This window comes from Dromiciops gliroides, chromosome 1, assembly GCF_019393635.1.
Source record: "Dromiciops gliroides isolate mDroGli1 chromosome 1, mDroGli1.pri, whole genome shotgun sequence".
NCBI lineage: Eukaryota > Metazoa > Chordata > Mammalia > Microbiotheria > Microbiotheriidae > Dromiciops > Dromiciops gliroides.
Genome location: NC_057861.1, coordinates 50,538,007 through 50,682,185, shown reverse-complemented (window position 1 = coordinate 50,682,185; position 144,179 = coordinate 50,538,007). Strand labels below are relative to the sequence as shown.

The 144,179-nt window shown below is 46.4% G+C and overlaps 1 protein-coding gene and 1 non-coding gene across 6 annotated transcripts; one reads left to right on the top strand and one right to left on the bottom strand.

Annotated features, from left to right (window-relative positions):
• Positions 1–539: 539 nt before the first annotated feature.
• LOC122737489 lies at positions 540–646 on the bottom strand. The gene has a single exon (XR_006354324.1). It is a non-coding gene; the product is annotated as a U6 spliceosomal RNA (small nuclear RNA).
• An 81,565-nt stretch (positions 647–82,211) lies between these two features.
• PDE4C (phosphodiesterase 4C) lies at positions 82,212–142,929 on the top strand. Of its 5 annotated transcripts, XM_043978121.1 has the most exons (16): positions 112,952–113,076; positions 113,265–113,399; positions 117,540–117,731; positions 118,604–118,640; positions 118,851–118,921; positions 119,013–119,065; positions 120,580–120,692; positions 122,557–122,650; positions 128,432–128,607; positions 130,287–130,385; positions 130,924–131,088; positions 131,408–131,507; positions 134,553–134,707; positions 135,411–135,533; positions 139,228–139,410; positions 139,598–142,929. In XM_043978121.1, exons 3-16 carry the CDS (start codon positions 117,700–117,702, stop codon positions 140,120–140,122), a joined length of 1,926 nt encoding a protein of 641 aa, XP_043834056.1. In that variant the 5' UTR covers positions 112,952–113,076; positions 113,265–113,399; positions 117,540–117,699; the 3' UTR covers positions 140,123–142,929. The 5 variants fall into 5 exon arrangements, with proteins under 5 accessions (XP_043834053.1, XP_043834054.1, XP_043834055.1 ...); XM_043978118.1 differs by lacking the exons at positions 112,952–113,076; positions 113,265–113,399 and adding an exon at positions 82,212–82,597; XM_043978119.1 differs by lacking the exons at positions 112,952–113,076; positions 113,265–113,399 and adding an exon at positions 101,820–102,136.
• The last annotated feature ends 1,250 nt before the right edge of the window (positions 142,930–144,179 follow it).

The window sequence follows — 144,179 nt, the reverse complement described above, 5'->3', positions numbered from 1 at the left end:
AAGGATGAAGTGTCTGAGGCCGGATTTGAACTCAGGTCCTCCTGAATCCAGGGCTGGTGCTTTATCTACTGTGCCACCTAGCTGTCCAACACGTATTTTTTTAAAGTTCTTTCCATACCCATAGACTCGATCATAGTTGTAAAAGGTGTTTTCTCCCATTCTTTATTTTTAATAAAAATGATCTGACCTTTTTTTTAAGTCAAATGTTCATTTAGAACCTACTGTGGTATATAGTGTAAGATGTTAGTCTAAACCTATTTTCTGACAACTTCCTTTTCATTTTTCCCAGTTCTTTTTTTTTCCTAATGGGGCAATGAGGGTTAAGTAACTTGCCCAGGGTCACACAGATAGTAAGTGTCTGAGGTTGAATTTGAACTCAGGTCCTCCTGAATCCAGGGCCGGTGCTTTATCTACTGTACCACCTAGCTGCCCCTACCAGTTCTTGATAAACAGGAAGACCATTCTGGAATAGTTTATGTTCTTAAGTTGATCAAATACAGGGCTACTGTGTTTAAGTTTTTATTTATTTATTTATTTATTTTTATATGGAATGCTTCACGAATTTGCATGTCATCCTTGTGCAGGGGCCATGCTAATCTTCTCTGTATTGTTCCAATTTTAGTATATGTGCTGCTGAAGCAAGCACTGTGTTTAAGTTTTAAAACTTCTTTCTTGCCTTAGTCTGTTCCATTGATCTATTTTTTCTCCTTTAACTGCCCAAAGTTTTGATGGTTGCTGCTTTATAGTTTGAGATCTGGAGGCACTAGACCTCTTTCATTACCACTTATTTTAATAATTTCCCTTAAGATACTAAACCTTTTTGTTCCTTCAAATGACTCAAAAAATTATTTTCTCTAATTTTATAAAGTTTAATTGATGTGTGTTGTGGGACAGGCCCAACTCAGGCCAGTCTGTTTGTTTCGGTTCATAATTGGAATATAATGTGACCTCTATAGGATATTTGATGGTTAACAAAAGGAGGTTTACTTAGCCACAGTATGGCTAAGTAGCTTCCCTACCTCTATGTAGGCCATACTTCATCTGCCCATTAGGAAATAGTATCAAATCTGGGAGAAGAGTGCCAATACTCTTGGTAAATTTCTACTTAGGCCACAAGAAAGCTACGTCAATGGTCAGAGCTTTATTTTAGTCCATTGGGCCAATCTAAGGACAGTCTTATGAACTCAATAGGGAAAAATTAAACTAGCCTACATGGCAGATTATATGTTATTTCTTCCATAATATTGTAGTAAATCTATAACTTAATTAAAATAGCATTGTCATTTTTAATATATTGGTGCATCCCAGCCTGGAACAATTAACATCTTTAATTCTTCATTGTTCCTTTTTTTTTTCAAAAGTAGCAATATTGTAAGTATTCTCAATGAGGTGCCAGTGAGCATGCCCCAACTCTTCATAAGTAGTAGTAGGCCTCCACCGGTCACGGACGACCATGGATCAGTGCCCTGAAGAGCCACAGGCTACAGTGTGGCTGTGCAGTCCGATGTGGGAGCCACAGCTCCTGAGTGACTTATAACTGGTAACTGCCACATCCCGTGTTGTATCTACCCCATGAGGAGTAGCTGGAGTAGCCTCTCCAGGGCGCTGGCCTGGGCAGATCAATATGGAAAACAAGCTGTTGCCCATGCAACAGCTTTTCCCTCTTTGCGACATTGGTGGATCCAAAGGAGAGGCAGAGCCAATACAGTTTGGCACCAGTGCCACCACAGGAGTTGCCAGAGTGATGTGATGTCCAACACCCAACTACCTAAGGGACTCCGACTCCTGATTTTTCCTCGGGGTTAACTCCCGAAGCCTTTCCCATATTCATAAGTAGAAGCTTGCTATAATCTCATCAAAGGACAGCTATGTGGCACAGTGGATAGAGCACTGACTCTGAAATTTGGAGGATCTGAATTAAAATCTCACCTCAGACACTTACTAGCTGTGTGACCCTGGCCAAGTCACTTAACCCCAATTACCTTAAACATCTGGGGCCATCTTCAGTCATCTTGATATACATCTTGCCACTGGACCCAGATGGCTCTGGAGGAGAGAGAGTGAGGCTGGTGACTTTTCACTGCCCTCCCTCACTTAAATCCAATTCACTGCAAGTCATGACATTGTCTTCTTTAAGAATGAAGGACGGGGCAGCTAGGTGGCGCAGTGGATAGAGAACCAGCCCTGGAGTCAGGAGTACCTGAGTTCAAATCTGACCTCAGACACTTAACACTTACTAGCTGTGTGACCCTGGACAAGTCACTTAACCCCAATTGCCTCACCAAAAAAAAAAAAGAAAAGAAAAAAAAGAATGAAGGACAGATGATCCCTCCAAATACCTTCAAATAATGCCATAAGAGAATTAAGGACAAACAACAATAATCTCATCAAGTTGAACTCATTAAGAGAACTCCTTTGTTCAACCCTCTACAGAATAATTTTTGTAGTGCAAATATTGTTCCTTAAATGTTTTATAGATTTCATTTATAAATCTATAAAGACCAGGGTATTTTTTTCACTTTGATAATCCATTTATACCTTATTCATTTTTTTCCTTTTTGAGTCTGAGTTGCTTACATTTCCATTTCTTGTTTTGTTATTTGGATATTTTTTATATTTGTAAGTAATCATCCATTTCTTTTAAATTTTGTTTGGCTAGAATATAAACTATATAGTAATTTCTGATCATTCTTATTATTTCTTTGTTCATTGGAAACTCACCTTTTGTGTTTTTTTTTAATTGTTATTTTATTTTCCTCCCCTTTTTGGACCAGGTTAGCTTAAAGTTTATTAATGTTTTTAGACTTTAAAAAATATTCTAGTTTTATAATTTTTAGAACATTTTTGTTTTCTATTTTATCTACTTCAGTTTTTATCTTGGGTTTGTTATCTTGTTGATTTTCTAGTTTTTAAAAAATGTATGTATAATTCACTAACTGTTTTTTCTACTTCTTAATTTTTTTCCAGAAATACAGTTTTTTTCTGAGGACTGACTTAACTATATCCCCAATATGTGGGTATGTTGTTGCATTGTTATCATTCTTCTTCACATAGTTTTGATTGTATCTATAATTTGTTCTTTGACTCACTTATTATTAGGATATTGTTTCCTAGTCTCCCTTTAGGTCTGTATTTTTTATTGGATTCTTTTTTAATTGCTATTTTCATTGCATAATAGAATATAAAAGAAGTTTAATATTTCTGCCTTTTACATTTTTGTAAATGTTCTTCTGTATGATGCTAAGAAGTATAACTACATATTCACATGCATATAATGTACATTTCATAATGTTCTCTCTCAGAAGACTCAAGTCTTTCAACTATAATTTTTTCAATAGTCTATTCAGTTCTATATTTTATAGTTTATCTTTCTGTTAGATGTATCCAGACTTGATAAAGAAACATTGATGTCTCCTATAGTTATTGTGTTATTCTTTTCCTTCTTTTCTTTTTTCTTTTCTTTCCTTTCCTTTCCTTTCCTTTCTTTCTTTTTTTTTTTTTACAATTTTGTTAGCTTTTCCCTTATGAATTTGTCATTTGGTGTATATAAATTTAATAATCATATTATTTCATTGCTAGGATGCATTCAAGTATAAAGTAATTTCCTTTATCTGACTTGCCATTGTGAATTTTTATTTATGTTTTGTCTGAGAATGGTTGCAATATGTGCTTTTTTTTTTTTTGGAATCACCTAATGCATACTAAATTTTGTTCTAGATCTTCATTTTCATTCTGTATGTTTCTTTATTTTATTTTATTTTTTTGTGGGGCAATGAGGGCTAAGTGACTTGCCCAGGGTCACATAGCTAGTAAGTGTCAAGTGTCTGAGGCCGGATTTGAACTCAGTTACTCCTGACTCTAGGGCCGGTGCTCTATCCACTGCGCCACCTAGCTGTCCCATCTCTTTATTTTTAATGAATATGTTCTATTGGCTCATTCTTCAAAATCCTGACCAGGTATATTTTCCCCTTGTGGTTCTGGGTTACTCTGAGAGATTGACAAGATAGCTTTTCTCTAACTCCCAAATCAAGTCTCTACCTGCTGTGTTCTCTCCAATGTTAGGAGCCTGTGACTAGGACCCAGTTTCATTTAACCAGTTAACATCAAGTAGTTTCCCCAAAGGAATATTTACTTTGAAGATATAGCAGAAATAAAGAACAGACAAGCCACCCCATCCCTAATACTTCTGAGGAGCCTACAATACCTCCCCTACACCATCTCCATTTCTAGGAGAGGACTCTCAATGCTCAGTTCCCTTCCGACATAGCATTGGTCCTACTAAGTTCATGGCCAGATGTTGCATGACTGCCAGATGAGTCTTTGTCTCAACTTCTGCTGACCTTGGGTTTTTAAGGTCACTCTTTGCTCCTCAAGGTATTGATGGTACAGGACTCCTGGATACCCGAGTGCCCTCCCAACCTTTCAAACTGTCAAGGTCTTCATCCTGTACAACTAGATTAGAAAAGAACAAATACAGAGTCCACTAACTCAGGCCCCTTTAAGGGGCACAGAAGCCTCTCTCCTTACTGAATTGTCTCTTGCCAGATGCTGAAGCTAATGGGACCTTTTGAATTCCTCTGCAGCCAATCAATGAGCTCTCGCTCTCTCTCTCTCTCTCTCTCTCTCTCTCTCTCTCTCTCTCTCTCTCTCTCTCTCTCTCTCTCTTTGTGAGGCAATTGGGGTTAACTTGCCCAGGGTCACACAGCTAGTAAGTGTTAAGTGTCTGAGGCTGGATTTGAACTCAGGTCCTCCTGAATCCAGGGCCGGTGCTCTATCCACTGCACCACCTAGCTGCCCCAGTCTTCTCTTTAACATGTGATTTACCAACCATAACCAGTTACAGAATGTCCACCCAAGCTCCACCATTTCTCTGTACTTCATTCCATCTCATGGGGTTTCTCCCAAAAATAAACCCTCTGGCCTCCTCCATATAGAGAGACACAACCTGACACATGCCAAGCATGCACCAGATACATCCCCATTACACCTGTATATAGTAAATTATTGGGCTTCAAAAAGAAAAAAAACATTCTATCTATCTATCTATCTATCTATCTATCTATCTATCTATCTATCTATCTATCTATCTATCTACCCACCCGCCTACCTACCTACCCCCCTACTTATCTATTTCCAGATAAACATTTAGTGTCTATTATATGTCAGGCACTGTGCTAAGCATTGGGGATGCAAATAAGAAAAAGGAAAGACAGTGTCTATCCTCAAGGAGTTTTAATTTAATAAAGTAATAAAATTTAATAAACAATTTAATAGGGGAAAATAATACAGGCACACCTCATCTTACTCTGCTTCAGTTTATTGTGCTTTGCAGACAATACATTTTTTGGGGGGGCAGGGCAATGAGGGTTAAGTGATTTGCCCAGGGTCACAAAGCTGGTAAGTGTCAAGTGTTTGAGGTCAGATTTGAAGTCAGCTCCTCCTGAATCCAGGGCTGCTGCTTTATCCACTGCACCACCTAGCTGCTCACGATGATGGTTTTTGTTTTTTTTTTTTTTTTGTGAGGCAATTGGGGTTAAGTGACTTGCCTAGGGTCACATAGCTAGTGTTAAGTGGCTGAGTCTGGATTTGAACTCAAGTCCTTCTGACTCCAGGGCCAGTACTCTATCCACTGCGCCACCCAGCTGCCCCAGATGATGCATTTTTAAAAAAACAAATCGAAGGTTTGTGGCAACCCTGCATGGAGCAAGTCTGTTGGCATCATTTTTCCAACAGCATTTGCTCACTTTGTGTCTTTGTGTCAGAGTTTGATAATTCTTGCAAATTTTCAAACTTTTTCATTATTATTATATATTATTATATCTGTTATGGTGATGTGTGATCAGTGATCTTTGGTGTTACTATTGTAACTGTTTTGGGGTGCCATGAACCATGAACCATACCCATATAAGACAGTGAGCTAGGTGATGTCATGACTTGCAGTGAATTGGATTTTAGTGAAGGAGGGCTGCGCAAAGTCTCCTCCAGAGCCATCTGAGTCCAGTGGCAAGGTATATATATCAAGATGACTGAAATTGACCCCAGATGTTTAAGACAATTGAGGTTAAGTGACTTGCCCAGGTTCACATAGCTAGTAATTGTCTGAGGTGAGATTTTAATTCAGGTCCTCCAATTTGCTCTATCATTGAACCACCTAGCTGCCATCAAGACCATGAACTTAACAGATAAATGTTGCGTGTGTTCTGATTACTCCACCGACCTAAACCCACGATATCTCTGAGGTATGCCTGCACATAATAGGAAGCTGAAAGGATGGAGAAGTCCCAGGGGATACCTTTTTTTTTTTTTTAGTGAGGCAATTGGGGTTAAGTGACTTTCCCAGGGTCACACAGCTAGTAAGTGTTAAGTGTCTGAGGCTGGATTTGAACTCAGGTCCTCCTGATTCCAGGGCCGGTGCTCTATCCACTGCACCACCTAGCTGCCCTCAGGGGATACCTGATGCAGGAACATGAAGATGATGGTGGTAAAGAAAACAAGAAGAGCAGTTGGTGCCACATAAAGAAATGGTTGGTTTTTTGAGACCTCTACAAAGGGAAAATACAGGAAGAATTTTTTCTCTACCCTCCAGCCCTTTAAACAGAGGGGCAGAAACAACTGAGGGCACTAATAAAGTTTGGTTAACAAAAATGAAGCAACCTCCATGCTGATGAGTTTCCTAGTAATGAGATTATCTGGTGATAAACTTATCTTGGATGGGCAGGATGAAGTTGATACAAGCAGAGGGGATGGCAACAAATGAATCAATTTAATTGGGAAGGTTAATCCATTGACATTTGAGATTTTATCATTGTCAGTTGTGATGATTGGAATGACGCCACCTGCTGGAGACTTACTGTAGGAAAGCTCCGCCCTGAGGAGAAGGCGCCTGAGGGCAAGACATGTGGCTTTTCTTTGGCGTCAGGAAGTGACGTTTGCTTATGGGAGGAAGAGGGGGCGAAGCTGGCGCTCTCAGGCTCTTTTGTCAGAACTCTGGTGGAGAGTGGAGCGAGAAATGCGCTCTCCCTTTAATAGATAGATGAATCTAGGCCTTTCTCTCTTTACCAAATTCTTATTCTCCTTAATAAATGCTTAAGAGTCTAACTCTTGCTAAAGCTTATAATTTATTGGAGACCACTCATTAAATATTTTAGACAGACTAGCTGGAATTTTAGCCCCTTACACAGTCAACATGCATTTATTATATGCCAAACACAGTATTAAACTATAGGGATGGGGCAGCTAGGTAGAGCAGTGGATAAAGCACTGGCCCTGGATTCAGGATGACCTGAGTTCAAATCTGAATTCAGATACTTGACACTTGCTAGCTCTGTGGCCCTGGGCAAGTCACTTAACCCTCATTGCCCTGCAAAAAAAAAATAATAAATAAACAATAGGGACACAAAGAAAGGCAAATTTTTAAAAAATGAAAAATCAGTACCTGTCCTCAAAGGGTGTACATTTTTTCAAATTACATTTTAATGAAAAAAAAAATTAAAAATAAAAAAAATCAGTTTGTGTCCTCAAGGAGTGTACATTCTAATGGAGATAAGAAGGAAATACCAATGTATATACATTGACAATATAAATGGAAGGTGCTCTCAGAATGAAAGGATGGGGGGGGGCGGGTTGAGGTGTTAGGAGAGGTGTCTTACAGGACCTGGAATTTGAGCTGAGTCTTGCAGGAAGCCAGGGAAGTTAGGAGAGAGAGGGGAGGAGAGAGAGAGAGAGACTCTTGCCTTTCCATCATTTGCCCATTCCTCATATCCAATCAGATGTCGTTTTTCAATTCTACCTGTACCACATCTCTCCACTCACATAAGCTTCTAATGCAGGTTAGGTCCTCATCACCTCTCACCAGGACTATTGTAATTTCTTTCTAATTTGTCTCCCTGCTTCCATTCTCTCCCCTCACTACACTAACCCATCCTCCACACAGTTGCCAAATTAATATTCCTAAAATACAGGTATGATCTTGTCACTCTCTGCTCAAAAGTCTGTAACAACTCTCATTTTCTCTAGAATAAAATACAGAAAGCCCTTTATGATCTCTCTCTCATCTCCCTTTCCGCCAGACTGATTACATACTACTTCCTTTCACATGCTTTCATTGGCTACCCTTAGGCTGCTAGTTCTTCCCAGCTCAGTTCATTCTCTGAATCTACACCTGTGAAAATGTAAAGGGCCCAACATTTATCCCAGAGTTGTCCTGCATGTAGCCTAGATAAACTTTGGAGATCATCATCTCATACTTGTTTTGGGGCCTGGTACAAGGCTGCATCTCCTCCTCATGGTTCTTGGGGTACTCTGAGAAGTTGAGGGCAATTCTCTAGTACCATCAACTCAAGCCCTCATCGGTGTACTTTCCCTCATTATTGTTAGAATAATTTTAGTCAGCCAGATATAAATAGCTTTTAGAAAGGGGTATTTACCAAGGCAGAAGAATAATTGGTACCAAATAGCACCCCCACCCCAGTTCTATAATATTTTTTCAGTCATTTTAGTTATGCCCAATTTTGTATGACCCCATTTGAAGTTTTCTTGGAAAAAAATACTAGAGTGGTTTGCCATTTCCTTCTCCAGTTCATTTTTCAGATGAGGAAACTAAGGCAAACAGGGTTAAGTGACTTGGCCAGTGTCACACAGCTAGTAAGCTTCTGAGGTCAGGTTTGAACTCAGGTCTTCCTGATCCCAAGCCTTGCACTCTATCCAGCTAGCCTTTCCATCATAGCTAAAGCTCTTTCTCTTGGTTTCTTACAATATTTATTATTTGGCATTGAAATTCTAAAATTAATCACCACATGCCCTGGAGTTTTAAGCTTGAGATGTCTGTGTGTGAATAATCTATGGATTCAATTGAACAAATTCAATTAAATTTGTTATCTGTCTTTAAAATTTCTGGACAATTATCTTGTATTATTTCCTTCACAGTTACAGTGAGGTTTCAAGATTAGTCATAATCTGGGAGATTACTATGTCCATTCTATACTCAAGACCAGTTGCTTAAACTTGTATAGAATACATGTATTCTCTCAAAGTTGTGTTTTGCTTCTCTTCTGCCATTTTTTTCTTTACTTCTGTATTTCTGAATTCCAAATCTGTCATTTTTTCGAAGGGAAAGTGTTTTTATGTATTCTAAGTTGTCTATTCTTTGCCTTTTTTCCTGTTTTTAAAAAAATATTTATACTGTTAATTTCCAACCACATGTAAAAAATTTTAACAATCATTTAAAAAAAAGTTTGAGTTTCAAATTCTCTCCCTTCCTCTTTCCCTCCCCCCTTCCTTCAGAAGGCAAGCAATTTGATATTAATTATATATATGAAGTTATGTAAAACATATTTCCATATTCACCACATTAGCCATACAAACAAAATAAAGCAATAAAAATAAGGCAAAAATGTATGCTTTAATCTGCATTCAGAGTTCATCAGTTCTCTCTCTGGAGAGGAATAGCATTTTGCATCATAAGTCTGTCAGAATTGTCTTATATCATTATATTGCTGAGAATAGCTAAGTCATTCATAGTTGATCATCATACAATATTGCTGTTACTGTGTAGAATGTTCTCCTGGTTCTGATCACTTTACTTTGAATCAGTTCATATAAGTTTCCCCAGGTTTTTCTGAAACCATCCTGATCATCATTTCTTATAGCATAATAATATTCTATCACAATTGTATACCACAACTTGTTCAGCCATGCCCCAATTGATTGACATCCCTTTAATTTCTAATTCTTTGCCGCCACAAAAAGAACAGCTTTAAATATTTTTATACAAAGAAATCTTTTTCCTGTTTCTGCTCAGCATCAATTCATGTAAGTCTTTCCAGGTTTTCTGAAATCTTCCTGCTTATCATTTCTTACAGCACAATAATATTCCATTACATTCATACACCCCACTTGTTCAGACATTCCCCAGTTGATGGGCATCCCCTCAATTTCCAATTCTTTGCCACCACAAAAAGAGCAACTATAAATATTTTTGTACATGTGGGTCCTTTTCCCTTTTTTAAGATCTCCTTGGAATATAAATCTAATAGTGGTATTGCTGGGTCAAAGGGTATGCACAGTTTTATAGCCCTTTGGGAAGAGTTCCAAATTGTTCTCCAGAATGGTTGGTTCAGTTCATAGCTCCACCAACAATGTATTAGTGTTCCAGTTTTCCCACATCTCCTTCAATATTTGTAATTTTCCTTTTTGTCACATTAACCAATCAGATAGGTATGAAGTAGTATCTCAGAGTTTGTGTTAATTTTCATTTCTCTAATCAATAGTGATTTAGAGCATTTTTATGTGACTATTGATGGCTTTAATTTCTTCTTCCAAAAACTGCTTTTCGTATCCTTTGATGATTTATCAACTGGGCAATGGCTCTTATTTTTGTAAAATTTGCCTTATTTATCTTTAAGAGCTCTCATTTCTGACACAATGTCTATCCTAATTTTGACTTTTGAGAGCTTTATTTCTCTTTCGAATCATTGCAGAATTTGTTATTGTCGTCTCATTTCTGGGGAATTTACAAAAATTCATTATATTAGTCCCTTTTAAAAAGCTTCCTTTAAATAATAAAGGCCTTTTATTGTATTGTGGCCTTTTATAGGATGCTTGCTCATTTTTCCTTCTTTCTTTATGAGTCACACTGTTGGTTTATCTGTTTGGGAGCTGGGCTCATTCCCAGCCTTTCCCTTTTGGGTATTTTGTTTTTCAGCTTTTTTTCTTCTATTCCTGGCAGTTTGCATCAGGCTTCCCTCCGCAGTGTTTTCTTTTCCACTTTAGTGACATACTCATTTTATCCTGTCATGACCCCTGTGGCTGAGAGGCTCGGCTTCAAATTAGGAGATATTTGGATTTGGCTATATCCATATCATGTGTAAACCTCATAGGGAGATTGCTGTAGCCAGATTTATAGCCCCATTTCCCTCAGCAATGGAACTCCTCATCCCTTCTTGCTGGTTTTGTACTTCCAGGTCTTCCTCATCATTGTGTACCCTTTCCATCATGTAGCTGAGTAGGATTCATGTTTTCTATCTGTTTGAGAATATGGATATTTAGATGGAGTCACTGGTGTGGGTCACATCATCTGGAACTAGAGACATCAGTCTATCCGGTTGTTCATACTGCAGACAAATAAGCATGTAGGTGGTTAGCATTAGTAGAAACTTCAGGGAGTTCAGATATCCCCTGGTATTTCAGAAAGACTTATGTTGTGTATAATTATGCATTTCCATAATTTCTTCTTCCTAGAAAAAGACAGTCATGTACCTTAAGATTAGGATACTTCCCAGTGGATAGAGCACCGGCCCTGGAGTCAGGAGGACCTGAGTTCAAATCTGGCCTCAGACACTTAACAGTTACTAGCTGTGTGACCCTGGGCAAGTCACTTAACCCCAATTGCCTTACTAAAACAAAACAAAACAAAACAAAAACAAAAACAAAAAAAGATTAGGATACTTCCTCTGTGAAGTCTTCCTAGATTCCCCTAAGGTTATGATCTTTCTTATATGTCCTTATCTGGATTTCTTCCACACTAGTTCTGGCTATATGCTTGCTGAGTTCTTTTCAAGGCTGCTCATCCACTTTTGGTGTTCACCTGGCATTCAATTCTTACCTGTGGCTCCAAGAAGCTATAGCATGCACAGCAGCGACATCTCAGTTAACTGTCTTGGCAGGTGGGCTAAGCCAGGTGGAGGGCAACTGACAGGTCTCAAACTGGTTGGCAGGTTAGGGGCAGGGTGTCTACCCCAAGCATGTGAAGACTTCCCCTGCTGGAATGGGTAGATAGGAACAATTCCAAATGGCTATGCAGGTGACTGAAGCTCAGTCAGTCATCAAAGATGCTAAGGTCATGTATTCATCCCAGCCATTGCCAATCATCCTGACTTCTGTCCTGTCACTGAACTTTGATGACTTTGGAAGAGAGAGTGAGGTCAATGACTTTATGCAATTCTGCCTCACTTAAATCCAATTCACGCATGAGTCAAGACATTACCCTGTGACGCTTCTAGTCCTCTTCTAAAATAAAGGACAAAGAATATACTTATAACTTTCCATAGCTTGTATTATAGCTATTTTGTCTACTTATCTCACCTTCTCTTCTAGACTATCTTAGTGTGATGTGCTGGAAACACCACTAGACTGATAGTCAGGGGATCTGAGTTTATATCTCAACTCTGTTACAAGTTAAGTGGCCCTGTTTAGCTGAGAGAAGGTTTAGAAGAATATGATTGCTGCCTTCAAGTATTTGAAAGAATGTCATGTAAAAAATGGATTAGATAGTCTTTGATAAATCCACGTGTGATAACACTAGGGTAAGGATGCCTCGACTGAAAACAATTCAAAGGATATAAAGAAATTTTCAAAAGAAGAAATGTCAACTTTCAGCAACCATAAGAAAGACTGTTCAGAATCACTAATAATAAGAGAACAACAAATTAAAACAGCTCTGAAGTTTCACTTCCCCACATCCACCATGTTAGCAAAGATGACAAAAGATAAACATGGTGGGGCAGCTAGGTGGTGCAGTGGATAAGGCACTGGCCCTGGATTCAGGAGGATCTGAGTTCAAATCCAGCTTCAGGCACTTGACATTTACTAGCTGTGTGACCCTGAGCAGGTCACTTAACCCTTGTTGCCCCACAAAACAAAACAAAACAAAAAAAAGATAAACATGGTAAATTTGGAAGGTCAATGAGAGGACATGAATGCAATGGTGGTGGAACCGTCACATGGTCCAACCATTCTGGAATTAAAAACATATATTAAAATAGAAAAAAAAAGAGGAGTAATGAGTCAATGTTAGAAAGTTAGAAATCTACAAATAAAAATAAGCACAAAGGAGGAGATTTTGAAAATTAGAGGAGAAATGGATGAATTGGAAACCAAAAAAAGATTTTTAAAACCCTAATAATGAAAACTAAAAGTAAAATTGATATGCCTTTAACCAATATGATTGAAGGTGACAAATCAAATGAACAAAAAATTTAAAAGGTAACATAACTATAAACCTAATAGAAATAAAAAGAATGATCATAGCCTTCCAAACACATGCTAATGAAACTGAGACCTCAAAAGAAATAGATTACCTACAAAAGCATAAAATATCAAATTTATAGAGCACCAGATAGAGATAAAAATTACCTACAAGAGCATAAAATATCAAATTAATAGAACACCAGAAAAGGAAATCGAACTAGCTGAAAGAAAAAAAGAATAAACAAATAACTCCTTGCCCAGATGAATTCATAGGGGAAGTCTGCCAAACTTTAAAAGAACAATTAATACTTATCCTGTACAAATTATTCTCAGAAATTGAGAACACACTGTACCATTCTCCTTTTATAAAACAAACGTAGCTCAAATATTTAAACCAGGGAGGGATCAAGCTGAAGAATGAAGCCAATACTATTAATGAATATTGATTCAAAATTAACAAATAAAATCCAACCATTCTGGCAAACAATTTGGGACTATACTCAAAAAAGTACTAATTTATATACACGTTCATGGCCACTTACATGCTGCATTACCTACAGCTCTAGCCTTTACTTCTTTCTGGCCCTGAAGGGCCCTGTCCCTGTGACTCTAAGCTGTGATTGGTTAGATTGTCACAATGTCATCCTCCTCCCTGATTTCCAACACTGCCTTCTCAGAACAGTCCTCAAATCAGCATTCCTGGAGAGGATATCTCAATCAATTACTCTATTATTCCAGCCACCTTTCTAACTGACTTCCGGTAGCCTCTTCACCTTGAGATGTCATTGCCTTGGGGCTTGCTCCTGATGGGTGAATCCAAACAAGGATCCCCATTTCAGCCACTTCCCTCCTAGCTCAACTCACTTTCCGGACCACTCTATCTCCTCACTAGCTGCTTTGCCCCCTCTCCCTATTTTCATAGTGTCAGTCATATAGTAAGGGATTAAAAAATTCTCTGTCTCTGTCACACACTGTCACACACACACACACACACACACACACCAGTCAACCCTGGTCACCATTCCTACAGAGAACTTGATGGCATGTGGGTCTGGAGTCAGGAAATTATTGTTCGGTCAATTTTAGTCATGTCTGACTCTTCATGACCCCATTTGGGGTTTTCTTGGCAATGATACTGGAATAGCTTGCCATTTTCTTCTTCAGCTCTTTTTATAGATGAGAAAACTGAGGCAAACAGGTGTAAGTGACTTGCCCAGGGTCACAGATCCAATAAGTATCTAAGGTCAGATTTGAACCTAGGTCCTCTTGACTCCAGGCTCAGGACTCTATCCACTATGCCACCTAGCTGCCCCCACAGTTGGGGAGGGGCGGCCTGATTTCAAATTTAAGCTTAGACACTTAGTATCTAGCTGAGTGACCTTGGGCAAGTCATCTGGTCAGTCAATAAGAATTTATTAAACACCAACTTTCTGCTAGGGGACGTATAGGGTGTTCAAGTAGACTAGCACTTCTGGTGTGAGGGCTTGTTGAGCCTTTTTCAGTTCTGCTCATCCACCTCTGGTATCCACCTTTTAGCATGCTCATTGGCCACATCCCAGTAAGCCATCTCAGCAGATGGGCTAAATCACATTGAGAGTGACTGACTTAACTCAAAACTGCTGGTGAGTTAGTGGGATGTCTACCCCAAGCATGTGATAGAATGGACAGATGAGAACGATTTGTTCCAATGGCCAGAAAGTTGTCTGAAGCAGGCACAATGGAGCATTTAGAGCTTGGTTAGACAATGAAGATGCCAGGGTCTTCTGCTTCATTCCAGGCCATCGCCAGTCATCCTGACTCTTGTTCTGCCACTGGACTTCAATCATTCTGGAAGAGTGAATGAGGCTGATGACTTTGTGCAACTCTGCCTCACTTAAATCCAATTCATGTACTATTCAAGATATCACCTTTGATGCCATCGGTCCTTTTCAAAATGAAAGATGAACAAAGAAGTCCAAGGCAGGGAAAAGAACCCATATGTACACAAATAATTTTAGCAAATTTCTAATTATAGTAGAGAACTGGAAACTGAAAAAAAAATGTCCATCCATTGTGAATTTTGCCATAAGGATGTAATGGAATATTATTGTACCATAAGAAATGATGAATATGAAGAATTCAGAGAATCTTGAGAAGACCTAAATAAACTGATGTAGAGTGAGATGAGCTGGTCAATCAACAAGCATTTTTTAAAATGCCTGTGTGCCAGGCACTGTGCTAAGCGCTGGGGATCCCCAAAAGAAGGCAAAACAACAGTCTCTGCCTTCAAGGACTTCACATTCAAACAGGTAGCAAATAATTATCTACCTAGAAGAGATACACAGCAAAAATGGTTAGTAATATCAGAGGGAAGGAATTAACTATGAGAGGTGACTAGGAAAGATTTCCTGTAAAAGGTGGGATTTCATCAGAATATTGAAGGAGACTAGGGAAGCCAGAAGGTGGAGGTAAAGAGGAAAAACACATTGTAAGCATGGTAGGGACAGGCAATGCAAAGGTTTGGATGGAGTTTTGTGGGCAAAAGTGGATCAATGTAGCTACATCATAAATTATGTTAGGGATAGTATGGTGTAAGAAGACTAGAAAGATAAGATGGGGCCAGGTTGTGAAGGGCTTTAAATGGCAAATAGAGCATCTCATAATTTGATCCTTGAAGTAAGAGGGAATCACTGGGATTTACTGAGTAAAGAAATCACATGGTCAATCAATGTTGTTAGGAAGATCCCTTTGGCAGCTAAGTGGGGGATGGGCTGGAGTAGAGAGAGACTTGAAGCAGGGTGACCAACCAAAAGGCTATTGCAACAGTCCAAGAGTGAGATGATGAGGACATGGCGGGGGAGGGGGGTTACTGACGGAATGAAGGCAAAGCGGTATATATTAGAGATGGTGTGAAAGAGAAATGATAAGACTTGACTACAAATTGGATGGAGGAGGGTGGATGAATGAGAGAATATCAACTAGGTATTGAGCCTGGGTGACTGGGGAGATGCTGGTACCCTTAATAATAAAGGAAAGTGAGGTGGCTAGGTGGCTAGGTGGCGCAGTGGATAGAGCACTGGCCCTGGAGTCAGAAGTACCTGGATTCAAATCCGGCCTCAGACACTTAACCCTTACTAGCTGTGTGACCCTGGGTAAGGCACTTAACCCCAGTTGCCTCACTTAAAAAAAATAATAATAATAAAGGAAAGTTGGAAAGAGGGGAGGGTTTAGAAGAAAAGTTCCATTTTTGAACATTTTGAGTTTGAGATATCAGAAGAATGGAACAATTTATAGAATGAGCAAATCAGCTTTGAAAGACTTCAGAACTCTGCCAAATGGTGTGATCAAGCATGACTTCAGAAGACTGAGGAGGAAGTATTCTTCCTCTCGGCAGAGAGATGTTGAAATTGAGGTATGGAATGACGCATACACTTTCAGACGTGTCCAGTGTGTTCAATTGTTTTGCTTGACTAGATTTTTCTTTTTATAAGCAGGGATATGCTACTAGTTTAACAACTGGTTCTTCAAGGGAAAAATGTAGGCACAATATACATTTATGTTTAATCTGCAGTTTAACATTTCTTCCTTTGCTTTCTGAAGTTTAGAAATCAATAAAACAAGCCTTGATTTGTAGCAAATAGGTGTAAATGCTCACCTTGACTACTGAATAACCATTCTCCACAGCCACTTTAAGGAACTCCAGCATCTCTCTGGTTATAAAAGAAGGCCTTTATTAATTGTGTGTTGGGATGTAGAAGAGTATTAGTAGGAAGTGATGTTTATGGTTTTTTAAAAAGAAAAGAGAATAAGTAAAACAAACATTTTACAGTACACAAAAGAAGTGCAAAAAGGGACATGAACAAGGCAATTTTATTACTACTTTTGTAAATTTAACATGAACTTAAAAACAAACAATGTAACAAAAATTGATGATCTTGTATAAAAGTCTCTTTTTTTCTTCTTTGTATATTGTAATGTTTATTTGTTGATGGTTATTAGGTTCATACCAAAAAAAAGAATGTGTGTATATATATATGTATATATATATATGTATGTATGTATTATGTATATTTGGTAAGGCAATTGGGCTTAAGTGACTTGCCCAGGGTCACAGCTAGTAAGTGTCAAGTATCTGAGGTTGAATTTGAACTCAGGTCCTCCTGAATTCAGGGCCAGTGCTCTATCCACTGTGCCACGTAGCTGCCCCGTAAAAGGATATTTTAAAACAAAAATGCAGTAGACTTTTTCTTCTGGGTTCCAAAGGGCAGAATTAGGAAAAATGAATGGAAAACATTTGAAGAGGAAGATTGGATCTTAATGTTTAAAAATTACAAATCTTCCTAAAAATGAGAGTTACTAAAACGGAAGTATACTTACTTCTTCGACAGGTAGCAGGTTCTCCCTTACCAGAGAACTAAAGCTAGATGATCATTTCTTGGGGGTGGTGTAGAGGAGATTTCTACTTAGGGTAGTATAGGATTAGGGGCTCTCTGGAGTGCCTTCTAACTATGATTCTTGTAAGCCCCTTCCTTTCACTGGGCTTCAATCAAATGAGGAGGTTGGACTAAATGGTTGCAAAGGTCCCTCCCAGCTCTGACATCCTTTGTTCTAAGGACCCTCCCAGCTCAGACATCCTGTGTTCTAAGGGCCTTCCCAGTTCTGACATTCCCTGCTCTAAGGATCCTCCTAGCCTAGATCATCAAAGATGATGGAAGGTGTTGATGTTGCAACAAGATATTAATCCCCAGTGATCCCTTTACAAAGTATGACCACCTCTCTCTGATTGATTTTAAAAGGCTAACATGATTGACTGGCCTAAAAATTGTCCATGCCACTCAGAGCTTCTAAGCCCTGAAGATATTGGTATGGTTTGAAAGTTTAGGGTAGAAATTACTCCTTCATGGAGGTGGGAGGTCCATAGGCACTACATATTACACATATTTTTGGACTTTTTCAATGTATTGACCCATTTTACTGGTTCCCCCCCCCCTCTTTTAAAAATACTGTTGGGGGGACAGCTAGGTGGCACCAGCCCTGGAGTCAGGAGGACCTGAGATCAAATCCAGCCTCAGACATTTGACACTTACTAGCTGTGTGACCCTGGGCAAGTCACTTAAACCTCATTGCCCCACAGAAAGAAAGAAGGAAAGAAAGAAAGAAAGAAAGAAAGAAAGAAAGAAAGAAAGAAAGAAAGAAAGAAAGAAAGAAAGAAAGAAAGGAAGGAAGGAAGGAAGGAAGGAAGGAAGGAAGGAAGGAAGGAAGGAAGGAAGGAAGGAAGGAAGGAAGGAAGGAAGGAAGAAAGAAAGAAAGAAAGAAAGAAAGAAAGAAAGAAAGAAAGAAAGAAAGAAAGAAAGAAAGAAAGGAAGGAAGGAAGGAAGAAAGAAAGAAAGAAAGAAAAGAAAAATACTGTTACATGGGACGGGAGGGCAAAGGATATTGGGGACAACTATGATGATGTAAGAAAGAGAAGACATTAATAAAAACTTACTTAAGAAAAAAGAAAGTTTGGGGGCAGAGCAAGCAGTCAAATAAGAACCCAAATCTTCATTTTGGGAGGGAGAAGGAAGAGATTTTTTTCTCCTCTCCCCCTGTTGACTTCTAGCAGCAGGACTACTTGCTCAGGAGGAGATCTCCCATCCAACAACTAGAAAGAAATACTATCCAGTCAGACAAGGATACAGAAAAACATTTTCTGGAATCCAGAAACAGCTTCAAAGAGTGGGACTCCTGGCAGCAAAGAAGAGAGTCAACTGTGGAATCAAGAAAGAGCTAAAAGCTAGACCTAGTGATTTATAGTCAAGCAACAGAGAGGAGCAGATTGTAGAAGCCCAGCTAATGAGTAATCCACCCAGCAGAGGTGTTGAACCCTGACAATTCTGAAGTTGTAATTGTTTTGGCTACCTGTGTTTCTTACATGTGTGTCTTAACACCATTGTACTCTAAATTTATGCTCACTCTTTCTATGAATACTACGTGTATTAATGGGAAATTGCACTCCAACTCTATGGCATCTTAGTAAATGCCTTTCCTGTGTCTATTATCTTACTGCTAAAGGGAAGCATGATAATGGGGTCTTGTGAGCTATATAGCTTTAGAAGTAGCCACTGACAGGATACTGTAGACCCCAAGGTAGCAGCCATCCTCTGGAGGAAATAAACTACGAGTGAGAATGTGGGTCAGGGGAAGCAGTTCTATACTACATTGTGGGACTTCATATGGATTTGAACTATGGACTTCTGGAGAAAAATGAACATTTTTTTTTCTGTAAATGGACAGTTTTTTAAATGTGTTTCCTTTACAAGTCAGACAAGTTTCTTTGACATAAATCTTGCAGTGTTGACTGTTTATGTCCAGATATCAGGAGTATTTCTGTACACACTATGAGTATTAGCAATAAGACCTTTGGATTCCCATACAGCTGCCTAGCAATTGGTAAATGGCTGTGGGCAGTGCCATATCAATGCACACCACCAGGTGGTGCTCTAAGCTCAAGCTTTATTGACTCACTTCCACTGCATATGGGCAAGACCAAGTAATTCCTCTATCTCCCCAGCATTTTCCTCTTAGTCCTCCCCACCCCCCATTTCCATGTTTAAAGTCTAGGAATAAGTACAAGGTGTCCCAAAAGTTTTAGTGCACTTTAAAGCTTGAAAGCTTAAAACTAAGACTTTTGGGACATCTTATACACGTTGACAATTTATATAAGGATATACCTCAGCTGGGTGGTGCAGTAGACAGAGTGATGGAACTGGAATCAAAAAGACATGAGTTCAGGGGCAGCTAAGTGGCGCAGTGGATAGAGCACCGGCCCTGGAGTCAGGAGTACCTGGGTTCAAATCCGGCCTCAGACACTTAACACTTACTAGCTGTGTGACCCTGGGCAAGTCACTTAACCCCAATTGCCTCACTAAAAAAAAAAAAAATTAAAAAAAAAAAGACATGAGTTCAAATCTGGCCTCAGACACTTGCTAGCTGTGTGACCCTGGGCAAGTCACTTAACCCCAATTGCCTCACTAAAAAAAAAAAATTAAAAAAAAAAGACATGAGTTCAAATCTGGCCTCAGACACTTGCTAGCTGGGTGACACTGGGCAAGTCACTTAACCCTGTAAGCCTCCATTTCCTCATCTGTTAAATGAACTGGAGGAAGAAATGGCAAACCACTCTAGCATCTTTGCCAAGGAAACTCCAAAAGGTGTCACAAAGAGTTAGACATGTCTGAAAACAACTAAACAGCAAAAGTGCCCCATTTAGACTAGTGAATTTGGAGAGTGAAGCCCTTATACCTGAAGTATGTTCAAATACTCCGCCTGATAACAGTTATGAGGTTTTGAGTAGATCATTTGCACATTGACAGAGACAATTGCTCCCAGGACATAGTTGCTTCTATCCTTTTCCCAGTTACTTATTTGTATAGATCATCAATATAAACTTGGGTGGGGGGAGACTTTAAAAAACTAGGAAATCCTGAACCCCAGAGCTATTTCACGTTTATTGGGCAAACAGCCATTACCTGGTTGTTGCCTCACTTTCAGAGACAAAGATTGAGAGGAAACGTAGAGATCAATCATAAGTGAGGATGAGGTCCCTCAATGAGGGGACCTAGCCCTGAACTGAGTTATTGGGAGGAAAGCTTGAAGCTTTGCTCTCTATTAGTTATCACTCTAATAGTTCTGCTTTTCTTGTCCTTTTTGGTGCCTAAAGGCACAGAGACACAGCAGGAAAACCACAGCCGCAGGCTGAAGTACTCTCAGATGGGAGTTATGCTCGAGTCAATGAGGAGGGGCAGCTAGGTGGCACAGTGGATAAAGCATTGGCCTTGGATTAAGGAGGACCTGAGTTCAAATCCAACCTCAGACACTTGACATTTACTAGCTGTGTGACCCTGGGCAAGTCACTTAACCCCAATCGCCCAGCCCCGCCCCCCAAAAAGAGTCAATGAGGAGCCACTGAAAATCTTTGAGCATAGAGCATAGAAATAACATGCATTTAGAAGATTACTTTGTGAGCTGTGTAAAGGATGGATTGGAAAGGGATCACTGGATCAGAGGATTTAGAGTTGGGAGGGACCTTAGAGGCTGTCCTGGCCTAACCTCATTTTAGAGATGAGGAAACTGAGGCCCAAAGTGACTGGGTCAAGTTCACACAAGTAACAGATGACAGATCGGGGAAAGACTGGAGGCGGAAGGCTATTACCAAACAAGATGGCAGAGCAGACATTTTTTCCAATCCCTGCTCCCTCTCAAACCTCTCTAAAACAGAAACGATGTACCCAAAATAAAGCAGTTTCAGTTGTCTCCTCTGTCTCTAGGATACCCAGAATCCAAAAGAAGGTAAAAAAATAAAAACAACCCCCCCCAAAGCCCCAGACCCAAGAATTGACGTTCACTGACCCTGAGCTTAGTCAGTAGCCCTCCCCCACATCCCATGCAGTGAAGACCCAAGGATGCAACTCAGACTTAAACCAATAATTCCCCCTACACCGTGCTCTCCCCAACAACCCTGGCTCCAGGCTGGAGGTCTCCTTGAGTCTCAGCAGCCAGCTTGGGGGCTGAAATCTCGAAGCACCAACAAGCCTCTGCCAAGAGCAGCTTCTGCTGGTGCCAGGAAAGGTAGGCTCTGAAGTGTTGGTGCTGGTCCAGAGAACTTAGGAACAGAAATAGTGAGACAGGTCACCGAAACAGGACACAGTGCATGTGAGGAGCTGTACAACACTCTACCAAGCCTGAAGGAAGAGCACAGCATCCATCTGGGACCAGTTATGATCACCCAAAAATCACTTGAGGCAGAGACCTGAGCTAATGAACTGTGAATTGCCCAGTATGCCCAGAAGAGGCTGAGACACTTTGAGAGCTAGCCCCCAAAGAAACTATAATCAGAGGAGAGGGATTCAGAAGTGAATAAGGAAAATAAGGAGGGGGTGGTGGAAAGCGCCAAAGATTCTAGGAAGAAAAAAATCTCAAAGACCTCGAACAGATAAATCAACAGGAATTTGAGGAGAACATGGAACCATAAGACATTATTCCTGAGTGGTTTAAAAGAAAAATGAGAATTGTGAGAGCAAAATTTTTGTCCCCCACAGCAAAAATAATAAACAGAATTGAAAAACTTAAATCTGCAATGGCAGGCCTCACCAAAGAAACAAGAGAGAAAAATAAATTGGAAATGCAAAGAGTAAGCCAATCTAAAAGAGAAGCAAAATTTTAAAAAATACAATCACTATGTAAAGAAAATGTGGCTTTCAAACATAGCATACATAGAGCTGACCTAAGCATAATAGGTATCCCAAAAGAACATGACAGGACAAAAAAATCTTAAAACCACAATGAAAGAGAACTTCCCAGAACTCCTGAACATAGAAAATGGAATTCCAATTGAAAGAATTCATAGACTATCTCCAGAGTGGGGAGAAAACCCAAGACTATAAATTCCTAGACAGAGTAGTGATTAAATTTAATAACTCTACATGGAAACAATAACCTCTGTAAGCCATCTGAAGAAAAATCTTTAAATACAAAGGAAAGGACATTTGAATAATGCAAGACTATTCAATACTCACTAGAAAAAGGAGAAGGGAATGGAATAATATGTTCCTTAAAGAGCACTGGAGCTCAGCATGTAGTCCAAGATGACCTACCCTGAAAATCTGAGCTTAACCATACAGACAAAAGGTGGATGTTTGATGGTGAAGAAGAGCTTGAAATATTTTTAGAATGAAAACCCAAACTAAACAGACTATTTGCTTCTCAACCATTAAAAACAACAGAAGTGTAGGAGTGGATAAATGCTGATTTTAACAGCAATGGAATGACAACAGAAAGACCAGTAAGAGACCTCTTTCTTTTTTTTTAAATTAAAAAAAATTTTTTTTTAGTGAGGCAATTGGGGTTAAGTGACTTGCCCAGGGTCACACAGCTAGTAAGTGTTATGTGTCTGAGGTCGGATTTGAACCCAGGTACTCCTGACTCCAGGGCCGGTGCTCTATCCACTGCGCCACCTAGCTGCCCCTAGACCTCTTTCTAAAAGTACAGAAAGAGACAAGGGTAAGTGTGGAAATCGGGTAGAGGTAACAATGAAGAGGCAGACAGACGGCATTATGGACAGAACCTGGTGACATCTTACCTACAGGTGAATGCTTCTTTTGTGAGACTACATTAGAGCATAGGAGAATACATGAAAGGAAGGGAGGAGAAAAGGGGGATTACAGTGGAAGATGTGATGTGCCTGGGTCAAATCGAGGGCTTCCAGTGAAGGGAAGGTGACTTCTGCGATCTCAGAAAGAGAAAACCGCCCTAGAGGAGAGAGTGGGTGAGAGTAATAGGAGAAAGATTGACAAGGGGAGGAAAGAAAAGAGGCTTTACTTTGGAGGTGGGAGGGGGTTCCACTGATGAATGCTCCTATGGATGAAGGGAGATGAGGACCTTACAATGGGTAAGGCTTGGGGGGAGTTGGAACCCCTCAAGGCAATCAGCACCTGGAGGAGTGGGAGAACAAGGACATAAGGAGATTTTCTGACAAATATGTGGGGCGGGGGAGTAAATAAGAGAGGGTATAAATGAGGTTTGTGTGTGTAGTTATTGGTGTGATGGGGGCCGCCCTAGCAGGGGTCAGTCTCTTCTCTGACACTTGCAATAACAGCCATTGTTCTGGGAGTGAGGCACAATGTTTTCCATGGGATTAGCCTTGCTAGGCAGTGGCAGAAAATGCTTAGAGGACAGAGCCTAGACTGGATCCCTCGGAAGCTACTGTTGGAAGAATACAGAGAAAAGAGACATATGAGATGATTATTTCAGTTGTTTTCCAGTTGTGTCCAACTCTTCGTGACCCCATTTGGGGTTTACTTGGCAAAGATACTGGAGTAGTTTGCTGTTTCCTTTTCCAGCTCATTTTACAGATGAGGAAACTGATTAACAACTAACAGGGTTAATTGACTTGTCCAGGGTCGAATTTGAACTCAGGAAGATGAGTGTTCCTAACTCTGGGTCTGTTACTCAATCCATTGTGCCACCTAGCTGCCCATCCAGATTATCATAGGGGTAATAAATCAGGGTCTAGAATAAACAGAAGAAGAAGATGGAAAATGAAGCGAATGAAAAAAAACCTTTTTGGAAAAAGGTGCAAAAAATGAAATTTTAAAAAATCCTAATGAACAGAACTAAGAGAGGAGGGGGTAATCTACCTCAGAGCATAAAACAGGGGGAAGAGATTTATAATGAGATAAAAGCAGGAGAGAGGAACTAAGAAAGAAAATTCTAAAGGGAAAGTAGTAACAGGAGAAGAGGGGACAGGAGAGAGGAAGAGAGCCAATGGAAACAGAGGTAATTTTTTAAAAAGATTAAAGCAACTGAAGGAACATAAGTGTTTACAGAAGAAGAAGAGTGAAAAATCACAACCTGAAAAAAATAACAAACCACAATCTGTTGCTTACAAGAAACATTTTTAAAAAACCAATGACATACACAGCATAAAACTGAGGGTATGGAAAACGTTTATGATGCATTTTACAGAGGAGGAAACTGAGTCCCAGAGAAATTAAATGACTTGCCCAAGGTTTCAGAGGTAATAAGGGACAAAGCCAGGATTCCCCTCCAAGTTCAGCCCTCTTTCCACTGTGCCAAGGTTTTGAGCTAGTTTCCCTATCTTTACCTACTTCTCTGTTAGCTGAGTCCTGGATTTCATGTCACACATGTGTTTCTTTTTAATTTTATATAATCAAAATTATCTATTTTATATTTTGTAATGCTCTCCATATTTTATTTGGTTCTAAATTCTTCCACTGTCCATAAATATGACAAACTATTCAATGTTCTCTTAATTTGCTTATGATATTGCCCTTTATATGTAAATCATGTACCCATTTTTACCTTATTTTAGTATATGGTATGAGATGCTGTTCTATACCTAGTTTTTTCCATATACTGTTTTCTGGTTTTCCCAGAAGTTTTTGTTCTAAAAACTTGGATCTTTAGGTTTATCATATACTAGATTACTATGGTCATTTACTATAGTGTATTTCATGCCTATGCTATTCCACTGATCCATCTCTCAATTTCTTAGCCAGGACAGGACCAGATTGTTTTGATAATTACCATTTTATAATACAGTTTGAGATCTGGTACTGTTAGATCACCTTCTTTAAAATTTTAAAAAATTAATTACCTTGATATCCTTGAGTTTTTGTTCTTCTATTTGAATCTTGTTATCATTTTTATTTATATATTTTAAAAGAAAAGCTAGATGTCCATAATCAAAACCCATGGTTTTCTGTACAATCATTTCTTTCTGTTCCACTCTTGTATATTCAAATGCCCTTTGTCTTTAGTGTTTAAGTTCTGAATAAAAAAACAAAACAATAGGACTGTCGATCTTGAGGGGAGGGGAGAGGATGTTCTAAATTCTGTTTATCCCCAAAACTTTTACAGAATTCTCATTGTTCCTTAAAACAAATTCTAGAGAGTGGTACCCCAAAACTCACTATGATATTTCAAAAGGGGGTAAATTCCTGGAATTACCCAAAGTCCTGGGAGTTCTCCCCTGCAATCTTAAAATGATTCATTTCCAAGCTCCTTAATCTCCAAACCTCCAAAATCCAGTAAGATGATTTTAACACTTTTACAAACTTTGATTATCTGACTTTATTCCTGTAGTTCCAATGTGACCAAAGCTGAAATGACAGGGAAAGAAGTACCTTGCAGAGGTTTTTTTTCCCACTTTAAGGGGGAGGTGGACAGAAACCATCACTTAAAGCTGCCCAGAAAAACAGAAAGTTCATCTGATGAGAATAAGATTTATTTTAATGACTAGTCTTTTTTTTTTTTTAGTGAGGCAATTGGGGTCAAGTGACTTGCCCAGGGTCACACAGCCAGTAAGCATCAAGTGTCTGAGGCCAGACCTGAACTCAGGCCCTCCAGACTCCAGGGCCGGCACTCTATCCACTGCACCACATAGCTGCCCCTTAATGACTAGTCTTAATTTCTTCAATTTGCAATAACGATAAGAGCTAAAACAAATCATCAGCGGAATCTATTACAGTTTTATGTCAGATATCACATAGCTCAATTTCATGTTGTATAGTTATTTCCATAACAACTGAGAGCATTCCCTGGTCCCATGCTATCAAAAATCTATCCAGGGGGGGCAGCTAGATGGCGCAGTGGATAGAGCACCGGCCCTGGATTCAGGAGTACCTGAGTTCAAATCCGGCCTCAGACATTTAACACTTACTAGCTGTGTGACCCTGGGCAAGTCACTTAACCCCAATTGCCTCACTAAAAAAAAAAAAAATCTATCCAATGGGGAACCCATAGTTATCTTACTACTGCTAGAACCCATCTTCTGTCACTACTTCTGAAAGCCCCAAACTTAACTCTAAACCACCCCACTCCTTTGGGACAAACCTAAAATTAGATTCCAACCTTAAAAAGGTCCCAAATCCTTGGGGTGGATCCTAAAATAATCAAATCTAAACTCTTCCCATTCTTGGGGCAACTTCTAAGTCTTAAAGTAAAAAAATAAAAATATCCTAAAACTTACCAGAATTCAAGAGTAGTTGTCCAACTGCCAAAAGCAGTCTTCCTAGAAGGAGTCTCACTGAAAAATTAACCAGAACTCTCTAGGGATTTTTTTTTGGAAGGCTGTCAGTGGAAGTCTGGGTCCTGTTTCAACCTAGCATGGGTGACCAAAAACTGTGGTGGGTGAAAGATGAGATAACTGAGGAAACTCAGTGAAAATTAGAAATATGAGAGGGTAATTTAATAATTTTATTAATAAGGTTGGTGGGTTATCAGTAAAATGAGGTCTATGGCTGTCTCTCTCAGACCAAAGACTCCCAGTGGTAGTAAAGTCACAGACTACATACTCTTTGAAGAGGAGGTATTCTTGAGGGTTGCCTAATAACCCCCTGATTGGTTAACTTCATTTGGAGGTAGGCTATTTTCAAATGAAGGGCTGATTACAGACCATCCTCCCAACCTAGGGTTAACTATTAACCTTCACCCCAGACCAAATTTGTATTTCCCTAACAAGAATTTAGAAGGGTTATTTAATACTTCTGCCTTAGCTTGTAGCCTTGATAATTAAGCTAGAGATCTTTTAGATAAACAGAGTCCTCTCCAGGGGCGGCTAGGTGGTGCAGTGGATAAAGCACCGGTCCTGTATTCAGGAGGACCTGAGTTCAAATCCGGCCTCAGACACTTGACACTTACTAGCTGTGTGACCCTGGGAAAGTCACTTAACCCCCATTGCCCTGCAAAAAAAAATCCAAAACAAAACAGAGTCCTCTCCTACCCAGTAATCAGAATAGGGATAAATCCTTATCTGCTTTATTTTGTTTTGTTTTGTTTCTTTCCTTAGAAGAAGATTCTGTTAGTTTCCAGAACCTTGCCTGTAAAAGGCTTGTCCTCATAGAATAGCCAGCCAGCTAAATATGAATCCAGCTTCATACCCCCAGTTATGAAGTCTAATTTTTTAATTGAGACCCTATCTGATTTAAGATCAGAAAGTCCCTGTGAGGCAATTGGGGTTAAGTGACTTGCCCAGGGTCACACAGCTAGTGAGTGTCAAGTGTCTGAGGTCGGATTTGAATTCAGGTCCTCCTGAATCCAGGGCCGGTGCTCTATCCACTGCACCACCTAGCTGCCCCTGCGATGCCCTTCTTAATGTCCAATTGTCAAAATGTACCCATTCAAGATCACTGGAGGGGTTGCCCTCTCAATAACTTGTTAAGAGCTGGCTCAGCTTATTCAACTTGAAGACTCTTTTTGTTTCTCATACAAGAGAAAGGGAGGGGGAAGGCTCAGGAACAAAAGGCCCTAGGTAGAAGAAGTGTTTTAAGATATGGTCATCCATCTTCTTTGTTTCAAATTCTTGTCTAGTATGTATAAGTGTCTGGCATAAATCTCTCTAGGCATTGAACTGCTGCCTACAATGATTTATTTAAAAAATCTCTGAGGTCCTTTCCAGTTCTGACATCCTGTTTTCTTAAAGAGCCTTTCTAGTCTGACATTTTCTTTTTCTTCTTTTTTTTTTAGTGAGGCAATTGGGGTTAAGTGACTTGCCCAGGGTCACACAGCTAGTAAGTGTTAAGTGTCTGAGGTCGGATTTGAACTCAGGTCCTCCTGACTACAGGGCTGGTGTTCTATCCACTGTGCCACCTAGCTGCCCCTAGTCTGACATTTTCTGTCCTAAGAGCCCTCCCAGTTCTGACATTGTGTCCTAAGGTCCCTCCTAGTTCTGAAATTCTGTGTTCCAAGCTCCCCCCCGAACTGTGACATTTTGGGTTCTAAGGGTCCCCCTCTCCAGCTCTGACATTCTCTGTTCCAAATACCTTTCTTCGTCTTTTGGTGTTCTGAGGTTTAACCTACAGAATATTTTCTGTTCTGTAATTCTTTGATCTTTTGAGAAACAGGAAGCTATTGTACACTTTGGGGTAGTTTAGGTAACATAACAAAAAAAAGCTGCATTAAAATATGTTAATATTGGGGCCTTGAGCAGTAGGCACAGGATATAGAAGGAGTCTGCCTGGGAAAACCAGGTAGGTGGAAGGTCAGCAATAAGGTAATGAGGGCAGGTAGGCAGATAGAAACTAGGAGAAACACAAGAACTGAGGCAAATCATGGCAGAACAGTGTGAGGCGCCAGCACCTAGGAAACCTTTATACTGACTTAGCTAGGAGGCAGTATCTGCAGGGAGTTTGAGATTTTCCATTGGCCAAAATATACCACCAAAGTTGGAGGGTAGGTTTTGGGGTTTAGTTTTTTTCCTCAACATATATATATGTGTGTGTGTGTGTGTGTATATATATATATATATATATAATTATAAGAATTATAAGAATTCCAGGACCTTGCCTTTTTAATTTACTTTTTGTTCTGGGTCAAATTCATTTGCACACTAAACCAGAGGATATCTTTGGGAATTTCTGACTTTAAGTCAGATAGTTGTTTGGGACAAATGCAATGCAATTTGAAGAGCATTTATTAAGTACCTTTGATGCAACGAAGAACTATGAACTTAGTGTCAGACAAAGAGCTTAAAAGAAAAAAATTAATCTTAGCTATGGGAACTCTGTCTTTCTTTTGTTAGCTTGGTATGGTGACTTATATCCTCTAATTATGGCTAAAGAGCTATCAACCTGCTTTTATCAGGAAGACACTTTTGAGATGTCCCTTTTTTCTTTTTTTTTTTCTTTTTGCAGGTCAATGAGGGTTAAGTGACTTGCCCAGGGTCACACAGCTAGTAAATGTCAAGTGTATGAGGCCAGATTTGAACTCAGGTCCTCCTGAATCCAGTGTCGGTGCTTTATCCATTGCACCACCTGGCTGCCCCAGGAAGACACTTTTGAATTACTACACTTAGCACACTGAAGCAGATGACTCAAGGAGATGAGGCCCAAAAGGCAGTAATAGCAAATCATATCAATCAGTGACCTCAAAACCAGCCTAGAAGAGAGTAGAAAAGTCCAGGACAGTATGAAAAATGGAGAGCATCAACATTGTGATACCTAGTGGAGAGCAGCAGAGAGATGATGTTATGCCCAGTTATAGACCCAACAGAAAGCAGCATTCACAAAGCAGGAGACCTAGAGAGAAAGTGACATGACATCACCAAAAAATGACTTGTTCTGACATATATTCCCTGTGTGTATTTGTGTGTGTGTGTGTGTGTGTGTGTCTCCATATGAATGCCTTAGGTATTTATACTCTTTCCACTGAAGATGTATGCATTTCTGGGAGAAGGTATCCCCAGGTTTATGGAAGACATTTTCTATTGCCATTTTTCTTCCTATGTTATTTCACAATTTCACTTTGCTTTCAACTAATTGGGTCCTCTGGCTGACTAGTAAAAGAAAACGCATGGGGGGGCTTACGAGCTATGATTTTGAGTACATGCAGACCTGGGGGGGTTTCCGGGGACCCTTCTTTAAAAGTGCAGTGCCCCAGGTGCCATATGTCATATATAAGGCTGTGGATGTGTATGTATACTGTATGTGTATGTGTATATATACACATATTTGATATCTCTCAAATATATGTTATATATTAGATAAAACTATATATTATGTCACATATAGGGTATATATTATATAAAATTGTATTTATGAGAAATGTTGACATTAGAGGTATAGCTAGATATGATGGGGAGCATATGAGGTATACATACATATCTATATGTACGTATATATGTGATAAATTTATGTGGATATTTATGTACACATATATATTATGTATAAATACATATATACATATATATGTCCAGCACCAGTATCTCTCAAATCGCCTTTAAGATATCTCAAACTAGAAGTCCCTTAGGTATCTCAAACACAATATATCCAGAACTAAATTCATTGTCTTCCTTCCTCCCACCAGCACTTCCCTCTTCCAGAATTTCCCATTACTGTCTAGGGCACACTTATTCCCCCAGTCACCCTGACCCAAACCTCAGTATAATTCTAAAATTCTCACACTCATACTACATGGTTGATCTGTTGCCAATGTTTATCATTTCTTTTTTTTGGGGGGGGGGGCAGGTCAATGAGGGTAAAGTGACTTGCCCAGGGTCACACAGCTAGTAAGTGTCAAGTGTCTGAGGCCAGATTTGAACTCAGGTTCTCCTGAATCCAGGGCTGGTGCTCTATCCACTGCACTATCTAGCCGCCCCTGCTTATCATTTCTTCATAACACTTTTTGTGTCTATCCCCTTCTCTCCTCTGACCCTGCCACCACTCTGATGCAGACCCTCATGCCTCAGATCTCTTCCCACTCAGATCCATCCTCTACTTAGCTGTCAAAGTGATCTTCCCCAAGTGAAAGTCTGACCACGCAGCTCCCCTACTCAGTAAACTCTACTTCTAGGATCAAATGTAAATTCCTCTGACAATTAAAGTCCATCACAACCTGTCCTCTTCCGATCTTCTTAACACTTTACTCTCCTCTACATATGCCACATACAACCCTTGCAACACTGGTCTCCTTGCTGCTTCTTGCACATTACACTACGTCATTCCACAGGCTGTCCCCAGTGCCTAGATTCCCTTCTTCAAGACTCAGCTCAAATCCTACCTTCTGCAAGAAGCCCTTCTTACCATAGGCTCCCCAGCTCCCACTGCTATTAATTTCTTTCTGGAATTACTTTCCATCTATTCCGAATCTATATTATGTGTACATAGCTAGTTGTGGCTTTTTGTCTTCCCCATTAGAATGTGAAGGCAGGAACCATGTTTTTTTGCCTTTCTTTGTATCCCCAACACTTGAAATGGTGCCTAGCATACAGTTAGCACTTAATCAGTGATTATTGGCTGATTCACTGGCTGCTAGTGAGGTTGAACTTATATCCCAATAACTGGGTGATTCCTATTTCCTTTTTAAATTTTTTTTTTTTTTTTGGCCAGGCAATGAGGATTAAGTGACTTGCCCAGGGTCACACAGTAAGTGTCAAGTGTCTAAGGCTGGGTTTGAACTCAGGTCCTCCTGAATTCAGGGCCACTGCTTTATCCACTGCGCCACCTAGCTGCCCCCCTAAAAAATTTTTGATGAGGCAATTGGGGTTAAGTGACTTGCCCAGGATCATGCAGCTAGTAAGTGTTAAGTGTCTGAGGTCGCATTTGAACTCACGCCCTCCTGAATCCAGGGCCAGTGCTCTATCCACTGCACCACCTAGCTGCCCCGATACCTATTTCCTAACAAAAAAAGTGTAGTGGAAAGAGGTGATATAGTTTAGGCAGTCAGTAAACATTTATTAAACACCTAGGCACTGTGCCAAGAAAAGAGACAAAAGATAGCTCCTGCTCTCAAGGAGCTTACAATCTAATGGGAGAGACAACATGCAAACAAATAGGCACAAACAAGCTATATGTAGGATAAATAGGAGATAATTAACAAAGAGAAGACACTAGAATTCAGAAGCAGGATTTTAATTGGGACTTAAAGGAAACCAGCAGATTGAGATGAAGAGGGAGAGCAGTCTAGGCATGAGGGACAACCAGAGAAAATGCCCAGAACCAAGAGATGGAGTTCATAAAACAGCCAGGAGGCTGAATGGATAAGTACATGTTGGGGAGTAAGGTGTAAGAAAACTGGACAGTGGGGGCAGCTAGGTGGCACAGTGGATAAAGCACTGGCCCTGGATTCAGGAGGACCTGAGTTCAAATCCAGCCTCAGACACTTGACACTTAACTAGCTGTGTGACCCTGAGCAAGTCATTTAACCCTCATTGCCCTGGGGGGAAAAAGTGGAGAGGTAGAGGAGAGAAGAGGGGTTGAGTTATGAAGGGCTTTGAATGCCTAAAAGAGAATTTTGTATTTGATCCTTGAGGCAACAGGGAGACTCTAGAGCTTATTGAGTAGGGGGTGATGTGGTCCAACCTGTGCCTTAGGAAAATCACTTTGGTGGCTGAATGGAGGATGGATTAGAATGAGGAAAGACTTGAAGCAGGCAGACCCACAGCAGGCTATTGCAAGAGTCCAAGTGTAGGGTAATAAGGCCCTGCACTAGATTGGGGGCAGTGCCCAAGGAGAGAAGGGGGCATATTGGAGAGATGCTATAAAAGCTAAATCATCAGGTCTTGGCAGCACCTTGGATATGGGCTGGGGAGGGAGGGAATGAGGAGTCAAGGATGACTCCTAGGTTGTAAACCTGAAGGACTGTGAGTATGGTGTTGTTCCACAATAATGGGAAAGGAAGGGGGAGGGTTTGGAGTAAAGATACTTTGGGACATGCTGAGTTTCAGATGTCTACTGGACATCAATTTGAGATGTCTGAAAAGCAGTTGAAGATAAGAAATTGGAATTCAGTAGGGATTGGGGCGGGAGAGGTAGAATTGAGAATCATGGGAGCTGATAAGATTACCAAAGTGAAGCAGTATAGAGAGAGAAGAGGGCCAAGGACAGAACCCTGAGGGATACTGATGGGCAAAGGGCGGGATCTGGAGGAGGGTCCAGCAAAGGAGAAGTCGGATAGGTGGGAGGAGAACTGTGGGAGAGGGATATCCCAAAAACCTTGAGAGAAGAGGATATAGAATAGAAGAGAGTGACCAATAGTGTCAAAGGCTGCAAAAAGGTAGAGGAAAATGAGGCTTGGGAAAATGGTACAGTGGACCAGTCTTGTACCTAGAGTTAGGAGAGATATAGGTTCACATCTCACCTTTGGCATTTAATAGCTATATGAAAGTGGGTCATTAATTCACTTAGTTTCCCTCAGCCTCAGTTTGCTCAGACATAAAATGGATGCAATTCCTATAGAACTAATCTCACAAGGTTGTCAGGATGAAATAAGATGATACACATAGAGTATCCTATAAACCTAAGGAATGATATAAATGTCTGACGTTAATCCGTTGTTATTATTACACATTCTTTTAGGCAAGGCTGAATTCCCAATTTACCAAGAATATAAAGGAGCCAAGACAATCCAAGAGTCAAGGGCTAAGCTGCACTCAAGACTCTTGCCCTCCTAAGCCCCCATTGAACGAAAAGGTTCAAGCTGTCCAGGTTCCTCTGCCGCAGGATAATATTCACCATCAGATCCCCACCTATTATCTCCAGCCCTACATGCTAAGGTATAACTCCAAACCCCAACCTTTTAGTAATGTGCTGGTAGATGAGATGGATATGATGTTGACCAAAGCAGCCACGGTCATCCAGTCAGCTTGGCGAGGCCACCACCTTCGACATAAGATGTCCATAGAATCGAAGGCAAGCAAGGCAAACGAGGCTGCTCAGAACACCTGGGATCAGTTTGGCATCCACCAGAGTCTACAGTCTGCTCAGGACCTGGGGCACATGGCCCAGGAGCAGGTGCAGGTCTTCAGAGGGACTTCGCGTTTACAGAATATAATCACTTCTGAGACAGCAACTGAGACTAGAAGAGACCAGAAGCATCTCTGGAGACCTCGGGTATGTTTCCATCAGGAGAGATTAGAGATGTCTACCACTGAGCTCCATCCCCACAAAAGTACAATGGACAGATGGACACAAGTCTCCCTCCAGGAGCAACAGGACATTCCAACCAGGATACAGTCCCAGTATCAGCTACGGACTAAATCTGAGACATCTAAATTTCATAAACATTTTAATGATCAAGAGATCAAGGTCCCACCCCAAACATATCCTACAGAGAGAGTGGCCAAGACCTCTTCTCAGCTATATCCTATACTTGGAGAGGCCAAGGCCCCGTTCTGGGCACAACCGTCAGCTAGAATGTCCAAGAGCCTTTTGCAGGAACACATAGCTGGAATGACCAAGGTCCCATCTCAGACAAATCTGGTACCTGGAGTAGCCAAGACCCCATCCCAGATACAGCTCCCAACTAGAGTGACCAAGGTCCTGTCCCATGAAAATCTGGCAGCTAGAGAAATGAAGGCCCCACCCCAGATGCACTCCACAGCTGGAGTGACCAAGGCCTCATGCAAGGAACATACGACACCTGGAACAACCAAGGCCTCATCTCAGTCACATCTGGCAGCTGTATTCAACAAGATCCTACACCGGGCACAACCCACAGCTGGACCAACTAAGACCTCATCTCAGTCACCCCTGGAAGTTGTGGCCAACAAGGCTCCACACCAGGCACAACCCACAGCTGGAACAAGCAAGGTCTCATTTCAGTCACATCTGGCAACCATAGTGAACAAGATCCTACACCAGACACAACCCACAGCTGGACCAACTAAGACTTCATCCCAGTCTCATCTGGCAATGGTAGCCAACAAGTCTCCACACCAGACACAACCCACAGCTGGACCAACTAAGACCTCATCCCAGTCACATCTGGCAGCTGTAGCCAACAAGGCTCCACACCAGACACAACCCACAGCTGGACCAACTAAGACCTCATCCCAGTCACATCTGGCAGCTGTAGCCAACAAGGCTCCACACCAGACACAACCCACAGCTGGACCAACTAAGACCTCATCCCAGTCACATCTGGCAACCATAGTGAACAAGTTCTTACACCAGACACAACCCACAGCTGGACCAACTAAGACCTCATCTCAGTCACATCTGGCAGCTGTAGCCAACAAGGCTCCACACCAGACACAACCCACAGCTGGACCAACTAAGACTTCATCCCAGTCACATGTGGCAACCATAGTGAACAAGTTCTTACACCAGACACAACCCACAGCTGGACCAACTAAGACCTCATCTCAGTCACATCTGGCAGCTGTAGACAACAAGGCTCCACACCAGACACAACCCACAGCTGGACCAACTAAGACTTCATCCCAGTCACATGTGGCAACCATAGTGAACAAGTTCTTACACCAGACACAACCCACAGCTGGACCAACTAAGACCTCATCTCAGTCACATCTGGCAGCTGTAGCCAACAAGGCTCCACACCAGACACAACCCACAGCTGGACCAACTAAGACCTCATCCCAGTCACATCTGGCAGCTGTAGCCAACAAGGCTCCACACCAGACACAACCCACAGCTGGACCAACTAAGACCTCATCCCAGTCACATCTGGCAACCATAGTGAACAAGTTCTTACACCAGACGCAACCCACAGCTGGACTAACTAAGACCTCATCCCAGCCACACTTGGCAACCATAGTGAACAAGATCCTACACCAGGAACAACCCACAGCTGGACCAACCAAGACCTCATCCCAGTCACATCTGGCAGCTGTAGACAACAAGGCTCCATACCAGACACAACCCACAGCTGGACCAATTAAGATCTCATCCCAGCCACATCTGACAACCATAGTGAACAAGATCCTACACCAGGAACAACCCACAGCTGGACCAACCAAGGCCTCAATCCAGTCGCATCTGGCAAGAGGAGTAGCCAAGGCCCCACCCCAAGACCACCCAGTAGTTAGAGCAAGCAACGCCTTATCCCAGTTACATCTGGCAGCTGGACGGACCAAGGACCAACCCCAGGCACACTCCACAGCTGGAACAAGCAAGACGGCATCCTCAGCATCACCCATAATTAGAGTGAGCAAATCTTCTTCCCAGACACATTCCACAGCTGTACTGAGCAAGGTACCATTTGGGGCTCATCTGGAGGCCAAGGCAATCCAGGTCCCATCCCATGAATACTTGGAGGCTAAGGCAACCCAAGTCCCATCTCAGAGTGATTTGAAGATGAAGATGTTCCAAGGTCCATCTCAGTCATCTCTGGAGACGCAGGGCCCATCCCAAGTCCAACTAGGGAATGCAGGGACAGAGAAGCCATCGAAGGCACACATGGGACCACTCATATCCAAATTTGTATCCTGGAGAGACACGGATCTGACCAAAGCTCAGGCCCTCCAAGACAAGGGAGAGATGAAGGCAGCTCCAGAGATGTTAAATGAAGAGAATAGGATGGGAGGGTCCCAGGTGGCAAAGACCAAGCCCTCTCAGGAACAGCTGGGCACCATGCTGTCCAAAGCTCTGTCTCAGGGAGAGGTGAGAACAGCTCTAACCAATGCGTTGTCCCAAGAAGTGTTGGGCCCTAGCATGGCCAAGACTTTGCCTCAAGGGATGCTGGGGTCAGTGTTGATTAAAGCCCTGTCTTGGGGGACTCTGGGGACAAGCATTTCAAGGGCCCTGTCCCGGGGGGAACTTTGGGCAGAGGTAGCCAAAGCCATGTCCCAAGGAAAGCTTGGGGAAGCTCTGGACAAGGTTTTGACCAAAGATGAGAGGGCTGCCCTCAACCAGGCCCTGTTACAAGGAGAGCTGAGAACTCTCCTCAGCCAAGTTTTATCCCAGGGTCTGCTGGCAGCCATGGCAAGACCTTTTGATGCAGGAGCAGCTTCAAGTCCACCTGTAAAGGAAGTGGGAGGTGGAGTCACACAAGCCACAAATCAGGTAAATGTGCAAGAGGCAAAGAGTACCATCTTCTCAGTAAACACCAGCCCACCAAAAGTTGTCATGCCAAGGGAGAACACTTGGCAGAAAAGCTCACATGAAGAGATGTTGCTGCCAGTGGAAACCAGTGACAGAGATGTGAGTCCCAATCATTCAGAGGGGCCTGTAGCCAATAGGGTAGCTCCAAGTCTGGTCCCAGGGAACAGAAGCAGTGGTGTAACTTTGGGTCTACCCTGGGAAAACCTGATCAGGGGGGTGGCCCCCAGCCTTCATCAGGATTCTGAGGCCAATGAAGGAGCAGGGCCAAGTCTCCACCAAGTATTCATGCCCAATGGATTGGGATCAGTTCTTCCCTGGGGGTCCATGGCCAGTGGAATGGCCCCAAATCTGCCTCAAGGGACTATGGCCGGTGGGTTTATCCAAAGTCTATTGCAGGGTCCTCTGGCTTATGACATAGTCTCTACTCTGCACAAGCCACCTGTGGCCAGTGGGGAGATATCAAATTTGCCTCAGGAAAATAGGACCAGCGGAGTAAAGCCAGGCCTACACCAGGCATCTGTGGTCAATGAAGTGACCCCAAGATTACAACAAACATCCATGACCAGTGGGATAGCACCAGGTCTACACCAAAGACCCATGACCAGTGGGGCAATTCTAAGTTTGAATCAGACACCTGTGGTCAGTGAGGTGACTCCAAGTTTGCACCAGCCATCTGTAGTCAAAGGAGCAGCTCAAAGCTTATGTCCAATCTCAGGAGCCAGTGGGGTGGTACCAAGTCTATTTCAGGATCTTAGAACTAGCGAGACAGACCCAAGTTTATATCAGACATCTGTGGCTAGTGATCTCTCAGCTCTACATCAAGGGCCTGAGGCCACCGGGTTGGTCCAGAGATCTGTGGAAAATAAGGTAATTCCAAGTCTAAACCAGGCCTTGATAGCTAGTGGAGTCACCCCAAATCTCTCCAAGGTATCTATAATCACTGGGGTACCCTCAAGTCTCTATCACAGATCTATGACCACAGTTTTATCTCCAAATATGTACCAGGCATCTGGGGTAAATGGGGAAAGTCCCAATCTATCCCAGGAGTCCTTGGTCAGTGACATAGTGCCAAGGCTACCCCAGACATCTGTACCTCATGGGATGACCCCAACTATACCACAAGGGTCTGTGGCTAGTGGGCTGATTTCAGGTCTATATCCAGCCTCAGTAATCAGTGGCATATCCCCAGGCCTACACCAGACATCCATGATCAGGGATGTGGCCTCCAACCTATACCAGGCATCTGTGGCCAAAACATTAGGCCAGAGGGCATCCCAGCCACCTGTAGGAATTGGGATTCTGAGTTCACAACAAAATTTAACTCCTAATAGATTAACTAGAAATCAGTCTTGGAGCCCCATGACCAGTGAGGTACATTCAAAACTGCCCAATGGGTCAGTCCTAAGTCTCCCTCAGGCACCTATCCCTAAGACACCAGCCTCAGACTTCCAGCAGGTGTCCCAAGCCACTGGTTCAATATTACAACACCCTTTGAGACCCAAAACTCTGTCCCTAAGTGTTCACTGGGAGCCCCACAATTCGGCCAATGCCAACCCAAGTGAACAGTTGGGGAGCAATATGGATACTGAGAACCTACAGCAGGGGCCCATGTCTCCGAGTCTTAGAGTGATTCCAAATCTACACGAGGTATCTATGTCCAGTGAGGTAATTCAGAGTCTACCTGGGACATCGATACCCAGTGGGGTAGGCTCAGGTCTATATGAGACATCTGTGGCCAGTGAGGTGGCCCCAAGTCTACACCGAAGGTCTATGGTCAGTAGAATAGAGCAAAACCCCGTGTCTATGGGCAGTAAGTTGCCCCCTGGTTTATGCCAGGGACCCATGGCTAGTGGATTAACCTCAAGTATACAACAGGTGTTTAGGGACAACAAGTCAGAGCTTAATATACACCAAGGGTCCACTACTAGGGGCATGGTCCAGAGTCTCCACCAGGAATCTGGAGTCAGTGCAGTAGCCCCAAGTCTGTATGAGGGTTCTTTGGCCAATGGGACAGCCCTGAGTCTACACCAAGGTCCTATGGCCACTCAGGTTGTACCAAGTCTCCACCAGGAGTCTTTGGTCAATGGGGTCTCCCCCAATCTATATCAGGGATCTGCGAATTCCAGGGTGGATTCAGGCATACCCTGGGATTCTGTGGTCATCAAAGTGCCTCCAAATATGTATCAGAGACCTAAGACTACTGAGAGCACCCCAACTAATTTTAGGGGGCCCCTAACCAATCTCCACAAGGAAGCCATGGCTAGAGGTGTGACCCTAAGTTTACCTGCAGGCTCTCCAATCCGTGGGGAGGGGCAAAGTGATGCCCAGGAAGTTCGAGCTGGTTGGGAAGATCCAAGTTCACCCCAGAGCCCCCTGGCCATGAAGGTAGAACCTCATGCAGCCCAAAAGTTCATGAGCTACAGGGTGGGCCCGAATCTGTCCCAGAAAGTAATTCCAAGTTCACACAGGAGACCAGTGGTTAAGGAGGGGCCTGCCAGTCAGGGATCTGGGGTCAGTGTGCTAACTCCAAGTGTGAACTGGCAATCTGAAGTTGATGAGGTGGTATCCAATGTGCACTGGGGATCTGGGATCAGTGAGTTAGTCCCAAATGGGCATAGGGGAACTAGAACTATTGACATAGCCCCAAATATGCACCAGGGTCCCAAATTCAATGAGGTAGCCCTAAATGTTCCCTGGGAATCCATGGTCAGAGAGCTAGCCCCCAGGGTACAACAAAGGTCTGTGGTCAGCAAGGGGATCCCAAGTGTACCTCAGGTCACTGTGATTAGTGAGCTGATCCCAAATGTGCTTCAGGTATCTAGGGTCAGTGGGGTAGCCACAAGTTTGCCTCAGGAATCGGTGGTCAGTGGGGTGATCCCAAATGTTCCTCAGGGATCAGGGGTCAGTGAAGCCATTCCAAATGTGAGTCAAGGACATGTAACTGGTGGAGTGGCCCCAGCCGTGTGTCAAAGACCTATGCCCAAGCCAGTGTCCCCACGAGGGCACTGGAGATTAACGGCCAGACAGTTGCCTCCAAGTCTATTGCAGAAATTTGTTCCCAGTGGGGAGGACCCTGGAATGAATCAGGGATCTGTGACCAGTGGAGTAACTCCAAGTATGAAACAAGGATTTCCATTTGATGAAGTGGCCCTAAATGTGAATCAGGAGACTGTATCCAAACCAGAGTCCCCAGAAGTGTACTGGAGATTAGCAACCAACCAGCTGGTACCAAGTCTATTCTATAAATATATGCCCAGTAGAGAGGACCCCATTGTGGTCCAGGGGACTGAAGCCACAGGGGTAGCTCCCCCTGTAAATCAGGGCATGGCCCCAAATATACATCAATCATCCATGGTCAACGGAGAGGTCCCAAATGTACACTGGACATCCATATCCAATAAGGCAACACAGAAAACAAATAGGAAATCTGTTGCCAACACAGTGGCCCCAAGTATGAACTGTGACAGTAGGAGACAGGAGACAGAGGACAGTAAGATAGCCCCAAATATTCATCAAGGATCCATGGCCAATGAGGTGGTCCCAAATGCATATCAGGAATCCTTGACCACTGGGGTGACCCCAGCTACAAGTTGGAGATCTGTGACCAGGAGCATAGCTCCCCGTATACATGCGGGACCTGCAGGTGGTGGGATATCCCCAATCATACATCAGGGACCCATGGCCAGTAGAGTAATCCCAAGTGTGACTCAGGGACACATAGCCAGTAGGGAAGCCCCAAAAATGCATCAGGGATCCATGGCCAGGGACATGGCCCAAAGTGTGAACTGGAGATCTGTGGCCAGTGAAGTAACAAAAGTAGCCCCAGGTCAAGAATCTCTGGCCAATGGAGTAACACCAAGTATAAATCAAGGCATCCCAGAAAATGGGGTGCCCCAGGGATCCATGGCTAGTGGAAAGCCCCCTAGTGTTCATCAAGAATCTCCTGCCAGTAGAATATCCCAGATGTATAGGAGACCCATCACCAGTGAGGTGACCCCAGGAATGACTTCACAATACACAGCTAGCACAGGGGCGCCAAGCATTCAACAAGCATATCTGGCCAATAGAGTGGTGCCGATTCTAAGTCAGGGATCCGGGAACAGTAGGGTTGTCCCAAATGGGTTTTGGGGGCTCATGAACCAAAAGGTAAATCCACATGCTGTGCAGCAGGGGTCTGTGGGTAGTGAAGCAAAAACGAGTTCAGGGCCAGAGAAAGAAGTCCCTACTCTGCCATGGAAAGGTCGCAGCCCACAACCAGAAAGATCAGAGAGGGAGCAACAGAAGGCAGCCACTGTGATCCAAGCTGCCTTCAGGGGCCACCAAGCCCGTGATGAACTGAAAGCAAAGCATGAAGCGGCCACCCTCATCCAGGCCAGGTGGAGGGGCTTCCAGAATAGGAAGTCTCTGACCCACCACATGAACGCAGCCACCAAGATCCAGGCATTGTGGAGAAGCTTCCGCACACGTCAAAAAATGATGAATGAGGGGTTCAAAGTGGACATGTGGGCAGAGCCGGACAGCCCAGACAAGCAGATCCCACTCCACCACTGCTTCCGATCCTGCCAGCCTGGGTCGTGTGTCCTCTGTAAGACCCTCCAGGAAAAAATTCAAAACAACCCCAGCTGCCTGGCATTGCTCATGCAGCCCAGCTCTCGGACATGCCACATCTGCCAGCGCACATTCCAAACAAGGCTGCTCCTTGGCCTGGGCCAAGGCAACGAGGGCCTGTCTGGGCAAAAAGCAAACTCATCTTCCAGCGGGTCCCAGAAGCCACTTAATCTGGAGAAGGCAGCCATGGTGATCCAGGCTCTCTGGAGGGGCCGCCAGGCCCGGCAAGTCCTGAACAAGGAGCAGGCAGCAGCTATCCGACTGCAAGCTCGCTGGAGGGGCCAGATCACCCGCAAAAATCTTACTGAGAAAGCCTTGCTAGATGGTCCTTCCTTTGTCCTGGGCTAGAGAGCCAATCTACTAGGACTCTGCAGGGTGGGGGTGGGCTAGGGCTGAGGGGAGAGGGGAGGCTCAGGAACATAAGTCTTTCCTGAGATGATCTAATAAAGCCTTCCAAAGTCTCAATCCTAGTCTGTCTGTGCCATTAGGTTTGGGCTGGGTGGGAGGAAAGGAAGGGGTCACTGGAAGGTTTAGGGCATCTGGGAGCAAGCTAGGAATGGGCCCCCCTACATAGCAGCTGCTTAGAGAGGCCTATGGCCTCCTTCATATACATACCCCTGTAATTCCAGCCAGGTGGTGGCAACCAGTTCCTGGAAATACAAGGGGGTGGGTGCTAGAAATGATTCCTCTGAGAATAGGCACTTTAAAACAAGAGACCAGACTGTTTTGAGGAAATGTGGGATAATCCAGGAGACATCCCATCCAGCCCAGAGAGGCACACTATGAAAAGACCAGCTGCATGAAGGGGTTGGGGGTAACAAGGTGCTTGTGCCAGGAATCTAAGTGAAGATTCCAGGGCTGGGTGGCACGCTGCCATGCCTGGGATAAGGCTGAGACAGCTGCCCAGTCTTGACCCCTGTGATGAAGTACTTACCGAGCCACACTGGGAGCGTTTGGTGGTTGACAAAAGAGAGGAGAGGGATTACCCTTCTCTTGAAGAGGACAGCGAGGAGAAGGGTCAGATTGTTCTCTCCAAACATCCTCCTAGAGCATAAGCAGATAAGACAGCTATAGGAACAGGATTCTATTAAGCCAGCTCCAAGGGGCTCCTCTGCATTTACACCATGGTAATCTGCCGATGCTACAAATTGGAGCTTGATCTACTGTTTTGTTGATTGTCCAGACCAGAAAAGGGAAGCTAGGTGGCACAATAGATAGAATGCCGGGTCTGGTGTTCTGGAAGACCTAAGTTCAAGTTCAGTCCTCAGATACTTATTTGATAGCTGTGTGACCCTGGGTAAGTCATTTCACCCTATTTGCCTCAGTTTCCTCATCTAGATAAACTGGAGAAGGAAACAGCAAACCACTTCAGTAATTTTGCCAAGATATCCCCAAATAGGGGTCACCACAAGTTGGTCTCTACTGAACAACAACCAGACCAGAGGAATCAAAAGCACCATTCGTATTTTACAAAATACAATAAAACATGGGTAATATTGTATTTTAAAACTAAGTCAGGGCAGCTCAGTGGTACAGTGGATAAAGCACTGGCCCTGAATTCAGGAGGACCTGAGTTCAAATCTGGCCTTGACACTTACTAGCTGTGTGACTCTGGGCAAGTCACTTAACCCTCATTGCCCTGCAAAAAACAAAAACAACAACAAAAAAACCCATTAAGTCAATAACCTTCAGGAGGAATCCTTAGGTACTATTTAGTGCTTCTCCCCTTTCCCCTTTCCTATTTGAGTCTGATACCACTGGACTAGACCATATACCATTCTTTAAAGATGGCCAGCTGGTGTGGCCCCCCTGGTGGTAGTTTGCTGACCCCGTGGTCTAGACAAAAGAAAGTGATAGAGAAAATGTTAATAATGCAAATTAAGCTTGGTGCTGTGCCTACATTCACCCCACTCCGCCCCAACGGGTTGTTAAACGTTTCCCCGTACACCCTTGCAGAGGAAGCACCTTGACCAGAAGAGGGCAGTTACAGAGAATGGAGCTATAGAGAAAAATAAGGCTAGGAAGACGGGCCGAGCTTTGCTCAACATAAGTGCTGCGTCCACGGGGAAGGAGCATGAGGTCCTGTAGGGTCAGAAGCAGGAATTACCTCAGCCACATGTATTGCCTATGGCCATGACTCTCTACCAGGAAGTAATCTGGGGAGAGTTTTATGAGAGCAATGTTTTGTTTCTACTGTTCTCACTTTGCCAATGCGGGGAAACGATTTTGCTCTGAGCTATTTGTGTTCAGTCTCTGACTGTTGACGGTAGCAAACACATCAGAGCTAGAGTTTTAGGATTGCAGACCCAGAGTTGTTCGCGCCTGGGGTAGTCGTCACCTAAAAGACCCAACCCACAAGTATGAGCTGGGAGTCCAGTATGGTGTAGTCCAGAGAGGACTCGGACTGGCTTTCCTTTTTAAACCCTAGGCCAAGCTGAATAGAACCCAAGCAGGTAATGCGAGGAGGTGGAGAATGCTTCCCCGGATGTGCACATAGGTGCAAACTGAAGTTTATACATTTATACGGGTAGGAATGAGAGGCCTTGGATTGGTAGCCTGAGCTCAGAGCGCCACCTGGTGATCCATTCTGAGATTGCACCATGAAGTCATTGCCTCTTCTTGGGAGGCACATGGGCAACAAATGAGGCTCACCCACTTGTCTTTCCTCCTCCAGTGCCCATGTAAGAGATGGGTGCCTCATGAAATAGGAATTTTGTATTTGCTTTTTTTGTTTGTTTGTTTGTTTTTGTGGAGCAATGGGGGTTAAGTGACTTGCCCAGGGTCACACAGCTAGGAATGTGTCAATTGTCTGAAGCCGGATTTGAACTCAGGTACTCCTGAATCCAGGCCCAGCACTTTAACAACTGCGCCATCTAGCTGCCCCATGAAATAGGAATTTTAAAATAGGCTGAAGCAATAGCATCAGTTCCTTACCTGTGAGAGGTACCTGCCCTCTATACCAGAAAGACAGGTCCAATGATGGAGCCCTATTCTCAAGTCCCGGTTCACCAATCAGGGATGTTCAAGCAGCTGCTTGTCCTCCAAGGTAGGATGATGTGTCACCAAAATCACTGTGAGGGATCACCCAGTGAAAGTCAGAGGAATTTAGCATGAGGACCAGGAATCCTATGTAATTCTGGGACCCCTTAGGGGCCCTAGGGTTAGTGACCAACTATACAATTTTCAGTTCAAGCCCCTCATACACTATGTTATCAGACCTTACAAGGCACATACAAATGGTGGCGCAGTGGATAAAGCACCAGTCCTGGAGTCAGGGGAACCTGAGTTCAAATCTGGTCTCAGACGCTTGACACTTACTAGCTATGTGACCCTAGGCAAGTCACTCAACCCTCATTGCCCTGTGAAAACAAACAACAACAAAAAGAATGTAAACTTCTTGAGGGCAGGGGACTACCTTTCTTTTTGCTTGGATTTATATTCTCAGCACTTAGCAAAGTGACTGATACATAGTAAGCTCTTAATAAATGCCTTTTGACTGACCAGCTAGCCTACTATGTGCCAGGCACTGTGCTATGAGCTTTGTAATTATTATCTCACTTGATCCTCACAACAACCCTGGGAGGTAGGTGCTATTATTGCCCCCATTTTCAGTTGAGGAAACTAAGGCTGACAGAGGTTGGGTGACTTGCCCAGGATTACACATGGAGTGTCTGAGGTCAAATTTGAACTCAGGTCCTCCTGACTCCAGGCACTATGGTGCCACCTAGTTTAGGATGTCATGTCACATGAGGATCAGATGAAAGAACCCAGAAAGTTTAGCCTGGAGAACAGAAAATTTAAAGGAGTCATTTTAGTCATCTTTGGGTATTTGCTAGGCTATTACTATGGGAATTTATAGTGATTTGAGGACCCTGCCTTTGGGCTGAGATTAAAAAGCCTTAGGCCCTCAGGGGTTTTTTCTGTGTAAAAGGGGCTGGGGCCCCTACCCCTCCACTTCAGCCAAGCGGAAAAGACCCGTGGACTTTACAGAATGCCAGGTCAGATGGCTGGAGAAAAAGCCCCAGCTTCCTCCGCCCTGAGGGGATCTACCCCAGAGATCCCGGCTTGTCCAGGCTGGCCTCTGACGCAGCCTGTGCCAGGCCCCAGGCACGGCCCTTCGAGCCCTGGGTGTGGTCAAACCCCTCCCCCCCACACACACAGCTGGCAGATTAGTTTGGCATGTGCTGGGGGTGCAGGAAGCCTGAGGTTTGAAGGGAGAGAAGGAAGATATATACCGGGGAGTTAGGCAGTGAAGAAGGTTGGAGAAAACGGAGATGGAGAAAGTGAGAGAGGGCTGACAGACAGGGGTTCTCAACAGTAAGAGGCTTTTCAGGGGGTTGGGCAAGAGTACGGAGCAGGGGGGCTTTTCAGTGAGGGGAACAACGCTAGAAGAAGGTCTGTTGGTACAGAGAGCAGAGGACACTAAGAAAGTTGCAGGCGCAGCAAACGAGTTCGTTGGCAGAAAGTTTAAAGGCTGACAGGTTGTATTTTACTTTTGTTATTCTTGTTTCTACATTTAACTCTAAATTTATTCACCTAAATAAACTCTGCTTTGATTATTTAATTAAGAGGCTTCTTAATCATTTGCTTATCAATTTGGGAGCGGAGCAGTGTGGAGAAATTTTTAAAAAGCCCTAACAGATTGGTTTAGGAAATCAATAGCAGTCAGATAGCCAGCCAGTCAAAAGTCCCCAGATTAGTCCTCCAGTTAGATTAGGGCCCCCCAGTCAGATTAGGCCCTAAATTAGCTAAAATATTTTGACGTTTGAATGTCGACCCAGATGGGACTTACGGCCCAAATTGTAATTTTTCTAAACTTATAATTTTTCATATAAGTCCAGTTATATAATTTTTCAGATTAGATAGTTAAAAAATTTTTTTTACATTACACAAAAGAGTTCTGCTTGTCCTAGGGGGCAGGACTTGGAGGAATGGTTAGAAGTAGCAAAGAGAGACTGGGGGCAGCTGGGTGGCTCGGTGGAGAAAGCACTGGCCCTGGATTCAGGAGGACCTGAGTTCAAATCTGGCCTCAGACACTTGACACTTACCAGCTGTGTGGCCCTGGGCAAGTCACTTAACCTCCATTGCCCCACAAAACAAACAAACAACAACAAAGAAGAAATAGCAAAGGGAAAAACAGAAGATATTAGGTGTTGGAGGGAATGTGGGAAAGCTGGGAGACACTAATCCACTGTTGGTAGAGTTGTGAAAAGATCCAACAATTCTGTAGAGCAATTTGGAACCATGCCCAAAGGGCTATAGAACTGTGCATACCCTTTGATCCAGCAATACCACTGCTAGGTTTATGTCCCAAAAACATCCCCCAAAAGAGAAAAAGACGTATTTGTACAAAAATATTTATAGCAGCACTTTTTGTGGTGGCAAAGAATTGGAAATCAAAGGAATGCCCATCAATTGGGGAATGGCTAAACAAGCTGTGGTGTATGATCGTGATGGATTATTATTGTGCTATAGGAAATGACAAGAAGGATGACTGCAGAAAGGTCTGGAAAGACTGGTATGAACTGATATATAGTGAAGAGAGCAGAACCAGAAGAACATCGTGCACAGAGACAGCAATATTGTTTGATGAAGAACTGTGAAAGACTTAACTATTCTCAGCAATACAATGATCCAAGACAATCCCAAAGGACTATGATGAAACATACTATCCACCTCCAAAGAAATAAATTACATTGATTGAACACAGACTGAATCATGCTATTTTTCTCTTTCTTCCATTCCCCCCCTTTTATTCAAATTCTCTTGCACAAAATAACTAATATGGTAATGTTTTACATAATTGCACATGTATAACCTATATGTGATTACTTACCACCTCAGGGAGGGGCAAGGGAAGAGGGAAGGAGGGATAAAAATTGGAACTCAAAACTATAAATAAAAATGTTTATTATTTTTTAAAAATAGAAGAAGTAGTAGCAAAGAGGTAGACTGATGCTTGACGGAAGGAAACACTTTCTTACAAAGAGAGCCATCTAAAAAAATAGGCTGCCTGGGGAAGTAGTGAGCTCTCCTTCACTGGATGTATTCAAGGAAATGCTGGATGATTATTTGGACTGGGGGTGGGGGGAGGAGGAGGTTTACAAAATCTCGTTTCCCTAGGTTGGACTGGGTCACCACTGAGGTTCCTTCTAATTTTGGGTTTCTGTGACTCGCCTATGGTAACCCTAGGCAATAACAGTTACAATTCAAACCCATTTCTGTCTTACACATTTTCGATTACATGATTGCCTTTCTTCATTGAGATTCAGTTTTCTCCTCTAGAAAATCCATGGGTGGGGATAAGTTAGAAGTGTTCCCAATAATATCACGGGCGAAACAAGGATGTCCAATATTAACACTATTATTCAACAGTGTACTATAAATGTTAGCTTTAGTGATAAGAGAAGAAAAAGAAATGGAAGGAATTAGAATAGGCAAAAAAAAAAAAAACCAAAACTATCACTCTTTGAAGATAATATGGTGGTATACTTAGAGAATCCTGAGGAACCAACTTAAAAAACTACTTGAAACAATTAGCAACTTTAGTAAAATTGCAGGATATAAAATAAGCCCACATAAATCATCAGCGTTTCTTTATATGACTGACAAAGCCAGCAGCAACAGATAGAAAGAGAAATCCCATTTAAAATAACTATGCAATATAAAATATTTGGGAGTCTACATGCCAAGGCAAACCCAGAAACTATATGAACACAATTAAAAACACTTCTCATACAAACAAAATCAGATCTAAACACATGGAAAAATATCAATTACTCATGGGGAGGCCAAGCTAATATAATAAAAATGACAATTCTACCTAAATTAATCAAACTAAAAAATAATAACAAAATTCATCTGGAAGAACAAAAGGTCAAGAATATCAAGGGAATGAATGAAAAAATGCAAAGGAAGGTTACCTAGCCTTACCAAATCTAAAACTATATTATAAAGTGGCAACCATCAAAACTATTTGGTACTGGCTAAGAAATAGAGTGGTGGATCAGTGATCCTAGGCAAGTCACTTAACCCCAATAGCCTTACCAAAACCAAAACAAAACAAAGCAAAAAACTACTCTTAGGTACCACCTCACACCTACCCTATTGGCTAATATGACAAAAAAGGTAAATGATAAATGTCGGAGAAGATGTGGGACACTAATGCACTGTAGGTGGAGTTGTGAACTGATCCAACCATTCTGGAGAGCAATTTGGAACCATGCCCAAAAGACTACAAAACTATGTATGCATACACCCTTTGACCCAGCAATACCACTACTAGGTCTATATGCCAAAGAGATCATAAAAAGGGAAAAGGGGGGCAGCTAGGTGGCACAGTGGATAAAGCATCAGCCCTGGATTCAGGAGGACCTGAGTTCAAACATGGCCTCAGACACTTGACACTTACTAGCTGTGTGACCCTGGGCAAGTCGCTTAACCCTCATTGCCCCACCAAAAAAAAAAAAATTAAAAGGGAAAAGGACCCACAGGTACAGAAATATTTATAGCTGCTTTTTTGTGGTGGCAAAGAATTGGAAATTGAAGGGATACCCATCAATTGGGGAATAGCTAAGTAAGTTGTGATATATTAATGTAAAGGAATACTGTAAGAAATTATGAACAAGCAGATTTCAGAAAAACCTGGAAAGACTTACAATGAACTGATTCTGACTGAAATGAACAGAACCAAGGGAATTGTACACAGAAACAACAACATTGAGTGATGGTCAGCTGTGATAGACAATAGCTGTGATCCAAGACAATGCCAAAAGACTGATGATGGAAAATGCTCTCCACATCTAGAGAAAGAACTATGGAGTCTGAATGCAGACTATTTTCACTTTTGGTGGGTTGGGGTTTTTTTGGTTGTTTCTTCTTTCTTGTGTATTTTTCCTCTTTTGTTCTGGTTCTTCTCTCATAATGTGACTAATGTGGAAATATGTTTAGCATGATTGCATTGTATAACCTATATCAGATTGCTTGCTGGCTTTGGGAGGGGTGAAAGAAGGGAGGGTGGGAGAAAAATTTGGAACTCAAAATCTTTTTTTTAATTAAAATTTTTTTTAATTATAAAAGTATTTTGTTATTTTCCAGTTACATGTAGAGATAGTTTTCAACATTTGTTTTTATAACATTTCTAATTTCAAATTTTTCTCCCTTCCTCCCCTCCCTCCCCCCCCAAGACATCGAGTAATCTGATATAGGTTATACATGTACAATAACATTAAACATATGTCTGCATTAGTCATGTTATAAGAGAAGAATCAGAGCAAAATGAAAAACCTCAGAAAAGATGATACTGTGTACAATGTTCTCCTGGATCTGCTCATCTCATTCATCATCAGTTCGTGCAAGTCCTTCCAGGTTTCTCTGAAATCCACCTGCTCATCATTTCTTACAGCACAATAGAATTCCATTACATTCATATACCACAACTTTGGAACTCAAAATCTTACAAAAATGAATGTTGATTGTTGTGAGGAGTAAAATCTAATGTGTAGTCGCCTTATTCTTGTCCCAAGCGTAGGGAAACTAGCTAGGGTTTACTTATAAATTAGAAGCTTTAACACCAAGTTTGGCATTAAACATTTATTAGTGAAAAAAGAGAACACCTGGGTCAGAGAGCCAGGAAAAGACCTATCTAACCTAGCGTCCTCAGCTTCACCCACCAACAGCCTGACCTGGTTCTTTTCTCTAATCTCCTGCCACCAAACCTGTTTGGGAGACCTGAACTGAGAGAGGCAACAGCCCTTCCTGCTCCCCTCCCTGCCACCAAGAGGCCATCCTTACACATTGCTTCAAGCTGATTGGTCAGTGTCACCCAAATCCATTGGTTCACTGGACCTGAGGGTGGTCTCTTTGTTGAGCTCAAAGTCTTCAGCTTCTGAGAACAATAACCTCCTGAGGGCTGGCCAGGTGTGGTTTCAATTTAATCAACTCTAAGTGGGTTAATCAGCAGAGTCAATCACTCTCAGTCAGCCTCACTTAATTCAATCAATCTAAATTAATCTCCTCTGGTTGGGGCCTTTGGGCAGTGACAAAAGCCCATTATTTCTTACAATATATAACATATTGAATTGCTTGAGTTCTTAAGGGGGAGGGAGGGAGGAAGAGAATTTGGAACACAAAATTTTAAAAATCAATGTTACAATTTGTTTTTACATGTAAGGTGGGGAAAAGTCTAAATAAATAAATAAATTGCCAATTTTTAAAAAATTACCTCATGCATTGCTATGCACCAGGCATAATGTTTGCCAGACATTGAGGATATAGAGAAAAAAGAAACAGCCCCTGTCCTCAGGAAGCTTACATTCAACCGGGGGAAATAGATATAAATATGTATTTGTAGGAATTTATTTTGATTTGGGGACCCTGCCTTTGGGCTGAGATTAAAAAGCCTTAGGCTCTCAGGGGTTTTTTCTGTGTGAGGGGCCCCTTCCCCTCCACTTCAGCTGAGCCAAAAAAGCCCCGTGGGCTTTTCAGGGCCAGGTAAGAAGGCTGGGAGAGAAAAAAAAGCCCCAGCTCCCTATGCCCTGAGGGGAGCCACCCCGGAGATCCCAGGCTTGTCCTGCCAGGCCCTAGCATAGACTATGCGGAGGTCCCAGGCACGCAGCAGGGGATACGGCCCCTCAAGCCCCAGTGGGCACAGCCCTAGTGCAGCCGGCAGATTAGCTTAGCGTGTGCAGGGACAAAGAGAGCCTGAGGTTTGAGGGGAGAGAAGGAACATATATACAGGGGAGCTATCGAGACAGTGAAGAGGGGACACCAGAGGACTAGGAGGATTAATAAAAAGGAGGCAGACATACGGAGGTGGGGAGAGGCCGGAAGATTTAGAAGACAGTAAGAGAGGAGACAGACAGAGGAAGGAGCAGTACGGAGTAAGGGGCTTTTCAGGGGTTCATCACTACAGCAATGAGAGAGCAGTAAAAGTGAAGCAGGGGAGACAGAGTAAAGGAGAAAAAGAGTGAAAGTTGGAGAAAGCTGGAGCATACCCTAAGGCAAGAGGCAGCAAAGGCCCTTATATTAAAAGCAGACAGGTTGTATAATTTGCATTTCTTAGCCCTTATCATTTACATTGATTTTTATAAATAGATTCTGCTTTGATTATTTGATTGAGAGGCTTCTTAATTGATTGCTTATCAATTTGGGAGTGGAGCAGAGTGGAGAAATTTTTAAACGGCCCACACTAAATTAATAGCAGTCAGATAGCCAGACAGTCAACAGTCCCCAGATTAGTCCTCCAGTCAGATTAGGCCCCCCAAATTAGGCCTAGTAAATTAATAAAATATTTCTACATTTGAATGGTGACTGTGGCAGGACTTGCAGCCCAATTATAATTTTTCTAAAGTTATAATTTTTCATATAATTATAATTTTTATAAGTACAGTTCTGTAATTTTTAGATGAGATTATAGTTAATAATTAATTTTTACATATTTATTTGCACATAAACATACATATATGTGTGTATATGTGTGTATACATACACATACAAAATACATACATAGAGTATAGAATCTTTTTTTTTTTTGGTAGGGCAATGAGGGTTAAGTGACTTGCCCAGGGTCACACAGCTAGTAAGTGTGAAGTGTCTGAGGCTGGATTTGAACTCAGGTCTTCCTGAATCCAGGGATGGTGTTTTATCTACTGCACCACCTAGCTGCCCCTATATAGAGAGTATAAATGCAAAATGGCAAGGTAATTAGAGAGGAAGGGTTCTAGCCTATGCCTTTCCTCTCCATCAGGGCTTCTTAACTTTTTCCACTCAAGACCCCTTTTCACCTGAGAAATTTTTACACAACCCCAGGTATATAAAATGGGTATACATAACCTTTTATAGTTGCCAAATTTTTCAAGCCCCCACATTCAGTTATGTGACCCCATGGGGGTATCGACCCCCAGTTTAAGAAGGCAGGTTGTGGGGACAGTGAGGTGTCCCAATGAATGAAGCACCAGCCCTGGATTCAGGAGGACCTGAGTTCAAATCCAGCCTCAGACACTTGACACTTACTAGCTGTGTGTCCCTGGGCAAGTCACTTAACCCTCATTGCCCCCCCCCAAAAAAAAGAATATTACATAAACTTAGAGGACAAAGCAAGGACAGGGTTTGAGAGGATCGACTTCAGTTTTGACACAAGTTCTACTGTGAATAAAATGCTATCAAACAGCATCACCTGCCACAGAGAAACCTTTTGTGAAAGGAAGAGTCGATCTATGCACAAACTTCATCATTGTCTTATTTTAAGAAATTGCCACAGTCACCCCAACCTTCAGCAACCACCTCCCTGATCAGCCTGCAGCTATCAGCAATGAGGCAAGACCCTCCACAAGCAAAAAGATAATTACTCAGAAACCAAAAAACCAAACAAACAAACTTGGAAATACATATATGGAATGATGCAAAATAGAATGAGCTTGATGATGTTAGAGAAAAAAAACCAACACATGGATACACTTGTACAAAGTAATGAAGAGCAAAATGAACAGAACCAAGAGGATGTTGTATACAAATAACAGCAATATTATTTCATGAACAACTTTGAGCAACTAAGTTATTTCTTTTTTTTTCTTTTTTTTTTTTTAGTGAGGCAATTGGGGTTAAGTGACTTGCCCAGGGTCACACAAACTAAGTTATTTCTAATATTATAAACACCCAAATTAATTACAAAAGATCTGTGAATTAAGAGGATATCTGCATACAGAGAAAGAACTAATAAATAGAAGGATGTATATAATGGACAAAAAAGATAATTGCTCATTGTAGACTCAGATGATGGTTAGTATTTCTTAGCAATAAAGTCCTTTTTAAATTCAGGTATGTACATTTTTAGAGATAATACTATTTCACACTTAATAGAATATGCAGGGGGCAGCTAGGTGGCACAGTGGATAAAGCACTGGCCCTGGATTCAGGAGTATCTGAGTTCAAATCCAGCCTCAGACACTTACTAGCTGTGTGACCCTGGGAAAGTCACTTAACCCCCATAACCCCACAAAGAAAAATAGAATATGTGCAGAATAAACATAACTTTTATGTGGCTGGGAAACCAAAAAATCCGGGTCACTCGCTTAATTGTGATATTGGCTTTATTGTGGTGGTCTGGAACTGAACCTGCAATATCTCTAAGGTATGCCTATACAGAGAAGGTAACAGATCAAAGAAGGGTTTTGTAGGCAAAATGACAAGTCTTGATGATTGATTGGCCATGTTGGCTGAAGGACAGTGATCAAGGATGACATGAGGTTGTGAGAGCCTGAGTGATCAAAGGGATAGTGGTGCTGTTGACTGAAATAAGTCAGAAAAAGGATGGGTTTAGGAGGAAAGGTAATGGAATGACATCTATAATGCAGATCACAACTCAACTGATCCTGTAGAGCTGCCCACAGAGGGGTGCCCACCACAGCCCCATGATGATCTGGGAGGCAAGGGGTGGGCTGGGAGAACTGATTCACAATGGCCAAAAGGGGATGATAGAGTTATATACAGAATAGGCAGTTGTTGTTTTTTCTTAAATGGGGCAATGAAGGTTAAGTGACTTGCCCAGGGTCACACAGCTAGTGTCAAGTGTCTGAGGGCAGACTTGAACCCAGGTCCTCCTGAATCCAGGGCCAGTGCTTTATCCACTGGGCCACCTAGCTGCCCCAATGATAGAGTTATGTTGGAGACAAACCAACTGTTGGCTATTCTGGGGAGAGCAGGATGCTGCAACCCATCTTTCTACCTTGATCATCCATTCTTTGTGGTCATGGCATCATGACATCATGGCTCCTTTGGAGTTCTATTCTGACTTCCATTTTAGAGCCCAGTGAGCTTGATGATTTCTAAAGTCTTTAAAAGTCCTGTCAAGCCATGTTTCCACAGCAGATAAGTATTTTTGGACCAATCCCTTGATTTCCTTCTAGACCTTGTGAAGAGACTCCCTTCACCAGTGCAAAACAGCACCTGCCATGCAACCTGGAAAGTTGCCAAGCATTACTATTCCCATTTTACACATGGGGAAATTGAGGCTGAGAAAGTCAAGTCCCTTGGCTTGACTATGCTCGTACAGCTGTCAATTAATAAAGCTTCTACTTGAACCCGGTTCTCTCCTGACTTTAGGTCTAGCGCTTTCCATCTCACCTTGATGTTTCATGTTCTAAGGCCTCCCCCTGGCTTTTTGCATGCTAGGGATTCGCCCAGTTTTGAGATTCAATACTCAAATGAAGATCATTTCCGACTCGGACAAATGAATCACTGTCTGATGATAAATGAGGTAGGGATGGTGTGGTGCTTTGGATACCCTAGGGGGCCCAGAGCATTCTCGGGGGCTTGGGGTGTCTCTGGGGAGTATAATGGGCCTGACGTAGCTATAGGAGGTAGGAGACACTGAGTATGAGGGGTCTGGACCATCTTTGTAGATGTAAGGGACCCACAGCTCTACCTATAGGACATAGGAAGCCTGAACCTTCAAAACAGGAAAGTGAGAAACCCAGGGCTGATCCTAGACACATGTGAGGGTTCTAGTGTATCCCTAAAGAACACAAGGGGCCAGGATTATCTTTAGGGACTAGGAAGGGACCGGCTGTATTCTTAGAGAGGGTAAGGGACCCAGGCGTTTGAAAGACTGTGGTTGTCCCTAAAGAGTTGGAGAGGGGGCACAGCTAGGTGGCACAGTGGATAAAGTAATCATACATCTCTCCTCCAGCAGAGATGCCCCAGGCCCTGTACAGCATCCCTCGAGATAATCCAGCTCCCATTAAATATCCAAGGACTACCCAAAGTACTTCAATCCCCTCTAGGGAGGTACTAGGCTCCTCATAGTCTTTAAGGCACCTTTTATATCCTAAAGATATCTTGGAGACCTCAGACTCCATAGTGACATCCTAGGCCCCTCACTTCCCCATGGGACATCCTCAGCAGTGTCATGGGTCCCAAGGACTCTTTTTTTTTTTTTTTTTTGGTGGGGCAATTGGGGTTGTGACTTGCCCAGGGTCACACAGCTAGTAATTAAGTGTCTGAGGCCAGATTTGAACTCAGGTCCTCCTGAATCCAGGGCCCATGCTCTATTCCCTGTGCCACCTAGCTGCCCCCAAGGACTCTTAAAACAGGTGACTGCTCTGAAGTGGACAGAGTGTAGGACCTGGAAGCAGGAAGATGAGTTCAAATCTGGCCTTAGATACCCGCTGTGTTGACTCTGAGTGATTAACTTAACCTGTCTGTCTCATTTTCCTCAACTGTAACCCCACTGAGACATCTTTAGGGCTCTCTGTCTCCCTTGTAGGGTCACACATTTAAGGGTTATCCTGGCTCCCCTTTAAACATTCTAAAAAGCCCCGGACCCCTGAAGCCAATTTGCATGGTGAGTAGAGCACTGGGCTCAGAGTCAAGAAGAGCTGAGTTCAAATCCTACTGTAGATACTCACTAACTGTGTGATCTTGGGTAAATCATTTAACTTCTCTACCTCAGTTTCCTCATCTGTAAAATGAACACAATAACACCTACCTTGTAAGGTTGTCGTGAGGATCAAAAGAGGTAACATATGTAAAGTGTTTTGCAAAGCTTTAAGCCACTATAAATGCTAGCTAATAATAATAATTGTTATTATTATTAGAATTCTCTTAGTACCTCACACCCCTCAAGGCCTCTCACAACCCTAGGGGTCGCTGCTGTTCCCTTGGGATGGCCCGCACCATTTCCATTCCTTAGGGCCTGTAGGAAGCTTCTAGGGATGTCCTTTGCCCTCAAACCTCCTTGGGAAAATTCAGGCACCTCTCACTCTCTGCTATGGGCCCAGGCTTAATTCAAACTCCTAGTGAAAGTTCTGTGCCCTCAAGCTGCCCTGAGGACATACTCAAAAGCTCTAGGGGTACATAGGCCCCTTAATACTCCGAGGGTCTAGGCAGCTAGGTGGCACAGTAGATAAAGCAACGGCCCTGGACTCAAAAGGACCTGAATTCAGATCTGACCTCAGACACTTGACACTTACTAGCTGTGTGGCCCTGGGCAAGTCACTTAACCCTCATTGCTCCACCAAAAAAAAAAAAAATACTCCCAGAGTCCCCCCTGCACCTCCCTGAACTCTAGCTCTTTAGAAAGCCCTGACCATCTTAAACCTCTGTCCTGGTTAGCCCTCCCTGAGGGCTAGTCCAGGTCTCTCCTGCTCGCTAAATTCACAACTCTCCAGGTCGGGCTTCTTAGGCCCTTTGGTCTCATAGACATCTTGGCAATCTGGTGAAACCTATGGACCCCTTCTTAGAAGAATGTTTTTAAATGTTTGAAATACAATACATAGGATTAAAAAGGAAACCAAATGGACTGAAATGCAGTTATCAAAATACATAAAGAACCCTAGGACTGGGGCAGCTAGGTGGTGCAGTGGATAGAGCACCAGTCATTGATTCAGAAGGACCTGAGTTAAAATCCGACCTTAGACACTTGACACTAGCTGTGTGACCTTGGGCAAGTCACTTAACCCCAATTGCCTCACTAAAAAAAAAAAAAAAAAAGAACCCTAGGACCCTAGGCAATAATTCATACTCTAGGGATACCCTGGGTCATTTTGGGGGGGGGGGCAATGACAGTTAAATGACTTGCCCAGGGTCACACAGCTAGTGTCAAGTGTCTGAATCTAGATTTGAACTCAGGTCCTCCTGAATATAGGGTCAGTGTTTTATTCACTACACAAGTCTTCCCTAGCGGAAGGTGAGGCTCCCTGAGCCAGCTTCGGGGATGTAAGGGCATCCCTAGGGAAAGATAAGGTGCCCTAGGAACTGGAAAAGGGGAGAAACTGGAGCTGGAGCTAAGAGACCCAATGTGATGGAGGGGGGGGAGACGGGAAATCACTACCATTGGAGCCTAGAGGCACTGAGTTCATATTCAGATTCTGCTATTAAGTCCCTGTGTGACCTTGGGCAAGTCATTTCCCCTCCTGTAAAATGAATGGAACTGCTAGGTGGCACAATGGATAAAGTGACCTAGCTGGAGTCTTCCTGAGTTCTAATCTGGCTTCAGATACTTTCTAGCTGTGTGACCCTGTTTGCCTCAGTTTCCTCATTTGTAAAATGAGCTGAAGAAAATGGCAAACCAGTATCTCTGCCAAGAAAACCCCAAATGGGTCATAAAGGGTCAGATATGACTGAACAACAACAAAATGAGTGGGTCTTTGATGGACTCTAAAGTCTCTTCAATGAAAAGTTTATGATCCCAGGCCACATCTTTTTTTGTTTGTTTGTTTGTTTAGTGAGGCAATTGGGGTTAAGTGACTTGCCCAGGGTCACACAGCTAGTAAGTGTTAAGTGTCTGAGGCCGGATTTGAATTTAGGCACTCCTGACTCCAGGGCCGGTACTCTATCCACTGCGCCACCTAGCTGCTCCCCCAGGCCACCTCTCGAGCTAGAAATCGCCCCTAGTGGCCTGCACCTCCCCACAGAGTGCTTCCAATGGATTTAGTAGGAGCTGGGGGGCCTTGGGAAGGAAGCCCCTTTCGTAAGCCTTAAAGCGCTCTACAAAAGTGCGTGGTCATAATTATCAAGGCCATGCTGGTCCCGCCCTTACTTTTCAGGGGGCCAGCCTGAACTCCCAGGCACCTCCAAGGAAGGATTGGGTAGGTCTGAAATTCTGGCTCCGCCCTTTCCCCCAGGTGAGCCTTTCCCCATCCCCGCCCTACTTCCCTTCCCTCTGGACACCCCCCCCCCCCCCGCCTCTCCCGGCCCCGCCCGCATCCCATTCCAATCCAAGAGGTGTCCCGGTGCGGGAGAGCAGCGCCTGCCCGCAGGTGTGCAGGTGGGGAGGCGTGCAGGTGGGGAGGTGGGGCTGCACAGCTGCCGGCCTGCCCGAGCTCCGGGCTAAGTGGCTCACCTTAGTGGAACTTGCCGCAGGCGGACAGCCCGAAACTGGGAGCGCGGAGCCCTTCCCCGAGCTGGGCCCCCGGCCGGAACCCTCCTGCTAGCCATGACCGGCCGGCTTCTTTTCTTCGTCCTGCTGCTGCTCTCCTGGAAGTTGGATGTGGTTGGAGGTAGGGGCTGGGAAGCGGGGCGCCCTCTCCTAGCCAGACCCTTGGGCAGTTTGGAGGACTTAGTCGAGGGGGCGAGGGTAGGGGGTCTGGCCTGCCCCGCTACGGATCCCCACCCACCCTCACCCCGCGCCTCGTGCCATACATAACACAAAATGTAGGTGATGTAGAAGGTAGCACTTCGAATTCATCTCGTCCTTCCTTTTCCCAGTCAGAATTTCTAAAATGTCTGCAGCCTCCCTGGCTACTCTTGAACCCACTCCAGGAAGAGTGTTGCTCAATGGCAGAGAACTCCTGACTGTTGCAATTGAAGTCGTTCTATTTCTCTTGCTAAATGGTATAAGACAGGTAGCCATCCCCCAAGACGGGGTCAGCCCAGACTCACAGACTGGTAGAGCTAGAAAGAACCTAGCAATTATCGCCTCCCAGACCCTCTACCCCTTTCCTAGTGGGTCGGATTTTCTAGTTTTTATTTCTGTTTACTATTGTCCTGTATCCTGCCTTGGTTCCAGCCTTAACTGTTCCCATTCTCCAGGAAAGGGTTAGGTGAGCACCTACCTGTTTTTTCCTTCCAATTCAGCAAATATTTCTTTCTGTTTTGGTGTTTTTTCATTTTTATTGATATCTTAAAAAAACAACCATCACCCTCCTTTCTGAATATTAGAAGCAACTATGTATCACAATGGATAGAATCTTGGACTTGGAGTTGGGTTGACTGAACCTGAGTTCAAATCCAGCCTCAGACACTTACCACCTCTGTGACCCTGGGGCAAATCACTTATTCTCTGTTTACTTCAGTTAAATGATCTGCAAAATGGAGATTATAATAGCACCTGCCTCCCAAGGTTGTTGTGAGGATCAAATAAAATAATATTTGTATAATGTTTTACAAATTGTAAATCTTAAATGCTGTTATTATTAGCGTTGTTACCAGGAATGGCTAATATTGGTGATATAATTATTGCCATCGTTATTAACATCACCATCATCATTATTTCCCGCTGCCCAACCAGCCATCCCTTGTAACAAATAATTAAAAGGAGTCACACAGCTAGTAATTAAGTGTCTGAGGCCAGATTTGAACTCAGGTCCTCCTGAATCCAGGGCTCACCAACATATTAACCAAGTTTAACTGTACATAGAATATTCCACATCCATGGCCCTTCCTTCCTGTACCTTTACACCCCGTCAAAAAACAACAACGTGGGGGGGCAGCTAGGTGGTACAGTAGATATAAAGCACCAGCCCTGGACCAGGACCTGAGTTCAAATCCAGCCTCACACACTTGACACTTACTAGCTGTGTGACCTTGGGCAAATCACTTAACCCCCATTGCCCCACAAAAAAAACAAAAAACAAACCAAACAAACAAAAAACAACAACGTGGGAGACTCTCCTCTTTTCTCTGGGGCAAAGCTTGACCGACTTACTTACCCATTGGTTAGTTTCTTGTCAAACAACTCAAGTGACTTCCATGTACATGTTCTTAGGCTGAGCTCTGTTTGCAAAGATGTTCATAAATAACCTGATATGTGTGGGAAGGACAAAGGAGGGAGTGTAAAACTGTGCTTTAGGAAGGAGTGAAAAGGAAGAGAACTCCTTTGGCTGGGGGCTGGAGGTTGCAGTGGGGTGTCAGGGAGAGGAGTCAGGGATGACTTTGTAATGGAGACACCACCTGAGCGGATCGGGGTAGACTTCAACAGGTAAAGAGGAGGCTTGTGTTCAAGATAGAGGTTGTCTGTATGAAGGTAGAGTCCCAAGTCACTGGGGTGTAGATTTCATGAAGGGAAGTAGCATGGGAATAAAGCAGGACAGACGAGTTGGTTCCAGGCCATGGAGAGCGTTGAACTCCAGGCTAAGGAGTTTCTGTTTTGGTCTGTAGGCATTAGGGAACTCCAGAAGGTCTCAGGACAGGGCACATTACCTTCACTGACTCCTTGGCGGGGCTTCTAGTATCCCCTCCCTATGTCCATGGATGGTTCCTCCACCAGGAGGCAGCAAGGTCAGACAGAAAGAGCGTTGACTGTGGAGTCAAAGGACCTGAGTATAAGTCTCACCTTTGATGCTTACTGCCTATGTGACTTGGGCGAGTCATTTAATCTCTGTGGGCCTCAGTTTCTTCACCTGTAAAATGGGGATAACAGTACCTACTTCCCAGGGCTATGAGGATCAAGTGATATCTGTGAAAGCGCTTACTTAGCACAGTGCTTGACACATAGTAGGTAATATAGATAGATAGAGATGCTAGCTATTATTAATTATTATTATTATTAAATGTCAGTAGTCATTAAAAACATATTTAAGTATTTATGGATTAAAGACATAGTCCTAATCACTTAAGAGAGTTAGGGGAGGGGGCAGCTAGGTGGCACAGTGGATAGAGCACCAGCCCTGGATTCAGGAGGACCTGAGTTCAAATCCAGCCTGACACTTGACACTTACTAGCTGTGTGACCCTGGGCAAGTCACTTAACCCTCATTGCCCCACAAAAAAAAAGAAAAAGAGAGTTAGGGTAAGCAGGGGGTGAGACCATATGGTCCAATAGAGAGAGCCCTGAATATGGGCCTTAGGAGGCCTGGATTCTTTCTAGTTCCAGTTCATCAAATAGCTCATTGTGTGACTTTGGACAAGTCACTTCCCCTTTTTGGGTCTCAACTTCTTCCCCCTTTCTAAAATGAACTCAGTTGTTCCCAACAGAGCCATATGAATCCAGAGGTCCGTTTCCCCTATGCCCAACAATGGGAGGTAGAGTAGTTGGGGGGCAAAGGGAGAAAGAGAGAAGATTGATGGGGAGGAGAAGCAGAGTACTTGTGCTAATTCAAGAGAACCAAGCAGTTTCAGCCAGATCCTTGAACCTCAGCCAGCTATGAATTGCAGTGGATATAGCACTGGGCTTGGATTCAGGAAAACCCAAGTTTAAATCCTGTCTGAAGACACTTTCTATATGTGTGACCCTGGACAAGTCAATTAACCTCTGCCTACCTCACATTTCACTTAAATTAAAAAAAAAAATAGGTAGCATCTACCTCCCTGGTTGTGGTGGGGATCAGATGAGATAATATTTTTGTAAAAGTGTTTTGCAAACCTTAAAGTGCCAAATAAATACTAGCTTGCTGTTTATTAGCCCCTTAGAAGACATACCTAGCCAGGCTGGGTACCAAAGGTCTGTGAGCAAAGTGGTGTCTCGGGAGCCATGCCTAGAGAGAGGAAATAGCTGAATTTAATTAGATAAAGAATGTTTACTCACCCACACCCTGGGGCAGGTCCACCTGTGGAGTTCCCTAACAGGGTGGTAAGGGATGGAAGGAGACAAGACCAGCCAATCATAAAATAGTAAAGTTGACCCAGACTGCTGTGCCTTTCACTCCTGACTGCTTGAAGCTTCCCCTTTAAGGTAGGGAGGGAAAAGCCCTACCCCTGTGACTTGGGTGAATTTTCAGGCCTTTTCCATCTTTGAAGCTGTTCTAAGGGCCCTTCATCCTGGCTTCTCAGGGTCCTCCCAGCTCTGACATCCTGGCTTCTAAGGGCCCTCCCAACTCTGACATCCTGGATTCTAGGGGCCCTCCTAACTGATTTTCTGGGTTCTAAGGGCCCTCCCAGTCCTCACATCCCTGGGTTCTAAAAGAGCCCTCCAGCTCTGAAACATTCTGGCTTCTAAGAGTCCTCCCACCTCTGATATTCTAGGTTCTAAGGGCCCTCCCAGCTCTGATATTTTGGGTTCTAAGCCCCACTCCCAGCTCTGACAACCTAGCTTCTAAGGGTCCCTCCTACTCTGACATTCTGGGTTCTAAGGGCCTTCCCAGCTCTGACATCCTGGCTTCTAAGGGCTCTCCCACATTTGATATTCTGGGTTCTAAGCACCACCCCCAGCTCTGACATGCTGGCTTCAAAAGAGCCCTCTCGCTCTGAACAATTCTGGCTTCTAAGAGTCCTCCCACCTCTGATATTCTGGATTCTAAGGGTCCTCCTAACTCTGACATTCTGGGTTCTAAGGGCCTTCCCAGCTCTGACATCCTGGCTTCTAAGGGCTCTCCCACCTTTGATATTCTGGGTTCTAAGCCCCACTCCCCAGCTCTGACATCCTAGCTTCTAAGGGTCCTCCTAACTCTGACTTTCTGGGTTCTAAGGGCCTTCCTAGCTCTGATATCCTGGCTTCTAAGGGTGGCTCCCAGCTTTGATGTTCTGGGTTCTAAGGGCCCTCTCAGCTCTGACATTCTCTGGTTTTATGATTCCTGGGACCACAGGACTTGATAGACTACCCTGACAGACAGAGGTCAAGGACCTCTGGGTTTGAAGGAAGCCTTCCTTTGTCCTACCAACTTTGCCGTGTATGGGGTGAATCTTGACCAGGGATCCAAAGGGCTAAGCCATTTCCTAGGACAGGAACTCCTCCCTCTATTTTTAAAGGGTTAATGGATAGGAAGAGGAGCCTGGAACTCCAGTTTCCTTGTGGGGGGCTGGAGGGAGGGAAGGGTATTTTCTACCCATGAGGATTTAATGTTCTTATATGAAAAACCAACTAGATCTTCTTCCTTCTTCCTTTAGGAAATAATAATTCCAACAATAAGAACATCTCCACTACCAGCTTACCTACCACCTTCCCCTCCACTTTCACCTCCCACAGTAGCTTCCACTCACTGCACCCTCCCACAGTGACTACCCCCTCCACTACCACCTCCCACAGTGACTCCCCCCCTCCCACTACCAACCTCCCACAGTGACTCCCCCCTCCACTCTCCACCTCCCACAGTAGCTTCCCCTCCACTGCCACCTCCTACAGTGACTCCCCTTCCACTCTCACCTCCCTCAGTAGTTCCCCCTCCACTCTCACCTCCCACAGTAGCTCCCCTCCACTCTCACCTCCACAGTAGCTTCCCCTCCACTGCCACTTCCCACAGTGGTTCTACCTCCCATACCAAACTGGCCCCCTCTCCCCAACCTCCCCTGAAGGCTCCTTCCCAAACTCCAGCACCTCCTCTGGAGTTCCATCATTGCTACAAGTACAACCACCCCACAAGAGGGGTCCACCAAGCTGGGGATCAGTGCCAGTTCAGGTGAGGGCCCACTCCTTTTGGGTTAGCCGGGGTCAGGCTAAGACCTGAAAGGCTGGTCATCATCTGGATGGGCACCAGGCGGCGCTGCCTGCCTCATGAGAACTCACACAGGTGTCAGGGCAGCCAGGGTAGAAGTAAGCTCAGCTGGGAGGATGGGGAGTAAAGGAAAGAGAGGTGAAGGTTGTGGGTTAGACTCCAGAGTTCCCTGCTCTGCTTGGCATCCTTCCCTTACTCAAGGGGCCCTGCAGGGGCAGCAGCATCGGGGAGGAAGGGGAGGGAGGGTATTGAAAGAGCGAGGGGAAGAGCTTGACTGGGAATTTCCCTCCCCCACCCCCCAAGGGGGGACCCAGGGCAACCCTGCTGTGGTGATAGTGGTCTGCTGTTCGTATCCATTCTGGTCCTGGGCTCTGTGATGATGCCGTGAAATGCTTCAGGAAGAATATGAGAGGCTTTGAGAAGATGGATGAGGTTACCCATGGTCTGTGACTCCAAGAGGATCACCCTGATTCCCATCTGATGATCCCTCTTGCCTCCCTCCCTTTTTCTTTCCCTCCCCTTTCTCTTCTCCTCTTCCCTTTTCCTACAACTTTCTCTACCCCCTTTCTTTTCTCTCCCTTCTTCCCTCCATTCTCTCTCTTCCTCCTCCCATCTTTCTTTACCTTTTCTCCATTTGTTCTTGTCATCCCCTCCTCCTCCACATTTAGCCCTAAACCACTGTTACAAGTTTACGGTGGAGAACTGCTAGAGGAATAGGTTTGAGACTGGCTGGCCCAAAGCACTGGTGGCTCCAAGGAACCCCAAACCTGGTCCTCTCTGCCTTCTCCTCATTTCTAGGGGTCAGCTCCCACCTGAATGCCTCCTGTTGTTTTTCTCCCTCCAGGAAACTGTTCGAGAAGAGGTGCCCTTTGCTGGACTTCCCCCGAAGTGACCGCAGATGGGGGCGGGGCTTCTGAGGGGTTATTGGCTCCTCTTCCCCCTCCCATAAGAGTACTGGTGTCTGTTACTAATAAAATGATCAATGAAATGAGACAGAGACTCACCCTGGATCCTTTAACCGGTATCACCACACACACACACACACACACACTGTTAAACTTGGAAGCACTACCTTTGACTCTTGATTAAATAAGGTAACATTCTGGGGGCTTTATAACCCTTAAAGCATTATATAAATGCTATTATTATTTGACCTGAGCACTCCCATACCAAGGAAGGGGGCTGGTCCTCCCACTGAGTTGGACCACTCTCCCCTTCCCCCCCGCCCCTTGGTAGGCAGGGGCTTTGGGGCCAACGGACCATGCTAGTGTTTGAGCTGGGTCCTTTGTAACCCCTCTTATTCCCCAGGAAATATCACCTTAATCTTGGCCCTAGGGTATTGGAAAAAGAACAGGAGATTTGCAGTCAGGAAGAGCAGGCTTTGAATTTTTGCTCTGCCCTTTCCACTCTTTGCACCAATTATAATAATAATGAGGAGGAGGATAATTATAATTATGGCTAGTTTAACACATTTAGTTGTACAAGCAATTTCATATGTTATCTCATTCGATCTTCCCGACAACCGTCTGAGGTAGATGCTATCGTCTCCACTTTACAGGTTTACTCATCTGTACAATGACTTCCTGGGAAATTCAGCTTCCAGTTTTAAGCCCCCATCTTTGGGCTTCATCTTCTTTTTTTTTCTTTTTCTTTTTTTAATTAATTAATTATTTATTTATTTTTCCATACATGTAAAGATAGTTCTCAACTTTTGTTTATACAAGCTTTCCAATTTCAGATTTTTCTCCCTCCCTCCCCTGCCTCCCCCTCCCCAAGACAGCAGGTAATTTGATATAGGTTATATATATGGGCTTCATTTTCAAGACTGATCTGCTCTCTTCCCTTTCATTTAACTGCTTGGGAAATAGTAGGAAATGACTTACCCAAAGTCACTCAGATAGTCATGAGACAGAGCCAAGATTCACACAGACCCACAAGGAAGGGAGATAAGCTCTGGAGCTCAGAATCAAACCCCTACACTAGTGTTCGGGGTCCTGGCAAGCACCTAAGAAGCTGAAAGAGGTTGTTCTCTTCACGCTCCTGAATCTGACCCCCTGCTTCTGGGTAAGGATTTTTTTTTCCTGGGACACTCAGCCTTAAGCTGGAGGGCATGGACTGCTATGAAACCTTAGTGGAAATCTGGGGCCTGAGTGACTTGGGGAGGGGGGGGTGATCATGTCCCCATAGTTCCTTCCATTCCTTGGGCCTTTGACTGATGCCACAGCGTGCAGAGGCTGAGGTTAGGGCCAGCTGGAGTTACCTTTGGTCATTAGGTGGGCTGGGGGGAGGGGGCAGCCGGCTTGGAAGGAGCCTGGAGGGACTGATCAGGGTAAAATATTAACCAACAGCTTCGGGAAAAGCAGGGGCCAGCAAGACCTGAGAACCTCCCCCTCCAACCTGTCCCCTTTCTCCTTGGCACTGGGTCAGGTGCCTCCCGACCACCTCCTCTGTCAAAGGAGTTGACTGGCCCCCATAGGGGACCCTGGGCACTCAGGTACGATTCTTTGTCTCCCACTCGCCCCCAGCCACACCCAGGGAGAAGCCAGGCTTCCTGAAGATGCTTACTTGCCTTTCCTCTCGGGGATGGAGGCCAGTGCCATTCCCTTTGAGGATAGCCTGTACTCCCCTCCCTTTCCCTCAACTGCCTTAAAGGGACAGGGCCCAGGAAGGTGAGCAGAGCCCTCCTCCTTGTATCAGGGCACTCCATCAGTTCTACCCATAAAGCTCTGGGCACCGAGCTGAATGAGGAATGGCTTTCCAGGATGGGAAGAAAACAAAGGACCAAAGGGCAAGTGAGGCAGGTGTGGTGGATTTGGAAATAGGCCTTAAAGGACTTGACCTTTGACTCCTGCCCTCTGTTTCCTCAACTTTACGTGAAGTTGGAATAGAAATCCTTTCTGGCCTGAAAAATTGGAGGGGGGGGCAGCTAGGTGGCGCAGTGGATGGAGCACTGGCCCCTGGATTCAGGAGGACCTGAGTTCAAATCCAGCTTCAGACACTTGACACTAGCTGTGTGACCTTGGGCAAGTCACTTAACTCCAATTGCCTCACCCCCCCAAAAAAATGGAGGGTGGGGGAAGGAAAGGAATAAATATAAATAGCCTACTAGGTACCAGGCTGTGTGATAATAATCACCCTTATAAATATCGTCGCCTTTGCTCCTCACAACACAAAGTAGGTGCTGTTGTTAGTCCCATTTGGACAGTTGAGGAAACTGAGGCAAACAGCATCAGTGAGTGACTTGCCTCAAGATCACAAAGCTAGTAAATGTCTGAGGTCAAATTTTGAACTTAAGTTCTTCCCGATCCCAGGCCTTACATCCTATCTATTAGTACCAACTAGCTGTCATATATGGGGAGACATGTTGGGAGGAGATAAAAACTGACCCACAGATGTCCAATGCTTGTTGACTTGACTCGAGAGATAGTGTAGGTTAGTGGAAAGAGTACTTCCTTGGAGTCAGAGGTCCTGAATTTAAAAGTACTGCCATGTATTCCTGATATAACCTTGGGCAAGTAATTTAATGTCTCTGGACCTCAGTTTCCTCCTCTGTCAAAGGACCACATGGACTCAGAAAGCCCTTCAGGCTCTAAATCCAGAGTCCTATAAACAATCTGTCATCACTTCCTTCTTGTGTACCCAAAGCCCTAGTCCTCACTCCGGAATGTCACATTTTTTTCTCCCCCACCCCCCTGAGTCCCACTCTCCTTCCCTTGCTGGGGCAGACAGGCTTGCAAGGGAGCACACACACTCGGAGCTCGAACACACACACACACACACACACACACACACACACACACAGAGTCACGCTCTGGGTCTCCGGCCTCTGCCAGCTCACTGGCCCAAATCATCCAGAGTGCCCAGAGGAGGGTGGAGATGGAGGCACAGGGCTAGGCTCTCAGCCACGTCCCAGGGGCCCAGCACATAGAAGGGTTAAGGGGCAGTGTTGGGGGGGTGGGGGGGGGTGGGGGGGGGGGAGTCTGGCTGGCCAGAACTCATTCTTCCTGACTGCTGCCCCCAGAGGATTCCTGCCTGAATCTGGTGCTCACAACACGGCTCCTGGCCTTGACCTACCCAACTAAGCTACCCTATTCCTACCTCACCACACCTGAGTCAGGAGGCAAAAGGTAGGGGACCCCTTGAGGGGTATGCCTCCCACCTGGAGGGCCAAGACAACTCTGGCAGAGCCAGAGCATAGCTGTGTCAGGTTGGGGAGTTGGGAGGAGGGCAGGGGGCGGAGAGAAGGTAATTGCCAAGAACTAAGCTCCCTTGATCCCACCATGAGGATTGGGATTGGGCTCCGGCCCCTTGCTGAGCTCCTCCTGGCCAGTGCCTCACATTCTCTTGGACATGTGTTTAACTCCCAATCTAAACTGGCCTCTGGTTATATACACAAAAAAGATTCCTGGCCTGGATGGAGCAGGGCACAAAAGAACAGGGTCCCCTAACTGCCTGGCTCTGGGGGAGGGAAGAAGAGGTTTGAAGGGCGTCTGTTTAAAAACAGGTAAGGTAGGGAAGGGTTCTAGCCATCTCTCCTGGAGGACCCTCCCCAGCCCTAACAGCGGCATTTCTGGAAATGGGAGTGGGAGGAGAGAACCGATGCCCTACTGGGGACCCCTCCTCCAATCAGGATCCTACTGGGCTGAACCCGGGCCAGAGGGAGATTAGGACTGGGGAGAGGCGGACCCTGGGGCTATTGCCCATGGTGGTCCAGGCCCTCTCACTCAAACTTATTTCTGGTCCTGCTCACTCTCAAGAGCCACTCCCTGTTGGGAAGGGAAGGGGCTCTGGGCCTCTCTAGGGGGGGCTCCCTAGCTTGGCTCTGCTGGTGGATGGAAACCAGCTGTTATGGGGGGTTGGGTAAGGAGAGAGTCGTGCTTCCTGTTTCATGAGGCTGGTTGGGGGCTGTGGTGGAGGGTGTGTGTGTGTGTGTGTGTGTGTGTGTGTGTGTGTGTGTGTGTGTGTGTGTGTTTGGGGCCAGGGGCAGTTCAGAATGCCCACAGTGTTGGCAGGGGAAGGCCACACTGTCTGTGTCTGGAAGGTGTATTTGTCTTTGGCACTCACGATGTGTTTAGGTGTGTATGTGCGGGTGATTCAGGCTATAAAATATACCTAGCTAGATAAAGCAGGTATTAAGGGCTCCCGGGTGCCAGGCACTGTGCTAATGGGTACGCACGTTGTGGGCTCGGGGAAGTGCCCTCTGGGTGTGTCCATATAATCCTACAGTGCATTGTGTGTGTGTGTGTGTGTGTGTGTGTGTGTGTGTGTACACCGGCTCCTCTCGGCCAGCCTGCCCCTGAGGCCGCAGCGGGGATGTGGGGAGGGTCTCACGGGCCCCTTCTCTCCATAGGCCAGGCCCGGAGGCCCCGAGTACCAGCCATGAGACGGAGCCGGACGGCGGCGTCCTTCCTACCTAACGAGGTGAGAGAGCCTGAGCTCTCGGTGGGACAAAGCCCCTGCCTCAGGCCCCGAGGCTCTGCGCCCCGGCCCTGAAAGGTGGGGCCGGGAGGGGGCACTTGGGGGTGGCAACAGGTTTGCAGCCAACACCCCGGATGCCGCGGCGGGGTCAGTGACTGGGTAGCGGAGGGGGCCGGGGGTGAGGGGCAGTGGCCCCAGCCTCTGCCTGGAAGCTAAACAAGGGCTGGGCTGTCCGAGGAGGAAGTGAAGGGGGGCGGGGAAGCCCAAGAACTGGCCCTCCTCCCCCACCCCTCCACTCCCCCCTTCTCTACCTCCTGGCCTCCCCCTCCCTTTGATGCATCTTCCCCCTTCTCTATAGCCCACTCCCCCTTCTTTGTCCTTTCTCCCTTCTCTCTGCCCTCTCCCTTCTCCCCATCCTCTCAATACACCTTCCCTTTCCGATCTTCTCTTCTCACCTTTCTCTTTTTATTTTCTCTCTCCATTCTCTCTCTCCCCTTCCTACCTTCCCTCCCTTCCCTTCTCTCACTCCTACACTCTCTCCTTCTTCCCTTTCTTTTTTCCTATCTCTTCTTCCTCTCTCCTTGTCCCTCTCCCTTCCCTCTCCCTCTCCTTACCTTCTCCCCCCCCTCTTTCCCTCCCCTTCTTCCCTCCTCACTCTCTGCCTCCTTCTCTCCTTCCCTTTCCACCCTCTCCCTCTTTCTTCTGTTCTCCCTCTTCTTTCTGTTCTTCTAACTCCCCTCTTTCTCTCCTCCTGCCAGGGAGAGTTGAGCCAAAACGAGTCACAATAGAGGCCTTTAATAAACAATTTACATAGAACCTACTATGTGCCAGGTACTGTGCTAAGCACATGGCATTATTATCCTTATTTTACAGTTGAGGAAACTGAGCTTAGGTGATTTGCTTTGGGGCATACAGCTAATAGATGTCCTGAACAAGATTTTAAACTCAGATCTTCCTGAATCCAAGATCAGTGCTCTATCCATGACACCACCTAGGTCCAGGCAGGGCAGGGAAAAGAGCCATCCTCAGAGACTAAAGAATCTGTGTGTGGATAGCCTAAGCTGTTGTGGTTATTTGTTGGATGTTGAGGTGATGTCATGACTTTGGTGAGCGAGGGCTGTGCAAGGTCACCAACCTCACTCTTTCCTCCAGAGCCATCTGGATACCAGTGGGCAAGATAAATGCTCTGGTTAGGTGGCATAGTGGTTCAGTGGCTAGATCACTGGGAGGACCTGAGTTCAAATATCACCTCAGACACTTACTAGCTGTGTGACCCTGGTGCAAATCACTTAAAACCTAATTACCTTAAACATCTGGAGCCATCTCCACTGTGTGTGTGTGTGTGTGTGTGTGTGTATCTATATTCTCACTGGACCCAGATGGTTCTGGAGGAGAGAGTGAGGTTGGTGACCTAGCACAGCCCTCCCTCACTTAAATCAATTCACTGCAAGGTCATGATATCACCTCGATGTCATGGTCCTTTTCAGAAGAAGGACAAACAACAATTTCAGCCCTAGACAGACCTTCTGCTTGGAAGATGAAATTCAGAAGCTCTGATCTTTCCCAAGACTGGTGGGTGCCCTGACAAGGGCCCATTAGGGTGGTGAGAATTCTCTTAACATTTATCACTGTAGACTTTACATCTGGAATGGGAGAGAGGCAGCACTTGAGCTTACAGACAGTACCCAGAGAGCCTTCTCGTGGTGAATGGGCATGAGATATTCCATAATATTGGTCCCCGGCCCTTCTTCTTCTCTACCTCCTGCCCACTTTCTTGTTGTCGTCCCCCCACTTCCCCAAAACTGACCTTGGGCTCTGTCTGGGGTTGACATGGGAGAGGTTCTCCCATGAACACTTCTCCTGAGTTTTCTGCCACATTGAAAAATTGCCTCCTTGTGCCTGGGCCTCAGTTTCTTACGTGTAAAATGAAGGAGCTGAAAAATCCCCTTCCAGCTCTGACATTCTCTTTGTAATGGCGTCCTCAGATCTTTCTCTGTTCTAAGGACTCTCCCCACTCTGATGATCTGTATGCTAAGGGTGCTTCCAGCTCTGACATTGTATCCTATCTTCAGAGGACCAGAAAACCACTGGATCTCTGGGGAGGAGGCCCGATTTCATTTGTCTCAAGGAGGTGAGAGTGAGGCAGCAGAGGGTCCAGGCCTGTCTTGGTGGATGGAAGGGCTCTTTCCATGTGATCTCCATTTCTACCTTGGGCTTTTCATCACTTCCTTAGCAGTAGTGAGTGAGCCAAACAGGTTTGGAGAGACCCAGTCAGGCCAAAGAGGTCATGGGGATATATAGAGGATATATAGATGTGCAACATTTGCATACAGATGATAGAGTAAAATTTCATAGGGTGAGCATAAAGTGATTTACCTGAGACTCAAAAATCAGTTTCTAAAGTACAGGATGGGAGAGGCATGAACAATGAAGTTGTCTGGGGAAAAAAAGAGAGAGGATTTGGGTGGACCAAAAGCTTAATGTGAGTCAACAACGTGATGTGGCTGGGAGCCAATGAGATCTTGGGCTACTCTGTCAGAGAAACATAGTGTCCAGAAGAAGGCAAGTACTTGTCCTTCTCTGCCCTACTCTGGTCAACTCACACCCTAAGTATTGTCTCTTATTCTGGGTGCCACATTTGTATACTGCTAAATCGAAGCACATCCAGAAATGACAAGACTGGTGATGAACTTCAAGATTAACTGAAAGAACTGGGTGTATGAGTAGAATCCGGGCTCTGGGGAATGGCCACTCAGGGACTGAGGGAAGGAGACCAAGGCCGTACCTGTTATATCCTCCTTTTGCAATGGAAAAGAACTAAGTCCTTCCCCCCACCTCAGGGTCAGGAACTGAATAAAGCATCCTAGAATGACAGAGATGAAAGTTTAGAACATAGAACATAGAATTTTAGAGTAGGAGCCTCTTGTCACTTGGAATGATGGATGTCAGAATTAGGATGGACCTTAGAGATCATCTAATCCAATTCCCCATATTTACAGTGAAAATCAAGAATAGAGAGGGTAGAGGCATTTGTTCAGAACTGGCAGAGACCATAGAGCCTAGAATCTTATAGCTGAGAGGACTCTTAGAATGTTAGAACACAGGGGCAGCTAAGTGGCTCAGTGGGATAGAGCACTGGCCCTGGATTTAGGAGGACCCTAAGTTTAAATCTGGCCTCAGACACTTGACACTTACTAGCTGTGTGACCCCAGGCAAGTCACTTAACCCCACAAAAAAAATGTTGAACACAGATGGGTATGACCTTAGTGTGTATGTGTGTATGTGTGTATGTGTGTATGTGTGTGTGTATGTATGCATGTATATGTATATATGTGTATGTATGTATGTGTATATATATAATATGTGTAGGCGTGGATGTAGATGTACCTGTATATGTATATATATATATGCACATGTATATATGTGTGTGGACATGTGTGTGCATATGTTCATGTGTATAAATACATGAAGAATAATTAAAATAGCCCTTAATGGGGCAGCTAGATGGCGCAGTGGATAGAGCACCGCCCTGGAGGTCAGAGTACCTGAGTTCAAATTCGACCTCAGACACTTAACACTCACTAGCTGTGTGACCCTGGGCAAGTCACTTAACCCCAATTGCCTCACTAAAAAAAAAAAAAAATAGCCCTTAATAAATGTTCATTATAATGAAGAAAAATTCTATCCCCCTCAAGTATCTCTCCTGGTCCCTCTTCTCCTCTCTTTACACTTTATATTTTGCTGATTTCATCAGTCCCCATGCATTCAGTTATCATCTTTATACAGATGACTGTCAAATCAATATATCCAGTCAGCTCCCAACCTGGATCATCCTCTACCTTCTGTAACACTTGGATATTCTTTAAGTAGTCCATCATCACCTACAGTGACACTTGGATATTCCATAGGCATGCCCAACTCAAGATGTCCTCACTAAATTATGGTGGCTGCATTATACCCCAAGTCCCCAAGTCATTCTCCTCCCTCCTTTTTCTTTTTTTTGGGGGGGGGCCGGGGCAATGAGGGTTAAGTGACTTGCCAGGGTCACACAGCTAGTCAAGTGTCAAGTGACTGAGGCCAGATTGAACTCAGGGCCGGTGCTTTATCTCACTGTGCCACTTAGACTGCCCCTCTCTCCCCTCCTTTTGTCAAGGAGGTTCAGCACTTGGTTCACCATCTTCTTCTACTTCTCCAAACTTGCCCTTATACTGAGGACCTAAATAGCCACTTAGAGGACAAAAGCTAACATTTATATGGTGTTTTAAGGCTTGCAAATCACTTTACCTATGTAATCTCATTTGATCCCCACAATAACTCTATGAGGCAGGTGCAATTATCATATATACATTTTATATATGAGGAAATTGGGGCCAAGAGAGGTTAGAGGACTGGGATAACACAACTAGTAATTGTTTGAGATGGAATTTTCATCTAGTCTTCCTAATTCAAAATGAGGAAATCGACACACCTAGTTCCTCCAAAATGCCCCCCCTCCAAACTTCCTAGTTTCCAATTTCTCATACTTCTCACTTTCCACGATCTACCCCCTCATTCCACCTCAACTATGCATAGGAATGGTCACATACTATCAGGGTGCCACCTAGCCACCCCGATGCTCATCTTTTAAGAGTTAAACCTCAGGCAGCTAGGTGGTACAGTGGATAGAGCACTGGCCCTGGAGGACCTGAGTTCAAATCCAGCCTCAGACACTTGATACTATACTAGTTGTGTGACCCTGGGCAAGTCACTTAACCCCAACTGCCCTGCAAAAAAAAAAAAAAAAAAAGTTAAACCTCAACCCTGGACTTCTGCCACAATCCATCTTCTCCAGTCCTATGCATGAAGCTTTGAATGCAGCTGGATCAAGTCTCACAACCATGCTGACCAGATACATTGCAAAGTCATGTTCTCTGACCTCAACTGGGCCATTACTATGGCAAGGCAGTCTTCCCAATTACTCCCCGATTCCCTTGCTTATTCCCCACAGAAACAATTTCACCCTTTTTTCCCTCCTCAAGCTCTCACACCATTCCTGGCCCCTCTTTCTCAGCAGAGGACGTTGCCTCTTACTTTACTGTGTAGTAAAAAAATATGAAAGTTTTTTTTAACAGTCGGTTAGGATAATTGAAAGACGCCAGTTTTTCTTTAAGGACCACCCTTTCTGGGAGGAGACCAATGGCATGAGCTACGCCACGCCAGTGCGCACTGCTGCGCATGTCAGACTGCCTGCTTATGCACTCGACTTCCGGGATGCGAGCTGAAAAGGCAAGGAGAGAATGGAAGTGGGGCTTTTTTTCTGCTCCGCTGGTCTCCTGGCTGCGCTGCACAGACAGACTCGGACTGGAGTTTGACTTGGCCCGGCTCTCGGTTAACAGCACGGGCTTGACTCGGTCCTCTCTCCCCAAAAGTGGCCTTCGGTTTTGGTGAGTTTTATACAGAATATAGACTAAGCCTAGATTTAAGACGATTTGTATTGTATTTCTATTTTCCTATCCTTCTAACCAACATCACCTTGTGACTACCATACAATAAAGGCTCTATCTAGAAAACCAGAAGCTTCTTCCATTTACTAGTCTGGGAGATAAATTAAGGGAAAAGTTAAGTAGGGGAGATTTATGATCTAATATCCAATTTTAATCTCACAACTGGCAAAAATGGAGCCCATTCAATGTCGGAAACTCCTCATTTCTCCTTTTTATCCCAAAAACCACTTGACATAATCTTCTAGTCACTCTTTCTTTCCTTCAGTTTCTGAAAGCTAAGTTACCAAGGCCAGTCCCTCACATGATCCCATCACCTTTCACCTTCTCCAGAAAATGGTATCCTTAAGCGCTCTCTCTCTCTGTCTCTCCCTCACTCTCCCTCCTCTCTGTCTCTCTCACCTCTCTTATTCACTGGTTCCTTTTTTATTACCTTTAAACATGCTTGAGATTCACCCATCTAAAAAAAACCTTTCACTACATTATAATAACAATAATAATACCTAGAATGTATATGGTGCTTTAAGGTTTGCAGGGCATTTTCCAAGTCATATCTCATTTTTATCTCATAACCATCTTGGAAAGTAGGAATTATTATTATACTAATTTTACACATGAGGAAATTGAAACAAGCAGAAGCTAAGTGGCTTGCTTACCTTCACACAACTAGTTGGTGTCCTGGACTGAATTTGAACTCAGATCTTCCTGACTATAGGTTCAACTCTATCCATTGCACCACCAACTGCCTGCACTCTATCTTCTCATTATGTTATCCTATATATCTCCTCCCTTTCTCAGCCCAATTCCTTGAAAAAGCTGTGTATACTCACTGTCTCCACTTCTCTTCTCATTTAGTCCTCAACCCTTTGCAATCTGGCTTCTGACCTCATCATTTAACTGACACTGCTCTCTCCAAAGTTACCAATGATCACCTAATTCCAAAATGTAAATCTCTTTTTTCGGTCCTTAACCTTCTCAATCTATTTGCTGGATTTGACATTGATGACCACCCTCTCCTCTTGATTTTTGTGACATTAATCTCTCCTGGTTCTCCTCCAATCTTGTCTGACTGCTTAACTGGCTCATTATGCACACCATGTCCCATAATTGTGGGTGTTCTCTCCATGATTAGAAGACAGTAAAGGAATATATCCATCCTGCATCCTCCTATCTTCTCCCTCCATACCCTCTTGGTAACATCCTTAGCTTCCATGCATTTAAATATCACTTCTATGCATATGACTCACAGATACAAATCTTTCAGTCTTTCCCTTGAACTTCAGATCCACACCGCCAGTTGCCTATTGGAAATAGCTGACTGTATTCTCTAGAGAAGTGTCAGACTTGAGGCTCATGGGCCCATGCCTGAAAAACTCCCAAATGCAGCCCAAACTTCTTTAAAATGTAGTTGGGGCGGGCAGCTAGATGGCGCAATGGATAGAACACCGGCCCTGAAGTCAGGAGTACCTGAGTTCAAATCCAGCCTCAGACACTTAACACTTACTAGCTGTGTGACCCTGGGCAAGTCACTTAACCCCAATTGCCTTACTAAAAAAAAAAATGTAGTTGGGGAGGGCAGCTAGGTGGCGCAGTGATAAAGCACCGGCCCTGGATTCAAGAGGACCTGAATTCAAATCAGGCTTCAGACACTTGATACTTACTAGCTGTGTGACCCTTGACAAGTCACTTAACACTCATTGCCCCAGGGGGAAAAAACTAAAATGTAGTTGGGAAATGTTTAACTAAATAAATAAAAATATAATAAAACATAGATGATGTTCACTTGTGGTTTTCTAAGTCAATATGCCACCTGCAAGGATCTGTTTCTATTTGAGCTTGACACCACTGCATTAGAGAGTCAACTCAAGTCAACTAGTCTTTATAAGCACTTAACTGTGTTCCAGGCATTGTGCTAAGTTCTGAGCATATAAAGAAATATGGTCCCTTCCCTCAAGGAGATCAAGCAACTCCAGTAGCTTCCTTTAGGCTCAAGTATAAACTCTTTCCTGTAGCTTTTAAAGCTCATTACCTAGCCCAAAGTTATCTTTCTAAACTCATTGGACATTATTCCACCTCTTGAATTCTTCAATCCAACCAAATTAGCCTTCTCTCTTTTCCTCCTATAACATTCCATCTTCCATCTCCCACCTCCATGCCTTTGCATAGCTTCCCTACCTTCTTGGAATGCACTCCCTTCTTACCTCATAGAGTCTTCCTTTTCTTTAAGATTCAGCAGAGGCACCGCTTTTTATATGAATCCTCTTATGATCCAAATCTTCTAGTGTCCTCTCTCCCAAACTACCAACTACTTAACTACTTTGAATATATTGGTTTCTATATTGTCTTATATTTATGTTCTGTATATGCTTATATTTGTGCTTATTGTCTCAGCCGTTTATATCTTAATTCCCTGCCAGTACTGATCATTTTGATCTTTTTACTTTTATTCTCAGAGACTAGCACAGTGTCTGCTTCATAGTAGATACTTAATAAATTCTTGCTGATTAATGTCCAAAACATAACCCTTATTTTCTTCCAGTTCATTCTTCCTCCAAATTTCCCTGGTTTTGTTACTAGGACCACCATCCTTCCAGGCACTCAATTCAGCTATCTTAGTGTGAGATTTAAAATTGGATATTAGATCATAAATCTACCCTACTTAACCTTTCCCTTAATTTATCTCCCAGACTAGTAAATGGAAGAAGCTTCTGGTTTTCTAGATAGACCATTTATTGTATGGTAGTCACAAGGTGATGTTGATTAGAAGGATAGGAAAGTAGAAACACAATACAAATCGTCTTAAGTCTAAGCTTAGTCTATATTCCGTATAAAACTCACCAAAAGAGAAGGCCACCTTTGGGGAGAGAGAGAGACCGTCTGTGCAGCGCAGTCAGGAGACCAGCAGAGCAGGAAAAAACTCCCACTTTCGTTCTTTCCTTGCCTTTTAAGCTCGCACCCCGGAAGTGGAGTGCTAGCAGGCAGACTGGCATGCGTAGCTCTTGCCGTTGGTCTCCTCCCCGAAAGGGTGGTCTTTAAAAAACTGGCATCTTTCAGTTATCCTAACCGACTGTTAAAAAACTTTCATATTTTTTTTTACCACACTTAGGTTTTGTTTTTGGTTTTTTACGGGGCAATGAGGATTATGTGACTTGCCCAGGGTCACACAGCTAGTAAGTGTCAAGTGTCTGAGGCCAGATTTGAACTCAGGTCCTCCTGAATCCAGGGCCGGTGCTTTATCCGCTGTGCCACCTAACTGCCCCTCAATTCTGTTATCTTGCAGTCTTTTTTAAAACTCTTCCCTCTCCTGATCCCTGTACCAACAATCGGGCTCTTACCTACCTTTTCTGGTTTTATTTTATATTACTCTCTTCTCTGCTTTCTCTTTTCCAGTCAAACTGGTCTATTCACCATTAACCACACAGCTTTGTCTGTACTTTTTCTCAAGTGGGGTTCCATGTCTGGAATGCTTTCCCTCCACCCCTACCTCTTCCTCCTCAAATCTCTAGCTTTCCTTCAAAGCACAGCTCACATGCATCTCCTATAAGAAGCCTTTCTTGATACCCTAAGTTATTGGCACTCTATCTCTTGAAATTACTTTGTTTTTGTTTAGTTGCATACATGTGGTAACCCTAGCAGATTGCAAGCTCCCTGAGGGCAGGGACTGTTTCTTTTTTTTCTTCTTTGTAGTACCTCATATATGATAGATATTTAATAATGAACTGAATTAGGGGGGCAGCTAGGTGGCAGCAGTGGATAAAGCACTGGCCCATGATTCAGGAGTACCTGAGTTCAAAATCCAGCCTCAGACACTTAACACTTACTAGCTGTGTGACCCTGGGCAAGTCACTTAACCCCCATTGCCCGCAAAAAAAAATGAATTGAATTGAATTTCACATAACATTTTAATCTTTGGAAAGGGTTTTATAAACATCTCACTTGTCAGGGCTAAAAGGGAATTTAGACCACAGTATCAATGATGACATATATTATCAGAACTAGAAGGGGCCTTAGTATATAGAAAGAATGTTAAAGCTTAGAAGCACTATAGAGATCATCTATTCCAACTTAATTTTATAGCTTGGGACAGTGATGCATAGAGAATGGAGGGATTTGTTCAATGTCACTTCCCAGAAAGAAGATTTCTGGTGGAGGTTATTATCCCTCAAGTCTGGGAAAAGTGAGTCAGAGAAAGCCTGTGACAAGCTCAGCCCCTCAGACCAACTCTCTTACCTACCTTCATGCTCTTAACAGACTCCGGCCTAAAGATTTCCTTCTTTTCTATCTTCTTTCTCAGTCTGACCCATTCCTAGTTTTTTTTCTGCTTCCCTTGGAAAAACCACTTTGCTCCCCTCCCCAGGTGGGGAATATGGCCTGAGGCAGATAAAAATTGTTGTCTTTGTATAGAAGTAGGGGAAAGGTGTTGGAGGGAGGATCCCAATCTTCCTTCTTGCAGACTCAAGGGTCCCCTTCCTCCCTTCTCTTCCCTGAAACTGCTTCAGTGCCTTCCTTTGCAAGAATTTCCACTCCAGCCTTCACGACCTTGAAATGCAATTTATTTCAAGAGTCGAGTTAATTAGCACCAGTACTGAGTGGCCTCAGGAAATGGAGGTTCCTCCTGCTGGCTGGCAGACAGATGGGCAGAAGTGCTCTAAAGATGAGATTTCCTCTCCAGATGATAGGGCGTGCTTCCCCATAGGTCAAGCAGACTTCAGTCTACATGGCCTGAATTCATGTATGCCTTGAAAGGATCAGACATGTCTTGGCTTGGCCCTAGGAAGCAGACCTAGAAACAAATGGTTATGGGTTGGGGTGGTGGTAGTAAAGGAGTTGAAGAGAAAAAGATTTCAACTTGTAAGTGGACAGCTGCCTCAGAAGATGATAGTAAGCTCTCCCCACTGGAGAGCTGTAAGTGGAGTCTGGGAAAGTGGAATTTGGATGGCCACTTGGGATGCTGTAGAGTGATTTCTGTTCAGGTTACACTTCAAATAGATGCCCAAAGAAGTCTTTTACAACTCAGATTTTGCAACCCTCTGCCCCATATGTCTTCTTCAGCCTGTCTCTGCTTTTGGAAATTACTTCAAGACATTGTATACTTAAAAAGCAAGACATCCATTCCCTCTCCCAATCCTTTCTCATTCATGGCTGAGGGGCAAGTGATTGATATCAGACTCAGATCTGGAAGGGATCTTAGAGATCACTGAATGTGAAATGATCTCATTTTGCTAAGAGAGAAAACTGAGGCACGGAGCTGGGAAGGGACTAGTGGAGATTACTCAGCCAGGGGCAGAGTGTAGGCCTCTAGGCCTTTTGTAGTTGTTGTTTGTATGTTTGTTTGTTTTTCATTTGATACTGTGGAAAGAACCCTAGATTTGAAATCATGTTGGCCTGGGTTCGAATCCTTATTCTACCATTTACTCAGTGTGTAATTTTGGGCAAATCATCTTATTTCTCTGGACCTCAAATTCCACACCTGTAAAAATAAGGTAGACTAGATCATCTGCAAGGTCCCTTCCAGATTTCTCTCTCTCTTTCTCTCTCTTTCCCCCCCCCCCCCCGTCCCTCCTTCCCTCCCTCCCCACACTCCTGGAGGACAAGTTTCCGACTCTAGGTCGGACTCCAGACTAACTTTCTTTGAGAAACCTCAGTGTGTCTTAAGGAAAGGGCCTGAGGCTTCAGCACTACGGACAGCTTCCAGGGAGCTGGACCTAGGGAAGCGAATTCGGCTGCGGGATGGAAGGAGAGTTGAAGGGGGTTGGGAGAGGAAGGTAGAAAGGGACAGCAAAGGGGGAGCAGAGAGTGCTCCTCTCTAAGCCTGCAGCCCCCCCCCCTTACCATTCTGAGTCACATCCTAGGCACCAAGGAGGAGTGGAGGCAAGAAGCACCCTTCCCCACCCCCCCCCCCACCGGGGCCCCACTCTCCTCCTCGTGTCTCTGCAGCGAGCTCGAGAGGCAGCAGAATCGAGCCCTGCAGGCGTCGGCCCCCCCAGGCACCAGCGCAGTCCGCAGGCGCTTCTCCGGGACCCCGCAGCTGCCGCCGCTCACGTGGCGCCACGGCCCAGTGGGAGAGGCCGCCCGGGCCCTAGAGCCCGAAGCCAATGCCCGGGTCGTGTTCAGCATTGAGGAGCGAGTGCCGGAGCGCGGCCACCCCCCGACTGGCGGCAGGTAAGGAAAGAAGAAGGGGACTCCGTGTGGAACCGAAGGGCAGAGAGGAGAAATCAAAGTTGGGGGCTGAGAGGGACGAAGGAGTCTCAGGACAGGGCTGGGGTCGAAGGTGGCGCGGAGGGACAAGAATAATCTCAGCGCAGGCCATGAAAGGCAGCGGGGAAGGATGGAGTCTCAGGGCGCTGTCGAGAATAGAGCCAATTGGAAAAAGGGGAAAATCGTCTGTTGTGCCAAATCCTCTGTGTCCAGTGTTAACCCAATTCAATGGAGAACACGCAAATTCCTCCCGCCGCTTCCTCTCCCCCATTTCGAGCTCGATAAAATGTCACCTGGTCCGGTTTGTAAAGGGAGGCTTTGGGTTCCCTGAACACAAGGATCGGGTCTCAAGAAACTCTCCTGGGAGGGGCTGTGGGGGAATGGAAGTTGTGCGGGGAAAATCTGCTTGCCCTCTCTCCAAGCCCGGATCTCTCCAAAACCTTTCTGCATCACAGCCTCCGGCGGGGGTCACCTTGAGCCTTGACGGACCCCTTGCCCTCTCTTCCTGAATAGGCTGAAGTTATGTGCCCCGACTCTCTAGCCTAGTCACTCAATTTATCAGTTCCTAGTGAGGTTCGAGATGTGTGTCATGTGTCAGATGTTCGAGGCCTGGATCTCTACGCGGGACACCAGCTCTTCATCACGATAGGCAAACTGTCTTAGTTCTTTCCTCCCAGGGAGGGCTGTGGAAGCTGATCATGGGAGTTTTGACGCCTGGTCTTATTTCCTTCACTGCTGTGTGTGGGGGAGCTTATTTGAGGTGCCTAAAACTTGCCACGGGGACTGAGGAGGGATGTGTTCTGGCCCCCAACTGGGAGCTATGGAGTGGTGGTGGTGTAGCCAATGAAATTCGTTCTCCTTAAGAGGCCTTGGGAGTCCGGGAGCTCTATAAAAGTGGCGACTGGCCCTTCAGCAGGGACCGGGCCACCTCCAGGAACTCAGTCCGGCCAGCTTGCCTACCTTCCTGCCCTCTCTGGCCTCTCTACTTCTGAAGGCCCTGCGGACCCCTAGAGAAAAGCCATCCTACTTCCTTTGGAAGAAGAGATCCCCTTTTCTCCTCCCTCCTTAGAGGCCCTGAGGGAGAAAGCCCAAGGGGGTGGGTTTGACTCCCGCACCTGGGGGTGGGCCCCGCTTCCGGGGCATTGGACCGCCCAGCTGGAATTTGGGTGGTGGTGGTCGGACTGTATAGGACAGGCCGCCCCGAAGCCCTGACCCACTTCGTACGTGGCCAGATTCAGCGGCGCCGGGAGCCCGGAACTGAGCCCTTTGCCCACCGCTCCCCAGACTCGAGCACTGAACGAGGTGGGGGAGGGAGGAAAGGAGAGGAGGGGCTGGATTCCGCATCTTCGAAGGGGGACTGCTTGCCGGCTTGGAGTAGGAGCCTTTTCGAAGAGACAACCCCATGGCTTCAGCACCTCAAGAGCAGACAGCTCCCCGGAGCCCAACCTGCTGAGGGGTGTCCGCCCCGGGGTACCAGGAGAGATTTAGCATCTATGAGGACAGCTCTCGGGTTTACAGCTTTCTGTCAACCCCCCACCCCCACCCCGAGGCTCGAGCTGAATATTGAGCCTACCTGTCTAGAAGAGCCCTCCCCACAGTACAGCGAATTCAGCACCCATTCGGGGGACAGCTCCCTGGAGCGTGAGCTGCGGGAGGAACTGGCCTTGAGCGTGAATCGGCTGCGACCGAACATCCAGCGCTGACAGCTGCCAAGCGCGGAATCCGGCGCGGGTATCTAAGCCGCCGGGAGCTGGAGGATTTGGCATGGAGAGCCCAGGAGGCGGCGGCAGCGGCGAGGAGGAGGCGGCTGCGGAGGTGGCAGAGGCGATCAGGCTGTGCCGGACTCTTAGCCGGGAGGGCGCGGGCTCGGCCAAGCCCCCCAAGCACCTGTGGCGGCAACCTCGGACTCGCATCCGCATCCAACAGCGCTTCCACTCGGACACCGACAAGTACCTTTCGAGTCGTTGCTCGCGACCCGGCCTCAGGAAGTCCCGGCGCTCTTGGCCCTCCTCATTCCATAAGCGGTAGGTGAACTGGCAAGGGGAGGCCCGGACCAGCTCAGACAAAGCTCACCACCCCTATCCCTACCCCACCCATAATTAGCCCACGACCAGGACTCTCTCTAGGCTATCTCCTCCGATGGGGGACAGAGGAGGAATCAACTGGGTTGGGAAAGAGAGACCAATGTGAGCTTCCATCCTTGCTTCTCCTGAGTCTGGGGTCTGCTGTCTCCTAGGCCAGAAATAGGACAGTATTCAAGTGAAGGGACTCGGTGAATCATTGGAATTGTGTGTGTCCTTGTGTGACCTTGTGTAATTGGGAGGGGGGGCTGTCTATGGGTGTGTGTGAGAGAGAAAAAGAGAGAGAGATTATGGATATTTAGTATTCTATCCTGGGGTAGGGGAGCTTGTATGCCTGCATCGTCTTCACATGTGTTTTTGCATGTATAGAGAGGTGTATATTAATGTGCAAGATCTGGCTGCTTCAAAGACAAGGAAAGAAAGAGGAAAGGGTAAAATTGATATCTATATTGTTTGTGTGTGAATGGGGGGAGAATACTGAGATACACAAATACACAAAGAGGAGAGAGAAAACAGAAAGGGGGAGGGATATTGAGAGAGAGAAAGCATACTAAGAGAAGGGGCACACAGAGAGAAAGAAATGTGAGATAAGACTAGCTTGATATTTATGTAGAGCTAGAGTTTTGCAGCCCATCTTCCCATACGTTGAGAGAAGCAGTGTGGTGTAATCTGAAGAAAGCTGGGCTCAGAGCCAGGAAGATCCAAGTGCAAGTCCTGCCCCATGCTGGCTATGTGACTCTGAGCAAGTCAACTGACCTCTTTGTTCTCTAGGTACTCATCAAAGTCTAAGGTTGCAGAGAAGGCACTGATCTACATTGCTATAGGAAGTTTATTTTTTCACCTGAGAACTACTATACAAATGAAAATAACACATCCAGTATGAATCCTTATGCTTTACATATGGAGACACAACAGCCATGTGAAATAGATACCGTGGGGATCATTGTTCCCATTATACTAATTAGGGAACTGTGATACCTGAAAGGTTAAGTACCTTGCCTATGGTCACACACCTAGTAAGTGTCAGATATGGAACTTGAACCAAGATCCTGGTCCAGAAACCATAAAGTACACCACACCATCTACAGAGAGAAATAGAGAGAACAAAGTCCCCCTTCCCCTGCCCCCAAGGGAAGGGGCCAGAGCAGATATTGCTTTGTCATCCCTCTCCCACCCCCACACCTCCCTTCAGCCCAGTTTGGGATTAGAGCAGGTAAAGCCCTGGAGGTTGCTAGGCTAATGGAGCATGGTCTGTTTGTTCAGATGCATAGTGTTCCATGTACCTATAAGAGAGAGCATGGAGCATAGAGGCTGTTCTTCATTCAAAGACCCTATGAAGACCCAGAGGAGTCAAGCCTGAGAGAAGAGATGTACACATCCAGAACAGACACCGAGACACACAGAGAGGATGGGGATGTGAAAAGACTGAAACAGGAAGAGAGGAGAGAGACACGGATTGAGCAGCAAGATACTAAGAAACATATACAAAAGAGAGGGCCATGGAGATACACAGAGAGGGGAAACAGAGACACATAGAGAAGAGACAGAGAAGGGGGGGGGGGAAGTGGGTAGGGCTCTCCAGTAAGACAAGGAGCCAGCACAGAGAAAGAAAGGGGAGATGGTGGAGAGAGACCAAAACAGAGAGGAGAGACCGAACACAGATAGATACACAGCAAGAAGAAAAAAAAGACACACAGAGATAAGCAAAGACAAACAAGTACAGAGAGGTGAGGGATATGATTATTTTCATTAGTATCTTGCACTTGCTTCTACATTTATTAACAGCTACCAGCCTGCTGCAGTAGATAGAGCAGAGAGTTTGTAGTCAAGAGACCTGGGTTTTCATCCTAGCCCTACCACTCAGTGGCATGATATCAGTGGCATGATTTTGAGCAAAGCCCTTCCTCTTTCTGTATCTCAGTTTCCTTCATTGTAAAATTAGAGGCTTGGATTCAGTGATTTCTCTGAAATTGAACCAATCCTACCTCCCAATGCCCTATCAAAATTCCAGTTTGGTGAGCTGGATATTGGGGGGGGGGGGGAATGACTCCTCTCATTCAATTCCTCAGTTGCTGAAGTGAAGGAGGGAGCTAGCCTCTATATGCCTCTCACCCACTGCTTAGAATTAGAAGAAATTGGGGCAGCTAGGTGGCACAGTGGATAGAGCACCGGCCCTGGAGTCAGGAGGACCTGAGTTCAAATCCAGCCTCAGACACTTAACACTTACTAGCTGTGTGACCCTAGGCAAGTCACTTAACCCCAATTGCCTCACAAAAAAAAAATCTTAGAAAACAGAGCCTGGAAAAAAAGGGTAAAAAAGAAAACAGTGTCTGGAGTATCAAAGAACAGACACCATCTACTCTATTCTACTACCACCACCACCCACTTCACAAATGAAAAAACTAAGGTTGAGAGAGAGGCAGATACTTGCCTAGCAGTGTTTTGTTAGTTTTCAGTTATTTCAGCTGTGTCTGACTCTTTGTGACCCTATTTGGGGTTTTCTTGGCAAAGATAGTAGAGTGGTTTGCCATTTCCCTCTCCAGTTCATTTTACAGAATGAGGAAACTGAGACAAACAGGGTTAAGTGACTTGCCCAGGGTCACACAGCTAGGAAGTGTCTGAGGTCAGATTTGAAATCAGGTTTTCCCAACTCCAGGCCTGGTACTCTATCTACTTGGACACCTACCTTTCCCCCCTAGTATCATCCAGTTTACTTAAATTCTGTTTAATGAAGTGGAAGAGGATTCTTTCCTTTGCTTAGACATTCTCATTGAAGGGAGGGAAGGCCTAGCAATGGAAGCACTGGATTGTTAGCTGTCATGGCGGAGCAAAGGTTTAGGAAAGTAGCAGGAGAACCCACACAGAAAACCTAGCCTGGTCAGCTCCTACCTCCTTTATCTTCTCTCCATGTTCTAGGGCCTCCATCCCTTGTCCTCACCTCCCTTCCTTATCTCCATTGACTAATGCTTCCCCTACTCATATTCACTTAAGCAACAAGGAAACTAGTCATAATAGCTGGGGACCCAATGTTGTGATTGTGGAGCCTGCCTCAATGTTGTGGTTGTATCTATCTTGTTCTCTAGCATTTTATCTGTGTCATGTGTCCATGTATGGAGATGGGCTATGTGCATCACAACTGGCATTCATTAACGTCTGTAACATGTGGTTGTACACAGGTGGATACTGTGTGGGCTAGGTTTGTGTGAATACACATTCAGGCTTTGGACATGACAGGGCCTATGTGCACTAGCTCAGGACTCAGCTTCTTTGAAACTATTATAGGATCTGGGCAGCTAGGTGGCACAGTGGATAAAGCACCACCCTTGATTCAGGAGGACTGTTCAAATCTGATCTCAGACACTTGATACTAGCTGTGTGACCCTGGGCAAGTCACTTACTTAACCCTCGCTGTCCCCCCCCCAAAAAAAACCTATTATAGGACCTTGGGGATGGGGGGGGCGGAGAAGGAGAATGACACTGGGGTCTCCCCTCACAGCATTCATGATGAAGGAGTCCTCTGTTTCTCCCATTGTCTATGAACTGACTAAAATCGGGCAAAGGCAAGGCTGGAAATGAATACCTGCCCCTGCACCATAATTCCTCCTTCCTTCCAAGTCAGTATGGGCAACCATCATTGCCTCATGTTCCCATCTCAAGAAAACTCAGCCCCAGGCTCCTCCCTCTCAGCTCTGTTGCCGCCCCCCTGCAGCTAACTCATTACCTCCCCTCCTCCATGATGGCTCCCACTGCGCCTCTCCTGAATTTGTTTTAATCAGTGCCCATTAGTGTGTCTGGCAGCAGCCTCAGATGATGTCCCTAATGAAAAAAATGTCTGCTTGCTCTTCAGGCAAGTGCTTAAGGGAAATCAGTATGTGTGCTGGTAATGGGAGGCAGAGAGGGGAGAAGGGTGGAGAGGGCACCAGTGTGTGTCTAAATGTAGAAGACCAGAGCCAGAAAGGATCTCAGAACCCAGATCAGCTCCTACATTCAATAATGTAAAATCTGTAAGGTTCCACAGAATAGAGAACAGAGAAACTGGGAATGCCCTAAAAACATAGACCAAGCCATTAACAGGGACTGATTGAGCACCTGCTATGTGCCAAGCACTGGGCTAGATTCTGAGCTATGTGAAGTATTCTTAGAAGTGTATTTGGGGCAGCTAGATGGCGCAGTGGATAGAGCACCGGCCCTGGATTCAGGAGTACCTGGGTTCAAATCCGGCCTCAGACACTTAACACTTACTAGCTGTGTGACCTTGGGCAAGTCACTTAACCTCAATTGCCTCAAAAAAAAAAAAAAAGAAGTGTATTGAATGGGGCAGCTAGGTGGCGCAGTGGATAAAGCACTGGCCCTGGAGTCAGGAGGACCTGAGTTCAAATCCAGCCTTAGACACTTGACACTTATTAGCTGTGTGACCCTGGGCAAGTCACTTAACCCCAATTGCCTCACCCCCCCCCCAAAAAAAGAAGTGTATTGGAAACATGTATAGCTTATGTTGAATTGCTTGAGTTCTTGGGGGTGAGGTGGGAAGGGAGGGAGGAAGAGAAGTTGGAACACAAAGTTTTAAAAAACTGATGTCAAAATTTGTTTTTACATGTAATTTGGAAAATAAAATTCTAAACAGAGAAAGAAGTATATTGGAAGGGGGCAGCTAGGTGGTGCAGTGGATAAAGCACCAGCCCTGGATTCAGGAGGACTGGAGTTCAAATCCTGCCTCAGACACTTGACACTTACTAGCTGTGTGACCCTGGGCAAATCACTTAACCCTCATTGCCCAGCCCCCCCCAATATATTGAAGGCTTGAGGAGCAGCCTAGGCAAAAATACAGGGGGGAGATGGAAAATAATTTAAGACTGGAAATCATTAATAAGACTGAAAAGGGAAGTTGGGAAACAGACTGTGAAAGACTTTCAACAATAAACAAGAGTCTGTATTTGATCCTAGAAGTAAGAGGGAGCCATTGGAGTTCATTGAGCAAGGGAGTAACATAGTCCAACCTTGTGCCTTGAGAATATCCCTCTGGCAACTGTTCAGGGGATGGATTGCAGAGAGGAGAGATTTGAGGCTAGGAAACCATTTAGGATTCCAGTGCAATAGTCTTGACATGAAAGAGAGAGAGGAGACCTGAACTAGGGTAGAGTCGTGTAAGTATGAAGGAAGGAATCCATGTCAAAGGTCACAGAGTGCCAGAATCTTTAAAGATGATCTAGCCCAATGTCTTCATTTTGTAGATAAGGAAACTGAAGCCCAGAGAAAGAAAGAGACTTGTTGAAGGGCACAGAAGGCCAGTATCGAAACTGGAACTCAAAATTCTAGTCTTCCAAGTGCCCTCCTAGGGTTCTTTCTAGTCTTCTCAGGTCCTGGGTTCTAGGTTCTCCAGGAATTCTCAGGTCTCTGCACAAATGAGAAGAGCCCATAACTGTCTACATGACTGTGTGTTGCTGTGATTGTGTGATCTGCCTGCACATATCTATGTCAATTCAATTCAACCAAGTGAACATTTATTTAAAACTTTCTATGTGTTGGGTACGGTGCTAGGGAGTCGATTTCCATGATCAAGAACTCTGAAATTTAGGGGCAGCTAGGTGGCACAGTGGATAGAGCACCAGCCCTGGATTCAGGAGGACCTGAGTTCAAATCTGGCCTCAGACCCTTGACAATCACTAGCTGTGTGACCCTGGGCAAGTCACTTAACCCCAGTTGCCCCACAAAAAAAAAAAAAGAACTCTGAAATTTCTCTGTATGACAGCTATTTCCTGTCTTTCTCTTCCCAAGCTTCATTTCTCTTCCATCCTTGCTATGACCTCCAGCCCCTTATTCCTTCAGGGCTGCTCAAGCCCTTCCTCCCTAAATTGGCCTTACTTTCTTCCCTTCCCAATATTGACTTTGTAGCTAACCAATTAAAGAATATGCTGCAGTCTACCCTCAATTCCCTTACTCCCTTCTATTGTAGTCCATCCTCTGCCAAACTCTCTTCATCAGCATTATCTACTTTTACACATATACAGCTGAATGGAACTGGAGGAAGTCACAGAACTATGCAGATCAGCACCTAACACAGTGCCTGATCTCAGTGGGCCTTCATTGCCATTAGGTAATCCCTCACTGAAAACTCATCCCAAATTGACTATTTCATACACATAGGCTGCTCCAAAACTCTTTCCTCTTCAGGCCTTCCTTCCACACTATCCCCTCCCAAATCCCTCTCAGCAGAGGTCTTCCTGTCACACTTGACTGAGAAAACAATGAACATTCTCCAGCAGGCCACTGATCCCCTATTTCACATCTCAAAACTCTTTGACATCCCCTCTTCTCTCCCTTCTGCTCCAACTTCTGAGGAAGAGGCATTCCTCCTCATTTCCAAGGTCTACTCCTCTCTTTATGCCATCAATCCCATCCCATCCCTTCCTTTTTCTCCCTTCCAGATCAACCCCCCTCCTCTCTCTCTCTTTCCCTCCCTTCCTCTTCCTCCTCCCTTCTTCTTCTTCTTTTCTCTCTCTCTCTCTCTCTCTCTCTCTCCCTCTCTCTCTCTCTCTCTCTCTCTCTCTCTCTCTCTCTCTCTCCCTCTCTCTCTCTCTCTCCCCCTCTCTCTCTCTCTCTCTCTCTCTCTCTCTCCCTCTCTCTCTCTCTCTCTCTCTCTCTCTCTCTCTCTCTCTCTCTCTCTCTCTCTCTCTCTCTCTCTCTCTCTCTCTCTCTCTCTCTCTCTCTCTCTCTCTCTCTCTCTCTCTCTCCCATTTCTGTCTATTTATCTTTCTCTCTGTCTCTGTCTCTCCCCCCAACCCAGTCTGTCTTTGTCTCTCTCCTGGCTCCTTCTCTGCTGCCTACAAACAAGCTCAGGTCTTCTCCATCCTTAAAAAACTAAAGCCTTCACTTGGCACACCATCCTCTAAAGCTATCATCCCATATCCCTCTTCCCTTTCACAGCCAGATTCCCAGAAAAATCTGTCTACCCTCATCTCCAGTCTTCTTCTCAAGCTTCCCTCAACCTCTTATAACTCTGAACCTCATCTTGCAGCTGAAACTGTTCTCTCCAAGGTTACTAATGATTTCTTGATTGCCAAATCTAATAACCCATTCTCACTCCTTACCCTTCCTGACATCTCTGCAGCATCTGACACTAATTAGCATCCCATTCTCCTGGATACTCTCCCTCCCTTAGGTTTTCCTGCCATCCTTATTTCTACCTGCCTGGCTGCTCTTTCTCTATCTCCTTTGCAATATTTTTTTTTAATTTGTTTTTTGTTTGTTTGGGTTTTTTTAGTGAGGCAATTGGGGTTAAGTGACTTGCCCAGGGTCACACAGCTAGTAAGTGTCTGAGGCTGGATTTGAACTCAGGTACTCCTAACTCCAGGGCCAGTGCTTTATCCACTGCGCCACCTAGCTGCCCCTTCTCCTTTGCAATATTAACAGCCTTAACCCATCCTCTAACTGTAGTTACTCTCCAAGCCTCTGTCCTTAGATCTATTGTCTGCTGCAGCTAGATGGTGCAGGAAGTAGTCAGGAAGACCAGAATTCAAATGTGGCCTCAGACACAGACCAACTATGTGACCCTGGGCAAGTCAGTTGACCATTCTCAGCCTGAGCACCCTCAGCCTCAGTTTCCTCATTTGTAAAATGGGGATAATAAAAGAGCTGTTGTGAGGATCAAATGAAATAATGTTACAGTATGTCACAAACCACAAAGTGCTATATAACTCTAGTTATTATTATTAATAATAATTATCATTAATAATAATTATTATCTTCCTATGCCCCCTCCCTTGATGATCTCATCAGCTTTCTTGGGTTCAATTATTATCTCAATGAAAATGATTCCTAGATCTTGATATTTACCTCTAGTCTCTTTCCTGAGCTCAGGTCCTGTTAGACATTTCTGACTGGGTGTCTCATGAGCATCTTCAACTTGATATGTACAAAAGAGAACTTACTTTATTCCCACCTAACCCCCTCCTCTCGTTGGTGGCACCACCATCATTTCAGACAGCCTTGGAGCCATGCTTGCCACTTCCTTTTCCCTGAAGTCTCATATCCAATCAGTTGCCAAGTCTTGTCAATTCTGTCTCCAGGACATCTCTTGTCCTGTTCCCTCCTCTCTGATCACACAGCTACAACTGTAGTTCCCGTCTTCACCTCTTGCCTAGACTTTTGCAATGACTCCCTGATTTGTCTCCTTGCTTTCATTCTCTCTTCTCTCCAATTCATCCCACACATAGCTGCCGAGCTAATACTGCTAGAGCACAAATCTAACCCTATTCCTCTGCTTGAGGAATTCAGTGGCTTCCTATTGCCTCTGGGGCCCAATACAGACTCCCTATCTTAGCATTTAAAGCCCCAAATAATCTTACTCTGTCCTACCTTTGCTGACTCATTAAACATCACTGCCTTTCATGCATTCTGCCTTCTAGCCAAACTGGCCTACTGCTCCCTGTTCTTGCAAATCTATCTCCTACCTCTGCACCTTTGTACATGATATCCCCCACATCCAAAATGTGCTTCCTGCTCTCTGCCTTTGGGAATTCCTAGCTTCCTTCAAGGCTCAAATGCTACCATCTACAGGAGGCCTTTCATAGTCTTCTTTGCTAGTAAGGTTCTTCCCTCTAGAATTACATTATCTTTACCTCGTATATACTTCTCAGTTAATAAGCATTTATTAAGCATCTACTGTGTACCTGGCACTGTGCTACTCTGTGGACCTCTTGAATCCAGGAGAATGTAAATCCTTTGAGAACTGGTATTATCTTAGGTTTTTGTATAGCAAATAGTAGGAGCTTAATAAATGCTTTATTGAATGGCTACAAAGATAAAAATTAAGCAGTTCTTATTCTTAAGAGCTTACATTCTACTGGCGGAGGGGCATATAGGGAGATAAGGAAATATAAGAAATGAACAAAATAAATACCAAATGTGGGAAAGAGCCCTAACAAGAGGGGGAGTCAGAAAAGCCTCATGTGGCATTTGAGTTGAACCTAGAGGCATAAGTGAGGAGGAAAGGCATTTGAGGAATGGAGCACAGCCCCAGCAAAGGCAAGGAGGTAGGAAATGGAATATCATTTATGAGCAAATAGGCCAGTTTGACAAAGTATATGAGGAGGAGTTGTGTGAAATAAGCCTGGAAAGACAGGCTGGTGTCAAACAGTTAGAGGGCTTGGAACTACAGGCTGAGGAGTTTGTATTTTATCTTAGAATCTATAGGGAGGTCCTAAAGTTTCTAGGAATGTATCTGTTTATCTGGTCCCCTCTTCCCCCTCCCCCAAGGAGACCCAGTAGCCACAAGAGAAGAAGCTTAGACTTTTAACCAAGGAATTTTCCTTTGTTTCTGGTACCTCATCTCTAAAATGCAAGAATTGGACCAGATAAGGACAAAGTGTTCCTTCTGTTTCTTTTTTTTTCAAAACCAATTTTTATTGATATCTTTTGTTTTAGATCACTTATATTACCCATGATATCTCTTTTCCTCTCTCTCTCCCAGAGAGCCATCATTTATAAGAAAGAATAAAAAAAGAGGGGGGGGGGAATAGTTTGGCACCATTAGGAAGGAAGAAAACAAGCATTTATGAAACACTTACTATATACCAGGCACTGGGCTAAGCCCTTTACAAATATTATCTCATTTGATTCTCATATCAACCAAAGGAATTAGGAGCTATTATTATCCCCATTTTACAGTTGAAGAAACTAAGGTAGACTGAGATTAAGTAACTTGCACAGGGTCATATAGTAAGTATCTGAGGCTGAATTTGAACTCAGGTCATCCTGACTCCAGGCCCAGTGCTCTATCCACTAAACCATCTCAAAGTAGATCAAGAAGTCTGACATTTTCTATAGTATCCATATGCAAAATGAGGAAGGAAGTACTTTTTCATTTTTTCTTTGGGGCCAGCCATGGCCATTATATTTTTATAACCTTCAGTTTTTATTGTTTCATGGTGATTCTTTTCACCTACATTGTTACAGTCATTGGGTATAGTCCTGGTCCTGCCTACCTCAATTTGCATTAGTTCATATAAATCTTCCCATGCTTCTCTGTAGTCACCATATTCATCATTGCTTACAACACAGTAATATAATCTACCATTCATGTACCACAATGTAGCTATTCCCTAATGGATGGACATCTGCTTTTTTAGTTCTTTACTACTACAAAATTGATATTATAAATATGTAAGGGGAGGGGGACTTGATTCCTACAAACACCCCTCAGTGTTATATGCCCTTTAAACTACCTTCCCAGAGGGCACCTACTACTTCTATGGGTTCTAGGTTGCCCTGTGGGTAACCTATAATTCAAGAGTCTCCGCAGGTGTACTTCCTATTAACAATCAGTCAGTAGACACTGCTTTCTCTTGGTATAGGCATTTACTTAACATCTATGAGAAGAATGGGTACAAACCAATTAGAACAGAACAGAATAGAATGGGATGGCATGGCATAGAATAGAATAGAATAGAAAAGAAAAGAAAAGAAAAGAAAAGAAAAGAAAAGAAAAGAAAAGAAAAGAAAAGAAAAGAAAAGAAAAGAAAAGAAAAGAAAAGAAAAGAAAAGAAAAGAAAAGAAAAGAAAAGAAAAGAAATCACACAAATTAGGACTGATGGGGCCAAGGCAATTCCCAGCTGTGAAACTACAGGGATCCAATGTTCTTTCTCTCCTATGAGAGTCTTCGTCAGGGGCAGCTAGGTGGCACAGTGGATAAAGCACCGGTCCTGGATTCAGGAGGACCTGAGTTCAAATCCAGCCTCAGGCACTTGACACTTACTAGCTGTGTGACCCTGGGCAAGTCACTTAACCCTCATTGCTCTGCAGGAAAAAAAGAAAAGAAAAGAGAGTCTTCATGAAACTTCGCTGAAGAACAGTATCTCTTCCTCAGTCTGCTCCTCTCCAAAGATCAAATCCAAACTGCCAGGAGTGGCATTCTCTTGAGTCCATCACTGGATTTTCTCTTTGCTGCCAGAGGTCCTGTTCCTTGAAGCTGCTTCTAGCCCTGGCCTCAACTGGCACTCTGCATCTATGCTCACTTAACCAGACCTCAAACTCTCTGAAGCTGATTCTCTGATTGCTGGAAGGGGTGTCTCCTCCTGAATCAGTAGCTTCTCAACTAGAGGACAGTGGAGGAAAGGGAGGGAGAAAATGAAATCCTTTCCTCCTCTCCCACCATCCTTACCCACCCCCCCAGGAGATGAAGAGATGGGTTCTTATGAAATTGCTGAGAACCACCAGGGCTTAGCATATAAGACATGGAGGTAGCACAGTGAGTAGAGCATTGGACCTAAAGTCAGGAAGACCTGAGTTCAAATTCAGCCTCAGACACTTACTATGTGACTCTGGGCAAGTCACTTAACCTCTGTCTACCTCAGTTCCTTTAACTGTAAAATGGGAATAATAATCACTCCTAACTGCCAGGATTGTTATGAAGATCAAGTGCAATAATATTTATAAAATACCTAGCACATAGTAGGTGCTTATATAAATGTTTATTCCTTTCCCTTGATTCCCCCTTATTCCTGCAAGAGTACTACCATTTTTTTTTTTGCTAATCTAATGATTCTTCTCTCTTCTGACTCCACCAGAGAGGAGTTCCTCCTCTGAAAAGGCATAATAGGAGGTAATGACTTTGTTAGCACATTAAAACCTTGTCATCTTTGATTATATCTGGTGGCTATATCGATTAGCAGAAAGAAGGAGAACCAGCTTCCCCTCCTTTGATGTATCCAGGTCTGACTTCTCTTTATTGGCCTGCTAGGCATACATGTCTGGCACAGCAATCTCTAGGTCAAAGGTTAAGGACACTTTAATTGCCTTCTTCAAAGAATTCCAGGTTGCTTTCCAAAATGGTTGGAACAGTTCAAAGCTCCACCAAGAGCACATCTGCGCATCCATCTTTCCACAAGCCCTCCATGTTAACGGTTCTTGTCTTTCATCTTTGCAGTTTCTTGTGTTAAGTCCCGTGATTCACTGCCTCAAGTCTACTTGTCATCAGCCTTAGAAGTGAAAGCCAAAAAAAAAAAAAGAAAGAAAGAAAAAAGAAATGAAAGCCAGTCCTGGGGATCTTGCTATCCCTTCACTTGTCCCCATAAGCCCCATATTCCAAGGGGGACAGCTGGTATCACCAGTAACCCCCTGGAGTTTCCCATCACATCATACTGGCTCCTTTTCTTCAATGTCCCCATCAAGAGGACTCTGAAAGGGGTTTCTCTGTCTCCCGCTCTGGCATTCAGTTTTCTTCTCTGCTCTACAGGAGGCCCAAGCCTTGAGTTCTGCCTAGCTTTGCTACTGGGCACTATACACATCCTTCTCTGTCTCTGAACTACTCCTGGAAAATGAGGGAGATAAACAATGTGTTCCCACACATTCCTCCCAGCTCTGGTATTCTGTGTCCTATGAATCCTCCCACCCCTGACATTCTGGGTCCTAAGGATCCTCCCAGATGACATCCTCTGTTCTAAGGGCCCTCCCAGCTCTGACATTCCATGTTCTAAGGATCCTCCCAGATCTAGAGTTCTCTCTTCTAAGGTAACTTCCTTATCTGACATTCTGTGTTCTATGCTGTAAGGACTCTCCCAGCTTTGACTGTGAGATTGTGAATCTATGGGGAAGAGATCTATGCTCTTGCCTGAGGACAAAAAGGTTTGCTGGAGGGGTTATCTCTATAGGAGACAGCTGCCATCTTTTCCTTCTAGAAGCTCAGTTTATCAATGGTCATTTGTCTCTAAGATCATACCTTAATAACAATAATGATTCATCATTTTAAGGATTGTGGCACAGTGCTCATCTTGTCTGCTTGTCACATCACTGTGACAAAAGTAATGCAGAGATTCTAATCCCCACTTTACAGATGTGGAAACTGAAGGTCAGAGAGGTTATGCCCAGGATCACTTAACTAATCCAAGTCAGAAGTCTGAAAGACAGCAATCCAAGTGGGAATCTCTTCTATGCATTGGGTTCCTTCCAGCCACTGGATAGCAAACCCCATTTCTACACTGCCTTAATGGTTGTTGCGGGGGGGGGGGGGGGCAGTGAGGGTTAAGTGATTTGCCCAAGGTCACACAGCTAGTACGTGTCAAGTGTCCGGGGTCGCATTTGAACTCAGGTCCTCCTGAATCCAGGGCCGGTGCTTTATCCACTGCACCACCTAGCTGCCCTTGGCCTTAATGTTTGCAAAGCACATTTCTCAAGCTACCGGGGGAAGGGTGGGACGAAGAGAGGAGCGGTAAGTATAGCACCAAGAACCACGTCTTAAAGCCCTCGGTGCTACGGAGACGGGACAGGGAACCTTATGTGAAGACCGAGCTGTCTTGGGAACTCATTGAGCCCTGCCCCGCCCCAACACCCCTCCCCTCTCTCATCCTCCCCGACCCCGCGCGCAACTCACCTCCACCTAGCGGCCGGAGTGCGAAAGTGCCTTTCTGCCTTGGGCAAACCCATTGCCTTCCACCAGTGGGCAGGGTCCTCCTATACTAGGGAGGGCGGCAGGGGCTGGTGCCTTTGAGATGCCATTGTTTCAATCCTTTGCCTTATTAAGTGAGCTAATTGGGGCTGCTGATTAGCGGTTTGATCATCTAAAATCATGTATTAGGAATTCGAGCTGAAAGAAACTTTACAGGCAGTCCACAAGCATTTATTAATCTCCTGCTGTGTGCTAAGCACTCAGGATACAATCTAGTCCAACTCTCTCTTCTTATAGATGAGAAAACTGGGGCCCAGAGAGAAGGAACTAGCTGAGGATGATACATTTGGATCCAAAAGGGACCCGAGAAGCTATCAAGGTCAATCCCCTCATTTTACACATGAGACAACTGAGACCTAGAGGAATCAAGTGATTCCACTCAAGTCACACAGCTAGTAAACACTAAAGGTGGGATTTGAATCCCCAGGTCTTCCTCACTCCCGGCCCAGCACACATCCACTAATGCTGATTCTCATGCTTGTCTGGGTTCACACAAGGAGTTAGTGGCAGAGACACAAAAAGACAGAGACAGAAAGACAGGGACAGAAACAAAAGGACAGACACAGAGACCAACAGAGACAGACAGACACAAACAGAGACAAAGGACAGATGGACAGACAGACACAGACACAAACAGAGACAGAAAGACAGGGATAGAGAAAAACGGAAAGATGGACAGACAGACACAGAGACAAACAGAAACAGACAGAGACAGAAAGACAGGGACAGAGACAGACAGACAGAAACAGAGACAGATGGACAGACAGACACAGAGACAAACAGAAACAGAGACAGAAAAACAGGGACGGAGAGACAGTAAGAAAAAGAAAGAGATAGAGACAGAAAGAGACAGAGACCAAGGGAGAATAGGAGTCCTGTTTGTCAATCATCAGTTCTAACGAACCCCATAGGCATAAATGAAAGAATCCTAAGAATAGAAGCCAGGAGGTTTATGCTCTAGTCCCATCTCAGTCACAAAGAAACCACTTTAGCGAAATCACTTCCCCTTTCAAGTCCTCCACTTCCCCATCTGTAAAATGGGTACTTTGGGCTCCATAAGCCTCTAGGTCCCTCAGGGACACCTTCCTAGCTCTGGGGCCCTGCTAAAGGCAAATCTCTGAAAGGAAATCTACAGGCAGGAATGAAAATTGATGTTGAGCCTTCCAAGTGAAATGATGTGCAGAGACAGTCCCTTGCTGGCCCTGGGATCAGAAGCTTCCTGAAATGGGAGGAGCCGGTCATGGGAGAAGCCCACCTGGGATGCAAAAAGCCTGCTCTCTGGGAAGAGGGAGACTTCCACTAGGTCTGCCATCCTAGGAGTCTTGGCACAGTGGGGAAAGTTCTTTTTTTTTCTTTTTTTTGGTGGGGCAATGAGGGTTAAGTGACTTGCTCAGGGTCACACAGCTAGTAAGTGTCAAGTGTCTGAGTCTGGATTTGAACTCAGGTCCTCCTGAATCCAGGGCCAGTGCTTTATCCACTGCGTCACCTGGCTGTCCCCTGGGGAAAGCTCTTAATGCTAGTGCCTTCCCTCTGATGATTGCCCCCAATTTATCCTGTCTGTGGACTATCTGTACATAGATGTATGCATGCTGTCTCCCCCATCAGACTGGGAGCTTCTTGAAGGCAGGGATTGTCTTTTACCTCTCTTTGTATACCCAGAACTTAGCAGGTGCTTAATAAATGCTTATTGCTTGACTAACTCTGGAGGCAGAGGACCTGAGCTTCAATCCTGGCCCAGCCTTTACCTTCAAAACCTTGGGCAAATCACTTTCTCTCTTTGGGCCTCAGTTTCCTTCTCTGTAATGAGGCAATCGTTCTAGATGGCCTATGAAGGCCCTTCTCACATTACATCTATGATCCTAGGATTCTTCATTCTCTATTCCTAACACCCCCACTCCCACCCCCCACCCCCGCCCCATCTGCCTCCATCCCTATTTGGAGAGCTGCACCTTCAGTCTCCTCCTCCCTTCTGGCCCCTTCCTTCCTCAAGTTCCTTCTACCTCCCCTTCAGCCTTGAGCCTGAAAAGTGTAGCCAGAGAAGGAAGAGGCTGGGAATGAAGAATAGCAGGGGGTTTCAGTGCTTTAGCATGGCAGGGACTGTGATCCAGGATGCCATTGAGGGCTTCAGATGGGCCAAAGCACCTCCTCCCCACCCCACAAACACACAGACATGCTCCAAAGGGCAGGGCTCAGAGCCCTGGCATCTCCCAGGGGAAGGGTAGGAGCTAAAATTAGACCAGGGCCAGCTATGGGATTATTTTTACCCACTCAGAGCCAGCAGGGCACTTTCCCACCAGGTGTTTGGTTGCAGAGATAGGGGGGGAAAGTGGGGGAAGGGACTAAGGCTGTCCTGGTAACTTCTAGGAGGCTCCTTGGTATCCAGCTTCTGAAGCTAGACATAACTGGGCACCCTGGTCCAGGAGATACTTTCTGAAAATGGAAATTAGTTCCTGGGAAGAAAGAGAATGTGAACACTCAAACCCAGACACACACACACACACACACACACAGAAACATGGAGACCTACACACTCAGACCCTCCCCTCATATACACAAACCACAGAAACACCAAAACATTGACTTCAACAGACAGAGACACACAGAAACAGATATGCCCCCATTCAGAATTGCAAAAATCTCAGAATCAATGAGACATGCTTCCAAACCTAGACACACATGCAGGGACCCACAGGTAAACCCAGGCCCCAAAAATACAACCCTCAGAAACAATGAGACATCTGCAATCAGACCCAGAAATACACACTAATGAAAAGAAATCATCATACACTGAAATATACAGACCCACAGAAGTACAGACACCCATAGCCAGACCCAGAAACACACGCTACTCCAGTGACACCAACACACATTGAAATATACAGAAATATCCAGACACCCACAGCCAGACCTAGAAATCCACACTAATCCAGTGAAATCAACACACACTGAAACATATAGACCCACAGAAGTACCAGATACCCATAACCAGACCCAGAAACATACCCTACTCCAGTGTTGCCAACAAACATTGAAATATACAGAAATACCTTAGGCATCCACAGCCAGACTTAGAAACACACACTAATCCAGTGAAATCAACACACTGAAATATACAGACCCACAGAACTACCCAGATACCTATAGTCAGACTCAGAAACATATCCTACTCCAGTGACACCAACACACATTGAAACATACAGAAGCACCCAGATACCCACAGCCAGACCAAGAAACACACCCTACTCCAGTAACACCAACACATGCTGAAATATACACCCAGAAACCTACAACCAGACTCAGAAACACACTAATACACACTGAAACATACAGACCTACAGAAACACTAGGATTACTATACTTTGATCCAGAAATATACCTTCAGCTCCTAAACCTGCTGAAATTCCAAGACAAACATTTCCAGACACTTCACACTTTCTTATCCAGACCCAGCAACCCACACAAACCCAGACATAGCAGACCTGAAGGAACACAAAACAAACAAACAAACAAAAAACTATCCTTCTGGGTTTGGACCCGGTCCCTTCTCACCACACAAACAGTACCATCCTCAGATCCAGAAAACACCCACCCAGGTCTAGGCAGGCAAACATACAGATCCAGAGAAACTCTGACACATAAAACCCAGACCCAGAAACATGCTCAAACTAGAGAAATGCCCAGACCCAGAAACAAAAGGAGATCCATAGAGATACACGCATACAGAGGCACTGAAATATACCCAAACACAGGATTGCTGTCCCCCCCACTTCCCCAAACAGAAATGGAAAAAACCCAAATATTAACGAAGATTCTGCTGCCTGCAGGGCCCTAGTCATACTGAGAGAACTAGAGACACCTACAGAAATCAATACAGTACAATAAAGGACGTGATTAAGTCTTAGAGTGAGGGACAGCACGTGTGACAGATAGAAGACTGGCCTTGGGGTCAGCAGGACCTGGTTTCAAATCCTGCCTCTGACACCCTAGATCTGAGACTTTATTGAAGAAATAATTACAAGTTTGAATTGGTACAGGGATCTCCCTATACCAAGGAAAACTCACCTTCTGCTCCAACTCCACCTCAGCCAAAAAATAAAAATACCTGAGTACACACCAACCCAAACCTTTGGGTATAATCACACAGACACAGACACAAACACACACAGAGACACACACAGAGCCCAAATTCACAGATGTGTACTCAGATGCACACACCCACCAAGCAGAAGAAGCCTTTGGGGTTCCAGATGGCTTCTTTGGGGGTCTGAGTGCTATTGGCCTCAACTCTAGCACCCTACCACCACCACCCCCTTCATGAAGGCTGTAGCAGCTGCTCTGAGGGAGGGATGGTTGGAAGGAAGGGGAGGTTTTTAAGCTTCTAAGAGTTTTCGATTTTGTGGAGACTTTAGAGATGGTCTAGCATTTTACAAATGGAGAAACTAAGACCCAAGAAGGCTAGATGACTTATCTATAGTCATAGTGGAATTCAAACCCAAATGACCTGATTCCAAATCTAGTACTTTCTGGAGAGGACCCCCCCCCCAACTGAGGTGGGGTGTGAAGTAGGCCTCAGGAGCTAGGAAGGCACAGATCCCGGAAGAAAGGAAGCCCTGGGGATGAGCTAGACTGTCTGTGCCGGTGACAGCGGGGCCTGCTCTGTGTCTCCTCCTGTCTCCCTCTCCAGTTCGGTCCAGAGGCCCGGGAGGGAATGGGGGGGGGAGGGTTGGGGGGAACGGCCGGATGTTTGGCCGATTGGAGCTCAGGACCGAGAAAGAAAGATGAATCCTGGAGAGAGGAGCAGGGTCTGGTCTGTGTCAAGCGCTGCTCAGGGGGCCGGGAGTCTGGGTCCCAGGGAGTGAGCCTCTTCCCCACCCACTCCTTTCTCACCCCTACCCCTTTTCACGAGTCTCAGCTGCAATACTGAACTGACAGGGATAGGGGCCCCAGGGAGGTCGGGTTCCGGCTCTGGCGCCCAGCAGGGTCTGCTGTGGGGAGAGGGAGAGGAGGAAGGGGGAGGGAAAGGAATGGGGACAGCCTTGGCCCCGGGGGCCCCGCCCCCCCCTCCCGCCTAAAGCACTCTGACACTTTATGAGCCCAGCTGAATTCAAGCCAGGCCGGCCCCAGAAGGGACAGGGACAGAGATAGAAACAGAGAGAGGCGCGGCTGGTGGTGATGAGGCTCCAGACAAGACTCAGAAAGAGAGATGTGTTAGAGGGACAAGATCTGAGACTGAGAGACAGGGAAAGAGAAATGGAGAAAGCGACAAGACACGAAACTGAGCAACCGAGAAAGAAAGCTTGGGACAGAGAGAAACAGAGACAGAAGCAGGAGCAGAGAAACTGAGTCAATAGAGAGAGGGGGAGGGGGGGGAGTGGCTGGCAGTGACAGAGACTGAGCCCGGGTTGAAGCGGGACCCTGAAAGACAGAGAGAGCCTAAGAGCAAAGTGGGGCGGGGCGGACCCCCTGCGCCTGGGCCCGAGCCAGGCCCCCAGCTGCGGACGGGCGGGAAGAAGAGACTTTGGGGGAGTGAGCTTCGAGGTGGGGGGCCGGGGGCGCTGTACTCTGCGTTTCTGTTCTTCCGGCCGCCCTAGCAGCCTGTCTGACCCCCGCTCGCCGTCCCGGGACCCCCCCGGAAGCCCCGCCCCGGCGACGGGCGGAGAAAAAGACCCGACGCGGAGAAAGGGACACAGAAACACACAGAGTGACACACTGAGGAGGGGGGGGGGGAGGGAGAGACAGAGACGGAGAGAGACACACGCAGCCAGAGACACCCAGAGACAGAGACCTACACTCAGAGAGACTCCCAGACACCCAGAAAGAGCCAGAGAGAGCCCTGAGGCAGCAGTCTGGGAACCTTCAGGGGACCAGCCAGCCATGCTGGGTGGGCAGCGCAGCCCCCCGGGCCCTGGCCCAGGCGCCCCCTCCTCACCAGTCGGGTCTCCCCGGGCTTCCCCGCGCAGTTCCCCCGGGCTCTTCAGGAAATTGCTGGTAAACCAGAGCATCCGACTGCAGCGTCGCTTCACAGTGGCCCACCCTCTCTGGTGAGCGTCGCTCCCCACTTGGGGACTGTCCCAGGGATGGAGGGAGGGGGTCCTGGGTGGGAGGCACCCTGGGGATCTCTGGGACCCGCAGGAGAGACAAATACCTAGACCCACATACTAAGCCTGAGGGAGGGGAAAAGACCGACAGAGGGACACCGGGCAGGTGTAGACACAAGGCAGAAAGAGGCAGAGGCATAGACAGATGGCAAACTTGAGAATAGGGTCCCGATACACATCCCTGGGACTCTAGAGATATAGAGAGACAGAGATTAAACCCGAGACCAGGAGCCTGAAGCCCCCAGGCCAGACAGAAAGAAACAGAAATAGAAAGAGGCTGAAATTGAAAGCCTGAAACAGAGGCTCAGAGAGAAACTAATAAAGAAAAAAGTGATGGGGATGGAGAGACAGTAGGAAGCAGGAGACTGAACTGGGAGCTTGGGATGCAGCTGGTGTCAGACAGAAATAGGGGAGAGAGACCCAGGGGCAGAGAGAGAAGTGCAGAAAGCTAGGCCAAGACGGGATGGGGGTGGAGGAGCCACTTCTGGCACAGGAGGTGGGGGTGTGGGTAGTGTGTCCTTGTCCTCTCTCCTTTGGCTCAGTGGGACACTTGGCCCCACCCCATCCTTGGCTGTGTGACAGCTACTGAGAGCGCCTGGGTCCTTGTGGCACAGGGCCATCCTAAGTGTCGGGCTAGGCTCTGACCCTGGGTATGGGAATGGTAGAGACATCCTCCTGCAGACAAAGTAGTGGAGGGTCTGGGGGAGGCCTCTGGAGACCCCAGAAATGGGATGTGTTTGAAACAGTGATGGCTAGGCTCATTCGAGGCCTCAGGGCCCAAACTCCCTCTGCACCTGAGATCATGGCTCTGCTATCAGACCAACATGGTCAAGACTTACCCCCAAACCTCCTAATCTCTCCTTTTCTCCCCGCTTTCCTGGATGCCTCTCTCTGGGAGGAAGAATCATCCCTCCCTTATTAGACCCTATTTCTGTGCCTCAGGTGGAAGCTTTGAATTCAGTCAGAGGATGTAAGTTCAAAACCCGATTCTGTGTGTTTCCTTTGGAAAGTCATTGAACTTCCTGGGGACTCTGATCACACCTCTGGAAAATGAGGGGGTGGAGCTGGGTCAACTCAAAGGGTCTTTCCAGCTTTCATCTTATGATCTCCAACAAGAAATTGACTCCAGACTAGTCGGTGGGAAACTGACTAGGCTTCTGCCCAAGGGCCAGGGTGTTTGGGGACAGGCACCTGGAGTTTAAAGATGCTCATTGTGGACACACTTGCTGCTTCTCAGTTCCCAGGCCTCATTTAGGCCTCGTTTTAATGCTCCAACCAATCTGGTCCTGGATGGTTTCTCCCACCCCAGAACCAGGAGGGGACTTGTCTTCTCCCAGGCCTCCATCTGGGGATGGGGCTTCAGTTTGGGGCTGGGGAAGGGAGGAGAGAGCAGAAAGAAAGGATAGAAAGAGACAAAAAGTGAGTGCAGTGTTGGGCTCCCTTAAAGGAAGCTCCGTGTCCAGGAGGAAGGTATTCCGGAGGGCATCAATAAACTGCAGGAATGTGACCGGGCCAGGGAAGGGCCTTTAGTTCATGCTACATGGCAAAGCCTGGGAGAAAAGACTTGGGGCGTGGAGAGGGGAAGGGTGTGGATGTGGGAGAACAGAATCACTGTCTTCAAGCATTTGAAGCCTTGTCATGTGGAAGAACAATTAGCCTTGCCCAGCTTAGCCCCAGAGGGCAGATCTGGGAGCAATTGGGGGTGATGTAGTTTCAGGGAGTCAGACTTTGGCTCCATGTGAGGAAAAACTTACTATTCGAACTAGCCAAAAGTAGACTGGCCTGCCTGGGGGGTAGTGAGTTCCCCATCACTACAACCCTTGAAGCAAAGGCTACTTGCTGGGGATATTGTCAAGTAGACTCTTGGGCAGATAGATAAGGGCCAGCCAGGAAGTCCCAGCTCCCATCACCATCGGGAAAAGAATGAAGCTAGGGTACAAAGTTGAAAGGGACTTTAGTTCATCCAATCCAACTTTCTTCCTCTTATGAATTTTACAGGGAAACTGAGGCCCAGAGAAGTTACTGACTTGGGCATAGTTGTGAAGATTATAAGGGGGCAGATCCCCGATTTTGGCTGAGGAGGCTGTAGTCATTGCTTTGGCAAAGTACAATGGGAAAAAATGCTGAATTTAGTCAGAGGTCTTGGGTTCAAAGTCTGCCTTTGCCATGGGCTGCCTGTATGATCAAGGAGAAGTTACTTTGGTGCTCTGAGTCTCAGTTGCTTCATTTGTAAAATGGGATCTTAGATTAGATGTTCTCTGAGCTCCTTCCCATACCTAAATCTATGATCCTGTGGCTTTGGACTCCTGTTATATGATTCTGTCTCAACCTTGGGCCCTGGCCTCTGATGGGATCGGTTCTCAGGGGTGTCCTAAGAAACTGAACCAGGGCCAAACTTTAAAGAACATGGAAGAAGATCTTAGAGGAATCTGCAATATCCTCCTTTCTGAGTCTCCGGCCCCTGGGTGGAGGTGAGGATGCAGGAGACTTTGGGAGGACAGGGAGAGCAGCATTTCTGTGTTTCAGGGTTGGAAGCAGGAGGTCAGGGTCAGGCTTCTCTCCCAGGCCCTCTCTGCTCCGAGGCAGGGGTGAGCAGATGTGTGGCTCCTGAGGGGCCAGGCAGGGGGCCAGCCAGCCGGCAGAGCTGTTACTGCCTCCCAGGCCCTGTAGGCACCTGCCTAAACAAGCAGGGAAGGAAAGCTCCACTGGTCGCCGGAGCTTGGGCCAAGGAAGGCTGGGCCTGGAAGCGTCAGTCCTCAGATATCTGAGATTTCCAGTGGTAGCAGGAATCTAAAGGGCAGGCCTTGGCCAGGCCCAGAAACCCTGGCTTTGGGAGAAAACAAAGAGGATGGAACCCTGTCTGGAGGGTGGCACCCCACCCCCGGATCCGGAATGGGCGGGCAGCCAGGCAGAGGGCCATAGGCTGATCGCCAGGCTCTGACTCTGCCTTCGGCTGCCACAGCTCCACACTGGCCCCTTTGTGCCTGGGCTGGAGTCCCAGGGTGATAATATCAGCCGCAGCTCTAGGGCACCCCTAGGCCCAAGGTACTCTGGGCGGGGACCGGAACAGGGGGAGGGTGCTCAGGTGGGCCTGTGATGATTGACTGAACATGTGCCTGAGTGTGTGTGTGTGTGTGTGCGTGCGCACATTTATGTGGTGGTGTCTGTACATCTCTGTGCGTGAGTGGCTGGAGGTGCATGCATAGCATAGACTATGAACATGTATATTCCCGTGAGGGTCTAAGTGCCTATCTCTGAGATTGGTGGGGGAGGAGAAAAAGACAGAGAAACAGAAATAAGAGGAAGAGTAAGGAGAGAGACAGAGAAGGAGAGAGAGAAACACATAGGGGAGAACGAGACAGAGAGATAGGAGAGGGGGGAGAGAAAGACAGAAAGAAATACAGAGAGAGAAAGAGGGTATAGAAAGAGAGAGACAGAGAGATGGGAGAAAGAGAGAGAACAGAGAGAGGAGAGAGAGATAAAGAGAAAGAGAGAGGGGGGAGAAAGAGAGGAGGGAGAGAAAGAGAGAGACAGAAAGAAACACAGAGACCAAAAGACAGAGGGGATAGAATGAGAGAGACAGAGATGGGAGAGAGAGAGAGAGAGAGAGAGAGAGAGAGAGAGAGAGAGAGAGAGAGAGAGAGAGAGAGAGAGAGAGAGAGAGAGAGGAGAGGAGAGGAGAGGAGAGGAGAGGAGAGGAGAGGAGAGGAGAGGAGAGGAGAGGAGAGGAGAGGAGAGGAGAGGAGAGGAGAGGAGAGGAGAGGAGAGGAGAGGAGAGGAGAAGAGAAGAAGAGAAGATGGGGGAGAGAGACAGAAAAAGACAGAGAGAGAGAGACAGAGTGGAGAGAATGAGAGAGACAGATAGGAGAGAGAAAAAGTAAGGGGGAGAAACAGAGGGGAGGGGGGAGAGAGACATAGAGACAGAGAGGAAAGAATAAGAGAGACATCCTCCATTTAGCTACTAAAGTGATCTTCCTAAAACACAGGTCTGACCATGTCATCTCCATACCCCCTCCACACACAATCAAATAGGATCAAATATAACATCTTCTGCTTGGCTTTTAAAGTCTTTCAAAACCATCCCTGGGGGGCAGCTAGGTGGCGCAGTGGATAGAGCACTGGGCCCTGGATTCAGGAGGATCTGAGTTCAAATTAGACCTCAGACACTTGACATGTACTAGCTGTGTGACCCTGGACAAGTCACTTAACCCTCATTGCCAAGCCAAAAAAAGAAAGAAAGAAAGAAAGAAAGAAAGAAAGAAAGAAAGAAAGAAAGAAAGAAAGAAAGAAAGAAAGAAAGAAAGAAAGAAAGAAAGAAAGAAAGAAAGAAAGAAAGGAAAGGAAAGGAAAGGAAAGGAAAGGAAAGGAAAGGAAAGGAAAGGAAAGGAAAGGAAAGGAAAAGAAAAGAAAAGAAAAGAAAAGAAAAGAAAAGAAAAGAAAAGAAAAGAAAAGAAAAGAAAAGAAAACCATCCCTGGGGCAGAAGGTGGTACAGTGGACAGAACACTGGCTCTGGAGTGAGGAGGACCAAAGTTTAAATCCAACCTCAGATATTTACTAGCTGTGTGACCCTGGACAAGTCACTTAACCCTAATTGCTTCAAACAAACAGAATTCACCCCCTCCTACCTTTCTAGTCTTCTAGCCCCTTCCTCCCTTCTCTTTATTCTATGATCTGGTGACTGGCTTACTCACCACTCCTCACACAAGACATACCATCTCCCAGTTCCAAACATTTTCCCTGGTTGGGCCCCTCCATGTCTCCCATGCTCTCCCTCCTCCTCATTCTCTAGGTTCCCTCAGGTCTCAGATTAAATCCCACCCTCTCCAAGAAACTTTTTTGCATTCCACTGTAATCTCGGTGCCTTCCTTCCGCGCTTCTCTCCAACTTATCCTGTGTCTTGTATATACAAAGTTTTGTCCATGTGTGTCTGTCTCCTCCATTCAAATATGAACTCCTTGAGGACAAGAACCATAATTTTGCCTCCCTCTGCAGCCCCAGGTGCTTGACACACACACACAAAACACTTAATAGATGCCTGTTGACTGACTTACTGACTGACTGACTGGGGCCCAGGTAAACAAGTACAAAGGAAAATGACTCTGCCTTCACTGGGTCAAGCAGTTGGGAATGAGTGATCTCAGTGGAGATGAAAGGACAGGTGTGAGCCATAATGGGAGGCGTATGGGCTGCCCAGAGTCTCATTGTAGGATTTATAATCCTACATGGAGGCAGCTTCATTCTTCAGTTGAAAGAGCACTGAATTTGGAGACACAGGAACCAAGTTCAAATCCTGACTCTCCTATTTACTCACTTGCATGACTTTGGGCAATCTTCCCTAGTCTGTTTCCTCATTTATAAGATAAGGGAGGGGGGCAGCTAGGTGGCGCAGTGGATAGAGCACTGGCCCTGGAGTCAAGAGGACCTGAGTTCAAATCCGACCTCAGACACTTAACACTTACTAGCTGTGTGACCCTGGGCAAGTCACTTAATCCCAATTGCCTCACCCAAAACAAGATAAGGCAGCAAAGCCTCTGAAGTCCCTTCAAGCTATTCCTTCTGTCAGTGAAGATAGTCATCCCTTCATCCCTTCTCATCTTTGTCCCTATTCTCCCTCAGATCCTCCACTGAAGCCTTCTTACATTTCACGGGTACTAGCACACTGCCGAGGCTGTCCATCCACATCTCATCTCTTGCTTTTAATGCATAACCAGCCCTGTCTCCTTTTGTGATCATTTATTTCCTCAATGATATCCCTTCTGTCAGGGTTTCTTAACTTTTTTGTTTGTTTCATGGCAGTCTGGGGAAATCTAAGGACCACTTTTTCAGAATACTATAATTAAATGCATAAAATAAAAAATATAAGACCTCAAAGGAAATTGATCATATTGAAATATGATGATTGATTTTTTTTTTTTTAAGTTCACAGACACCTCCCCCTCTTAGGGAAAGCTCCCATAGTAGAGTGCAAAGCTTGATGTCAGGGAGACCTGGATTCCTAGTCTGCCTCTCAGTTGTATCAACTATATAAAGATTTACACAACTAACTTGCTTAATTTTTATGCGTCCCAAGTACCTTCCTGTGGGTTATCTACCAAGTCATAGAGGGGTCGAAATATGTATTGGTGAAGGCATTTTTCCATGCTTCTGATAAAATCATAGATTCTTGCAGATATTAAGGTCAGCAATTATTATTGTAATTTTCCCACCTCCTATCCAAAACCTGGACCTCTTTACTTACAGTAGTATCTTGGAATGTAACCTATTGGGGTGGGGAGTCCTGGATGGGGTATCAGAAGGCCTGGGTTCCAGTCTGCCATTGACTGATAAAGGGAGTTTCCACACCTGGAGTCCCCCCAGGACGATGCAATCACACAGCCTTCATTTTTTTTTTTCATATTCCTTATGCCGCTTCTTTTACACAGCTCATCAATGGTGGCATTGTGGTATTGCAGAGAGAATTCTGGGCTCGAAGTCAGAAAGACCTGTGTTCAAATTCTATCTTTAACATAGCTGTTCAAAGTTGGAATGAAGGGGAAGGGGGAAAGGAATAAGCATCTATTAATCTCCTGTAATGTGCCAGGCACAGTGCTAAGTGTTTTATAACTATTATCTCATTTGATCTTCACAAGAACCCTCCAAGGTAGATACTATCATTATCCCCATTTTACAGTTAAGGAAACTGAGGTAAACAGAGATTAAGTTGATGCGTTTTGCCCCCGGGGTCACATACCTAGTAGCGGTCTGAGGCTGGATTTGAATTTAGGTTTTCCTGACTCCAAGTTCAATGATCTATCTACTGGGCTGTGAATTTTCAGTTCTGGGTTGGCCTGCAGGATGGACCCTGAGCTCCCTTTCCACTGAGGTTCTGTGATTCTACTGATTATTATTAGAAATAGAGAGCAGCTAAAACACTGGCCCTGGATTCAAGAGGACCTGAGTTCAAGTCCGGTCTCAGACACTTGACATTTACTAGCTGTATGACCCTGGGCGAGTCACTTAACCCTCATTGCCAAAAAAAAAAAAGAAAAAGAAAAGAAATAGGGGGCAGCTAGGTGGTACAGTGGATAAAGCACCAGTACTGGATTCAGGAGGACCTGAGTTCAAATGCAGCCTCAGACACTTGACACTAGCCGTGTGACCCTGGGCAAGCCACTTAACCCTCATTGCCCCCACACACACACAAAAAAAATTATATATATACTGAAGGCTGCTTGCACACTGGGCTGGGCTGTCCACTGTCCTCTGGGTCACCCAGTATGTTGATTCCTCAGACCATGATGTTCTGGGAAGTGTCAGGACAGGACAGGACTCTATGAGGGGCAGGGGATTGGGATATGCTGTGCCTTGATTTTTTAAATAAATATTAAGAGTAGGGTTAGAGGCCACCCAGGGAGGGAGGAGGGAAACATGGCTTTGTTGAACTATAGAATGTATGAAGAGGAGAAATGTGTCATAAGCCTGGAAAAGTAGGCTGGAGACAGTTTGGGAAGGGTTTTAATTGTCAAACAAAGGTGTGTGTAACTGAGCAGGAGAGTGACATGGTTAGACCTCAGCCCAACTGCTGAGGACATAAGTATGAAAAATAATTGTCCTTCTAATTAAAATGTTAATCCTGTTTTGCTAATCCCAGAGGCAATATAGTACAGTGGAAAGACCTCTGGAGTCAGAGCATTTGGATCATTGATTAGTCCCTAGCTCAGTGTGACCCCAGGCAAGTCACTCAACCTCCATGGGCCTGTTTCCTCATCTGTAGAATGGCACAGAGAGGTTGGATCAGATGATTTGGAAAGTTTCTCCTAGCTCTGTCCATGATATAATCTGATGGCTTGTTCCATAGGGCACTGCTGGGGTGGGGGGGGGGGTGATCCCAGGAGAGAAATCCTTGCCCCTCGTACAAGGGTCAGGCTGGAACGGGACTAGCAAAGATCCTGGAAGGGACAGGGACTGGAAGCTGCTAGGAGGGCGGTCCTCCAGCCCATACTGAATCAGGGGAAAGGAAAAATCATGGTCCTCATTAACCTTCCAGGTTAATTAACCTTCCCTGCCCAACTTTTCCAACAGGAAGGATTGGAAGTGGGGGCCCTGGGCCATGGTGGATGTTATTGGAGGTTCCTTTCCTATGTGGGATGGCCTAGAACTCTCAAATTGTGATTCTTGAGAGGAGTCCTTAGGCCAGTGGGTAGGGAAAAAGAAGAAATCTCTGGGCTATGCGGTGGGGGAAAGAAGAGGTCCCTGGGTTAGAGGAAGGAGCAAAGTTGGTGAATCCCTCTTCAGGCAATCAGCCCTGAGTCTGCAGCAGTGCCACCTCGCCCCGCCAGGGGGCACACAGCCCCTGTTCTTCCCTCCCCATTGTCCCTAGGATTTGGCGGGGCGGGGGGGGGGGGGAGGGGTACGCTGGAGCTAGAAAGCGCGGGGGCCGGAGGAACAGGGCCACCCCATCGGGACTTTCAGAGGACCAATGACTATGCTCAGAACCAGGCACTGTGGGCCTCCAGCTTCGCGACCCAGTCCGTCCTCCACCCCCAACCCCCCGGCCACCCCGCGGAGCCTCCTGCGTCATGGAAAGCGCTGCCTCTGACCCTCAGGGCCCCCAGCGGCCCGGGTCGGGATGGGCCGGCATGGGCGGGGCGGACGTCTGAGCTCCGGCTTCCTAGCAGCAAGTCCCAGCACTCCATCCCTCCCTCGTCCCGGGCTGGGAGAGCTTAATTAACCCTTCCCGCTCCCTGCAGGGTCTCCCTGAGTCTTCTCAGAGGAAGAAACTGAGGCAGGAGACTAAAGAACTGGGGCCATCTCAGATGGCTGGGGCTGGGCTAGTTCTCGAAGAAGGCGTTGTCTTCCCGCGGCCACTGAGCTTCTAGGATCTTCCGATTCTCATCCCGAGGCTCTCCATCCTCTGGGAAAGACCCTCTCACTACCCACAGTAGGTGCTCAGGATCCCAGTCCCGCGTCCAAGCACTCCCGGGCCCTCTCGGTACGGACCAATCAGTGACCGAGTTTACCCGGGCTCCGCCCCTGGGGCAGAGTTCCTGCCCACCTCCCCGCCCCCAGCCCTGAGGGGAGACTGAGGTCTACCCCCCATAGGACTTCCACTCCCCACGCCTCCGGCCTGGCGCCAGTAGTCCTCGCCCACCACCACCACGCCGCCGGTGCGGCCCCCTGCTTCCCTGCCCAGCCTATCTCTGGGAGGCTGAGCAGGCTTCTACACCTAGGGAGGTGTTGGCCTCTCCAGCGTGAACCTCTGTGTCTATTTCGAATAGTAATAGCTCCTAGTTCGATTGTGCTTGTGTCCATCGCTCCTCTACGAACCTCTGGGAGATAAGGGGTGCAGGCATTATTAAATCCCATGTGGAAGCTGAGGCACAATTAAACAGAGAATCCGTGACTACAAAGCTAGGGTTCTTTCCAATCTACCACTGCGTGTGCATGAATGTGCCAGTGTGTATCACTCAATCGCGAAGCATAGATTAAGCGCCTACTAAATGCCAGTTTCTGGAGTAGACCCTGAAGACAGGACTAGGGACAGGCTCCGTGATTTCACTGGTATGGGGAACTAACTGGCAGGTTAGGGAATTCCCTCTGCCGGTTCTGGTCGGCATCTCCTCTACCAATTACAGTCTTAGAAAGTAGAGCTAGATAGAGATAACGACAAAAATGAAACAATCCCTTCCCTAACGCTGCTAACTTCCATTTTATCCGGGGAAATGATCTGTGTATAAGCGTTTACCAAGCTCGTCCGATACAGTAAATACGAGGCAATGAGGGGAGCTGGAAGTTGGGGGATCACGAAAGGCCTCAGGAAGAAGGTGGCCTTTGAGCAGGGTTTGAAGGGGAACTAGGGAGTTCCGCGAGGGAGAGGTGAGGAGGGAGTGCCAGATGTGGGGGACAGCGTTTGCAAAGGCACGGAGACAGGAGGTGGTGTGTCATGAAATGTAACGTCTGGGGAACCGCAAGGATAGGAGTTTTGAGTAAAGGGGAAGAATGTGCAATATGCCTGGAAAGATGGGCTCAAGTCTCTAAAGGCCGAGCTGAGTTTGGCAGCATCGGGGAGTGTCAGTGTGTATCCGTATGCGGTCGGTGTGCATCACAATGTGGTCAGTGTGAGGGTGTCCGGCTGGGTGCGCGTGTGCGCGGACACGTCCCCGGACTGACCTTCCCCAGAGCCCCCGGGCTTCCCCGGCCTCAGACTCTCCTCCCCCTCCTCCGCCCCCGGGCCTCCCGGCCCGGCTTTTTAACCCTTCCCTCACTCCCGGGCCTGAGCTCGCCGGCATTCTGGGTCCGGGGGTCTCTGGGCAGCGCAGAGTTAAGAACGAAAGGGTGACGTCACGGCGGGGGCTGGCCGGAGCGCGCGGCCGGAGGGAGGGACGGGGGGAGGGGGGCGCGTGGCCGAGTTCGGCTACCCCGGAGCGCGGCGCGCGCCCCCCCCCCCCGCGCTCCCCCCCGCCGGGCCCGGGATCCTCTCTCCGCTAGGCGCTGCCCAGCCCCGAGCGCCAGACGGGAGGGGGCGGTGGGAGGCGAGGGGAGGAGTCCAGAGCATGCGCCCCCAGCCCGCAGCCCCCGGCCCCGAGCGCAGCGCAGCGCGGCAGCCCGCGGCTCCTCCGGCCCGAGCCGCGAGCCATGTCCCCGCCGCGCTCCGGGGCCCCGAGCAGCTGCTGCGAGCGCCGCCGCCGCCCGGGGAGGAGGAGGCGGAGGGGGCGGAGGCGAAGGCGCAGAAGGCGTGAGTCCCGCGCTCCGGCCCCGGCGCCACTATGAACCTGCCGCCGGGCAGTGGGGGCGGCCCCCCGACCCTGCTGCGCCTCGGCAGCGGCGGCGGCGGCGGCGCCCACCTTCTCGGCTCGCCCTGCGCGGTCAACCGGCCCATTGACATCGTGGGGAAGCGCCGACGGTAACGCCCTGGGGGCGGGCTGGGAGCCCCGATCGGGACCGGGGGGAGGCTGCGGGAGCGGGGCTTCCACTCTTGCCTCACGTCCTGGGTTCTGCGTGGAAGGGCCTTTCCAGCTCGGGCGTTCGAAGTTGGAAGGTCCCTTCCAGTTCTAAGGAGCCTCCCTCTCTGCTCCGCTCTCCCGATCTCAGGTCCCGTCCACTTCTGACGTTCTCTGTTGTAAGGACCTTCCCTTCCAGCGCTGCTATTCGGATCTAAGGTCCCTTCCACTTCTGACGTTCTCTGTTCTAAGGACCCTCCCAGCTCTGCTGCTTTTCGGATCTAAGGTTCCTTTCAGTTGTCACCTTCTCTGTTCTAAGGACTCCTTACTTCAGCTCTGACATTCTAAGTTCTCTTCCAGTTCTGACATTATGGGTTCCATGATCTAAGGACCCTCTCAGATCCGACATTCTCTATTCTAAGCTCTGGTGCCTTCTACATCAGACATTTTGGATTTATTTCAACGTCCCTTCCAGGGCTCAAATTCTGTATTACAGAAGGCCTCCCAACCCTGATAGTCTATATTCTAAGGACTGTTCTGCTCAATTGGGAACCAGGGATAAGTACGTTGGGGACTGGGCTCCTGGAATGAGACCCTGTGTCATTTTGGGCAAGCCTCTTCTCCCCGGACGTAATTTCCCCAGTTCCAACACGGTTTGTTCTGATGCCTCCTTTTTATGTTCAGAATCTCTGTGGAGGCTATGGGTACCACGTGGGTAGGGAGAAGCCGGGGCTGCAGCTGTCTTCAGGCCTAAGATTAGCCCCAGGGGGAGGGAGAAAGGAGAGGGAACAACACGCTGAGAAAGGGCAATTTGATTGGCTTAGAAAGCTGAGGGGCCTGTTAGAGAAAGGTACCCCCTGCAAAGAGAGGACCTTCTCTGGCTTTCCTGACTGGGAAAAAATGACCAGACGGGCACACTGGGGTGATCTGACTCCACCACACTGGACTGGCCTGAACCCATAGTGGCCCCTCAGGGACAGAAGTCCAGCCCAACACTGGTCCTGGGAGTTTTGCCAGCCCGGGGGACTGCGGAGGGGCAAGGTCAGTACCTTGCCTGCTGGTGGGAAGGAGGGGGAGAGAGGTCGAAATCCCAGGGCCACTGGGCCTCAGATCACCTATGTACAGACCTGGCTCCTCCTTACTTCACAAAGCTTCCCCTGGCTCTGTTCCTCAGAGATCACAACCTATGGTGGAAAAGATACCCCTTGACCCCTTCCAGAAGCAGACCTCAGGTGGGAAGGTTGGGTTAAGAAAGGGAAATGCAGCCCCACAGGCACACAGTACAGACATGTATATATTGGCATATACGTATATATACACATTAAGAATACATAGGTGCAGGGGCGGCTAGGTGGCGCAGTACCGGCCCTGGAGTCAGGAGTACCTGAGTTCAAATCCGGCCTCAGACACTTAACACTCACTAGCTGTGTGACCCTGGGCAAGTCACTTAACCCCAATCGCCTCACTAAAAAAAAAAACAAAAAACAAAAAAAAACTTTGGGCAGCTAGATGGCGCAGTGGATAGAGCATTGGCCCTGGATTCAGGAGTACCTGAGTTCAGATCCGGCCTCAGACACTTAACACTTGCTAGCTGTGTGACCCTGGGCAAGTCGCTTAACCCCAATTGCCTTACTAAAAAATTAAAAAAAACAAAAACAAAAACAAAAAAAAAAGAATACATAGGTGTAGGCAGCTAGGTGGCACAGTGGATAGAGCACTGGCCTTGGATTCAGGAAGACCTGAGTTCAAATCTGGCCTCAGACACTTAACAATTACTAGCTGTGTGACCCTGGGCAAGTCACTTAACCCCAATTGCCTCACCAAAAAAAAAAAAAAAGAATACATAGGTATGAGGACATACACGAACCCAGAGACAGGAATGGATGGATCTCTGGATCTCTATGCCCACAGACACAGCTGTAAAATGTCTAGGTATATGGACACATGGAGAGTGTGTGTGTGTGTGTGTGTGTGTGTGTGTGTGAGATAGACTGTAAGTCCTTTGAGAGCAGGAATAGTTTCACTTTTATCTTTGACTCGACAGGGCCTGACACATTGTAAGTCTTTCATGAATGCCTGTCTATTAATTTCCTTCCAAACAATGCATCTCCACCTACATAGAGCCCCATTAAGGGTGTTGGCTTCACACCATGTATGTATATATGTGTGTGCCCCCTGGCACATGTACTACTATAGGCCTGGGCACACATACTGATACCTGTTGTGGTCTCCACAAACAGCCTCTGTTGTATCCACTGTAATAGTACACATGCTGCCACAAACCCTGGCACACAGTGGTATAAGCCCTGGCATACTCCCTGGCACACATATTGGTACATGCAGAACACACACTGACCCATGCCTAGGGTATGCAAATACTGTCACATGCTCTGGTACACACACACACACCCCAACACTCCCTGCAGCCTCTGCTCCTCAGAGACGGTCTTACCACAGGCTGTCCGGGTGGACTGTGGTTTCCGGAGAAGCAGCATAGCCCCTCCCCTCCCCAACCTTGCACTCCAGGCTAGAGGGTAGGGAACAGGATAGGAAGACCAGATCTTTGGAACCCCGAGTCCCCCAAAGGATCCAGTGTTTCTGATGGGGCGGGAGACCTGACTCACCCCCTGTACTCTTCCTTATTCCCCTACCACAATCTTCACACACCCCAGGCCCAGCCGCCCAAGCCTGAGCTCCAGAGACTCAGGGCCTGTGGCCCTGGACTTCTGTGGAGAAGTGGAAGGGAGAGAGGGTAAGGAGAGATGCAGGAGTGGGAGGGCTGTAGGGACAGAACCCTGGGGCAGCACCCCTAAGCTCTTCTGCCCCAGGGCTGGAGAGGGAGGGGACAGAGATTGAAGAAGGCCATGGACTGATGATGAGAAGAATCTCACCCCAAGTTCTGGGAATGCAGGCCTGTCACATCACCTGAGTCGGCCTCGGGGACATTCTCTTGGGGGAAAGGCTCCAGTCTCTGATTCAGATATGCCATCTGTGGGACAGGGGGTGATGGAGAGGAGGGCGGATATCTTCCCTGAGTCTCTGTGTCTGTCAGGCATGATCTTGCCCTTCATACCAGACCTCCTTCGCCCCTTCCTGATACATTTACCACGTGATGTTGTGCCCTCTTGTTTGGGTTAGTGAAGGGAATGACTTCCCTAGACCGCGAGACAACAGGACAAGGACACTGTCTCTCAGCTTTGTCTGTATACAGTAGGCACTTAATACATGTTCACTGCACAATCAACCGATTTCTGGAAAGGAGAACCTTTCATCCGAAGGACTCTCATGGAAGAGGGGACAGATGTGCTCTGCTTGGCCTCAGAGGACAGAACCCAATCACAATGAGGGCAAACTGGACGGTCTTAAGCTCTGCAGGGGAAAACACTAGCTTGGTAGCCAAAGCTATGCCTTACATGGACCTTTTCCCTACAGTAGGGGGCCAGGGAAGAAGCTTATACCCACCTTGGAAGGTAGTGATTTCCCTGTCACTGTAGGTCTTCAAGAAGAGCCCACTTCCATTCAGCAAACATTTGTTAAGCCCCTAGGATGTACCAGGCACTGTGGTAGGCCCTGAGAAGACAGAAAAGAATTAATCCACCTTTGCCCTCTAAATACTTTACATTCTGGAGCAGGGAGTGGGGTTGGAGGTGTCAAGGGTTAGGGCTGGGATGTTATGAAGGGCTTTACTTTGGGGGTATGGGTTGGACTTGTCTTCTGAAGTCTTTTCCAGCTCTAAGCAGCAGGGCTAGAAGAAGCAAGACCTAAGCAGAAAACTTAAGAGAGACATCTCTTTCTGCCTACGACCTTGGCAATGTCCCTTGCCCCTATCTGGCCCTCAGTTTCTTTATTAAAAGGAAGGAAGGAAAGAAAGAGGAAGAAAGAAAGAAAGAAGCTGAAGTAGCTGCTCCCTGAGATCCCATCTGTCTCTAATTCCTGTGATCTTGGGACTTGAACAAGGTCTGGCCTCTCGAGCCCTGTCTTCCTCTCCAGTGAGAGCTTGCGGCCTCTTGGTGACTCATTCCTTCCTTCTCAAGGATGGGTCATCTGGGACCTGAGACAGCCCAGCCCATCTCCTGGATGCAGAGGCTGACTTCCCAAGGCAGGCTCAGGGGGTTGACCCCTGGCTTTAGAGATCAAGGGAAGGTCAGCTAGCCACAAGGTGGAATAATGGGACTGGAGAATTCTGGGAGCTCCAAGCTTGGCCAGCCTGGGCATGTAGCCAGGCCGAGGTCTCGTGAACTTGGAGCTTGGCATGGGGCTCATTCCACACTGGCCATACTGTCTTCATGACCCTGCCAGTGGGGGGGGTCGTCCTGCCAACTTCCACGCCATAGTGAAGAGGGTGGGGGGATGTCTTGGGTAGGAGAACTGTCAGTTGCCTTTGTTCCCTTTTCTTAGCTTCCTATGCTTCTTCCCTTGCCCATAGCTTTGACCTTGAGAATGGCCTGTCTTTGGGAAGGAGCCCACTGGACCCACAGACCAGCCCTGGCTCAGGCCTCGTCATCCAGGGCAACTTTCCTCACAGTCAGAGGCGAGAGTCTTTCCTCTACCGATCGGACAGTGACTATGACCTCTCCCCCAAGGCCATGTCCCGGAACTCATCCATCGCCAGTGACCTGTGAGTACCTCTCTGGGATGGCAGGCAAAGGGTCCTGGTTGCCAAGCCCTTTCTTCCTGGATGTCTTTGTAGGGATGGAGAGAGGACAAAGATCCAAACACCAGAATGCTGAACAATTGTTCAGACCTGGGTTCCAGCCCCAGTTCTCCCAAGGACTCCCTGGGTGTGACCAACCCTTGGCCAGTGACTTTTCCCTTCTGCAAAATGAGGGGACTGGACTTCATGTTCTCCTGCTCCCTTCTGCTCTGGCATGCTGATGCTATCTTATGTGGGACAGATCATAAAGCCACGCTGGATCGGGGGGGGGGGGGCAGTGGGAAGGTGGATATTCCCTGGTGTCGTGGAAGGTAATCAGAGAAGACTTCCTAGAGGAGGCAGAGCAGCACCTAGCTCTTCTTAGCCATAGTCTATTAGCATCTGTTGAATGAATGGCCAAAGTAGGGCAGCTAGGTGGCACAGTGGATAGAGCACCGGTCTTGGAGTCAGGAGGACCTGAGTTCAAATCCGGCCTCAGACACTTAACACTTACTAGCTGTGTGACCCTGGGCAAGTCACTTAACCCCAGTTGCCTCACTAAAAAAAGAAAAGAAAAGGAAAAAAAAATGAATGTCCAAAGTGAGGACTAGTAACTGGAAAGAATGATGGAAGGGAAGTGGAGGGGGGCTATTAAGAAGGAGCATTAGCATTAGGACACAGGTAAGGGCATGAGCATGCTAGTGGGTGTATACACCCTACTCAGCAGCTCAGTAGAGAGAGAATTTCAATGGAGACAAATTGTGGAGAGGCTAGAATGACAGATGCCCACCTAGCCCTCAGTTCTTCCCTTTTTCTTCTTCACTGTGTTCCTTAAAGGGACTTTTGCTCTCTTGCAGACATGGAGAAGACATGATTGTGACCCCATTTGCTCAGGTGGGTACCAGCTTCTTCCCTGGCCCCTACTGTAGGGAAAAGGTGGGGGATAGGAGTATGGAATGAAAATTTCAGTCCCTGGCTCCCCCCAGCTGTTTCTCCCCCAAATAGTCCAGTCCCAGGGGCCAGTTTCCCCCGCCCTGGCTAAGCAGGGACACTGGAGTGGCTCCTCAGGCTGGGCAATTCAGTAAGTGGTGCCTCCCCTCCCAGGTCTTAGCCAGTCTACGAACCGTAAGGAGCAACTTTGCCGTGCTGACTCGACTGCAGGACCGCGTGGCCAAGTGAGCGCGTGCGTGTATGGAGGGGTGGGGGAGGGGCCTTTGGGTCCAACCAGCCTGGCCTGACCCTAAGTTGGTCTTCTGTGTTCCACAGGAGAGCGTCAGGCAGTAACCCACCTTCTGGCTGCCGGGCCCCTCCACTCCCAGGTAATCAGTCAGCAAGCTTAGCTGCTGCATTCTTATTTCCAAGGACTTGGATTCAGAGTCAGAGTATCCTCTGCCATCTCCACCGTCTATTTCCCTAGGCTGGTGGGAAAGCCCTCCCATGTCATTTGTTACTTTTCTCCCTTCTCCCCACCCCAGTCCCCAGCCTTTGGGGCCAGCTACAACTCTCTAAGCAGTGCTTTCCCCATCCCCCTCCAGCTGTGAGCTTTCCCCACAGGGAGAGGGGGGCCATTATCCCCAGCAAGCCCCCAGAGTCCCTTTCCCAGCTCTACCTCTATCTGCCACCTTTACTGTTTGACAACCAAGTAACTTTCTTTTCTTAATTTTTAAAACTGTTCATTGATGTCTTATTTTCACATTAACTAGTCTGAAGTCTAGTTTATTTTCCAATATATATTTTATTTATTTATTCCAATTTATCCCAATACATATATTTTTTCCAATATATCCCTTCTCCCACTTCCACTCCAAAAGCCTCCCTTACGTCTAACAGAAAGGGAAAAAGAGATCAACTGAGCACAAGTAACCGACCCATCCACCAAGTGTGATTTCAGGCCCATTTCCAATAGTGACTTGGAAATAGGGTCTGAACTCTGGACTCAAAAGTAATCGATGCTAATTTGCATGTAGTTGGCAACAAGTTCAGGAATATGGTAGAATAGGGAGCAGGTTCTTATAGTGTCAGAGGTTCTAGGAAGAACCTTAGGGCAGAAAATGGCAAAGCTAGAAGGAACCTTAGAATAGGAAGTCAGAGCTAGGAGGGCAGCAGGGAGGGCCCTTAGAACCCAGGATGTCAGAGCTGGGAGGGCCCTTAGAACACAGGATGTCAGGGCTGGGAGGTCCCTTAGAACCCAGAATGTCAGAGCTGGGAGGGCCCTTAGGACATGTAATGTGAGAGCTAGGAGGTCCCTTAGAACCCAGGATGTCAGAGCTGGGAGGGCCCTTAGAACCCAGGATGTCAGGGCTGGGAAGACCCTTAGGACACAGGATGTCAGGGCTGGGAGGGCCCTTAGAACACAGGATTTCAGGTCTGAGGGGGGAAAATCTCAGAGAGATCATCTACATATGGGGACACCAAGGCCCAGAGAGCTTAGATGACTTGCCAAAGGGCCCCCACCAAGTCAGTGGCCAAACAAGGAGTCAGCCCCAGGCCTCCTGAGTTCCATGACACCATACTGCCACAGATCATTTATTTAGTCCAGATGCTTTACTCTTCTAAAAGAACAAACAGAAGTCTTGGCCACTTCATGTTGGGGTGGAGTTTGAACCCAGTTCTCTTGACCCCCAAGTCCAGTGTACCTCGTTTCCTTTCATCTCCTGGAGCTAGAGGAACAGATGAAGAAAGGCAGATGCCCTCACTTTGCCCGTATAACTCCATACCCTTATTGCTTCACTGAGTCAGGTGGGGGGGAGCTGCCTGCCCTCAGTCCTAAGTCCCCGAGCTGCTTGGGCTGATCTGAGAGACCAGTGAGTGACCTGCAGGTTCCCTCCCTCAGAGGATGCCTGCCAGAAGCTAGCCATGGAGACCCTGGAAGAGCTGGATTGGTGCCTGGACCAGCTGGAGACCCTGCAGACCCGGCACTCCGTCAGCGAGATGGCCTCCAACAAAGTGAGTCAGTGCCCACTTCCCCTGGGAGCATGGGTCAGAGGGCTGGGGTCCCGACCTGCCGCCCCCTCAGGGCCTGTGATGAACAGACTCATGGAATGGGCCTATAAAAATAGAGAACAGCAGACCCACTAATCGCCTTAGAGCACAGCGTGTTGGAGAATCTACCTCCCCCAACTCCAACCCCCGCATTTACAGATAGGGAAACTGAGGCCAAGCCAATTAGTAGCTGAGCTGGGACTAGAACTGTGGTCCATCTACTCTCCAACACAGGGCTTTTCCCCTCCCCACCACAGTTGTGAGGGCCTAGCCGTTCCTCAGCCCCCGCCCCCTTCCTGTTTGCTCCGCAGATGTGTTCGTGGTCGGCCAGGCACAGCTGGCTCTGTGCGTCATTGGCCTTTTCTCCCCATCCCTCTGAAGTAGATTTAAAAACCCAACCGACAAAGAAACAAGACCTCCCTGGCTAAACCCAGGCGGGCTGGGCCTGGCATCCCTCAGAGCCCAGAAGGCAGCCTCTGCTGCCTGGTGGGGAAGGGGGGAGGCAGGGACAGGGAGGTCACTTCTGACAGTGTCTGGATGGTTCTGTGTCTATCCTTCCTCCAAATCTGTGTGTGGTAAGGTAGGAGGATGGGCTAATCACACACACACAAACACACACACCCACACGCATGTACACACATGCACATGCAGCAAACCCAATGCCTGAAAATCCAGAAATCCATTTGAAAGATGAACTTGCAAAGGAATTCAGTCAAGCATAAAATTTACTTTGAGAAGAGACTCAATTTACATGGGCATTTGCTTTAAATACCAATTTGTTGTCCAAAGTGAAGTCCACCCCACAAGATTGTTCCCGCTGGCACTGGATGCAGCTTCTGGGGGCCAGGGAGCGCCCACAAGGCCTGACTGACCATTCTCCCCATTTTCCCCATCCTGGCCAGGATGCCTGAGGCCACGCACTACAGGGAAAAGAAAAGAGAGCTTGTGTTATATGGGGTGCTCTCTACCCCCTGGATGTCGTAGTGGGGCAACCGACATTATTCCCCAAAATGGGAGTGGGGAAGGAGAGTTGTGTTAGGTGGGGGAAGCCCTGTTATTTCTTCAGAATCCTCACAGGGAAGGGCATAGGTGATGAGGGAGAGGGAATTAGATCTCTGGAGTAGGCTGTGAGAACCTTTGGTACACTTGATGTCAGAGCTGGGCAAGATCTTAGAATTATTGAATGTCAGAGGTGGGAGAGCCTTTAGAACCCAGAATATCAGAGGTGGGAAGGCCCTGAAAACAGAGAAGGTCAGAGCTGGGAGGGCCCTTAGGAGACAGAAGGTCAAAGCTGGGAGGTCCCTTAGGAGACAGAAGGTCAGAGCTGGGAGGGCCCTTAGAACACTGGATGTCAGAGCTGGGAGGGCCGTTAGGACACAGATATCAGAGCTCAGAGGAGTCTTGGAGGCCAGTTAGTAGAGACCACTCATCTTACAGAGGAGAAGAAAAGGTTTTTGGCAGGGTGAAGACAGGAGGGAGTATCAGCATGGTGGTACTTTCCCTAGGCTCCAGTCCTCCATCACCCAGATATCAGTCTCCCTTTCTCTTCCTCTCTAAGAGGAAACTGAGGCTCAATCCCATCTGGGGCAATCCCCTCAGACAAGCCCATGAATGGGATTGGGTTAGAACCCAAGCCCCCTAGCACCCTGGCTTCTCTACAAAGGGGATATTCTTCTCTTCCTTTTCTGGACATGAGGTTTCCAGTGACTGTAGACTCTCCCATTGGAATTACAGGAAAATGTAATTGGGGTTGGGGTGATATTGGAGTTAGAGGGAAGAGGGGACCCCAGGCCTCGTGGGGAATCTACATCTTATTTTCTCCCCACAGTTCAAGCGGATGCTTAACCGGGAGCTGACTCACCTGTCAGAGACCAGCCGTTCTGGAAACCAGGTGTCTGAGTATATCTCTCGGACTTTTCTGGGTGAGTGGACCTCCAAGGGTGCTAACCTTGGGGAAGATGGGGGGAGGCTTCAAGTGCCAAGACATGTGGAGAGAGGCGCCTCACCTCTGTGAGTCTCGGTTTCATTATCCATAAAATGGAAGAGTTAAACCCGTTGGGCTTTCTAGCCCTAAAATAAAATCCATGATAGTATGATCAAAGATAGCCTAGAGGAGACTGGGTGAGAGGAGACTCAGAAACTGAAATGAGGACCCAGAAGTGCAGGAAAGACAATGGCTCGCTTTGGTGCTTGTTGGCTTGGGGCAGGTGGGGATTCGGGTCAGGAACTCAGAAGAAAGAGCAAGGCTTGAGGTGGGGATGAAGTCCCCAAGAAGGGCTCCTCACTGAAGTCAATAAGCTCGCCAAAGGGAAGGGAGAATGATAGAAGTGAGAGCTGAGCCAAGGTCATTGGGGGACCTCTGGCTGGAAGGGCTCAAGTGGAGGGGAAGGAGGAGCCAGGGGGAAGGAGGAAGAAGAGAGGAGGAGGAGAGACGAGAAGGGAACCAGAAAGGGGGCCGCTTTTGAAGCCAAGAGAGGAAGGTGAATCCTTATAGGGAGGAGATGCCCCACCATGTCAGAAGATGCTAAGAGGTCAGGAAGGAGGGGAGGAGGAAAGAATGCTCATGCTGCCAATCTGTGCTGAGGTCAAGCTTCAGACCTGGATCTTCCAAGCCGAGAGCTCTGCCCAGTGTCCCAGCCCAGTGTTGTATAGTGGACAGAGCCCTGAACTTGGAAGACCTCAGGCACTAGCTGTGTGACCCTGGGCAAGTCATTGAGGGTCTCTTTCTAGGAGTTTGGCCATGGAGAGGAGGAGAAGTCTGGGGCAATAGCTCAAGCGGTTGGCAGAGACTCGTGAAGGGTTTCTTTTTGGGGGGGCAGGGCAATGAAGGTTAAATGACTTGCCCAAGGTCACACAGCTAGTACGTGTCAAGTGGCTGGGGCCAGATTCGAACTCAGGTCCTTCTGAATCCAGGGCTGGTGCTTTATCCACTATGCCACCTAGCCCCCCCCCCCCCCGTGAAGGTTATTAAGGACGGGGAGGCCTCAAGCATGTTGGTAAGTGGTAAGGCAGGGGAATGATTGAGGGGACAAGCTGCCATGAGAGAAAGAAGGGAATGGGACCTACGGCACAGGTTGGCCTTGGTGAGAAGGGCCACCCCTTCTTCTGAGACTGGATCACAAGGAAGAATGGGGATAACATCAAGGGGATCAAAGGGGAAGAGGAGATTGTGATAGATGGCCTCACCATGAAGTACAAGGTCAGCATGATCTCCTGCTAAGAGGGAATCTCCAGGCCTGAGTTCTCTTCTGAACTCTGACCCTGGGCCCCCAGAATCCTGGTTAGACATCTCCACCCGGATGTCCCACAGGCTTCTCAGACTCAGTCTGCCCAAAGCAGAAATGGATCATCCTCCCTTCTAGACCCAGACCTAGCTCTGGAGGGAATACTCTCAGCCACCCAGGTGTACAGCCTCAGAGTCCTCCTGGGCCCTTCATCTTCCATGTCCACTTCATGGCCAGGACTCTTCAATCCTCCCTCCACAACCTTTGCCCTTCTTTCCACTCATGACCACAAAGCTAGCTCGGGTCCTCGTTCATTGCTTCTCACCTGATCTATGATGAGAGAGGAAAAAGAGACAGGGACAGAAAATAGGAGCAAGAAAGAAGAAACGAGGCAGAGGCAGAGGAGAGGATATTTTGTATTAAGCACTAGCTGTAGGCAATGATCCAATATAACCCTGAAGGGCTTATGAAAATTGCAATCCATCTACAGAGAAAGAAATGATAGGGGCAGCTAGGTGGCGCAGTGGATAGAGCACCGGCCCTGGAGTCAGGAGTACCTGGGTTCAAATCCAGCCTCAGACACTTAACACTTACTAGCTGTGTGACCCTGGGCAAGTCACTTAACCCCAATTGCCTCACTAAAAAAAAAAAAAAAAGAAAGAAAAAAAAAAGAAATGATAGTATCTGAAAACAGATGGAAACACATTGAAATTTTTTTGTTTGTTTTTGATAATTCCTTAATCTGAAGTTTTGTTTTTTGACTGTTTTCTCTCACAACCTAGCTAATGTGGTATTGTTTTCCATGACTACTCATGTAGAACTTATTTTGAATTTCTTGAGTTCTTGTGGGTGGGGGGTGGGAAGGGAGGGAGGAACAGAAGTTGGAACACAAAGTTATTTTTTGTTGTTTTTTTTAATTAATAAAGTATTTTATTTTTTTTTTCGTTACATGTAAAGATAGTTCTCAACTTTTGTTTATACAAGCTTTACAATTTCAGATTTTTCTCCCTCCCTCCCCTCCCTCCCCCCTCCCCTAGACAGCAGGTAATCTGATATAGGTTATATATATATATACACACATAATAACATTAAACATATTTCTGCATTAGTCATGTTATAAGAGAAAAAAATCAGAGCAATGATGAAAAACCTCAAAATAGAAAAAAAACAACAGCATCAAAAACAAAAGAGATAGTATGGTTCATTCAGCATCTATACTCCGCAGTTCTTTTTTTTTTTTCTTGGATTTGGAGATCCTCTTCCATCACGAGTTCCCTGGAACTCTTCTGTGTCATTGCATTGGTGAGAAGAATATAGTCCATCGCAGTAGATCAACACTCAATGTTGATGATACTGTGTACAATGTTCTTCTGGTTCTGCTCATCTCACTCATCATCAGCTCACACAAGACCCTCCAGGTTTCTCTGAACTCCTCCTGCTCATCATTTCTTACAGCACAATAGTATTCCATGAACACAAAGTTTTTTAAAAAATTGATGTCAAAATTTGTTTTTACATATATTTTGGAAAATAAAATTCTAATTGAGTGAGATGAGCAGAACCAGAAGAACATTGTACACAGTATCATCAACATTGAGTGTTGACCTACTGTGATGGACTATATTCTTCTCACCAATGCAATGGTACAGAAGAGTTCCAGGGAACTCGTGATGGAAGAGGATCTCCAAATCCAGGAAAAAAAAAAAAAAAAGAACTGTGGAGTATAGATGCTAAATGAACCATACTATCTCTTTTGTTTTTGATGCTGTTGGTTTTTTTTCTATTTTGAGGTTTTCCATCATTGCTCTGATTTCTTTTCTCTTATAACATGACTAATGCAGAAATATGTTTAATGTTATTATGTGTGTGTATATATATAGATATAACCTATATCAGATTACCTGCTGTCTAGGGGAGGGGGGAGGGAGGGGAGGGAGGGAGAAAAATCTGAAATTGTAAAGCTTGTATAAACAAAAGTTGAGAACTATCTTTACATGTAACAGGAAAAAAAATAAAATACTTTATTAATTTAAAAAAATAAAATAAAATTCTATTCAGAAAAGACAGGGGAAAAAATAAAAAATAAATTAGAAATTAAGCACTTGCTGTATGCCAAGCACAATGCTAAGCACTGAGGATTCAAAGACGGGGCTGGTAGCAAAGGCAACTGTCAATGAGGTGGAGGGTCTGGGAGAGAGTTGAGGCTAAAGTGAAGTGATGGGGGCTAGGACCCCTCATGAAATGGCATTCTAGGCTAGGGACTTACCGATCAGGGGCGCCTCTTAACTGCTGTCCCAGCTCGCCTCATCTCCAGTCTGTCACCCAAGCAACTGCCAAAATCATCTTCTTAAGGCCTGACCAGGTTATTCCCTTCCTCAAAAATCTTCACTGGGTCCCTCTAGGTTGCTTCTAGGCCAAAAATACAAATTCTTTGGCCTGGTATTTAAGACCTTTCCCAATCTGGGTCCCACTAATGTTTCCAGGATAAATTCTTAGCAGTCCCCATCACAAAGTCTACATTCAGACCATTTCCCAAATTCAGCAGCTTATGGTGTCTCCTATCTCTGTGTCTCCGCACAGGCTGTTCGCCTCGCCACTCTTTCTCTGCCTTGCAGAATCCTTCTTATCCTTCAGGTGTTGTCTCCTCTCTGATGCCTTCCTGGATTCCCTTTTTTTCCTCAAATTACCTTTGTATTTCTTGTATGTTGCAGAATAAAAGTAGCTCAAAGAAATGCGAGATATGCAAATTTAGAGATCTCTCCATCCTGAATGTTCATACAAGCTATTCATGCTTGACGTGTAGAAGAGCCTTCTGAGCATTGGTGCTGACTTCATGATGTCATTTTGGTCCCCTTCAGGCATGAAGGACAAACAATAATCTCTTATATGTGTGCACACCTATGTGTTATATCTCTCCTGCTTTCTGAAGTAAATAGGGCCCCCAAGAATAGGGACCCAGAGGATTAGTCGTAGGCCTACAGTTGGAACGGACCACAGAGGCCATTCATTCCAGTCCTCTCATTTAACAGATGAAGAAACTGAGGTCCTGAAAGGTTAACAATTTTTGTCTCTGTATCCCCAGCACCTAGTACCATGCACTTGGAAGTCACTTGGTAAATATAGAATGGAATGGAATCTGGGCTCTGAGGAGTTGAGTTCAGGTTGGACACTGTCCATCAATCCACGCAAGCATTTACTATGTGTCTACAACATTCCTGGCACCTGCTGGCCTAGGTACTGGAGAGACAAGACAAAAATGGAACAATGCCTGTCCTCAAGGACACATACACAATAAAGTGTACACAAAACTGATATGGGATAAAATCTGGGGAGGAGAGCAGTAGCTGGCAGGGGTAAGGCCAGAAAAGGCTTCATAGAGAAAGAGTTACTGGAGCAGAGTTTAGCATCTCACTAGGTGCAGCAAGACCAGGTGGGTGGATACTAGGGGGCACCATAGTGCACAGACCAGAGTTCAAAATCCAACCTCAGACACTTATGAGCTGTGGGAGACCCTGGGCAAGTCTTTTAGCCTCTATCTGCCTTGGTTTCCTTTTCTGAAAAATGGGAATCAAAATAGCACCTACCTCTTGTGAGGATTAAATGAGAGAATATTTGTAAAGCACCCTGCTAGCTATTATGACTGGTTAATAGAGTAAGAAAAGAGAAATAATATGAACTAAAGTGGGAAAGACTGGGTAGAATGAAACCAAAAAGATTATATTTGATCCTAGAGGTAATAGGGAGCTACTGGAGTTCATAGGAGGTAACAGTTACACTTGTGCTTCAGGGAAATTACTTAGGCAGTTGTGTGAAAGAAGGAATGGAGAGGAAGGAATGCAGGCAGTAAGACCCAATTAAGAGCCTATTACAGGGGCAGCTAGATGGCGCAGTGGATAGAGCAGCGGCCCTGGAGTCAGGAGTACCTGAGTTCAAATCCGGCCTCAGACACTTAACACTTATTAGCTGTGTGACCCTGGGCAAGTCACTTAACCCCAATTGCCTCACTAAAAACAACAACAACAACAACAACAAAAAAGCCTATTACAGGAGGGGCGGCAGCTAGGTGGCATAGTGGATAGAATACCAGCCCTGGATTCAGGAAGACCTGAGTTCAAATCCGACCTCAGACACTTGACACTTACTAGCTGTGTGACCCTGGGCAAGTCACTTAACCTTCATTGCCCCCCCCCCAAAAGAGCCTATTTCAAGAGGTTGGGGGATGGTAGGGGGAGGGGCCTCAGATGTGGAACATGGCAGATTTTGTCAGATTTTTTTTTTAGTGTCTTAATTGTTTTTGCTGATTTAAAAAAATATTTGTTATAAAGGATACTTGGAGGGAGGGGAATGGATGTAATGGTAAATGTAAGCCATGTAAAAACAAACTAACTCAATCAAAATTTATCTGAAGACGGCGTTACAGTGGTAACAGGGGATGCCCAGGTGCTCACCCTGGACCACACACCTACTTCCTTCCTTCAGATAAGCAGCATGAGGTGGAACTCCCCTCCATGCCGGCGAAGGAGAGGGAGAAGGAGGAGGAGGGGCCGATGTCTCAGATCAGCGGCGTTCGAAAACTGACGCACGGTTCCAGCTTCTCAGCAACCGCCATTCCAAGATTTGGTGTTAAGACCGACCATGAAACACTACTGGCGAAGGTGTGTTGGGCTGGGGAGAAGGGTCATGGTCCCTTGGGTGCTGTGTGCTCCCAAATCCTTCCAGTCCCAACGTTCTCCCAAGAGACTCTATAAAAGGAAGAGCCCAAAGTCACTGGCTAGTAGCAGGTGAAGTGCAGGCCAGGAAGAGCCTGCCTTGCATCTCAGGGGGTCAGATTATAGGCAGGCAGGGAACTGGACCAGGAAGCCTCCTCTCCCTCCTCTGTGGGGCAACTCTCTCTGCTAGGGTAGAGTTGCCAAATGTAGTGGTCAGAGCCCTGAAGTTGGAATCTGAGTTTGAATCCCTGTTTTCCACCTTATGTACTTAATGTGACCTGAGGCAGATCATTCGCTTAACTTCTCTGGGCCTCAGTTTCTCCATCTGTGAAATAAAGGTATTGGACTAGATCTCTAATTGTTTTTTGGTTTTTTGGGGGGGGGCAGTGGGGGTTAAGTGACTTGCCCAGGGTCACACAGCTAGTAAGTGTCAAGTGGCCGGATTTGAACTCAGGTACTCCTGAATCCAGGGCCGGTGCTCTATCCACTGTGCCACCTAGCTGCCCCCAATTCATTGGGTTTGTTTTGTTTTGTTTTTAAATTAATAAAGTACTTTTTTTCCATTACATGTAAAGATAGTTCTCATCTTTTGTTTATACAAGCTTTACAATTTCATATTTTTCTCCCTCCCTTCCCCCTCCCCTAGACAGCAGGTAATCTGATATAGGTTTTATATATATATGTGTGTGTGTGTGTGTGTGTATACATATATACATATATATATATACATATACATATATACACATAACATTAATCCTATTTCTGCATTAGTCATGTTATAAGAGAAAAAATCAGAGCACTGATGAAAAACCTCAAAATAGAAAAAATCAACAGCACCAAAAACAAAAGAAATAGTATGGTTCATTCAGCATCTATACTCCACAGTTCTTTTTTTTTTTTCTTGGATTTGGAGATCTTCCATCATGAGTTCCCTGGAACTCTTCTGTACCATTGCATTGGTGAGAAGAATATAGTCCATCACAGTAGATCAACACTCAATGTTGATGATACTGTGTACAATGTTCTGGTTCTGCTCATCTCACTCATCAGCTCACGTAAGAACCTCCAGGTTTCTCTGAACTCCTCCTGCTCATCATTTCTTAGAGCACAATAGTATTCCATTGTATTCATATACCACAACTTGTCCAGCCATTCCCCAATTGATGGGCACCCCCTCAACTTCCAATTCCTTGCCACCATGTAAAGAGCAGCTATAAATATTTTTGTACATGTGGGTCCCTTTCCCCCTTCCACAATTCATTGTTTTTTAAATCTCTCTCACCTCTGTCTGTCTGTCTGTGTCTCTGTCTCTCTGTCTCTCTCTATTTCTATCTCTGTCTCTCTCTCTATCTCTGTATCTCTCTGTCTTTCTATCTCTGTCTCTGTTTCTGTCTCTCTTTCTCTCTCTTTGTCTCTGTGTGTCTGTCTCTCTGTCTTTGTCTTTCTCTGTCTCTTTCTGTCTTTCTCTGTCTCTGTCTTTCTGTCTCTGTATCTGTGTGTCTCTGTCTCGGTGTGTCTCTGTCTCGGTGTGTCTGTCTCTGTATCTCTCTCTCTCACACACACATACACACACACACACACACACATGCACATCTCTCTCTCTCTCTCTCTCTCTCTCCCGCCAGGAGCTGAAAGACACAAACAGGTGGGGTCTGGATGTATTCAAGGTAGCTGAGCTCTCTGGGAACCGCCCGCTGACAGCCATCATGTATAGCATCTTTCAGGTATGGGCCCTTGGACTTGCTCTACCTCCCAGTGGCCTTGTCCCTTCCTCACCTAGTCTTTGTGTCAGCTCTGAGCTCTCTAGACCCAACTCCCTTCCTGTGTAGGAATCCCTTCTCCTACCTCCGCCCTCACAAGCCCTCATCTAGTCTCAGTCTGAATAATTCCAGGGATTGGGAGCTCATTCTCTCTTGAGACAATGCAGAACATTGGGATCACCAGTGGCGACAATTTCTTAAGTGGTTGTTACATATGGGTCCCTATCTATAGATTTAAACTTGTGCAGTCCGGGCATGGGCTGAGTGCTGGCTGGACTCAGGATCCTGGTGCCTGGACCTCTCAGCCCTCATGCAAGGCCTCAGTTTTCTCATCTCTCACACGAGGGCTTCAGACCCCTTGAGCTCCACAATCCCCTCCTGTGATTCTGTGACCTTTATGGGTCTCAGTTTCCCCATCTGTAAAATGGGAAATTTGGACCAGCTGATCTCTAGGGACCTTCCAACTCCAAAACCTCTGACTCAGTTTTCTTTCCACATCCAGGAACGGGACCTGCTAAAAACCTTCCAAATCCCGGCAGACACCCTGGTCACCTACCTGCTGACACTGGAGGATCATTACCATGCTGATGTGGCCTATCACAACAGCATCCACGCAGCAGACGTGGCCCAGTCTACCCATGTGCTCCTGTCCACCCCAGCGCTTGAGGTTCGGGTACAAGGGGCAGGGGGAGCCCGGAGCCCAGCCTGAGTGAGCCAGCTCCTGAGGCCACTAAGATCCTATTTAGCACAGGGTGGGGCAAATAGATGCTTAATAAATGCTCATCCCCTCCCTTACTCCCAGCTTGTCCCTGGGCCCAGCTGGGACAGAGGCCCCAGAACTAGAGAGGGCAGAGGGGACCCCGGCCTAGCTGTTCTGGTGGCCCTGGGCACTGCTTTCACACATCTGGATTCCACAGTGCGTTTGGGTTCTCTCCCTGTCCATTCCCCGCCATCGCCCCTGCCAATAACCCTGTATCTGTCTCAAGGCTGTCTTCACCGACCTGGAAATCCTGGCCGCCATCTTCGCCAGTGCCATCCATGACGTGGATCACCCCGGGGTCTCCAACCAGTTTCTGATCAACACCAGTGAGTGGGGGCTGAGGCTGGGCCCCAAGGCAGCCCAAGACCCTAGAACAAGTTTGGGCCTAGGTTGGAGAGGAGAGGGGAGGAGAAGGGACACCTGGAGCCCAGGAAGAAACTGCCCTTCCCCGTGACACCTAAAGAGCTCTGGGCCAGGGACTGGAAGCCCTGGGTTTGAGTTTTAGATCTGCCTCTGGTTTGCTGTGTGACCACGGGAGAGTTCCTTCCCTTCTCTGGGTTTTGTGGGATTGTAGGATTTCAAGGTGGAAGGGATCTCAGAGATTGTGCTGCTCAATACACATAGGGAGAAACTGAGGCTCACTGGTGAACACTATGCCAGCCTGGCTTTTAGCCTCCATAAAATAAGGAGGTTCAGACTAGATGTTTTCGACAAATTGGGCTACTCCACTTCCTCCAGACAGCCCCACAGCTTTCCCCACTTCGTGCCTTTTCTCATGTCATTCCCTCCTGGTCTCTGCCTGTCCAATTCTGACTTGTCATTCAAGGCCTAGCTTCAAGGCCTCCTTCACCAGGAGGCCTTTTGTGATCTCCCCAGATGGAGGGTCCTCCAAAGCATAGGAGGCAAACACACACCTCCCAGTGTAGCCCCAAACAGATTAAAATGTAATTGGGGGGGCAGCTAGGTGGCGCAGTGGATAGAGCACCGACCCTGGATTCAGGAGGACCTGAGTTCAAATCCGGTCTCAGACACTTAACACTTACTAGCTGTGTGACCCTGGGCAAGTCACTTAACCCCAATTGCCTCACCAAAACCAAAATATAATTAGGGGCTCAGCTAGGTGGCATAGTGCTTAGAGAGCCAGACCTAGAGTCAGGAGGCCCCGAGTTCAAATCCAGGCTCTGACCCTTACTAGCTGTGTGACCTTGGGCAAATCACTTAACCCTGATTGCCTCAAAAAATATATATATATAATTGGGAAATACTGAATAACATAAATAAAAACACAGTAAAACAATGTTACATTTTATAACTAAGTCAATCCGCAGCCCCAGGGCTGCTTCTGTGTGGATTTGTGGTCTCCTCATTTCTCTTTGAGTTTGATACCCCTGAGTTGGACCCCCTTGGTCTGTCCTCCATAATAGGTCTATGTGGCCTTGTCTTGGTTACCCCTCCCTCACCACCCCCAGCCTGGGTGAGCTCCCAGGCAGATGGGACCACGTCTTGTCCATCTTTGTCTGTCCGTCCGAGCGGCCCACTCCAGAGCCATGCACATGTATTGTTAGACCTGGAAGAAACCTTAAAGCATAGAGGAAAAAGTAGCATAGAGGATAGGGACCAGACCCGCAGAGCCTCAGTTTTCCCATCTGTAAAATGAGAGGGCTGGACCACAGCTCTAAATCCTTTGTTCTCAGTTCCATTGGCCCAGGAAGCTCCCAGGTGAGGTGGGCAGAGGACATCTAGAACCCTGTGTGGTTAAGTGACCTTCTAAGGTCAGGAGCAGGACCTGGGTCTTGCAGATCCTAAGGCTGGCTCTGTGTTCACATTCCATGCTGCTTCTGATAATAATAACAGTAACAGGGGGCAGCTAGGTGGTGCAGTAGATAAAGCACCAGCCCTGGGTTCAGGAGGACCTGAGTTCAAATCCAGCCTCAGACATTTGACACTTACTAGCTGTGTGACCCTGGGCAAGTCACTTAACCCTCATTGCCCCGCCAAAAAAACCAAACAAACAAAAAAAACCCACAAGACGATAATAACAGCAAGGACAGGAGACATCTCTGTAGTGCTTTTACAGTTTGCACAACACTTCCTCACAACAATCCTGTGGGGTAGGTAGTGCAGATGTGTCTATTTTATGGATAAGGAAACTGAGGCTTAAAGTGGTTAAATAACTTGCCCATGAACACATCATCATCAACCTATCTTATATGGCATTTTGAGGTTTACAAAGTGCTTTAAATATATCTCATTTGGCCCTCAGAATAATCCAGGGAGGCAGGTGCTATTTGCTGCTGCTGCTGTTGTTCATTTACTCCTATCTGACTCTTTCACCAGCCCATTTGGGGTTTTATTGGCAAATATACTGAAGTGGTTTGCCATTTCCTTCTCCAGTTCATTTTACAGATGAGGAAACTGAGGCAAACAGGGTGAAGTGACTTGCCTAGGGTCACACAGGTAGTAAGTGTCTGAGGCCAGATTTGAACTCAGGTCCTCCAGATTCCAGGCCCAATGCTCTATCCCAGCTGCCCCTAGGTGCTATTATTGTCTCCATTTTAAAGATGAAGAAACTGAGGCTGGGAGAGGTTGAGGTGACCTGCCTTTGGTCACACAGTTAGTAAGCATCTGAGGCAGAATTCAAACTCAGGTCAGAGTTGGAGACACGGAGACCTGGGTTCAAATCCTACCTCTGACACCTCTGTGACCCTGGGCAAGTCCCTTTAACCCCTACATATTATGTTACATAATTATCCAAAGCTTTATATATTTTTGGTTAATAATTGCACAATAATTCTAGATGATCACAAACACTATTTTGTTGGTAAAGTCTTTCCCTCAAAAGGCCTCAGTGACCTAGCACCTTAAGAGAACTGTTGCCAACTTGTATCAGGGAGGGTGTTTCCACAGCGTTGGAGTGATTTGGGGCAAGTTCTCTGGACCAAACCAACAGCAATGATAACAGTAAAAGTAATCGATCACCTTTAAGATTTACCCCCAGCAGGGGCAGCTAGGTGGCACAGTAGATAAAGTACCAGCCCTGGATTCAGAAGGACCTGAGTTCAAATCCAGCCTCAGACACTTGACACTAGCTGTGTGACCTTGGGCAAGTCATTTAACCCTCATTGCCCCACCCTCCCAAAAAAAAAACACAAAAAGATTTACCCCCAGGGAATGATAGGACATTCCCAGCCCCATTCAAGGAAAATTGAGGCTCAGAGAAAGGAGTAGACTTACCCAAGGTTACACAGCAAGTTAGTGGTGGGATCGGGGACCCGAATTTGAGTCTCCAGGCTCCCCGCCCCAGGCCCTGAGCGCCAAACCTTGCTGGATTGGTAACGCTGGCGCCCCTGTACTGCCCCCACATGTCTCAGACTCGGAGCTGGCCCTCATGTACAACGATGCTTCCGTTCTGGAGAACCACCACCTCGCCGTGGGCTTCAAGCTGCTCCAGGAAGACAATTGTGACATCTTTCAGAACCTGAGCGCCAAGCAGCGGCAGAGCCTGCGCAAGATGGTCATTGACATGGTGAGAGGGCCTGGGGCGGGGAGGGCGGCTGACAGAGCCCAGCTTGGGTGGGCCAACGGACCCCGACACAATCCCGTGCCATCTCTGCCGCTCAGTGTCTCCATCCATAGGAAGGAAGACCCTCCCAGCCCTGAGCACCTGATTTCTGTGTTCTCAGGGCATTCCGGGCTCCAGCAGTCTGGATTCTAAGGGCCCTCCTAGCTCTGATGTTCTTCATTCTGTGTTCTAAGGACCCTCCTAGCTCTGATGTTCTGTGTTCTAAGCACCCTCCTAGCTCTGGAATTCTGTGTTCTTTGTTGTAAGGGCCCTCCTAGCACTGGTGTTTTTGTGTTCTGTGTTGTAAGGGCCCTCCTAGCTCTGATGTTCTGTGTTCTAAGGGTCTCTCACAGCTCTGATGTTCTATGTTCTATGTTCCAGGAGCCTTCCCAGCTCTGACATCCTGTGTTCTAAGGGCCCTCCCAACTCTAACCCTGTGTTTTCTATCCTAAGGACCTCTGGCACATTCTTTCCGCTGATGGCCCTCCCAGCTCTGTGGCGCTGTCTTGTTGAGGTTAAGAACACTGGAAAGCTACCAGGGCCCCTTGCTAGAGCCGGATCTAGGAGAGGAAACTGCTGCAGCTCTGTGGGGCCCAGCCTGCACCAGGAGCCTGGGCCTGGGCCAAACTAAGGCACCACTTCTCCCTATTCTGCCCTCCCTTGGCAGGTGCTGGCCACGGACATGTCTAAACATATGAACCTGCTGGCCGACCTGAAGACCATGGTGGAGACAAAGAAGGTGACGAGCTTGGGTGTCCTGTTGCTGGACAACTACTCCGACCGGATCCAGGTGGGCAGCCATCCCAGCGGCCTCAGCCCTTCCCCTCCCACCCCTGCCCCTGCCTTCATGCCCGAGAGGGATCACATTTGTTCTACTTGGCCCCTGAGGGCAGGAGGAGGAGTGGGGAGTTACAAGGAGGCAGGTTTTAGAGAAAGGTGAGGATGGGGCAGCTGGGTGGCACAGTGGATGGAGCACCAGCCCTAGAGTCAGGAGGACCTGAGTTCAAATCCGGCCTCAGACACTTGACACTTACTAGCTGTGTGACCCTGGGCAAGTCACTTAACCCCAATTGCCTCACCCCCCCCCAAAAAAAAGCGAGGAAAGCCTTCATAATGAAAGCTGGACCCCAAGAAAGTAGACCTCCCTGTGAGGTGATGAGCCCCCAGGTATCCAGGGTCTTCAGACAGACTCATTTGGCCAGCAAGTATTTATTATGTGCCTACTGTGTATACCAGGCACATTACTAGGCCCCAAGGATATAAAGACAAAGACAAAGTCCCCTTCCATTCTAGTGGGAGAAAAAATAAACATGTATGTGTATAAAGAGAGAAATCTGTGTGGCATAGATAGATTTTTGTTGTTCGGTTGTTCTCAGCCATGCTCCTCTTCGTGACCCCATTTGGGGTTTGGCAAAGATACTGGAGAAGTCTGCCATTTCTTTTTCCAGCTCATTTTACAGATGAAGAAACTGAGGCAAAGAGGGTTAAGTGACTTGCCCAGGGTCACACAGCTACTAAGTGTCTGAGGCCAGATTTGAACTCAGGACGATGAGTTCCTGATTCCAGGTCTGGCACTCTATTCACTGTGCCACCCAGACGCCCTGCAGAATAATATGCTTATATATTTATTAACTCATATACTTATATATATTCTCTATATATAATATATAAAAATATATAGATATAGATATATACTTAAATACCTTATATGGCCACTAGGCAGCACATTGGATAGAGTGCCAGGCCTGGGGTCAGGAAGATCTGAGTTCAAATCCAGTCTCAGACACTTACTAGCTGTGTGACCCTGGGCAACCCCGATTGCCTCCCAGAAAGGGAGGAGTTGGAGAAGGCTTTGTGTGCAAGCAGGGCTTTAGCTGAGACCTGAAGGAAGCTGGAAGAAGGAATGAAGAGAGAGCATTCCAGGCAGGGGGGACAGCAGGAGAAGGTAACCAGAGTTGGAAGATAGCTCGTGTAAGGAACTGTAAGGAGGTCAGGGCCACTGGACCACAGAGTACATGGACTAAGAAGACTGGACAGGGAGGGAGAGACCAAGTTATGAAGGGCTTTGGAAGCCAAACAGAGGATTTTCCATTTGAGCCTAGGGGTGATAGGGAGCCACAGGAGCTTATTGAGTGAGGGAGAGGAGGAGGTCTGACATTAGGCCTGAACGTTAGGAAAATCACTTTGACATTTGAGTGGAGGGTGGCCTAGTGTGGGGAGAGCCTGGAGGTGGGCAGCCCCACTAGCAACCTATAGCAATAGTCCAGGCATGGGGCAGCTAGGTGGTGCAGTAGATAAAGCACCAGCCCTGGATGCTTTATATAGATCTATAGATATCTATGTGTAGATCTATCTATCTATCTATCTATCTATCTATCTATCTATCTATCTATCTATCTATCTATATTTCTATAGATATATGTATGTAGATATAGATAGATATATATATAGATATCTGTAGATAAGTTTCTGTTTAATCCCAGGAGCCACTGAAGTTGATAGAGTAGGAGAGTGAAATGACCAGATCAGCATGTAAGGAAAATCATTTTGACAGCTGGGTGGTGTAGGCTGACATCTACTTGTTGGGGATGTGGAGAAGGGATTCCTATTCACCCAGGGATTGGAGCAGATGACCTCTAACGTCACTTTTTTGTTTGTTTGTTTTTTCAAAGCAATGAGGGTTGCCCAGAGTCACACAGCTAGTATGGGTCAAGTGTCTGAGGCCAGAATTGAACTCAGGTCCTCCTGAATCCAGGGCTGGTGCTTTACTGTACCACTTAGCTGCCCCCAAAGGTCACTTCCAACTCTGGGATTCTGTTGCCTTGCCAAGTGAGCCAGGGCAATGGTTAGCGCCAGATGGATGGAATCCTGCTAGGGGACCCAGTTCTTGGTGCCTTTTATTTCTCCCAACTACTTTCCCATCCGTTATCTTGCTGCTGGTTCCTCAGGTCAGCCCCCTGGGAAGGGGGGAGGAGCTATTTGGGAAGCTGCAAGACAGGTATATAGGTTCCCAGTTGGATGGACTTCAGCCCAGAAAAGTTAAGTGACTACCCCAAGGTCACACAGAAGGGCAAAGTCGGAAACAGTACTAAAATCCAGGTATCTCCTGATAACTGCACCCTGTGCTCTGCTCACACCACTGAGCTACCTTCATGGCTTTTCTCCTGAATACTGACAGAGGGTAGGTGGGTGCAGAGCCCTGGGCATGGAGTCAGGAAGACCTGACTTCCAGTCCAGACTTGGGCACTTACTATCAGTGAACCCTAGGCAAGTCATTTAACCTCTGTTTGCCTCATTTTCCTGAACTTTAAAATAGAGATAGAGCACCTGCCTCCCAGGGAGGGGGTTGTAAGGATGAAGTGAAATAATATTTGTAAGAAGCACCTCAGAGTAGACACAATAGAAATGCTCATTCTCCTCCCTTCCCCATGGGCACCTTTGCTGCTGCAGCAGCTGCTGTTTTAACCGCGGTAATTGTAAGTCAAATGTATGTCCCGGGGTGGGGGGTCCAGCAACCCCCACTCTCTCAATGAGGAACCAGAGGTTTCTTGTCTGGGCTCATTGCCTGAGACAGGGTTCTCACTGGCACTGCTTCTCATCACTTCTGTTGTTGCTGCTGCTGCTGCTGTTTATGTTGCTCTTGTGGTTGTTAATCTGAGCCCTTGATTCCACTGTCAACCAGTCAGCAACCATCTCTTAAGCATCAACAACCCACCCAAGATCTGGGCAGTGTGTTGGGAACACAAATACAAGCTCACGTTCTAATGGGGGAAAGACAAAAATCTTAAAAGGAGGAGGAAGAGGTAATTAGGTGGCGCAGTGGATAGAGCACTGGCCCTGGATGCTGGATGAGTTTAAATCTGGCCTCAGACACTTGACACTTACTAGCTGTGTGACCCTGGGCAAGTCACTTAACCCCAATTGCCTCACCAAAAAAAGAAGAAGAAAAAGAAGATCAGTGGGGTAGGGAGGTGCCCAAGAGAAAGTCTGGAAGGTCTGGAATGGGCCATTCCTGCGCTGGGGACTTTCCTTACAGTGAGGATTCTAGGGGGAATCATCCAATCAGAGGAAGGGCTCAAAGGGACAGCATGTCCGTACTTTCTGTGTGAGAAGGCCCCAGGAAGGGTGGGCTTCCAGGGGAAGGAGAAAGGCCCCTGAGGCCGAAGTGGGTGCTGAGGATTTCAGAAGAGATCCCCTCTGCCAATTCTGGCTGGCATCTGCCTTGTAACTTAAAGGGTCAGAGTTTGCCTGGGACCCTGAAAGGCTGAGATTTGACCTTAGTCCTGCCCAGGGCTTCTGAATGCCAACAGCAGGGACTTGAACCCAGGTCTCAGTGACACAGCACCTCACTGTTATTTAAATAGTATTGTTCTTATCATCATATGGTGGGGGGAGGGGAGTAGTGCAGGGTCCAGCCAGTCAGAGAAGGCTGTTTGACCTTGACTGGGTCCCTGCCCTCTCTTGGCCCCCACCTGCCCCCTCAGGTCCTGCAGAACATGGTGCACTGTGCCGACCTCAGCAACCCCACCAAGCCCCTGGAGCTGTACCGCCAGTGGACAGATCGGATCATGGTGGAGTTCTTCCAGCAAGGAGACCGGGAACGAGAAAAGGGCATCGAGATCAGCCCCATGTGTGATAAGCACACAGCCTCTGTGGAGAAGTCCCAGGTTAGAGTGTTCCCTCCACAGAGGGAGGGATGGGTACCCATGCTGCCTTGCCGCAGGAGATGCCCAAGTTGGGTCTAACATGGCCCTGTCCCTGCGATGGTCATGGGCTTCGGGGGGCGGGAGAGGCTTTGCAGGGAGGGGTACAGTCGGGGGCCCCCCTGCCAACATGGTCAACCCCTCTCCCCAGGTGGGTTTCATTGACTACATCGCCCACCCGCTGTGGGAGACCTGGGCTGACCTGGTACACCCAGACGCGCAGGAGATCCTGGACACTCTAGAGGACAATCGAGAATGGTACCAGAGCATGATTCCGAGGAGCCCAGACAGCAGCAGAGGGGGTGGCCCGGAGGCCCCCCTGGCCAAGGGGGGTGGGGCTGCTGACAAGTTCCAGTTCGAGCTGACCCTGGAAGAGGAAGACGGAGAGCTGGACTCGGAGGCCGAAGGGCCCGGGAGCCAGGCCGAGGAAGGGGAGGAAGAGAACAGCAGCAGCGACTCCAAGACGCTGGCCACGGATGACTCGGAATCAGCTGAGGTGGAGCCGCCGTCTCCCGAGGAGGAGGCCAGGCCCGAGGGGGAGAGGAGGCGGCCCCAGGAGCCTGTGGCCCTGGACAATGAGAGGACGCTGACCCAGGCCAGGCCCAAGAGCCTGCAGGAGGGCGACGGCGCTGTGGATCACGAAGGCAACCTGACGCTCTACCCCCTGGGAACGTAACGGGCACGGCTGCCCTCTCCCCTCCAGGCCCGGAACCACTTCCCACACAGGACTTGGGGTGGGGTGGGAGGGATTATATCCATAAATCCCCCTCCCAACTCTCCCCTCTCCCCCCTCTGTGATCCCCCCAAACCCCTGATCCAAACAACTAAAAACATGAGAAAACATCCCAGAGCTGGGGCCCAGAGTAGAGGTGGGGTGCTTGGTCTAGATCTGGCCAGTCTCCTGGCATCACTACAGTTCCCCAGAGCTAGGGGAAAGATGGAAGGAAGTCAGGTGGCTGGAGTCCCTTGGGTGGGAGGAAACAGCCTTTGAGACTGCGGAAAGAAATTGAAAAAAGAAAATGAAAAATAGCTTTCTAACACAGCCATCCAGCATTGGGATGAGCTGACTTAAAAGGAAGTGAGCCTCCCTGTCTGGTGGAGGTATCCAAGCAGATAGAATCTAGAAGTCAGATTTCTGCTTAGGGGATGAGTGGCCTTCTTCTTCAGCAGGGCCAGGGGGTCCTAGGAGGCCTCTGGATCCGTTTTCCTCAGCTTGTAAAAAAATATGGGTTGAATCTCAGAGGCCCTTTCCAGTTCGAGACCCTATAATCAAGATGGTTTCGAACCCTGGCCTTAGAAAGTTTGGCCCTTGCCCTGTGTGTTGGCCCTTCCCGCCAGCTCGTGGCCCTCTGCCAACATCTGGATAGCTGAGAGTAGCTGGTGCCTTCCATGGAGGAGCCATGAAGGGCACTGTCTGCCCATTGGTGAGGACCAGGTACCCTCCCTCAGTGCACAGCCCCTGGGACAGGAGAAAGAGTGGCTCACCCCCAAGAGCTCTGTCTTAAGGACCTGGGCTGTTCCCGACCTCCCCCAACCCCCCCCCCCTGCAAAGGCGAGAAAAATGGGCCATTGAGGAAGAAGTGGGAACAGGGTATATTGGGGAGGGAGGGGAGAAAGGAAGTCTCTGGGAGCTGGAGTTCAGCCCAGTGTTGGGAACTTTCTAAGCACCAAGGCTGGTCAAGAGTGGTACGGGACAGAGTGAGCTCTCAGTCACCCGAGGCCTTCAAGCAAAGGCCGGGTGATTGCCAGGGATATTGTAGAGGGGGTTCCTGTTGGAGGGTCCAGGGGACTAGACTCCCGCAAACCCTCTCTGCTTCTGAGACACTGAGTGCTTTTGCCCAGAGGTGAACCCCCACTGGGGCCCAGACCAGCACTTCTCCCTTTCCAGACTATTTCTAGGTGCAGGCCCCAACTCCAGCCTTCTGCTCCCCCCAACCTAAGTGGGGGAAGGGGGGAGGGGAGAGAAGACACGGCCAGCACAAAAGGAACTGCAATCCTCCCCCACCTTCCCTCCTGCTCCCCACGGGTGGGCGGAGTAGAGCCTTGGACACTGCCGTTTAATTTATTTTGACACTGGCTCACATGATTTTAAGATTTTTTTGTAGCTCACTTTTTTTTAAAGTAAAGACTTGGACACACACACACACACACACACACACACACACACACACACACACACACACCTCTCCAGGCGCTTAGCCAGGGAGGATCCAGGCTGTGGGGTGCTGACTGTTCAGACTGGCCTTTCCCCAGGACTGAGGGGAAGGGGAAGGGTTGCTTGCTCCAGTGAGTGGGATCCCCTGGTTGGGGGGGAAAGGTATGCCTTTTGGTGTAGTGGGCATGTTAGGAGGCCTGGGTTCTAAGCCTAGCTCTGCCCCTACCTCACTGTGTATCTTGGGCAAGCCATCTCCTCTCTGGTGGCCTCAGTTTCCCCAACTATAAAATTGGGGAGACCAGGTTCAACTAGATTTTCAAGTTTTCTCATGCCTCTGACATGTCCTAAGGTCCCTCCCAGCTCTGACCTTCTGGGTTCTAAGGGCCCTCCCAGCTCTGACATTCTCTGTTCAAAGGGCCCTTCTCAGTTCTACAATTCTGTGTTCTATGTTCTAAGCTCTCTCTTAGCTTCAACATTGTAATCTATGTTCTAAGATCCTCCCAGAATTGTGTTCTGTGTTCTAAGGTCCTTCCTAGCATTGTGTTCTGTGTTCTAAGATCCTCCCAGCATTGTGTTCTGTGTTCTAAGGTCTCTCCTAGTGTTGTGTTCTGTATTCTAAGATCCCCCCCAGAATTGTGTTCTGTGTTCTAAGATCCTCCCAGCATTGTATTCTGTGTTCTAAGGTTCCTCTCAACATTGTGTTGTGCTCTAAGTTCTTCGTTCTGTAATCCTAAGAATGACACCTAAGCTCCCTGTCCTGTCTCTCTCTCACCCTTGTGTTTCTTCCTTGGGACTTCTCAAGTCCAGGCTGGCCACTACTGAGATTCCTCAGGTCTCCAGAAGCCACAGTCCTAGAGTGAGGGGAGGTGAGGTGAGGTGAGGTGAGGTGGGCCTGGCCTGGGGTCTCAGTGAAGGGCTTTTCCTTCCTTCCCTTTCCACTCCTCCCTAGGTCTACGCCTCTCTGGCCAGGACCGACACCCCCCACTGTCTTGGGAGACTAAGAGGGAAGGGGAAGAAACTTTGATCCTAAAGGAGCCAGTTGGTGGTTGGGGAGGATGGTGTGGCCTGGACCACTGTAGGGCTCTGGTTATGGGCTTGGGGAGGCCACCCCAAGCAGGTGCATCTGTTCTGGCCTCCCCCATGGCTCTGCCTGGTGTGGTGGGGTAAGGTGGGGACCACCATTCCACCGGGCTCAGCAGAGAGACCTGAGGAGAGAGTCCCCTCCCATCCCCCAAACACCCACCAGCCTCATTACCTGTCCTGGCTGCTTTTCCACCTATTGTGTGTAAGGTAGACTTCAGATAAAAACAAAATCTTTGACAGCCTGACTGTGTGTGTGTTTCTGTCTGTCCCTGTGCATCTTGGTCTGTTTTCACACCCAGTCAACCTCACATTGTCCAAAGCCAAGCACAAACCTACCAGTGCAGTTCAGCAAACATGTATGAAACACCTACTATGTGCAAGGAACATCCCCATTAGCCAAAGAGCCCCCCCCATTCTCCCTCAGCATGTTAGGAGAAAAATCCCTGGATTGGAAGGTAGAGGACAAGAGTTCAAACCCCCTACCGGCTACCAATCAGCTTGGTGACCTGGGGCAAGTCACTTGATCTCAATGAGCCCCAGTTTCCTTATCTACCAAGTAAAGATAATCCCTGCTCTGCTGCCTTTCTAGAGCTAGTCAACATTTCACAGATATCAAGTGAATCTGATAAAAGTTCAAGTGGGATGAATGTAAAGTCCTACACTTAGGCTCAAAAAATCAATTGCATGAGGTCAGAGTGGCTTTGAAAAGAATGAATGTGAAGGAGATCTGGGGTTCTTGGGAGCTGTATATTCAATAGGATATACCAGTAACATGGTAACCCCTCCTCTACCCCCCCAAAAATCTGATGCCATCATAAACTGTATTATGAAAGGCAAGGGAGTGGGAAGGTGGTACTGTCTAGTTCTCCTGGTCAAATGAAAGTTAAAGTATTGAGTCTAGCTAGATCTAGGGCCATGTCCTAGGGGGAACATGGACAAACAAATGTCCTGAGGAGGGCAACCAGACTAGAGATTAGGACATAAGGATCCACTGAAGAAACTGGGGGTGTCTAGCCTGCAAAAAGAGAAGACTTGAAACAGGGATGTGATCCCTGACTTCTAATAGCTGAGGGCAGGAGCTAGGCACTCCCATCTCCCATTTCTGGGTCTTTGCCTAGGCTGTGTCCACATCTCACACACTCACCATGGAAACCATTTCCTTCTTGGTCATTAAGGCTTTTGCCCAGGTCATCCTGTGTGTTTGTGTTTTGTTAACATGTATTCCTCTAGGAGATCAAAACCTCTTTGAGGGTGAGGATTGCTTTTGTTTTTGTCTCTGTCTCCCTGACCACCAGTTACAAGTATTTATCAAGAGAGCTGACCTCAAAAACAAGAAGATCTGGGTTCAAGTCCAGCCCCTGATACATACTGGCTGTGTGACCTTTGACAAGGCCCTTAACCTCTCAGAACTCTAGGCAGAGACAAATTTTGTAGTTGAGTTGTTTCAGAAGTGTCTAGAATCTTTATAACCCCATTTGCTGTTTTCTGGGCAAAG

Bases quoted from the DNA above. Each gene is read 5' to 3' on its own strand.
- PDE4C (XM_043978118.1), top strand. From the start codon at position 82,338: ATGGAGAGCCCAGGAGGCGGCGGCAGCGGCGAGGAGGAGGCGGCTGCG. The intron at 122,651-128,431 runs GTGAGTGGACCT...TCCTTCCTTCAG, and splicing joins TATCTCTCGGACTTTTCTGG to ATAAGCAGCATGAGGTGGAA. The intron at 135,534-139,227 runs GTGGGCAGCCAT...CTGCCCCCTCAG, and splicing joins ACTACTCCGACCGGATCCAG to GTCCTGCAGAACATGGTGCA.